Source organism: Oncorhynchus kisutch, unplaced genomic scaffold, assembly GCF_002021735.2.
Source record: "Oncorhynchus kisutch isolate 150728-3 unplaced genomic scaffold, Okis_V2 Okis05a-Okis16b_hom, whole genome shotgun sequence".
Classification (NCBI taxonomy): Eukaryota; Metazoa; Chordata; class Actinopteri; order Salmoniformes; family Salmonidae; genus Oncorhynchus; species Oncorhynchus kisutch.
Genome location: NW_022261982.1, coordinates 267266 through 369720, shown reverse-complemented (window position 1 = coordinate 369720; position 102455 = coordinate 267266). Strand labels below are relative to the sequence as shown.

General features: G+C 45.4%; 4 protein-coding genes across 5 annotated transcripts; 2 read left to right on the top strand and 2 right to left on the bottom strand.

Moving 5' to 3' along the window:
- The first annotated feature begins 7431 nt into the window (after window positions 1-7431).
- Window positions 7432-38997, top strand: LOC109876465 (fibronectin). 2 transcript variants are annotated; one of them, XM_031813641.1, is made up of 42 exons: window positions 7432-7778; window positions 8022-8144; window positions 8332-8469; window positions 8568-8699; window positions 9906-10043; window positions 10137-10283; window positions 10800-11033; window positions 11809-11991; window positions 12121-12297; window positions 12925-13080; window positions 13716-13844; window positions 14571-14714; window positions 16105-16226; window positions 17551-17719; window positions 17874-18053; window positions 18410-18538; window positions 19914-20198; window positions 21009-21287; window positions 21485-21748; window positions 22804-23067; window positions 23346-23432; window positions 23939-24130; window positions 25411-25692; window positions 26376-26567; window positions 26735-26824; window positions 28442-28708; window positions 30078-30359; window positions 30748-30903; window positions 31127-31243; window positions 31391-31660; window positions 31742-31929; window positions 32062-32149; window positions 32249-32428; window positions 32717-32998; window positions 33193-33282; window positions 33866-34332; window positions 34834-34972; window positions 35187-35351; window positions 35553-35678; window positions 37177-37283; window positions 37399-37500; window positions 37617-38997. In XM_031813641.1, exons 1-42 carry the CDS (start codon window positions 7631-7633, stop codon window positions 37704-37706), a joined length of 7500 nt encoding a protein of 2499 aa, XP_031669501.1. In that variant the 5' UTR covers window positions 7432-7630; the 3' UTR covers window positions 37707-38997. The 2 variants fall into 2 exon arrangements, with proteins under 2 accessions (XP_031669501.1, XP_031669502.1); XM_031813642.1 differs by lacking the exon at window positions 25411-25692 and having other exon boundaries at window positions 7433-7778.
- Window positions 38998-49202: 10205 nt separating this feature from the next.
- Window positions 49203-55407, bottom strand: LOC109887278 (bifunctional purine biosynthesis protein PURH). Its single transcript, XM_031813492.1, has 14 exons — window positions 55281-55407; window positions 54774-54900; window positions 54348-54491; window positions 53507-53595; window positions 52903-53054; window positions 51697-51853; window positions 51392-51517; window positions 51108-51301; window positions 50947-51036; window positions 50695-50820; window positions 50505-50597; window positions 50142-50324; window positions 49811-49966; window positions 49203-49655 (listed from the first exon to the last, which is right to left on the bottom strand). The coding sequence occupies exons 1-14, from the start codon at window positions 55297-55299 to the stop codon at window positions 49536-49538; spliced, it is 1776 nt and encodes a 591-aa protein (XP_031669352.1). The 5' UTR covers window positions 55300-55407; the 3' UTR covers window positions 49203-49535.
- Window positions 55408-60862: 5455 nt separating this feature from the next.
- On the bottom strand, window positions 60863-67233 carry LOC109890341 (motor neuron and pancreas homeobox protein 1). The gene is made up of 3 exons (XM_031813666.1): window positions 66028-67233; window positions 63961-64118; window positions 60863-62743 (listed from the first exon to the last, which is right to left on the bottom strand). Exons 1-3 carry the CDS (start codon window positions 66533-66535, stop codon window positions 62357-62359), a joined length of 1053 nt encoding a protein of 350 aa, XP_031669526.1. The 5' UTR covers window positions 66536-67233; the 3' UTR covers window positions 60863-62356.
- Window positions 67234-86098: 18865 nt separating this feature from the next.
- LOC116359766 (early nodulin-75-like) lies at window positions 86099-88609 on the top strand. The gene is made up of 4 exons (XM_031813313.1): window positions 86099-86124; window positions 86569-86721; window positions 86999-88183; window positions 88567-88609. The coding sequence occupies exons 1-4, from the start codon at window positions 86099-86101 to the stop codon at window positions 88607-88609; spliced, it is 1407 nt and encodes a 468-aa protein (XP_031669173.1).
- The last annotated feature ends 13846 nt before the right edge of the window (window positions 88610-102455 follow it).

Sequence of the window (102455 nt, the reverse complement as noted above, 5' to 3'; positions counted from 1 at the left end):
TCTCTCTCTCTTACCTCTCTTTAACTCACTCTCTTTCTCTCACTCCATACCTTTTTTTTCAGTGAGAGATGACGAAGCAGGTATTTAGAGAAGGGGCCTTGTTCAAATGCACGTCCCAGACACACACCAGCATGAAAGAGACAACAACGCACACACACACACAGATAACTCTCTCAACACCAGAGTCAACACACCACACACCCACACTCTCTCTCTCTTTCACCGGAGTCAACACATACACACATACACACACCACAGTATGTTTGACCATGTTCCCTTTCTTTCGGCCATGCTCCATGTTGTCAGTATACAGGAAGCCATGTATCTCCTCAGTGTGAATATCATCACCTTTTCACTTTCATTAAGGATGAATTAAAGTGATAGATTGTGGTCAGTCACTTCCTGACCAGCTAATCAATCTTCATCTGAATCAGTGGTGTGACATGAGGAACCAGCATAGACACTTTCACATGGGTCCCAAATTCTGTGCATGTCTGTGAAGGGTAGTTCCAGTACAGACAAAGGGTCTATTTTATCTCTCTGAAGGTAAACAAGATGCAGACGTGCCCACTCAGCTTTTCCCTTGACTTTAAACCATGAGGACAGACAGACTGGCTTGATATTCTGTCTGATGAGGCCAGTGTTTTCCCTTTTCACTCAGTGTGCATTCACTGTGACCTAACCCAGACTAGACCCCGCAGGCACGATGCATCAGTGTTTGTTTAGGAGGGTGAGAAAGTGTGTGTGGGGGGTGGGGGGGTTCAAGGAAGTCCTTGACACCTCTTGAACTCCAACAGACACGCACACACACCACAACAACACACGTTAGTGCCCCTCCCCCCATCCCCCACACCACCGGCACAGACACACGTTCATGCACACACACACACACACACACTATGAGCCACTCGTCTTTGATCAAGTCAGCCACTTCCAGAGAGAGCGGAAACAACACACACCTTTTAAGAGCACATCGACTCGAGCCAACCAGGCCAGCGGTGTGAAAACACAGCCAGTTTGGTCAGCAAGCAGCACAGCGGTGACAGAGAGGTCTCACAGCCCGACTGCTGATGCTAGTGGTTAATGTGCTAATGTAAAGTCTGCTTACTGAAAGGGAAATTATGACAAACCAGCTCTGAGGCATCACATCGCATTGGTTGGTGAATTAGAGGAAGGCCCAAAATTAGAGGAACAATTAAGAAATGAAGTGAGTGTGTCTAGGTGGGGTGGGTAGGCTACCAGATGGGGGTGGGTAGGCTACCAGATCTCACAGTCTCACGTCCAAATTGGACGTTCTTCCATGTTTCTCAAATGTCAAATTTCAAAGTTGTTCCAAACGTCAAATTTTAAAGTGTTCGAGGTTAAATTTAGGCATTAACTCTGAATGGTGAAGGTAAGGGTTAAGTTCAGGCATTAACTCTGAATGGTGAAGGTAAGGGTTAAGTTCAGGCATTAACTCTGAATGGTGAAGGTAAGGGTTAAGTTCAGGCATTAACTCTGAATGGTGAAGGTAAGGGTTAAGTTTAGGCATTAACTCTGAATGGTGAAGGTAAGGGTTAAGTTCAGGCATTAACTCTGAATGGTGAAGGTAAGGGTTAAGTTCAGGCATTAACTCTGAATGGTGAAGGTAAGGGTTAAGTTTAGGCATTAACTCTGAATGGTGAAGGTAAGGGTTAAGTTCAGGCATTAACTCTGAATGGTGAAGGTAAGGGTTAAGTTTAGGCATTAACTCTGAATGGTGAAGGTAAGGGTTAAGTTCAGGCATTAACTCTGAATGGTTTAGGTAAAGGTTAAGTTCAGGCATTAACTCTGAATGGTGAAAGTAAGGGTTAAGTTCAGGCATTGACTCTGAATGGTGAAGGTAAGGGTTATGTTCAGGCATTAACTCTGAATGGTGAAGGTAAGGGTTAAGTTCAGGCATTGACTCTGAATGGTGAAGGTAAGGGTTAAGGTTTAGGATAGGATTCCCACTTCTTCCCCCAACGGCCTCAGACATGGATGGACGTTGAATACTGACTTGTATCGTGGGTGACCTGGCTGAGGGTAACCGGGGAGGTGTTCAAGACACTGAAAGAGACACCACATCAGCCTAAAACGGTTTGAGAAAGCCTGTAACATAAGAAGCACACAAACCTTTCCTTTATTTTGGACAGTGACCCTACTCTGCAGGGAGAGGAGTTACGGTGGTCTTCAATAGCTAGTAAAAGAACGCATGGGTCAGAACAGAACATGTGTTTAGACTTTCCTCCCTCCCACTGGGCTCTTTATGTGGATGTTACCTCATCACCAAGGTGTGGGTGGAAAGGGCTGTGGAGCACGTTGTTGTGTGTGTCTCCCTTGTGTCCCTCTGCTAGTCTTCCCATGAGTACACCTCTCTCACTAACTGAAAACCCACCTGGCTAGTGTAACTCAACACTCTCAGTCAGCGAAGCTCCATTTCCAGTTCCAATCACTCACTCTCTCAAGTCAAGATGACCCCGTCATCCTAGACCTCCGGCGGCCCCTCTGTAACCACGGAAACGCTGCCCTTGTGGCACTGTGTTGCGGAATCTTGAGGAATGCCTGGTCAGAAGAGTCTCACTGTGTCTGACAGGGTCCTCCTCTCCCAGCCACCTCTGGCCTTCGTCACACCAAACCACTGTACTGTTTTGCAAAATGCCACTGAGTTCTGTGTCTTGTGTCAACTGTTTTGTAACATTGGAACAAGACATGCTTTCAAGCATTCCAGATAAAACCATAATGCATAAACTGGCATGCTCTCTCTTAGAAGACTTCCTGATGTACATTTTGATTGAATACCCCGAGCCTTCTGGCTAGAGCCCCCGAGGCAGATGTGGGTGTGAGTTGTCGTGTCACCTCTCCAGCCCTTCTGTCCCTGGGCCAACTGGCAACAGGCTCTGGGACAGACGGACGCTCCCCAAGCCGTCTGTCCTCAGTTTGCTTGGGCAGGGTCAGGAAACCACAGGTTAACAACAAGGCCTCCCAGGACTACAGGCACAGGAACACAGTGAGGCTAGAAGAGAAGAAGAGAGAGAGATTGATAGAACAATTTGTCCCTAGCATGACATCATAGTTATTTTCAGGTTCTATGTCTCTAACTACTAACTATTACCAGGACTAGGATATTTGTGTCCGGGAAACTGGCCCTAAATGACTGCAAAAACATATCTAAAGATGAACCAGAGACGAACTAAAGAGTGAGAGCAAATTCTGATCTAACCTGTACCTGGGTTTCCTGTCTGGGCTCAGAGTTGACGTGGTGGGGGAAGTTGTGACACAATCCAGGCTGCTTTTCAGGGCTATGGAGAGAGACTGGTCATAAATCTGACATGACTGGTTTTGGGTTACAACCATCCAGCACAGGAAATTAAGTCATACTCAGGGGAGACCAGAAGTATGTATAGGGAGTACCCTAACCCCAGTACAGCCTAAGTTATCTCCATCGACAGCCTGTTACCTGGGGGGATAGTTAACAGGGGACATGATATGATGCTACTGGGTTGGAGATGAGGGTTGAATGACCCAATGGAGCTGAAGGTGATTCATCATGAGTTGATAGGTCTATACATATATAGGTCTATAATATACTACACAGAAGTTTGTTTTGATCGTCTTTTTTATAAAATGTTCTGGAGTTCAGCCTTACATGTCAGTTTGACCCTCTCCTGGTTGTTTTGGAGTTCAGCCTTACATGTCAGTTTTGACCCTCTCCTGGTTGTTCTGGAGTTCAGCCTTACATGTCAGTTTTGACCCTCTGCTGGTTGTTTTGGAGTTCAGCCTTACATGTCAGTTTTGACCCTCTCCTGGTTGTTTCTGGAGTTCAGCCTTACATGTCAGTTTTGACCCTCTCCTGGTTGTTTGGAGTTCAGCCTTACATGTCAGTTTTGGACCCTCTCCTGGTTGTTCTGGAGTTTCAGCTTACATGTCAGTTTGACCCTCTCCTGGTTGTTCTGGAGTTCAGCCTTACATGTCAGTTTTGACCCTCTCCTGGTTGTTTTGAGTTCAGCCTACATGTCAGTTTGACCCTCTCCTGGTTGTTCTGAGTTCAGCCTTACATGTCAGTTTGTGACCCTCTCCTGGTTGTTTTGGAGTTCAGCCTTACATGTCAGTTTTGACCCTCTCCTGGTTGTTCTGGAGTTCAGCCTTACATGTCAGTTTTGACCCTCTCCTGGTTGTTTTGAGTTCAGCCGTACATGTCAGTTTTGACCCTCTCCTGGTTGTTTTGGAGGTTCAGCCTTACATGTCAGTTTTGACCCTCTCCTGGTTGTTTGGAGTTCAGCCTTACATGCCAGTTTTGACCCTCTCCTGGTTGTTTTGGGTGTCAGCCTTACATGTCAGTTTGACCCTCTCCTGGTTGTTTTGGAGTTCAGCCTTACATGTCAGTTTTGACCCTCTCCTGGTTGTTTGGAGTTCAGCCTTACATGTCAGTTTTGACCCTCTCCTGGTTGTTTTGGAGTTCAGCCTTACATGTCAGTTTTGACCCTCTCCTGGTTGTTTTGGAGTTCAGCCTTACATGTCAGTTTTGACCCTCTCCTGGTTGTTCTGGATTCAGCCTTACATGCCAGTTTTGACCCTCTCCTGGTGTTTTTGGAGTTCAGCCTTACATTCAGTTTTGACCCTCTCCTGGTTGTTTTGGAGTTCAGCCTTACATGTCAGTTTTGACCCTCTCCTGGTTGTTTTGGGAGTTCCAGCCTTACATGTCAGTTTTGACCCTCTCCTGGTTGTTCTGGAGTTCAGCCTTACATGTCAGTTTTGACCCTCTCCTGTTGTTTTGGAGTTCAGCCTTACATGTCAGTTTTGACTCTCTCCTGGATGTTTTGGAGTTGATTCATGGGTGGAAAATATGTGATACTTCTGGCAGACACCTTTCTCTCCACATGTGAAAGGTTCAGTGATTCACCATCCGTATAAAAAACAAGGAAGTGTTTCGTTTTTGTGTGTTTCAGAACCGGGATTTGGTACCAGGTTTGTGCCAAGTGGACACTTACAGGAACCCGCCCAACCACGGATCTGACTTACCGTACTGAAGCCACCGTCCAGACCAGACCAGACCTGGACCGTGACTAATCTCAGTTAAACCAGAAGACATCCGTTTGAGGTTTTCCCAGGTTGACAGTCCACTGCCACAACCAGGAGTCATATCATCTGTCATCTCCCGCTGTCCTCTTTTTCTTCCTCTCATTGGGAAAACATTACTTTCCACAGCTGAGGGATTAATCGGTGTGACACAATATTTGGGGAGAAAGTTACCACCTCAACCACAGACAACCAAACATGACTCATGAAAAGAGGGGTTTATTTTCTGGTCGTTGAGAGTATAAAATCTGCTATAGCATTGATTTATTGGTAAAGGCAGGAGGTCAGACAAAAATATGCAAAGAAAAATGCAAGAACACCTCTTGCTCTGTTGCTTTCTCACACGCATGAACCAACACACATGCAAGCGAGCACACATACACAAATACACACATACTGAAGAGGAGAAGAGGGGAAAAAAAAAGCGTTGGAAGGCGGGCAAGAAAGAGAGAAGAGTGGGATGGGGAGGAGCAACAGGAGGAGGGATGGGATGGGGAGGAGCAACAGGAGGAGGGATGGGATGGGGAGGAGCAACAGGAGGAGGATGGGATGGGGAGGAGCAACAGGAGGAGGGATGGGATGGGGAGGAGCAACAGGAGGAGGGATGGATGGGGAGGAGCAACAGGAGAGGATGGGATGGGAGGAGCACAGGAGAGGATGGGATGGGGAGGAGCAACAGGAGGAGGGATGGGATGGGGAGGAGCAACAGGAGGGGATGGGATGGGGAGGGCAACAGGAGGAGGTGGGATGGGAGGGAAGCAAGCAGGAGGAGGGGGATGGAGGGAGGAGCAACAGGAGGAGGGATGGATTGATGGAGGGAGGAAGGGAGGCTGATGTTTCACAATGTACTGATAGAAACTGTATACAATAATTCAACAGAATGAGCCAATATCAAAACAGTTCTCCATCAATAATGTTTGGATAATTGCTCTTACGCAATCAATATAAATGTAGCTAATAGCACTAAAACGGTTTCTGTTTAATGTGTAGATAAGATGAAAACTGTTGGGTTCCTCCCTAACAGTGAACCAGTCTGGGTGCATTAGGGTCAACTTTTTCCCTCTAAACAGTGATGGAACGTAGGGGTGAGCTGTCAGTAACCCCCTCATCCCCCATCGACCTACCAAAACATGTCATTCTTAAGTCCAAACAGAAATGAGACTGCAATCCTGCAGGCCTAGTTTTATCGTTATACTTTTATTCTGTTGTTGTTTTCGTTTAACGCTTGAATTGCCCTTGTTTGATAGCTAAGTCATTGTGGGTCACATTGACTGTTCTGTAAAGGACCAGTTTAGCATGATTCTCTGCTGCCAATGACTGGAACGAACTACAAAAATCTCTGAAACTGGAAACACTTATCTCCCTCACTAGCTTTAAGCACCAACTGTCAGAGCAGCTCACAGATTACTGCACCTGTACATAGCCCACCTATAATTTAGCCCAAACAACTACCTCTTTCCCAACTGTATTTAATTTTAATTTATTTATTTATTTTGCTCCTTTGCACCCCATTATTTTTTATTTCTACTTTGCACATTCTTCCATTGCAAAACTACCATTCCAGTATTTTACTTGCTATATTGTATTTACTTTGCCATCATGGCCTTTTTGCCTTTACCTCCCTTCTCACCTCATTTGCTCACATTGTATATAGACTTGTTTATACTGCATTATTGACTGTATGTTTGTTTTTACTCCATGTGTAACTCTGTGTCGTTTTATCTGTCGAACTGCTTTGCTTTATCTTGGCCAGGTCGCAATTGTAAATGAGAACTTGTTCTCAACTTGCCTACCTGGTTAAATAAAGGTAAAATAAATAAATAAATAAATAAATGATTAGCCTATCAACATTAGGCTGTCATTATCATTAGGCCTATAAATTGAAGTTTGTCTGAGGGTAGGCATTTTGTCTGAGGGTAGGCATTTTGGCTAACGTTAGCCATGTAGCTAAAGTTAGCCACAACAAATTGGAATGCGTAACATATTGTATGAATTGCAATTCGTAACATATGATATGAATTGTAATTCATAACATATCCTACAAAATGGATGATGGACAACCACAAATTAATAAATACCATACTAAATGTAACATATACTCATTTGAGTTTCACAGGTTTACTGTGTACTGTGTTATGTCGACGTCTGAGTCCAGGTTGCACAACCCAGCCCAGCCTCAGAATGTTAGTGCTGTACTCTGTTTGTGAGTTTTCATTCTTGGTCTGGGTCTGCGGTTTAGGATGGTTGGTAAGTGACGAGTCTGTGTTGCTCCCCTGGACCCAGACGCACATTGCCCCTCCCCAAACGGTGCCTTTGCGCTCACATATAAAAACGGTCTGCATCCCTCCAGTCTGTCTATCGCATCTGCTGCAGGAAAGGCGGTCAAAGTAGCCGCTGGGAGAAGCAGCACTGGGTAATATTTGGAAAGCAAGGGGAGAGAATACTATCCGCTCCTGACGGTCAACTTCACCGCACCTGGATCGTTCTTATTTTTACTTAGGACATAACTGGAAACATAAAAGTGTCTTGTTTTTTTATTTTTAACTTGACCAAAATGACTGGTAGCCCAGTGACAGGGCTGCTGGTTGCGCTGTGCGTAAGCAGCGCGGTCCATTGTATGCCAAAGAACCAAGGGAAAAACAAGAGACAAACTCAGGAACAAGTTTACCCCGAACTCGCAGACACAGTACCCCTTGCTCAAGGTATGTAGACTTGCTCTTAATGTGATATTTTGCCCCTTAGATAAAGCATTTGAATGCACCTTGAATCCACATCTTGTCATTAACAACTGTAGTTACAATTCCATTTATGAAGGACATCTAATATTATTTATTTTTTAAATCACTACTGTACATGTATTGAATATGGGTGTTTAGCTAACCTATCATGCGCCGAATTTGTTCAGGACTCATGGCTCTTTTGTGTGTGTCTCCCTCATCTTGCAGGCTGCGATGAGAACGGACATTCTTACAGACTAAACGATCAATGGGAGAAGGCTTACCGCGGGAGTACACTGCTTTGTACCTGCAACGGAGCCGCAGGGATCAAATGTAAAACAAAACCCCAAGGTGAGCTGGAGCACCAGACTTGAATGTATAATGAAGTAGGCAATTTGTTTCGTTTTTTTGCACAACATCCGTGCGCTCTTAGAGCGCGTTCCCTTTTTGGCACTTTTGCCATTGCGCACAGAAGTCGCTTCGTTTATCTCAAACGTTTAGGCCACATGTTGAAAGTCTTCTCTGATGCATTCTGCAGGGGAGGAGACCTGCTATGACAAATACAACGACCAGACGTACCCTGTGGGTGCGACCTACGAGAGGGCGAAGGACGGCATGATGTGGGACTGCACCTGCATCGGTTCCGCCCGCGGCAAAATCAGCTGCACAATCGGAAGTGAGTTGCCCTTCCCGGCAACCCATATAGTATTATTTGTGTACTTATGTAGTACGTTGGTGTTTATGAATAATGATGTTTGGTATTTTCGTTTCCAGACCGCTGCCACGAGGGAGGCAGATCCTACAAAATCGGGGACACTTGGAGAAGGCCCCACGAGACCGGAGACTACATGCTGGATTGTGTCTGTCTGGGAAACGGCAAGGGAGAGTGGACCTGCAAACCCGTGTGTGAGTGTCTGTCTGTCTGAGGACCTGTAAACCCTGTATGTGTCTGTCTGTCTGAGGACCTGCAAACGTGTGTGAGTGTCTGTCTGTCTGAGGACCTGTAAACCCTGTATGTGTCTGTCTGTCTGAGGACCTGTAAACTCTTGTGTGAGGGTCTGTCTGTCTGAGGACCTGTAAACCCTTGTGTGAGTGCCTGTCTGTCTGAGGACCTGCAAACCGGTGTGTGAGTGTCTGTCTGTCTGAGGACCTGCAAACCGGTGTGTGAGTGTCTGTCTGTCTGAGGACCTGCAAACCGGTGTGTGAGTGTCTGTCTGTCTGAGGACCTGCAAACCTTTGTGTGAGGGTCTGTCTGTCTGAGGACCTGCAAACCCTTGTGTGAGTGTCTGTCTGTCTGAGGACCTGCAAACCGGTGTGTGAGTGTCTGTCTGTCTGAGGACCTGCAAACCGGTGTGTGAGTGTCTGTCTGTCTGAGGACCTGCAAACCGGTGTGTGAGGGTCTGTCTGTCTGAGTCCTTTGAGTAGGAGAGACTAGATGTCATCTGAAAGGAATGAATGTGTGGTCTGTGGGTTGTTGGGGTAAACGTTTTTCTTAATATGGGGATGTCCTTAAACCAATCAAACTGCAGTTCAAAGTCCTTCTTCTAGTCATTTATTGGAAATAGTGCTAGATGTCATTGTAAATATTTGAAGGCCATAACAGTCATCTCTGTCCCAAACGTTGCCCCATAACTGTTGATTTAGCTCAGTTGAGTGTTTTCATGGAAAGTTAGGTGAGGTGACTCATATGGAGGTAGGCCCTAATGGTGAAGATGATTTGGTGATAATGTAGGCATGGTTTTGGAATTAGAAATATATCTTCTATAATCAGAAATATGTCATGTGTATCTGAGACTTTTATTATGGCATTGCCATTTAGATTTTTTGTTGGGACTCTTATTCTGGAAGAGATGGAGATGTGCACTCTGTCGAAATAAATCTACTTCTGAAAATACCTTTCCAAGATTCACCTGCGTGTGAGGAGGTTTCACAGGAGAGATGTGGGACAGAGAAGGGAAGTGATGGAGATGTAACCTGTTGTTCCACTAGAAAATAACTTGATTGTAACTCCATCATCAAACCCACAGGCCCTTTGGAGAAGGTGATGGATAATTAAGTTCAAATAATTAGGTTACAATAATAACAACATTTTTGGAACTTGTTTTTGTGCAGCGGAGCGTTGCTATGACAACACAGGTGGAGCATCCTACGTGGTGGGGCAGACCTGGGAGAAGCCGTACCAAGGCTGGATGATGATCGACTGCACCTGTCTGGGGGAGGGCAACGGACGCATCACCTGTACCTCTAGGAGTAAGTACACACATGCAAGCACATACATACACACTCATGTAAACGCAAACACACTTAAACACACACTCATCATTCCTTTCCTTATTTCTTTAGACCGTTGTAATGACCAGGACACCAAGACCTCCTACCGCATCGGAGACACATGGACCAAGACAGATGCTAACAGGCACCAACTCCAGTGTCTGTGTACAGGAAATGGCAGAGGAGAGTGGAAGTGTGAGAGACACTCTGCCACTACTGGTGAGTCAGCCCTCTTGTGTTTTACACACACACTTTGTAAAATATTACAAGATTACCGCTGCGTTCTAAGGCACTGCATCTCAGTGCAAGAGGCGTCACTACAGTCCCTGGTTCGAATCCAGATGGTATCACATCCGGACGTGATTGAGAGTCCCATAGGGCGGAGCACAATTGGCCCAGCGTCGTCCGGGTTTGGCCGGGGTAGTCCGTCATTGTAAATAAGAATAAGAACTGACTTGCCTAGTTAAATAAAGGGTAAAAAACATATATATATTTAAATGCATACATAATTAAATGAACAGGTTATACACTGACAAACAGGTTATAAATTAATATATAGGTAACAGAGGAGGCTGGTGGGAGGAGGACGGCTCATAATAATGGCCGGGATGGAGTGAATGGAATAGTATCAAACCCATTCCATAAATTCTGTTCCAGCAACTACAATGAACCCGTCCTCCCCAATTAAGTTACCACCTTGGTAAATACATGTCTCTTTGTCTTCCTGGTGCGCAGGTACAGGTGTTAGTACAGGAACAGGTGTAGGAACAGGTACAGGAAGTACTCATGTGACCATCCAGACGGAGCTCCACCAGCCCTCCACCCTCCCCGAACCCCCCCAGGAGGGGGCTTGCCGCACGGACTCGGGCGCCACCTTCCACGTGGGCATGCGCTGGATCAGGACCCAGGGCAGCAAGCAGATGCTGTGTACCTGCCAGGGTACTGGTGCCGTCAGCTGTGAGGAGAAGGGTGAGTCTTAACTCAGACTAAAAGTAAAAGGTTGTGTCTCAAAAAAGTATATTTCCATAGTCAAGGCCTGTCTTACCTCTTGTCTCACCTCATCTAATCTGGTCTAAACCTGTCTCACCTAACCTGGTCTAAACCTGTCTCACCTCATCTAAACCTGTCTCACCTCATCTAGCCTGGTCTAAACCTGTCTCACCTCATCTAGCCTGGTCTAAACCTGTCTCACCTCATCTAGCCTGGTCTAAACCTTTCTCACCTCATCTAGCCTGGTCTAAACCTTTCTCACCTCATCTAGCTTGGTCTAAACCTGTTTCACCTGGTCTAAACCTGTCTCACCTCATCTAACCTGGTCTAAAACTGTCTCACCTCATCTAACCTGGTCTAAAACTGTCTCACCTCATCTAACCTGGTCTAAAACTGTCTCACCTCATCTAACCTGGTCTAAACCTGTCTCACCTCACCTAACCTGGCCTAAACCTGTCTCACCTCACCTAACCTGGCCTAAACCTGTCTCACCTCACCTAACTTGGTCTAAACCTGTCTCACCTCACCTAACTTGGTCTAAACCTGCCTCACCTGATCTAACCTGGCCTAAACCTGTCTCTCCTCACCTAACCTGGCCTAAACCTGTCTCACCTCATCTAACCTGGTCTAAACCTGTCTCACCTCATCTAACTTGGTCTAAACCTGTCTCACCTCATCTAACTTGGTCTAAACCTGTCTCACCTCAGCTAACTTGGTCTAAACCTGCCTCACCTTCTCTCTCTCTACCCTCCAGAGGGCCAGAGCCAGGTGTACGGTGGGAACTCAGAAGGCCAGGCCTGTGTGTTCCCCTTTGTGTTCATGGATAAGACCTACTACTCCTGTACCTCAGAGGGACGTACTGATGGACAGCTGTGGTGCAGCACCACCTCTGACTACCATAGAGACCAGCAGTACTCCTTCTGTACCGAGAAGAACTGTGAGTCTGGGAGTCTGGGAGGGAGGGAGGGAGGTAGATGGATGGGTGGGTGGGTGGATAGATATATACTGTAGCTAGCAAGATAGATAGCAGCATATCTAACTGTTGAAAGTTTGATCTGCTCTGTAGCCCTGGTGTCGACCCGAGGGGGTAACTCCAATGGTGCACTGTGCCAGTTCCCCTTCCTCTACAACGGGCGTAACTACACTGACTGTACCGCCGATGGTCGCCGCGACGGCATGAGGTGGTGCGGTACCACAACCAACTATGAAGGAGAGCAGCGCTACGGATTCTGCCCGATGGCTGGTGAGTGTGTGTGATTTGTCAATTCACATATCTCTTCCTGTCTCAGGCCCTCACACCAAACAATAAACAATCACAGGAGCAGTCAGGCACATTGACTAGCCCATCTTTACTGGCATGCAAACAAGACTATTGTTAGGTAAGATCGCTCTTTTGAAAGGTCATTCAGGCTCTGTATGGTGGGCGTGGGAAGCTCTGGTGGGCTACTGTCTTCAACATTCACTGAATTCCTCTATTTGACAGAGGTCTTATCAAGATAAATGTACTAGGCTTGTCTTCATCCGTCTGATGTTGCCCTTACAGATGGTAAGAATGACTGTTTAACTGAAAGGGTTACTTACGGTCTACAGAGCCGTCAGAGGTTCATTGGGCAGTTAATGAGTTGGTCTTTAAAAGCTATTAAGTGAGGGGGGACGGCCATGAAGAGGGCTGAGTAATGCCTCTATAAGAGCCTGTTAGAATGATTATGAATGACTCTTGGCTCCACTGGGCAGAGGATAGGACCCACACCCTGGCATGGGTCCAGAGTCTGTCTGGAAACTAAATCTGTCTCAGTTCCAAAAGAGATTATCCATGCCACCTACATACACACACACAGCCCCTCACTGACCCCTCTCTTCCTCCGTCCAGCCCACGAGGAGGCCTGCACCACCAACGACGGGGTCATGTACCGTGTGGGAGACCAGTGGGACAAACGCCACGATGTCCTGGGTCACATGATGCAGTGTACCTGCTTGGGCAACAACCGCGGAGAGTGGAGCTGCATCGCCTACTCCCAACTCAAAGGTCCTACCGCCTTACTAGCACCTGTTCTCTTATGTGTTGTTAGACAGCAGTCATAGGAGTTGTACTGTCATTACCTGGTTCTAGATCGAGTAGCCTTGACAACTGGAATGTAGAATTAACTGAAAGGATCAACCAGCATTTAAACCCCTTGTCTCCTCACCTTCCTACCCCAGACCAGTACATTATTAAAACCCCTTGTCTCCTTTGTACCCCAGACCAGTACATTATTAAAACCCCTTGTCTCCTTCGTACCCCAGACCAGTACATCATTAAAACTCCTTGTCTCCTTCCTACCCCAGACCAGTGCATCATTAAAACCCCTTGTCTCCTTCCTCCTCCAGACCAGTACATCATTAAAACCCCTTGTCTCCTTCGTACCCCAGACCAGTACATCATTAAAACCCCTTGTCTCCTTCCTCCTCCAGACCAGTACATCATTAAAACCCCTTGTCTCCTTCGTACCCCAGACCAGTACATCATTAAAACCCCTTGTCTCCTTCCTCCTCCAGACCAGTACATCATTAAAACCCCTTGTCTCCTTCGTACCCCAGACCAGTACATCATTAAAACTCCTTGTCTCCTTCCTACCCCAGACCAGTACATCATTAAAACTCCTTGTCTCCTTCCTCCTCCAGACCAGTGCATTGTGGATGGGCTGACCTATGAGGTGAGCCAGACCTTCACCAAGCTCCATGACCAGGGCTACATGATGAATTGCACCTGCTATGGACAGGGACGCGGGCGCTGGAAGTGCGACGCCATCGGTGAGTTTCTCTCTGGTTTCTCTTCAGAGCTTAAATAAATCCTTATCACACCTCTGGCCCTTTCTATCCAAGAGGAGGCTGACATTCTAAAGAGATTTTTGGCAGCAGGAATTTGAATCGCTTTCCTTCCCCTCCTCTCTCTGTCTCTCTCTGTCTCTCTCTCCCCTCCTCTCTCTCTGTCTCTCTCTGTCTCTCTTTCCCCTCCTCTCTCTGTCTCTCTCTGTCTCTCTCTCCCCTCCTCTCTCTCTGTCTCTCTCTCCCCTCCTCTCTCTGTCTCTCTCTCCCCTCCTCTCTCTGTCTCTTTCTCCCCTCCTCTCTCTCTGTCTCTCTCTCCCCTCCTCTCTCTCTCTCTCTCCCCTCCTCTCTCTCCATTTAATTTAAATGTAAGGACTTTATTGGCATGGGAAACATATGTTTACATTGCCAAAGCAAGTGAAATAGATAACAAACAAAAGTGAAATAAATAATACATGTACAGTAAGCATTACACAACAGTTACAAAGGAATAAAGACATTACGAATGTCATATTATGTGAAAATAGTTCAAGTACAAAAGGGAAAATAAATAAACATAAATATAGGTTGTATTTACAATGGTGTTTGTTCTTCACTGGTTGCCCTTTTCTTTTGGAAACAGGTCACAAATCTTGCTGCTGTGATGTCACACTGTGGTATTTCACCCAGTAGATATGGGAGTTTATCTCTCTCCTCTCTCTCTCCCTCCAGACCAGTGCCAGGAGCCTGAGAGCAGGGCGTTCTATCAGATTGGAGAGACCTGGGACAAAACCATCCACCAAGTCCTCTACCGCTGCTATTGCTACGGCAACGGTATTGGTGAGATGAGCTGCGAGCCACAGCAGACCTTCCCAGGTAAGGAGAGAAGTCTGATTGGCTAACAGAAGTGTGAAGTGAAGCATAAGTGGAACTGTCTGAGTGTGTCCTCTGGGCAGATAACCCAGGTCAGGGCTGTCTTCAGTGGGGTGTTGATCAAGGACATTACCCCTCCCTCGCCATCCATGCCCACCCCCTTCTCTTTACGCTTGGGACACCTGCTGGGAGTTAATCGTTGTTAGCTCTTCTTTTTAAGTCTCCCATTCACTCCCTCCTTTAAATACCCTCCATCCCCCCTCTATCAAAAGGCCCTTTCAAATTAAACGAGGGGGCGGTGTGTCACCCCTTCACCACCTCTGTAGGGAGGGGGGAGGGGACTGCTAAACGTTGATGTGGGGCAAATGGAGAGGGGTGCGTCCGTCCACCTTTCTCACCCCCCCCCCTCCCTCCGTGGGTCTTTGTAGTTTCGGAGGTCTTTGTTGGCTCTCCCCTACTGAGAGGCTGAGTATTGTTGTTCTACCCAGCTGGGCAGGGATGGCCGAGAGGTTGGGGGACTTAATTACCTGTGCACACTCCCTGTCTCTCTCTCAATCCACTGGGTGGTAACACGCTTTGGGTGAAACAGTCCCAACTCCACCTCCTAAGAGGCCCCTCACAGCACTGGCTCGTCCTGCACTGAGCCAGTGCTCTATAGGTGACGGTGTCAATCAGAAAAGCTCAGCTGAGCTGTGTTCAGAACACACCAACCAGGAGTTACCAACTGGCCACTTTGATGCAGTGTTCTGAAACACTTTGACCCCAGTCTAAATTCTGAATCCTGCACCCTGTTATCCTGCCCTAGTTTTCCCATGTGGCCTGTTACAGATCCAGAGGAATACATGTATGTTTTGATTGTTCAGAGTTATGTTTGGTGCAGGCCAGGGACCTTAAAAGTGCAGGTCAAATGACTCCCCGCTGTTGCTGCGAGTTGCTCACCTGTGACAGGGAGGTGTTTGTATGTATGGTGTGTGTGAGTGAATGTGAGTGAGTGGGGGTGGACATATTGCCCTGGTGCGATTTCAGACACTGAAGACACCTAGTGATTTACAGGCCCAGTGGGTGTCATAGTTGGTTGAGACCAGAGAGTGGAGCGACTTCTGGTTCGGACTAGTTTCCATCCAAGCCACTGTACTGACAAGTTAGTCTAGGACCTTTTTTGGTCACACCAGGTCAGTCTGGTGTGAACAGTGAAACAATTGACACTGAAAAGTGAATGTGACTTTTAACAATTGTGTGTTTATTTACAGAACCTTAATATAAAGTTGTTCAAGGAGAATACGTAGCATTTGTTCAGTACCATCTTGTCTGTGACACTTGGCTTGATAGTATACTACAGACTTCTAATAAAATATACTCTCTCTTCTTCCTCCTCCTCCTCATATCTCCACAGGTGGCCACCGCCCAGTCCAGGTGATAATCACAGAGGCAGGGAAGCAGCCTGACTCCCACCCCATCCAGTGGAACGCCCCAGCCTCCTCACACATCACCCAGTATATCCTCAAGTGGAGAGTGGTAAGTGGCTCTCTACTGCCCATCCTAGATACTGGTCATTGGTGGTAGTGCAGCCACACTATTTTATTTAACTAGGCAAGTCAGTTAAAAACAAAGTCTTATTAACAGTGACGGCCTACCCCTTCACAGCGCTCAGCCAATTGTGCACCGCCCTATGGGACTCCCGATCCCGGCCGGTTGTGATACAGCCCAGGATCAAACCTGAGTCTGTCATGACGCCTCTAGCACTGCGAGGTAGTGTCTTAGACCGCTGCACCACTCGATAGCCCTTGAAGCCCTATGCCACTAAAGGTGGACTGACTGTCTTATAGGAAGCAGTACCACAAGAGTTGAACATACTCTCTTGAAGTACTCTACCTGTTTTTAATTCTCCGATATCCAAAGTGGAAACAAGTTATTCCAGGTACTGTTTTTCACATGACGTTCTTTTAAAAAAATCCTGAATCACTTGAAGTGGATGTTCCTATTCCGTTCCTGAAAGTGTTGTTGGAAAGTAATGAGTAAACCAGTGCCCAAACAGGAGGTTGCAACATTTAGTTGTCTGTGTGTCAACTCTGAAGAAGAGGACAGGTTTGGAGCACAGAAAAACAAGGTTGTGGGGGGTTCTTGAACTCGCCTGAAACACACACACTCACATACACATATATCCAAATGATATCGGACGGTCACAAAGACCCTCAACATCCAGCTACAGTACAAATGCTGTGTGTTTCTCTCCTAAAGGAAAAATCCAGTTTCCTCTCGTCTCACACTCTCTCTGAAGGGGCCCTGATCTGCCAAGGTGTTACCCCTTATTTAATTCAAACATATTTCCTGCTAAGTGGTAGTGGTTTGTATGTTTTGGATGGGGGTCCTCTATTCCTTCTCTCTCTCTCTCTCTCTCTCTCTCGTTCTCTCTCTCTCTCGTTGTGAAGAATCTGTAGTTTTCCGATCGTCCGAAGCCAAGTTGAATGTCCCCAGAAGCAGGGAGGGGCAGAGAGACAGGGTGCCAGAGAGTCAATGCCAGTGACCACATTGGCAATAGGCTGGGCTTGGAGAGAGTGTTGGAATGAGTCTTAGTAGTGCAGACTGTAAATGTTGCCCACCGTTTTTCATTCCATATCATCTCATTCATTCATAGTCCTGACACTGTAGGTTAAATATATATATATTTGTACCCATTTGTATCTGAAGTAATGTGTGTGTGTGTGTATATATATATACAGTACGTCAGATAAAAATTGGTTCGTATCACCATGATGTATTCAGCACTTTGACCCTTGCTATCTTTGAAGTTCACTCCCTGACCTCTCCCTTCTGTTCTCTGCCCTTTGACCCCTGGTAGAAAAACACCCGTGCCCCCTGGAGAGAGGCCACCATCCCAGGTAACCTGAACTCGTACACCATCGCTGGGCTGCGGCCAGGTATTACCTATGAGGGTCAGCTGATCAGCATCCTGCGCTATGGACGCCGCGAGGTCACCCGCTTTGACTTTACCACCACCTACGGCTCCCGTAAGTCTCCCAACTGGGTGTGTTTTGAGTGTTGATTCCACTGTGTCCGTCTCTTTGGTTCCTCTATATAGCTACACTTTCACAAGCCTGTCTCTTTTTCTCTCCTACAAACCTTAATGAAGTCTTATTAATGTGTTATTCCCCCCTTGTCCAGTTGGGGTGACCTCTGAGGGTGAGACGACCCAGCCTCCTCCCGTGGTGGACACGTCTGAGTCGGTGACAGAGATCACGTCCAGTAGCTTCATCATCTCCTGGGTGTCAGCCTCCGACACCGTGTCAGGCTTCAGAGTGGAGTATGAGCTGAGTGAGGACGGAGCCAAACCTCAGGTCCTGGGTGAGTAGCTCCAACATTTACTGGACTTACTCCTGCAGCATAGACCATCCAGAAGAGTTTTCCAGTTTATTCCAGTCTTACTCCTGCAGCATAGACCATCCAGAAGAGTTTTCCAGTTTATTCCGGTCTTACTCCTGCAGCATAGACCATCCAGAAGAGTTTTCCAGTTTATTCCAGTCTTACTCCTGCAGCATAGACCATCCAGAAGAGTTTTCCAGTTTATTCCAGTCTTACTCCTGCAGTATAGACCATTATTTTATTGGTTAGTTGGTTGATTGGTTAATGTGTTAATTGGTTACTCGCCCGATTGGTTGATTGATGTTTTAATTGATTGATTGATTGTCTCTGTCCATCAGACCTGCCCCGTACCACCACCTCTGTGAGCATCAGTGACCTCCTGCCTGGCCGTAGATACAACGTCAACGTGTATGAGGTTTCCCCTCAGGGAGAACCCACCCTCATCCTCACCACCTCTCAGACCACAGGTATTATACCAGCTTTCACACACCCTTCATCACCGTTACTCTTCATCCCCTTTACCCTTCATAACCCTCACCCTTTATAACCCTCACCCTTCATCACCGTTACTCTTCATCCCCTTTACCCTTCATAACCCTCACCCTTTATCACCCTCACCCTTCATAACCCTCACCTTTCATCACCCTCACCCTTCATAACCCTCACCCTTCATCACCCTCACCTTTCATAACCCTCACCTTTCATCACCCTCACCTTTCATAATCCTCACCCTTCATCACCCTCACCCTTCATCACCCTTCATCACCCTCACCCTTCATCACCCTCACCCTTCATAACCCTCACCCTTCATCACCCTCACCCTTCATAACCTTCACCCTTCATAACCCTCACCCTTCATAACCCTCACCCTTCATCACCCTCACCCTTCATCACCCTCACCCTTCATAACCCTCACCCTTCATCACCCTCACCCTTCATAACCCTCACCCTTCATAACCCTCACCTTTCATAACCCTCACCCTTCATCACCCTCACCCTTCATAACCCTCACCCTTCATAACCCTCACCCTTAATAACCCTCACCCTTCATAACCCTCACCCTTCATCACCCTCACCCTTCATCACCGTCACCCTTCATAACCCTCACCCTTCATAACCCTCACCCTTCATAACCCTCACCCTTCATAACCCTCACCCTTCATCACCCTCACCCTTCATCACCCTCACCCTTCATAACCCTCACCCTTCATCACCCTCACCCCACATAACCCTCACCCTTCATAACCCTCACCCTTCATCACCCTCACCCTTCATCACCCTCACCCTTCATAACCCTCACCCTTCATAACCCTCACCCTTCATCACCCTCACCCTTCATAACCCTCACCCTTCATAACCCTCACCCTTCATAACCCTCACCCTTCATAACCCTCACCCTTCATAACCCTCACCCTTCATAACCCTCACCCTTCATAACCCTCACCCTTCACTCTCTGACAGGAATACATTGACCTCTTCCTCTAATCTAATGATGTTGTATTTCTACTGCACATTCTTCCACTGCAAATCTACCATTCCAGTGTTTTACTTGCTATATTGTATTTACTCTGCCACCATGGCCTTTTTTTTGCCTTTACCTCCCTTATCTCACCTCATTTGCGCACATCGTATATAGACTTATGTTTCTACTGTATTATTGACTGTATGTTTGTTTTACTCCATGTGTAACTCTGTGTTGTTGTATGTGTTGAACTGCTTTGCTTTATCTTGGCCAGGTCGCAATTGTAAATGAGAACTTGTTCTCAACTGGCCTACCTGGTTAAATAAAGGTGAAATAAAAGAGAAATAAATAAAAATCCAGTGCTCCTTATCCCCCCTCAGCTCCTGATGCCCCTGCTGAACATCAGATCAACCAGGTGGGAGAAACCTCTATCTCCATCAGCTGGTCCAAGCCCCAGGCCCCCATCACAGGCTACCGTTTGGTCTTCACCCCGTCAGTAGAGGGCAGCAGCACCGAGCTCATCCTCCCAGACACTGAGACCTCCGTGACCCTGGTTGACCTTCGACCTGGCCTGCTCTACAACATCAGCATTTACGCTGTGGAAGAGAACCAGGAGAGCGAGCCCATCTTCGTCCAGGTCAACACGGCCGGAGAGCCAGCACCAGGTAGAGAACTGGACAGCATACAGAACAACAGAACCAAACATGACCCTAACCCTACACACACTCTAACCATAACACAACCTCAGACTTGACCTACTTGACTTCAGCCCATGGCTACTATAAGGAGCATAGGCCATTGACCAATGTCCTCCAGTTGAATTGTCTTGCAGTCATTTCTACCTCAGACTTGGTTTGAACTGACTTAGAGTTGATTTTGGCATGCACTTTATCACCCTTCCAACATTAGAATCAATCATTTCCTATACAGCTACATTCCTATTCAAAGGGTTCTCCTATGGGGACAGCCGAAGAACCCTTTTAGGTTCTAGATCGCATCTTTTCTTCTGAGAGTGTTGGCCCAGGCAGTAAAATTATAGTTTGAAGCCATGGAGCCATTTCATTGTACCTTCTAGGGGAGTGCTTCTGTCTCTCTCTCTCAAGAGGAACATTTGAAGTTGTGCTGTCCCCCGGGTGGAGTCAGTCCCTGCTGTGAGTGACAGTTGGTAGAGTGTGAGCTTGGAGGAGCCTAGGGCTCTGCGCTAGCCATGTAGGGCCAGATGGAACCTGGGGTAGGGTTGACAGCAGAATTTCTCCATTTTCAATTTCCTGTCTGGCATTGTCTTTTCAACTTCCTCTCAGCTGGTAAAGTAGAAGTATGTTTCACATTACAATCCAACACTGACCTTAGATCAGCATATAGTTTCAACTTCATCTGACTCCTTCTTTCTTGCACCGCAACACAAGGCAATAGGCCATCAACACACAAGATGACCTCAGTCAACTCACTGACCACTTCCTACTCCCTGTCCACAGAGGAAGTCCGCTCCCCGACCGACCTTCAGTTCTACGAGGTGTCTGACTCGAAAATCATCATCACCTGGACCGGCCCTCCCAGCGAGGTGTCGGGTTACCGCGTGACCTTCGCCCCCGTTACCCCCGGTGACACGCCCCAGAGGCCCCTGCAGCTGCCCATGATGGCCAACGCGTACGCAGAGATCACCCACCTGCAGCCCGGAACCCTGTACCGCTTCAACATCTACGCCATCAACGGAGGAGTGGAGAGCGAGCCGCTGACGGGAGAGAGAGCCACCAGTGAGTACATGGTCAGACACTAACAGCGTGTTGAGGGGATCCGTTTGAGTAAGTCGAGGTGCATCGCGCTCTAAGTTGTTACTCTATGTGAGAAGGGTTGGTAGATCAGTGATGCTGAGCAGTCCGACTGCAGTGTCGTCCATTTCAAACCTGTGGTTGTACCCATGTTGTGACCCTACGTGTGTTACCCCTGTCAGAGCCCGACGCCCCCACCAACCTGCGTTTCACTGACATCGGCGAGGACAGTGTGATAGTGATCTGGGAGGCTCCCAGGGCTAGCATCAGCGGCTACCGTCTGTTCCTGAGCGTGGAGGGCTCCAGCCCAACCCAGAAGAGAATCCCCGGCGGTCAGACCCAGTTCCCTCTGCGAGGCCTCCGCCCCGACACAGACTACACCGTCAAACTGCACTCTGAGCAGGACAACGTGTTGAGTGAGGAAGTCAATGGCATCTTCACCACCTGTGAGTACTGTAGTCTTCTGTTGAGTACTGTAGTCTTCTGTTGAGTACTGTAGTCTTCTGTTGAGTACTGTAGTCTTCTGTTGAGGACTGTAGTCTTCTGTTGAGGACTGTAGTCTTCTGTTGAGGACTGTAGTCTTCTGTTGAGGACTGTAGTCTTCTGTTGAGGACTGTAGTCTTCTGTTCTGCTGAGCTTGTGGCAAGGTGTTTAAATGGTATTGATCCATTCAACTCCAGATTTGAGTTTATTTGAACCCCCCCTCTGTCTCTCTCCACCCCCCCTCTGTCTCTCTCCACCCCCCCTCTGTCTCTCTCCACCCCCCCTCTGTCTCTCTCCACCCCCCCTCTGTCTCTCTCCACCCCCCCTCTGTCTCTCTCCACCCCCCTCTGTCTCTCTCCACCCCCCCTCTGTCTCTCTCCACCCCCCCTCTGTCTCTCTCCACCCCCCTCTGTCTCTCTCCACCCCCCTCTGTCTCTCTCCACCCCCCTCTGTCTCTCTCCACCCCCCCTCTGTCTCTCTCCACCCCCCTCTGTCTCTCTCCACCCCCCTCTGTCTCTCTCCCCCCCCCCTCTGTCTCTCTCCACCCCCCTCTGTCTCTCTCCACCCCCCTCTGTCTCTCTCCACCCCCCCTCTGTCTCTCTCCACCCCCCTCTGTCTCTCTCCACCCCCCTCTGTCTCTCTCCACCCCCCTCTGTCTCTCTCCACCCCACCCCCTCTGTCTCTCTCCACCCCCCCTCTGTCTCTCTCCACCCCCCCTCTTTCTCTCTCCACCCCCCTCTGTCTCTCTCCACCCCCCCTCTGTCTCTCTCCACCCCCCTCTGTCTCTCTCCACCCCCCTCTGTCTCTCTCCACCCCCCCTCTTTCTCTCTCCACCCCCCTCTGTCTCTCTCCACCCCCCTCTGTCTCTCTCCACCCCCCCTCTGTCTCTCTCCACCCACCCTCTCTCTCTCCACCTCCCCCATCTCTCTCTCTTTTTCTGTCTCTTTCTCTTTCTCTCTCTCCCTCTTTTGCTGTCTCTCACTCCCCCTCTCTCTCGCTCTCTCTCTCCTCCCCTCAGCCCCAAAGATGGGTAATGCCCCTCGCTTCACCACTGATGTGACCAACACCTCCATCATCATCTCCTGGACCCCTGTCAGCAGGTTCAGCTTCAGGCTGTCTGTGAGACCCAGTCAGGGAGGAGAGTCACCCAGGGATGTGACCTCTGACTCAGGAAGTATCTTTGTGTCAGGCCTGACCCCTGGGACTGAGTACACTTACAGTGTACAGCCCCTTATCAACGGACGTGACCGCGGCAACCCCATCACTAAAAACGTTGTCACTCGTAAGTAACCAAGAAAGAGAGAGAGAGACTCCGGTCAACGATTTATTTTATTGAGGTCAGAATGCCTTTTTTCCAAGGAAGACGTGTTGTTGCTGCAGGCATTTTGGGGTAAAAAACTAATCTATATAGATTTTGTACAGTTAGGGAGTAATGAGTTGTTTCAAGGTTTCTGCAGTCAGTTTACTTAAACCATGTAAGGTAGTCTGTCGTTTTTTTAAATGTGCCACAGGGTGTTCTTTTACCACGTATAGACTTAAGTGATGTTTCTTCCCCTCCAGAACTGTCTCCCCCCACTGACCTCAGTACGCAGTCCAACGCGGACACGGGTGAGCTGACTGTCCTGTGGGGCGGCGCCAAAACGCCAGGTAAATATTGACTCTCCTCCCTCCTACAGCCCACGCCACAGACACACTGCCCAAGGCCCAGGATCCAGGACAGGCTCACTGTGGCTCTGGATCACTCTGTCTGGACCTGGTCTTTCCACAGAACATTGTGCCAGCAGGAACAAGGCTTCTCTCTGTCGGTGTCTCTGTCTCTCTCTCTCTTTTGAATGGTTACAAGTACTTCCATGAAATCCTGGCAGATCTAAGTTGGTTAACTCCGCTGCTCACTTCCCTGTCTCCTCTGCCCTACTGTCCCCTCCCCCAACAGACCCTGGCCGTGACCCCACTCTCTGAGGTTGTCTCAGGGGGAGATGGGATATGCAAAAAACACATTTCCAATTCACACATGCGTATAATTCGTACTTGTACAAATATGAAATACAAGCACCCACCAAATTATAATTGTATTATTGTTGTTATTATTGTTATTGGGATGATTATTGTTATTTGGATTGTTATTGTTATTATTATTATTATTATTATTACAGACATCACAGGCTACAGAGTGACATGCACCCCGACCAATGGGCAGCGAGGAAACTCCCTGGAGGAGTTAGTCCAGCCGGTCCAGAACCAGTTAATCCTGGAGAACCTGAGTCCAGGAGTGGAGTACAACGTCTCTGTCTACACTGTCAAAGACAACCTGGAGAGTGTCCCTGTGTCCACCACTGTCACCCAAGGTAGGACTCAGATCAGTGGACCTGAGCATGGGCTGAGGTTGAGCTGTGCTGTGTTGAAGGGTTAGACTGATTCTGGATCAGGTAGTGTCTGTTTGCTGTGGAGCTGGTGGTTCTGTTGCTCCGACAGATAGAAAGACACACAAAGATATAAACACACACACAGATTCAACACATAAACACAGACACAGATTAAACACAAACACACACACACAGACAGATTCAACAAAAACACACACACACACACAGACAGATTCAACACACACACACACACACACACAAACACACAGACACACACACACACACACACACACACAGGGATACAACACATAAACACACACACACACAGACGGATTCAACACAAACACACACACACACACACACACACACACACAGATTCAACACACAGATACACACATTCAATGGTTTTGTCTTCGCTATTGGTTGATTTTAAGGGGAGTGTTTGAATGTGTGTGTGTGTGTGTGTTCACTATGGTGTGTTGCACGTGTGTGTGTGTGTGTGTGTGTGCGTGTGAGTTTATTGGATAGCTTTCCTTCTCAATCTGTGGCCAGGAAAGGTTACTTCTGCCACCCCTTCTTATATTCACCGTTCCCAACTCCGATTTATTCCCACGTCACACTCCGGTACACGTTCCATAAAAGTGGTATACCTGGACAGGCCCAACTTCCCCTAAACCTCCCAGTCTGGCTTCTCTCTGAAGTATGGAATCTCCCTGCCAGCAAAACACACTGTCACTGCTGATCACGCTGAAAGCACTTTTCACTGAAGGATAATTCCTAAAATCACTGTTAATTTCAGTACAAATCCCCAGTTGTTCATTCTGAATTAGCATTGCAGTACATGTTTGTCTTTTGTCCGTTGTGATGCCTCAATTGCACACTGTCCGGCTAACATGGTCATTGGCTGAACTGTAATTATGTTCCATGGCTGTTTGTAAGATATGCATGGAGAAGGTAGAGCTCTTAATTTATTGAGGATATCATGTGAATATGCCGGTTGAAAAACCATTTCTCTGAAAACCCATGAGCATCCTTTCCTGTCATTGATCTAGTCTACGTAATTTATGGGTCTGATAATCTAACTCTTACCAGCATGGCTACTGTTGTTCTGCTACAGGGTGTTGTGCTGTCTGTCCCACTGTGTATGGCTATGCATCACCAGGAATGTTCATTCATCTGCTTTGATTCTGTCTGTCTGCTATGGTTTCTGTGTCTGTATGTCTTATTCTGCCTGCGCCTCGCTCTGCACTCAAACCTCTCAGACGTGCCCAAGCTAAACGACCTGGACTTTGTCGACGTCACCGACACCACTGTGGGCCTGCGCTGGACCGCCCTGGTAAACGTTACAGCCATCACCAGTTACCGGGTAACGGTTATGGCGTCGGGCGAGAGTTTGCCCATCATCATGGATACGGTGGACTCGTCGACGGGCCATTATACGGTGCGCGGGCTGGAGCCCGGTGTGGATTATGACATCAGTGTCACTACGATAACGGAGGAAGGGGAGAGCGAGCCGGCCACACGCAGAACGCAAACCCAGACTGGTGATTTGAACCTTCAACTTTACAAGGGGAGGTGGTCGTTAGACAGGGTGGGTGGGGGGGCTATGAGGGAAGCTAAATACTGAATATACTGCCTCACAAACCTTACATACTCACCTTACATACTCACCATGTTGTAGATATATTCTCTGATCGTAGCAGTAATGTCATTGTTGATTGCGTCCAGGTTTTTCTTTCATACCTGCCATGCTCTCTAGTGTGTCCTCTCTTGTCTGGTTGACTTGTCCCATCTGGACATGCCACAGAAGGCCTGGAGGTAACTGTGTGGAGCTCCCCTCTCCTTGGCATGCTCTTATATTACTTCTCATTGTAAATACCTGTTGGTTATGCTTTACTTTACAGTCAGCTATACATTACATGGTCAGATGGTAATAACCTGGTCATTACGTGGTCAGATGGTAATAACCTGGTCATTACGTGGTCAGATGGTAATAACCTGGTCATTACGTGGTCAGATGGTAATAACCTGGTCATTACGTGGTCAGATGGTAATAACCTGGTCATTGCATGTTAAAATTGTCATAAAATAATGAATCATTATCAAATACTTTAATTTTGGTCTTCTTGGGAATAGAAGCAATCAAGTTAAATTCGTTAAAGGTATCTATTGTTACCACATCATTTCCTAGTTAGTATCCTAATTTATCTCCCCTCTCCCACCCCAGCCGTCCCCGCCCCCACCAACCTGAACTTCGGAGGGGTGGGCCCCGATCACATGAGGGTCAGCTGGACCGTCCCCAACGTCCCCACGCCCAGTGACATCACACGCTTCGTCATCCGCTTCCACCCCAGCAGCAACGACGACGATGTCAAGGAGCTCAACGTGGGCGGAGCCACCAACACCTTCCTGCTGCAGAGTGAGTGACATCATCATGACCTATGACCTACCCCTGAACTAAATAGAACAGTATTATTACCATTGTATGTATTGTGTCATACACCTCACTGGTTCATGCAGTGTGTTGTGGCGTCGGACTAACTATGAGGTAACTAACAAGTGTTTTCCTGTCCATCTCTCCTCCAGACCTGCTGCCCAACACAGAGTACAGGGTGAGCGTGGTGTGTGTTTACGAGGAGAGAGAAAGCGCACCAGTCACTGGCACTCAGAGAACAAGTGAGTATGGACAGACACAGGACAGTTTGTCAGGCTAAATGTCTTCAAAAGAGATAAATGCACATGTATTTTTGCACAAATAGTAAATTATATGTATGCCTACAGGATGTAGTCAGTAATGTGTAAGCATACAGGATGTAGTCAGTAATGTGTAAGTATACAGGATGTAGTCAGTAATGTGTAAGAATACAGGATGTAGTAAGTGATATGTATGCCTACAGGATGTAGTCAGTAATGTGTAAGCATACAGGATGTAGTCAGTAATGTGTAAGCATACAGGATGTAGTCTGTAATGTGTAAGAATACAGGATGTAGTAAGTGATATGTATGCCTACAGGATGTAGTCAGTAATGTGTATGCATACAGGATGTAGTCAGTAATGTGTAAGCATACAGGATGTAGTCAGTAATGTGTAAGAATACAGGATGTAGTAAGTGATATGTATGCCTACAGGATGTAGTCAGTAATGTGTAAGCATACAGGATGTAGTAAGTGATATGTATGCCTACAGGATGTAGTCAGTGATGTGTATGCCTACAGGATGTAGTAAGTGATATGTATGCCTACAGGATGTAGTCAGTAATGTGTAAGAATACAGGATGTAGTAAGTGATATGTATGCCTACAGGATGTAGTAAGTGATATGTATGCCTACAGGATGTAGTCAGTGATGTGTAAGAATACAGGATGTAGTAAGTGATATGTATGCCTACAGGATGTAGTAAGTGATATGTATGCATACAGGATGTAGTCAGTGATATGTATGCATACAGGATGTAGTCAGTGATGTGTATGCCTACAGGATGTAGTCAGTGATGTGTATGCATACAGGATGTAGTCAGTGATGTGTATGCATACAGGATGTAGTAAGTGATATGTATGCCTACAGGATATAGTAAGTGATATGTATGCCTACAGGATGTAGTAAGTGATATGTATGCCTACAGGATGTAGTAAGTGATATGTATGCCTAAAGAATGTAGTAAGTGATATGTATGCCTACAGGATGTAGTCAGTAATGTGTAAGAATACAGGATGTAGTAAGTGATATGTATGCCTACAGGATGTAGTAAGTGATATGTATGCCTACAGGATGTAGTCAGTGATGTGTAAGAATACAGGATGTAGTAAGTGATATGTATGCCTACAGGATGTAGTAAGTGATATGTATGCATACAGGATGTAGTCAGTGATATGTATGCATACAGGATGTAGTCAGTGATGTGTATGCCTACAGGATGTAGTAAGTGATATGTATGCATACAGGATGTAATAAGTGATATGTATGCCTAAAGAATGTAGTAAGTGATATGTATGCACACAGGATGTGATGTGTATGCCTACAGGATATAGTAAGTGATATGTATGCCTAAAGAATGTAGTAAGTGATATGTATGCCTACAGGATGTAGTAAGTGATATGTATGCCTACAGGATGTAGTAAGTGATATGTATGCCTAAAGAATGTAGTAAGTGATATGTATGCATACAGGATGTGATATGTATGCCTACAGGATGTAGTAAGTGATATGTATGCCTACAGGATGTAGTAAGTGATATGTATGCCTACAGCGTGTGTATCATGTAGATCATGGCTGTGTCTCTCTTCTCCTCCGTAGCCCTGGACTCTCCCACTGGCCTGGACTTTGCTGACGTCCTGACCAACTCCTTCACCATCCACTGGCTGGCCCCCAGCGCCGTGATCACCGGCTACCGTATCCATTACCAGATGACCAGCGGAGGCAGGGCCAAGGACGAGAGACTGCCCCCGACCAGGAGCCACTTCACCCTGACTGGCCTGGCTCCCGAGACAGAGTACAGTGTTGAGGTCTACGCTGTCAGCGGGAACCAGGAGAGTCTGCCTCTCACTGGCACTCAGGCTACTAGTGAGTAGTATTGACTGGTTTCATTTTTTAATTAACCTTTATTTAACTAGGCAAGTCAGTTAAGAAAAAATCTTATTTACAATGACGGCCTACCCCGGCCAAAGCCTAACCCAGACGAGTCAGTTGTGCGCCGCCCTATCGGACTCCCAATCACAGCCGGTTGTGATACAGCCTCATGTCTCTGTCTTTATCTGTTATCGTTCTATGCTTTCAGTCTCTCGCTCTGTCTGTCTGTCGCTCGCTCTCTGTCTGTCTGTCGCTCGCTCTCTGTCTGTCTGTCTGTCTCTGTCTGTCTGTCACTCGCTCTCTGTCGGTCTGTCTGTCTCTGTCTGTCTGTCACTCGCTCTCTGTCTGTCTGTCTTTCTCACTCACTCTCTCTCTCTCTTACTCTCTCTCACTCTCTGTCTGTCTGTCGCTCGCTCTCTGTCTGTCTGTCGCTCGCTCTCTCTCTGTCTGTCTGTCGCTCGCTCTCTGTCTGTCTGTCGCTCGCTCTCTGTCTGTCTGTCGCTCGCTCTCTGTCTGTCTGTCGCTCGCTCTCTGTCTGTCTGTCACTCGCTCTCTGTCTGTCTGTCGCTCGCTCTCTGTCTGTCTGTCTTTCTCACTCACTCTCTCTCTCTCTTACTCTCTCTCACTCTCTGTCGGTCTGTCTGTCTCTGTCTGTCTGTCGCTCGCTCTCTGTCTGTCTGTCTTTCTCACTCACTCTCTCTCTCTCTCTTACTCTCTCTCACTCTCTGTCGGTCTGTCTGTCTCTGTCTGTCTCGCTCGCTCTCTGTCTGTCTCTCTTTCTCACTCACTCTCTCTCTCTCTTACTCTCTCTCACTCTCTGTCGGTCTGTCTGTCTTTCTCTCTCACTCTCTCTCTCTCTTACTCTCTCTCACTCTCTGTCGGTCTGTCTGTCTCTGTCTGTCTCGCTCGCTCTCTGTCTGTCTCTCTTTGTCTGTCTGTCTCTCTCTTTCTCTGTCTCTTTCTGTCTCGCTCTGTCTCTCTCTCTGTCTTGCTCTGTCTCTCTCTATGTCTCTCTCTCTGTCGGTCTGTCTGTCTCTCTGTCTGTCTGTCTCGTTCGCTCTCTGTCTGCCTTTCTGTCTAGCTCTCTCGCTCTCTGTCTTTCTCTCTTTGTCTGTCTGTCTCGCTCTGTCTCTCTCTCGCTCTCTCTCTCGCTCTCTGTCGGTCTGTCTGTCTCTGTCTGTCTGTCTCACTCGCTCTCTGTCTGCCTTTCTGTCTAGGTCTCTCGCTCTCTGTCTGTCTCTCTTTGTCTGTCTGTCTGTCTCGCTCGCTCTGTCTGTCTCTCTCCCTCCTCCTCTTCATCCTCCCTTCTCTTTGTTCTTCCTAATCTGTCTAGTCTTATTTCCTGATCTCCTCTGTCCACTAGTCTCTGACGCCCCCACCGACCTGGAAGTGACCTCAACCAGCCCCACCAGCATCACCATCCGCTGGGACGCCCCCTCTGTCACCGTGAGGTACTACAGGATCACCCACGGAGAGACAGGTGGAGAAAGCCCTGCTAAGGAGTTCACTGTCCCCGGCTCCCAGTCCGAGGCCACCATCTCTAACCTGAACCCAGGGACAGACTACACCATCACCGTCTACGCTGTGACAGGGAGAGGGGACAGCCCGGCCTCCAGCACACCCATCTACATCAGTCACAAGACTGGTACGGGGCTGATGGTTTAATGCACCATTATCACATCAACATGTTGGTCATTTAGCAGACACAATTATGCAGAGAGACTTACAGGAGCAGTTTGGGTTAAGTGTCATGCTCATGTTAATTACAGGTGACCAACTACATATTTATAGACATGTTCATGTCTAGGACAGGACAGGCTCTGATCTGGTGTCGCCATCTAGTGTCCATTATTACAATTTCAGATTTCATATGTATTTGGTTATCTGGAAATGATGCCTTGATCTACCAGTAGTGAGGAATGATCAGAGGAAGAAAACAGTTTTAGATTCATGTGTAGATCATTTGTAATCCTCCCATATCTCCCTCGTTCACTCCCTCCCCCCTCTCTCCCTCCCTCTTCCTTTCTCCGTAGACGTGGAGGGCCCCACCAACATGGACGTGACAGATGTGAAGGACAACACCATCACAGTGCGCTGGTCCGCGGCCCAGGGCCCCATCAAGGGCTACAGGGTCACCAGCGTCCCCAAGAATGGACAGGGCCCCTCTTTCTCTGAGGTGGTGGCCCCTGGTAAGACCTGCCCCTGCTCTATCCCCTGCACCCTGCCCGTCTGTGATCATATGTACGGCAGACATTTTGTGACTGTGTTGCGAGACATTGATAAAAAGGAGCTTTAGCCTCTGTTGTTCTACAGCTATACTCCTGTGCTCAACCTCTCTCTCTCTCTCTCTGTCTCTCTCTCTCTCTCTCTCTCTCTCTCTCTCTGTCTCTCTCTCTCTTGCCTTGGATCTAGATCAGACCGAGATTACGTTTACTGGCTTGATGCCCACGGTGGAGTACGTTCTGAGTGTGACCGCTCTGGGAACCGATGGAGAACCTTCCACACCTCTGGTAGAGAACGCCATCACAGGTGTGTGTGTGTGTGTACATGCATTCGGATTGTAAAAGAGTTTAAAACATTGATCTGATAACAAAGGAAAGAAATGTTCAAATGTATGTTATTCTGATGTTCCCTTCTTTCTGTCCTTCATCTGCCGCCCCCCCGGCTTCCTTGCAGCAATGGACCGTCCCAAGGCCCTGTCCTTCTCTGAGGTGGACTCCACCTCCCTGAGGATCACATGGGACAGTCCGGACGGCACGGTGACATCATACCGTGTGCTGTACTCCAGCCCTGAGGAGGGCGAGAGAGAGCTGCGCCCGGCGCCCAGAGGGACAGACGATACCGTGGTACTGAGGAATCTCCGCCCCGGCACAGAGTACACTGTTAAGGTCATCGCTCTGCACGGACGCACCCCCAGCACCCCACTGGTGGGCACACAGGCCACAGGTAGGAGATACCAGACACACACACATACAGACACGCACACACACACACACACAAATACTTAATGTCCATCTCTGCCCCCAGCTATCCCTGCGCCCACCAATCTGGACATCTCTGAGGTTGGTGACACCTCCTTCATTGTCTCGTGGCGCTCTCCCAGCTCCGGGCTGTCTGGGTACCGTGTGGTTGTCAACCCCAAGAACAACAATGGACCCACCAAGGAGATGACCATCGCCCCAGACACCACGCGCGCCGTGGTCCCAGGACTCATGGTAAATAACAGACTACAGTATTCTGAATGTATGTCATCACTGTGTTCTAGATAAAGGTTGTTAAACGGTCTAAATTCAGGTCATGTATTGTCACTGTATTTATGTGTCTGTCAACATGTGTTGCCTGTGTAGGTGGCCACTCTGTACACAGTGCACGTTTACGCCCTGAAGAACTCTGTGACCAGCCGACCCCTGGAGGGAGAGGTCACCACGCTGGACAGTAAGCAGCTTTCACAGAGTTTTAACTCGACTGGCCACTGGTTTACTCACTGTAAACTCACCCTCTCTTTCTCCCTCTCCCTTCCTCTCTCTCTCCCAGACATCAGTCCTCCTCGGCGTGTGCGTATCTCTGACGTGAAGGACTCGGCCATCACGCTGACCTGGCGTGCTAAGGTTGAGACCATCACCGGGTACCTCATTGAAGCTCAGCCCCTCGGCGGCAGCCGCCCCGCCATCAAGAAGACAATCCCCGGAGAGCAGCGCACCTACACCATCACTGGTACTGTACAGTAGACTATATTACCCAGCTATCACCACTCTCATCTACAGTCAACTACATTACCCACCCATCACCACTCTCATCTACAGTAGACTACATCACACATCTTTCACCACTCTCATCTATAAATGAACTACATTACCTATTATCGCCCCATCTACATTCAACTACATTATCCATCCTCACTTTCAACTAAACTATCATCATTATAGTAAACTACATAACCCATGTACAGTACAGAGTGGGCTCTTGACTGACTGACAGTGTGTTGTGTTTGATGTCCTTCAGGTCTGGAGCCAGGCACCTCCTACACTATCCACATCTACACCATCAACGGCGATGCACGCAGCGCCCCCTTCACCCTCACGGCCACCACAGCCAAACCAGCGGTGCATTCCCCCACCAACCTCCAGTTCACCTCCCTGACCCCCAACTCCATCTCCTTCAGCTGGGAACCCCCCGCCACGCGCATCACAGGATATTACATCACCTACGAGGAGGCAGGCAGGGCGCAGCCCCGTGAGCTTACCCCCCGCCCCCATGCTGGCCAGAACTACGCCACCATCTCTGGTAAACATCAAACTCTGCTCTCTCTTTCTCTCTCAAGTTACCCTGCCCTCTTAAACTCCACCCCTTCCTCTTCACCCTCTGAAAGCTCAAGCCTCTCAACACGTCCAGTTTATGGAAAACACCTGAATCGACTCAAATCAACATCTGATTTCCTCCAGCAGAGTTTGATGCTTGATGTTGTTGGATGTTTTCAGGTTTGAGACCAGGTACCGAGTACATCATCAAGATTATCGCTCTTCAGAATGTCCAGAGAAGCACCCCATTGGTGGGCACGGCCAGGACTCGTGAGTACAGCACATACACACTTTACACATACATCTACATACACACATGGCCCAAAACCAGATTTTTTTTTACCTGAATGGTGATGTTACAAAGAAAGGTTTGGGAAGCCTGCATATGTGCTTAGCTGCAGTAGAATATTGTAAGAATAGTCTAGCAACTCATAGGCCAAGATGTTAGATTTGGTTTGTAGTCGTGCCAGCATCTGTTACAAACAGCTGTGTCTTCTAAAACAATAATACTGCTCACTCACTTTGAATACGTTTTGAATAAACAAGCGATTCAAAAGGTATTGACGGCAGTGGCAGGCTTTGGAGTAGATATTTGCCCAAACCACTGATACAGGGTCAGATATTTTTCCACTCCCATTAATGGTTAAAACTAAAACAGGGGTAGGGTAATCTGATCTTAGATCTGTGCTTAGGGGCAACTTCTACTTCAAGTGCAGTGCTTTGCGGTACAGTAGTGGCTCTAGTATGCGGACTTACTGCCACCCCCTGCTGGCGGCGTCATGCTACTGCATCTCCTCTAACTCCCTACTCCCTCCCTAACTCGCTTGCTTCCTAACCCCTCTCTCCCGGCCAGAACGTGAATCCCTGCTTACACTGCCACTCCCCAACCGCCCCGGAGGCTACGACCACCTGGACGTGCCTGAAGAAAAGGAGAGCCGTGTCCCAACAGTAGTAGGTAACAACGGCCTAGACACCCTGGGGGGCCAGGGCCAGAACGTGGAGTACACTGAGTACAACAACCAGAAACCCCAGACACCCTATGGGAACGGCCAGACTCCCTATGGGAATGGCCAGACACCCTATGGGAATGGCCAGACACCCCTGGTGTTTGTGCCCCTTCCGGACTCGGAGGGGCGCAGGGTGCCGGTGGTGAGCGTGAACGTGCCTGGTGGCTCTCCCTTTGGTTTTCCAGAGAAGGACACAGGAATCCCTCAGGAGGCCCAGACCCAGACCACCATCGCCTGGAAGCCTTACAAGCAGAGTTCAGAGTACCTGGTGTCCTGCAACCCTCTGACACACGTCAACGAGAAGATGTTCCAGGTGAGAGGTTACGGCACACACACACACACACATATAAAGACACATCTAAGAGACACTTTTTAAAAGTGTAATCTTTATTTAACTAGCCAAGTCAGTTAAGAACAAATTCTTATTTATAATGATGGTCTACACCTCTCATTCCCATTCATCTCTCCCAATCTCTCTATCCTTCCATCTCTCTCTTTCCTTTTATCTCTCTCTCTCCTTCCTTCCATCTCTCTCTCTGTCCCTCCCTTCCTCTCCTTCCATCTCTATCCTTCTATCTCCTCTCTCTCCCTCCCTCTCTCTCCCTCTCTCTCCTTCCATCTTCTCTCCCTCCATCTCTCTCCTTCCCTCTCTCTCCTTCCATCTCCTCTCTCTCCCTCCCTCTCTCTCCTTCCATCTCCTCTCTCCCTCCATCTCTCTACCTCTCTCTCCTTCCATCTCCTCTCTCTCCCTCCATCTCTCTCCATCTCTCTCCCTCTCTCTCCTTCCATCTCCTCTCTCTCCCTCCTGTCTCAGATGCGTCTGCCTGGTACCTCCACCAGTGCCACTCTGATCGGCCTGACCAGCGGAGCCTCCTACAACGTTATCGTAGAGGCCCTGAAGGGGGCACTCAAACACAAGATCCTGGAGGAGATTGTCACCGCCGGCAACACCCGTAAGGAACCAGCAGTGACTATGACAACTGATCTAGGATCAGTACTGACATTTAACCTATAGAATAGATGGTATGAGTGAATCCTGATGTTGTTTTGAGTCATGCTGTTCCACGGTCAGAAAATATAGTTCAGAAAGTTCATAGATAGGTGTTTACTTACACAGCTTAGCCTGTGATTTTGTGGTGAAATTAACCCCCTCTCTTCCGCCTGTAGTGACAGAGGGTTCCACCGGCACAGATAAGGACTCGTGCTACGACACCTTCACAGCGACCTACCATGACGTTGGGACCGAGTGGGAGCGCATGTCTGAGACGGGCTTCAAGCTGTGGTGCAGATGTCTGGGACTAGGCAGTGGACACTTCCGATGTGACTCCTCTAGTGAGTATTTAACTACCTCTTCAATGCAATTTAAGAAACTTTATTGATCCCTTGCCACCTGACTGGATGGGTGTAATGGTTGCCATATTGGTTACACCAATCTAGGGGCTGGGAGACAGTGTCGGATGTTATGCAACAGGTCTGACCTTTTTTTTGTTCTCTATATCTCCCCCCTCTCTCGCGCTCCCTGTCCATCAACAGAGTGGTGTCATGATGGAGGTAACAACTACCGTATCGGGGAGAAATGGGAGCGTCAGGAGGAGAAGGGCCCCATGATGAGCTGCACCTGCCTGGGCAACGGGAAGGGAGAGTTCAAGTGTGAACCACGTAAGTAGCACTTTAACATCAGTCACCACCTGCACTTGTTTGGATATTAAAGGAAGAATACAGAACTTCTCTGGCAGCATGTCAGAATACAACACAATACAGTTCCAATGTCTGCCTGTGTGACCTCATCAATGTCTGCCTGTGTGACCTCATCAATGTCTGCCTGTGAGACCTCATCAATGTCTGCCTGTGTGACCTCCTCCATGTCTGCCTGTGTGATCTCCTCAATGTCTGCCTGTGTGACCTCATCAATGTCTGCCTGTGTGACCTCATCAATGTCTGCCTGTGTGACCTCATCAATGTCTGCCTGTGTGACCTCCTCCATGTCTGCCTGTGTGACCTCCTCAATGTCTGCCTGTGTGACCTCATCAATGTCTGCCTGTGTGACCTCATCAATGTCTGCCTGTGTGACCTCATCAATGTCTGCCTGTGTGACCTCATCAATGTCTGCCTGTGAGACCTCATCAATGTCTGCCTGTGTGACCTCCTCCATGTCTGCCTGTGTGATCTCCTCAATGTCTGCCTGTGTGACCTCATCAATGTCTGCCTGTGTGACCTCATCAATGTCTGCCAGTGTGACCTCATCAATGTCTGCCTGTGTGACCTCCTCAATGTCTGCCTGTGTGACCTCATCAATGTCTGCCTGTGTGACCTCATCAATGTCTGCCTGTGTGACCTCCTCAATGTCTGCCTGTGTGACCTCATCAATGTCTGCCTGTGTGACCTCATCAATGTCTGCCTGTGTGACCTCATCAATGTCTGCCTGTGTGACCTCATCAATGTCTGCCTGTGAGACCTCATCAATGTCTGCCTGTGTGACCTCCTCCATGTCTGCCTGTGTGATCTCCTCAATGTCTGCCTGTGTGACCTCATCAATGTCTGCCTGTGTGACCTCATCAATGTCTGCCAGTGTGACCTCATCAATGTCTGCCTGTGTGACCTCCTCAATGTCTGCCTGTGTGACCTCATCAATGTCTGCCTGTGTGACCTCATCAATGTCTGCCTGTGTGACCTCATCAATGTCTGCCTGTGTGACCTCATCAATGTCTGCCTGTGTGACCTCATCAATGTCTGCCTGTGTGACCTCATCAATGTCTGCCTGTGTGACCTCATCAATGTCTGCCTGTGTGACCTCATCCATGTCTGCCTGTGTGATCTCATCAATGTCTGCCTGTGTGACCTCCTCAATGTCTGCCTGTGTGACCTCATCAATGTCTGCCTGTGTGACCTCATCAATGTCTGCCTGTGTGACCTCATCAATGTCTGCCTGTGTGACCTCAACAATGTCTGCCTGTGTGACCTCAACAATGTCTGCCTGTGTGACCTCATCAATGTCTGCCTGTGTGACCTCATCAATGTCTGCCTGTGTGACCTCATCAATGTCTGCCTGTGTGACCTCAACAATGTATGCCTGTGTGACCTCCTCCATGTCTGCCTGTGTGACCTCCTGCATGTCTGCCTGTGTGTGTGATTCCCTCTCCTGTGTGTGTGTTTACAGATGAGTCCACCTGCTATGACGATGGGAAGATGTACCAGATTGGTAACCAGTGGCAGAAAGAATACCTGGGAGCCATCTGTACCTGCACCTGCTACGGAGGACAACAGGTCACTTCTACTGCCAATGGCTATGCTTGTCTTACCGACCTTAGTTGAATGCAACTTGGACAAGCACCTGCTGAATGACCAACGTGTGTAAATGTAATGCTTGTCCTCCTCTCAGGGCTGGCGTTGTGAGAACTGTCGTAGACCAGGTGCTGAGGTTGACTCTAGTCTGCTGCAGCCCGTCCGATACAGGGACCCCACCAACACACTACGCAAAGTGGTGAGTCATAGACTACGCTCTCAAAAGACTGAGAAAATGTGTTGGATTAGAACTTGAAATCCCCATGCTGAGGTTGGACCCATACTGACCTCTTGTCTGTCTGTCTCCTTCTGCAGAACATCCAGTGCCCCATCGAATGCCTTCGACCTGAACTACTGGCAGACGCACTGGCAGAAGGACACATCCCCCAGAATCCCCTGGAGTAAAAGATCAATATCCTCTTCCTTACCCATGGTCTGCCAAGTCTCCTTGAAGAGGAGGTCGCCCTGTCCAGTCAGAGACAGACCTAACTAACACATCGGAGCCTTACTGATCAGCTTAACCATATCTAACACACCTACATACTGTAGGTCCAAGCCTTCCTAGTCTTAAGAGAACCCCCTGCACACTTTCAGGATGTTGGTTAAGTTGTCTGTTGTCATTTCCCTTAACCATATCTAACACACCTACATACTGTAGGTCCATGCCTTCCTAGTCTTAAGAGAACCCCCTGCACACTTTCAGGATGTTGGTTAAGTTGTCTGTTGTCATTTCCCTTAACCATATCTAACACACCTACATACTGTAGGTCCATGCCTTCCTAGTCTTAAGAGAACCCCCTGCACACTTTCAGGATGTTGGTTAAGTTGTCTGTTGTCATTTCCCTTAACCATATCTAACACACCTACATACTGTAGGTCCATGCCTTCCTAGTCTTAAGAGAACCCCCTGCACACTTTCAGGATGTTGGTTAAGTTGTCTGTTGTCATTTCCCTTAACCATATCTAACACACCTACATACTGTAGGTCCATGCCTTCCTAGTCTTAAGAGAACCCCCTGCACACTTTCAGGATGTTGGTTAAGTTGTCTGTTGTCATTTCCCTTTGAGACACTTAAGAGGTCCAAAGGAACATTCCTTGTGTTCGTGCATTAAAGAGATTAAAATCTTCCCCTGTCCCTGAAGGTATGTGTTTGAAGTGCTTGTTAACAGTTCAGATGTGCTTGTCTTTTACAAATTATACATTTCCAAGACTACCTGTCCAGTATTACCGTTTGTCCTAATCATTTATTATTATTATTTTTTACTTCTATAAAATCTAAAACTGTCTGAAATCAAAAGCACTGTTTTGAGAGAATGTTGGTGTAGTTGCCATGTCGACAAGTGTTTGAAATCATTTAGCTTTTTCTGTAGCCTCTGTGTAGACAGGGGTAGCACTGCCTGTGTGATTGACACTGAGTTGTTGTAATTTTGAAACTCTTTAATGCATTTTATTTATCCCTTTAATCACAGCATTGTTGTGTGAATGTGAGACCTGGGGTGTCGACTTTGTTCTGGTTTTATTTTTGTACTAAAAGGTGCCAAAGTTTGATGGAGATTCCCTTGTTTTGATGAAGTTGAAAAGAACCTCATGAATTGCCTTTGTTTCTTGAATAACTGTTTATACATAGATTGATGCACCAGTGTAAATCTACGTAACATAATAAAATAAATCCTCATCCAAATCTGTCAGTATAAACTAGAGATCAGTTGTTTTTGTGTGGACTGCGTCTGAATCACTGCAGTGCCTGCAGAATGTATTCATACACCTGGACTTATTCCTTCAGAATGTATTCATACACCTGGACTTATTCCAACAGAATGTATTCATACCCCTGGACTTATTCCTGCAGAATGTATTCATACCCCTGGACTTATTCCAACAGAATGTATTCATACCCCTGGACTTATTCCTGCAGAATGTATTCATACCCCTGGACTTATTCCAACAGAATGTATTCATACCCCTGGACTTATTCCTGCAGAATGTATTCATACCCCTGGACTTATTCCAACAGAATGTATTCATACCCATGGACTTATTCCAACAGAATGTATTCATACCCCTGGACTTATTCCAACAGAATGTATTCATACCCCTGGACTTATTCCTTCAGAATGTATTCATACCCCTGGACTTATTCCTTCAGAATGTATTCATACCCCTGGACTTATTCCTTCAGAATGTATTCATACCCCTGGACTTATTCCTTCAGAATGTATTCATACCCCTGGACTTATTCCTTCAGAATGTATTCATACCCCTGGACTTATTCCTTCAGAATGTATTCATACCCCTGGACTTATTCCTTCAGAATGTATTCATACCCCTGGACTTATTCCTTCAAAATGTATTCATACCCCTGGACTTATTCCTTCAGAATGTATTCATACCCCTGGACTTATTCCATCAGAATGTATTCATACCCCTGGACTTATTCCATCAGAATGTATTCATACCCCTGGACGTATTCCTGCAGAATGTATTCATACCCCTGGACTTATTCCAACAGAATGTATTCATACCCATGGACTTATTCCAACAGAATGTATTCATACCCCTGGACTTATTCCATCAGAATGTATTCATACCCCTGGACTTATTCCTTCAGAATGTATTCATACCCCTGGACTTATTCCTTCAGAATGTATTCATACCCCTGGACTTATTCCTTCAGAATGTATTCATACCCCTGGACTTATTCCTTCAGAATGTATTCATACCCCTGGACTTATTCCTTCAGAATGTATTCATACCCCTGGACTTATTCCTTCAGAATGTATTCATACCCCTGGACTTATTCCAACAGAATGTATTCATACCCCTGGACTTATTCCTTCAGAATGTATTCATACCCCTGGACTTATTCCTTCAGAATGTATTCATATCCTGCTGGACTTATTCCACATGTTGTGTTACAGCCTGAATTCAACACAGATTAGATAGATGTCTCACCCATCTACACACAAATACCCCAGAACGACAAAGTGAAAATGTTTTTTCTTCACATAAGTATTCACACCCCTGAGTCAATACACGTTAGAATCACCTTTGGCAGCAATGTACAGCTGTAAGTCTCCAAGTGCTTTCCACACCTGGATTGTATGACATTTGTACATTTTTTTTATTTTTTATTCTCCAAACTCTGACAAGTTGGTTGTTGATCATTGCTCGACAACCATTTACATTTTGAAATAGATCTTCAAGTAGATTTATGTAAAAACTGTAACTCGATCATTCAGGAACATTCACTGTCTTCTGGGTAAGCAACTCCAGTGTAGACTTGGCCTTGTGTTTTAGGTTTTAGTCCTGCTGAAAGGTGAATTCATCTCCCAGTGTCTGGTGGAAAGCAGACAACCAGGTTAAGGATTTTCTGTGCTTTAGCTCCCGTCTTTATCCTGAAAAACACCCCAGTCCTTAACAATTACAAGCATAACCAGACCATGATGCAGCCACCACTATGCTAGAAAATATGGAGAGTGGTACTCAGTAATGTGTTGGATATGCCCCAAATATAACACTTTGTATTCAGGACCAAAAGTTACTGCAGTATTACTGGTGCAAACAGGATGCATGTTGGAGAGGAAAATATATTCCAGTACAGGCTTCCTTTTCACGCCATCAACATTGTTGATCCGTCCCCAGTTCTTATCACAGCCAATAAACTAACTGTAGAAAAGTCCCAGTTGACCTTGTGGGTGAAATCTTGAGCGGTTTCCTTCCTCTCCAGCAACTGAGTTAGGAAGGACGCCTGTATCTTTGTAGTGACTGGGTGTATTGATACACCATCCAAAATGTAATTAAGAACATCACCATGCTCAGAGATATTCAAGGTCTTGGAATTGTATTTACCAATAGGTGCCCTTTGCAAAGCATTGGAAAACCTCCCTGGTCTTTCTGGTTGAATCTTTTGGAAATTCAATGCGAGACCTTAGAGGTAATTGTACATGGGGTACAGAGATGAGGTAGTCATTCAAAAATCATGTTGGGCACTATTAGTGCACTCAAAGTCCATGCCACTAGTGCATATTTTTACTCCTGAACTTCCATAAGTGGTTGAATACTCAAGACATCGCTCCTTTTTAAATGTGTAAAATATATAATTGAAAAACAATTCCACTTCAACATTTTAGGGTAATGTGTGTAGGCCAGTGACAAAAAAAACCTGGTCAATTTAATCCATTTTAAATTCAGGCTGTAACAAAATGTGGGAAGGTACAGGGGTGTGAATACTTTCTGAAGGCATTGTATGTCAACCATCTGCAGTGGAAGGTGTTCTCTACGACCCCCCACAAGTGTCACAGGACTCATCTAAAGGTAACCCATACAAATTAATTAAAGTATGGAGGTAGTTTAAAAGGTGTTAATCTCCCAAAACATATTTTCTGCACTTAAACCACTTCAAACCTAGCTTACCTTTTTCTATTATGCGTGGGAATACTTGGAAACATTTCTTAGATTAAAATCACTTGGTGCAGATTCTGGTGTTTTTACGGTCTTCTGGCCAACAATGAAAACGGTCTAAGACTGTCTAAGCCATTTATGTGTTACTCAATGTGTTTCTATGAGCTACAATAGTAAGGGGCAATTTCAAAACTTAATATTTTTGATACATAGAAGCATCCTAAAATTCAAATAGCCAAATGGTCCATGGTATGACCATCATAAAACAATTCCATGTTAGTGTAGTAGTCAGTCCCCGACTTTCAGCTTAATATAGCTATAACGTAAAATAGTGTTTGCATATACACACACACACACACACACACACTCCACAGGATTTCTCAAGAAACAGTTTATTTCATGGGTGTCACCGCCGGCAACACCCGTAAGGAACCAGCAGTGACTATGACAACTGATCTAGGATCAGTACTGACATTTAACCTATAGAATAGATGGTATGAGTGAATCCTGATGTTGTTTTGAGTCATGCTGTTCCACGGTCAGAAAATATAGTTCAGAAAGTTCATAGATAGGTGTTTACTTACACAGCTTAGCCTGTGATTTTGTGGTGAAATTAACCCCCTCTCTTCCGCCTGTAGTGACAGAGGGTTCCACCGGCACAGATAAGGACTCGTGCTACGACACCTTCACAGCGACCTACCATGACGTTGGGACCGAGTGGGAGCGCATGTCTGAGACGGGCTTCAAGCTGTGGTGCAGATGTCTGGGACTAGGCAGTGGACACTTCCGATGTGACTCCTCTAGTGAGTATTTAACTACCTCTTCAATGCAATTTAAGAAACTTTATTGATCCCTTGCCACCTGACTGGATGGGTGTAATGGTTGCCATATTGGTTACACCAATCTAGGGGCTGGGAGACAGTGTCGGATGTTATGCAACAGGTCTGACCTTTTTTTTGTTCTCTATATCTCCCCCCTCTCTCGCGCTCCCTGTCCATCAACAGAGTGGTGTCATGATGGAGGTAACAACTACCGTATCGGGGAGAAATGGGAGCGTCAGGAGGAGAAGGGCCCCATGATGAGCTGCACCTGCCTGGGCAACGGGAAGGGAGAGTTCAAGTGTGAACCACGTAAGTAGCACTTTAACATCAGTCACCACCTGCACTTGTTTGGATATTAAAGGAAGAATACAGAACTTCTCTGGCAGCATGTCAGAATACAACACAATACAGTTCCAATGTCTGCCTGTGTGACCTCATCAATGTCTGCCTGTGTGACCTCATCAATGTCTGCCTGTGAGACCTCATCAATGTCTGCCTGTGTGACCTCCTCCATGTCTGCCTGTGTGATCTCCTCAATGTCTGCCTGTGTGACCTCATCAATGTCTGCCTGTGTGACCTCATCAATGTCTGCCTGTGTGACCTCATCAATGTCTGCCTGTGTGACCTCCTCCATGTCTGCCTGTGTGACCTCCTCAATGTCTGCCTGTGTGACCTCATCAATGTCTGCCTGTGTGACCTCATCAATGTCTGCCTGTGTGACCTCATCAATGTCTGCCTGTGTGACCTCATCAATGTCTGCCTGTGAGACCTCATCAATGTCTGCCTGTGTGACCTCCTCCATGTCTGCCTGTGTGATCTCCTCAATGTCTGCCTGTGTGACCTCATCAATGTCTGCCTGTGTGACCTCATCAATGTCTGCCAGTGTGACCTCATCAATGTCTGCCTGTGTGACCTCCTCAATGTCTGCCTGTGTGACCTCATCAATGTCTGCCTGTGTGACCTCATCAATGTCTGCCTGTGTGACCTCCTCAATGTCTGCCTGTGTGACCTCATCAATGTCTGCCTGTGTGACCTCATCAATGTCTGCCTGTGTGACCTCATCAATGTCTGCCTGTGTGACCTCATCAATGTCTGCCTGTGAGACCTCATCAATGTCTGCCTGTGTGACCTCCTCCATGTCTGCCTGTGTGATCTCCTCAATGTCTGCCTGTGTGACCTCATCAATGTCTGCCTGTGTGACCTCATCAATGTCTGCCAGTGTGACCTCATCAATGTCTGCCTGTGTGACCTCCTCAATGTCTGCCTGTGTGACCTCATCAATGTCTGCCTGTGTGACCTCATCAATGTCTGCCTGTGTGACCTCATCAATGTCTGCCTGTGTGACCTCATCAATGTCTGCCTGTGTGACCTCATCAATGTCTGCCTGTGTGACCTCATCAATGTCTGCCTGTGTGACCTCATCAATGTCTGCCTGTGTGACCTCATCCATGTCTGCCTGTGTGATCTCATCAATGTCTGCCTGTGTGACCTCCTCAATGTCTGCCTGTGTGACCTCATCAATGTCTGCCTGTGTGACCTCATCAATGTCTGCCTGTGTGACCTCAACAATGTCTGCCTGTGTGACCTCAACAATGTCTGCCTGTGTGACCTCATCAATGTCTGCCTGTGTGACCTCATCAATGTCTGCCTGTGTGACCTCATCAATGTCTGCCTGTGTGACCTCAACAATGTATGCCTGTGTGACCTCCTCCATGTCTGCCTGTGTGACCTCCTGCATGTCTGCCTGTGTGTGTGATTCCCTCTCCTGTGTGTGTGTTTACAGATGAGTCCACCTGCTATGACGATGGGAAGATGTACCAGATTGGTAACCAGTGGCAGAAAGAATACCTGGGAGCCATCTGTACCTGCACCTGCTACGGAGGACAACAGGTCACTTCTACTGCCAATGGCTATGCTTGTCTTACCGACCTTAGTTGAATGCAACTTGGACAAGCACCTGCTGAATGACCAACGTGTGTAAATGTAATGCTTGTCCTCCTCTCAGGGCTGGCGTTGTGAGAACTGTCGTAGACCAGGTGCTGAGGTTGACTCTAGTCTGCTGCAGCCCGTCCGATACAGGGACCCCACCAACACACTACGCAAAGTGGTGAGTCATAGACTACGCTCTCAAAAGACTGAGAAAATGTGTTGGATTAGAACTTGAAATCCCCATGCTGAGGTTGGACCCATACTGACCTCTTGTCTGTCTGTCTCCTTCTGCAGAACATCCAGTGCCCCATCGAATGCCTTCGACCTGAACTACTGGCAGACGCACTGGCAGAAGGACACATCCCCCAGAATCCCCTGGAGTAAAAGATCAATATCCTCTTCCTTACCCATGGTCTGCCAAGTCTCCTTGAAGAGGAGGTCGCCCTGTCCAGTCAGAGACAGACCTAACTAACACATCGGAGCCTTACTGATCAGCTTAACCATATCTAACACACCTACATACTGTAGGTCCAAGCCTTCCTAGTCTTAAGAGAACCCCCTGCACACTTTCAGGATGTTGGTTAAGTTGTCTGTTGTCATTTCCCTTAACCATATCTAACACACCTACATACTGTAGGTCCATGCCTTCCTAGTCTTAAGAGAACCCCCTGCACACTTTCAGGATGTTGGTTAAGTTGTCTGTTGTCATTTCCCTTAACCATATCTAACACACCTACATACTGTAGGTCCATGCCTTCCTAGTCTTAAGAGAACCCCCTGCACACTTTCAGGATGTTGGTTAAGTTGTCTGTTGTCATTTCCCTTAACCATATCTAACACACCTACATACTGTAGGTCCATGCCTTCCTAGTCTTAAGAGAACCCCCTGCACACTTTCAGGATGTTGGTTAAGTTGTCTGTTGTCATTTCCCTTAACCATATCTAACACACCTACATACTGTAGGTCCATGCCTTCCTAGTCTTAAGAGAACCCCCTGCACACTTTCAGGATGTTGGTTAAGTTGTCTGTTGTCATTTCCCTTTGAGACACTTAAGAGGTCCAAAGGAACATTCCTTGTGTTCGTGCATTAAAGAGATTAAAATCTTCCCCTGTCCCTGAAGGTATGTGTTTGAAGTGCTTGTTAACAGTTCAGATGTGCTTGTCTTTTACAAATTATACATTTCCAAGACTACCTGTCCAGTATTACCGTTTGTCCTAATCATTTATTATTATTATTTTTTACTTCTATAAAATCTAAAACTGTCTGAAATCAAAAGCACTGTTTTGAGAGAATGTTGGTGTAGTTGCCATGTCGACAAGTGTTTGAAATCATTTAGCTTTTTCTGTAGCCTCTGTGTAGACAGGGGTAGCACTGCCTGTGTGATTGACACTGAGTTGTTGTAATTTTGAAACTCTTTAATGCATTTTATTTATCCCTTTAATCACAGCATTGTTGTGTGAATGTGAGACCTGGGGTGTCGACTTTGTTCTGGTTTTATTTTTGTACTAAAAGGTGCCAAAGTTTGATGGAGATTCCCTTGTTTTGATGAAGTTGAAAAGAACCTCATGAATTGCCTTTGTTTCTTGAATAACTGTTTATACATAGATTGATGCACCAGTGTAAATCTACGTAACATAATAAAATAAATCCTCATCCAAATCTGTCAGTATAAACTAGAGATCAGTTGTTTTTGTGTGGACTGCGTCTGAATCACTGCAGTGCCTGCAGAATGTATTCATACACCTGGACTTATTCCTTCAGAATGTATTCATACACCTGGACTTATTCCAACAGAATGTATTCATACCCCTGGACTTATTCCTGCAGAATGTATTCATACCCCTGGACTTATTCCAACAGAATGTATTCATACCCCTGGACTTATTCCTGCAGAATGTATTCATACCCCTGGACTTATTCCAACAGAATGTATTCATACCCCTGGACTTATTCCTGCAGAATGTATTCATACCCCTGGACTTATTCCAACAGAATGTATTCATACCCATGGACTTATTCCAACAGAATGTATTCATACCCCTGGACTTATTCCAACAGAATGTATTCATACCCCTGGACTTATTCCTTCAGAATGTATTCATACCCCTGGACTTATTCCTTCAGAATGTATTCATACCCCTGGACTTATTCCTTCAGAATGTATTCATACCCCTGGACTTATTCCTTCAGAATGTATTCATACCCCTGGACTTATTCCTTCAGAATGTATTCATACCCCTGGACTTATTCCTTCAGAATGTATTCATACCCCTGGACTTATTCCTTCAGAATGTATTCATACCCCTGGACTTATTCCTTCAAAATGTATTCATACCCCTGGACTTATTCCTTCAGAATGTATTCATACCCCTGGACTTATTCCATCAGAATGTATTCATACCCCTGGACTTATTCCATCAGAATGTATTCATACCCCTGGACGTATTCCTGCAGAATGTATTCATACCCCTGGACTTATTCCAACAGAATGTATTCATACCCATGGACTTATTCCAACAGAATGTATTCATACCCCTGGACTTATTCCATCAGAATGTATTCATACCCCTGGACTTATTCCTTCAGAATGTATTCATACCCCTGGACTTATTCCTTCAGAATGTATTCATACCCCTGGACTTATTCCTTCAGAATGTATTCATACCCCTGGACTTATTCCTTCAGAATGTATTCATACCCCTGGACTTATTCCTTCAGAATGTATTCATACCCCTGGACTTATTCCTTCAGAATGTATTCATACCCCTGGACTTATTCCAACAGAATGTATTCATACCCCTGGACTTATTCCTTCAGAATGTATTCATACCCCTGGACTTATTCCTTCAGAATGTATTCATATCCTGCTGGACTTATTCCACATGTTGTGTTACAGCCTGAATTCAACACAGATTAGATAGATGTCTCACCCATCTACACACAAATACCCCAGAACGACAAAGTGAAAAAAAATTTTCTTCACATAAGTATTCACACCCCTGAGTCAATACACGTTAGAATCACCTTTGGCAGCAATGTACAGCTGTAAGTCTCCAAGTGCTTTCCACACCTGGATTGTATGACATTTGTACATTTTTTTTATTTTTTATTCTCCAAACTCTGACAAGTTGGTTGTTGATCATTGCTCGACAACCATTTACATTTTGAAATAGATCTTCAAGTAGATTTATGTAAAAACTGTAACTCGATCATTCAGGAACATTCACTGTCTTCTGGGTAAGCAACTCCAGTGTAGACTTGGCCTTGTGTTTTAGGTTTTAGTCCTGCTGAAAGGTGAATTCATCTCCCAGTGTCTGGTGGAAAGCAGACAACCAGGTTAAGGATTTTCTGTGCTTTAGCTCCCGTCTTTATCCTGAAAAACACCCCAGTCCTTAACAATTACAAGCATAACCAGACCATGATGCAGCCACCACTATGCTAGAAAATATGGAGAGTGGTACTCAGTAATGTGTTGGATATGCCCCAAATATAACACTTTGTATTCAGGACCAAAAGTTACTGCAGTATTACTGGTGCAAACAGGATGCATGTTGGAGAGGAAAATATATTCCAGTACAGGCTTCCTTTTCACGCCATCAACATTGTTGATCCGTCCCCAGTTCTTATCACAGCCAATAAACTAACTGTAGAAAAGTCCCAGTTGACCTTGTGGGTGAAATCTTGAGCGGTTTCCTTCCTCTCCAGCAACTGAGTTAGGAAGGACGCCTGTATCTTTGTAGTGACTGGGTGTATTGATACACCATCCAAAATGTAATTAAGAACATCACCATGCTCAGAGATATTCAAGGTCTTGGAATTGTATTTACCAATAGGTGCCCTTTGCAAAGCATTGGAAAACCTCCCTGGTCTTTCTGGTTGAATCTTTTGGAAATTCAATGCGAGACCTTAGAGGTAATTGTACATGGGGTACAGAGATGAGGTAGTCATTCAAAAATCATGTTGGGCACTATTAGTGCACTCAAAGTCCATGCCACTAGTGCATATTTTTACTCCTGAACTTCCATAAGTGGTTGAATACTCAAGACATCGCTCCTTTTTAAATGTGTAAAATATATAATTGAAAAACAATTCCACTTCAACATTTTAGGGTAATGTGTGTAGGCCAGTGACAAAAAAAACCTGGTCAATTTAATCCATTTTAAATTCAGGCTGTAACAAAATGTGGGAAGGTACAGGGGTGTGAATACTTTCTGAAGGCATTGTATGTCAACCATCTGCAGTGGAAGGTGTTCTCTACGACCCCCCACAAGTGTCACAGGACTCATCTAAAGGTAACCCATACAAATTAATTAAAGTATGGAGGTAGTTTAAAAGGTGTTAATCTCCCAAAACATATTTTCTGCACTTAAACCACTTCAAACCTAGCTTACCTTTTTCTATTATGCGTGGGAATACTTGGAAACATTTCTTAGATTAAAATCACTTGGTGCAGATTCTGGTGTTTTTACGGTCTTCTGGCCAACAATGAAAACGGTCTAAGACTGTCTAAGCCATTTATGTGTTACTCAATGTGTTTCTATGAGCTACAATAGTAAGGGGCAATTTCAAAACTTAATATTTTTGATACATAGAAGCATCCTAAAATTCAAATAGCCAAATGGTCCATGGTATGACCATCATAAAACAATTCCATGTTAGTGTAGTAGTCAGTCCCCGACTTTCAGCTTAATATAGCTATAACGTAAAATAGTGTTTGCATATACACACACACACACACACACTCCACAGGATTTCTCAAGAAACAGTTTATTTCATGGTAAAACGTGACCTTCCAGACAGTAACATTGTAACTTAGTTGTATCTATGAAAGCAAGCTCGGAATGTAACGGAATCTGAATGATCCTGAGCATGACTCATGCTGTTTGTGCATGATAACCGTAGGACAGGACTGTCTCAGTGTAAATAATAACACTACGTTAGTACCTTTGTTGATCACTATTCTAGAGCAGATAGTGGACCTCCAACATGTAGACAGACATGGCTACATGTTACTCAGGGTCATAATGGTGTGTGGCGTCAAATGTGTCAGGTAGCGTTGTATGACAGCCACTCCAGGTATTCAGTGGTGGAAGAGTCTCAGGTTGGTGTGCACCAGGGTGATGCCCTGCTCATTACAGGCATTGATCACCACCTCGTCAGCTGTGGACCCAGCCGGGGCAGCAATGTACTCCACACCACTCTACAGAGAGACAGACCTCAGAATAATCAGTCCATGTGGGCGACAAACAGAAAAGACCTTGGAAGGCACTAGAAGGCTAGAGACCAACTAAAGAACCAAAAGCAGAAAGTTGGCCATCTTAGACTAGTGAAAGGTAATAATTCAGCAGTGTTTACCCGTTTGGCACGGTCCACGTTGTCTCTGAAGGGGAAGAAGGCGTCAGAGCTGAGGGCTACAGCCTGTAGAGAGCTCAGCCAGTTCCTCTTCTCAGTCTCATCCAGAGGATCTGGGACCTCCTCATACATGGCCTTCCATACTGCCAGGTCTGGACCCTGAACACAGAAGAGTTAGAGAGCAGGACAGACTCATCTGGAATTCGATTTTTTTTATATAGACAGACACCTACAGTAGGAACCTACACAAAACATACAGCAGAACTGTACATCCGACAACAACCATTTCAGATGCGCAGAGTGCATGTCCCTAATTGACCTCTGACCCCCTCACCTCTCCGATGGTGCCGCTGACATACTGGTCGATGGCATTGGCCATCTCCGCCCGCTTCACTCCACTCCTGAACCTCATGCCCAACACCCGCGGGTGGTGCCTCAGCCACCAGTTATCAGCCTTGTCCCCTGCCAGCCGCGTGCAGTGGATACGAGACTGCTGACCCGCACCGATCCCAATCACCTGGTACACAGGGAGAGGAGACGGATTGTGACCCAGAAAAGCCACAGTACATAGTGTTGAATGTTTCAAAATTCCTTCGGAAGAAGGTAAACAAGGATGTAGGTGACAAGGGGAAACTCAGTGCCCAAACACTATTTCAACAGGAACCTCCCATGTCTCCTCCCTCTCCAGGTTGGTTACCTGTCCATCCTTGGCGTAGCAGACAGAGTTGGACTGGGTGTACTTCACTGTGATGCTGGCCACGATCAGGTCACGCAGCGCCTCCACCGACAGCTTAAACAGGAGACAGACAAGAGGACAAAAGGGTATAACAGGTCATCAGTGAGCATCTCACACACTATCAAGACACGCACAAACCACAAAGACTCACCGCGCCCTTGGAGACGACGTTGCTGAAGAGATCCTTGTCAATGACAGCTCCATTCCTCTTCTGTTTGAGGTGGAGGCCAAAGAGAACTCTGACCTCTGGCTCATCTGGCTCATAGGCTGGGTCCATCTGACAGATTTAGACATGCAGCACCCCCAACCGGTGAGAAGAATCAAATAAACTTCAAACTTCTTTTTTCTAGGAAAGGCTGCAACATAGGATGATCACCAACTGCTTTTCCATGTCCAACCATACCTGGAGAACACAGTAGTTTCCATTCTTCTTCTTGGACAGAATCCTGAGGGCCTCCTCTTCGTAACCAGGGGCGATGATGCCATCAGAGACCTGAGAATGATAGACAGGGGTTGGAAATGCAGGAAACACAGGACAGACACACGACACCTGGGAAGCCCTACCTCTCTGGATATGATCTTGGCAGTGGGGACGTCACACACGTCAGACAGAGCGATGAAGTCGCCGAAGGAGGACATCCTGTCTGACCCTCTAGCCCGGGCGTAGGCTGTAGCCAGTGGGGTCAGGTTCTTCAGCATGTCATTCACCATACACACCTTGGCCTCCTCATCACTCAGAGGAACACCCACCGCAGCCCCTAGAGAGGGAGAAGACAGCCTAGGTCAATGTTTACTGTGATTCCTTGCAATCTTGTTGGCATATGCATTGGAAGCTCTGCGTGTCTAACCTGCAGGGCTGACGTGTTTGAAGGAGGTGGCAGAGGGCATGCCCAGGGCACTCTTCAGCTCTCGGACCAGCTGCCAGGCATTCAGGGCATCACAAAGGTTAATGAACCCAGGAGAACCATTTACCACTGACAGAGGCAGGAATGGAATGGAGAGAAGGGAGGGTCAATACAGTTAGTCTACCTAGACAGGACAAGGTCCCCAAAGTCCACCTGGACGGTTTCAGTTCAACATATCAGACCAATTAAAATTAGGGTTGACAATGTTACTGCTGGCTACACAATGAGGGGGGGGGGGTGAAGCCTACCTGTGAGGGGGAGGGTGGGGCGCAGGGTGTAGAGCTGGGCGGGGGCTTGGTGGGGGTTCATGCCGTAGCGCAGGGGCAGCTGGGATACCCCACGGCTGTACTGGCCCCGGAAGTAGTCCGCGATGGCCTCATCATACTGAGCCGTGTGAGTAAAGGCCTGGGAGAGAGAATGAGGACAACTAGATAGCATAGACACCAGGATCATGTTCATTAGGCAACATATGGAAGAAAAGGGACTGAAACAGGAAGGGAAAACCTTGATGTCCAATAGGAAATGCACATCTGTTTACGTCTGCAAAATGTTTTTCTACAGTGTTCCCTAATGAACATAGCCCAGGGTAAACAACTGAACCAGACAGCGTTGTAACCTATTCCATGATCAAAGCCAACATGGGCTTCTATAGTTTTATCTGGAGGCAGCTTTAATACAAACTATCACTGTAAGATTTGTAATGCCTTCACAAGAGACACCATGTGCTAAATGTATCCATTCTACTCCATGTAGTCTCAAGACTCAATGTCAAATGCACAAGTACAGTGAAAAGATTTTTTGCAAGCTAACCAACAATGCAGTAATCAATAACAATGTAATATTAAAACAACAAGGTAGAACAAAAACAATCAAGTAAGCAAACTATCCCTGTCCAGGGATACTGGATCAATAGAATACTGTGGGCTGACCTGAACAACATGGCCCCAAGGACAAGAGATGGCAACATGGGAGGTTGTGGACTCTGAACTTTACCTCGCATTAACCAACAAACAATCAATTAAACAAAAACCCAATGACCTGATTGCAATTGTGCTTTTTGACTATATAGACTCCATGGTATCTGGTCTACAATTGTACAAATGGATCCTTTTAACAGAGAATCAATAATCTGTCAAAGACACAGTATGAGGCCTTCCCCAGTTGTTTTGAGATGTCCGATTTGCTACTACTGAAGAGTCTAAGACTTCAGTTGTGTCTATGTCCAGTTTGGTTCCTGATAGCATCATTTCTCTATCACTCAGCATTCTCTCTGTTCACAGTTGAGGTTGACAGACATGTCTCAACAGGAAGGCAGAAGGAGAGCACATGGAAGTTACACTAGATCTCACCATTCCCAACTTGTCCAGAAAGTAGATTGATATACACGAGACAAAAAGGACCATGTAAAAAAAAAAGTCCACTTTCAACCCGTGCTTTCAAGTTGCCCTAGTTACCTTCAGGGCCAGAGTCTTGCGGGTGTCCAGGGTCGTGTCTTTACCCTCGGAACCCTCCATCTCCACAGCAACCAGCTGGTAGTCGGCAGGGTCGCACACAATGGTTACGCGGGCGTGGTTCTTGGCCGCTGCTCGGAGCAGGGTTACCCCACCTGAGGACACAGCCAGGGTCAAACAGGGTAATCACCATGGCAACCTAGGGCATTTCAGGTTATAGAACAGACTTCAGAAAGTCAAATGTAGAGCTGGCCTTAAAAGGTGCAATATGAATGAATTGCGCCACCATTTCCTGGTTGCTAAAATTCTATTTGTTCGCCTAAATTCAGTTTGTGTGCCAAAAGAAGCAAGTATATGGTAGAGAATCATTGTACCATCTAAACCGCTGTGAATTATTTTCCATAACACCAAATATTGTATTTTCAGCTGGTGTACAAAACTGAAACTAAAAGCAGCAAAAACTAATCTTCACAGAAAGCATAGAAATAGTGTACATAGAACAGATCTACCGCTTCTTATACTTGCTTTCAATGAGAACAATTCTATGTGAATTTGGTCAGGTCGGACAAAAAAAAAACAGTTATTGCAACTTTAACATTCCACTCACCAATATCAATCTGTTCCACTGCATCTTCCACGGTCACATTAGTGTTGGAGATAGTCTTCACAAACGGGTAAAGGTTACACACCACCACCCTGGTCAAAGACCGGCAAAGGAAAGCAATACAAGTCAAGAAATGCAATGCATTTCACTATGTTTTTCTAACCATCTAGGCAATTTGAAATAATGAGTAGCGTGGCTGTTCAATCCCCCACATTGCGTGTGCCCTAGATGACTCAATGAGAAACAATATCTTAAGAAAAAAAGGGTGAAGTCTTGACTTTTGTAAATGGGAACATGTCAATTAAACAGGTCACATTTTGCAGCCTTGAACCCAAATTGTTAAACATGTGCCCATAGGCTCCAAAGAGAATTCATGGTTTATTTCAGAGGCTGTATGCATTGCACACTTTCTCCTCAAAGCCAATCACATTACATGAATGTCAAATAGGTAGCTTAAAGAGCCAATCAGACTCACAGGGCAAAAAAGTGTGTAACACGATCAGATGTGTGCAGATGCAGCAGCATTTGAATCAGCCGGTTATTAGATTAGCAATGCATACTTCGAAGTTTCCCCACTTTACAACCGTACTGCCCTGCATTAGGGCCAAATCTAATACAGTCTTGTGCCCGATCACATGCATGGTGTTTTAGGTCTGCCCATTTACAAAAAGGCTGTTTTTCAAAGACCCCCAAAAACCACATTAAAGCAGTAGTGGCTCTGGGGAAAAAAAGTATAGAAAAGTTGACTGAGATGGACAAGTCCTACTCTTAACTATTGAGGAAAACAGATCTGAGCTTAGATCAATGTCTAGAGCCAAATTAAACCCACTTCCCTGTCTCTTACCTAACCAGACTGTAGCCCAGTTTCTCCATGTCAGCCTTGTCCGAAGGGGTGTGCCGGGCCAGGATGCCCCCGTGTACAGCAGGATGCAGGGTCTTCACCCTCCCACCAAGCATCTCTGGATGGCCAGTCAGTTCAGACACATCCCTGGAACAAAAGGGAGATGGATGTTAGGTGATTCAGTGGCACACATTCTCAATTGCATTTAGAGGCTGGGAATGCCACTCATCTGAAAGGTGGTCAATGACTGCAGAATACTAGATAGACCTACTCTTTGAAGTTCCAAACAGTAAGGTGACTTAAAGGAATACATTGTTATCAGCATAACATTGAATCGTTTGAGCATTAGCGCAAGAGAACGTTGGTGGCTGAACACTATCAACAAGGATAGACGAGGCATTGGAAATGTATGCAAACGGTTACACCTACCGAACAGCCAGTCCTGCATCGCGCAGGGTTTTGGCGGTGCCACCTGATGCGACGAGTGACAGTCCCACGTTCACCAGCCTTTTGGCAAAGTCCAGAAGTCCAGACTTGTCGGACACACTCAACAGTGCTGTGTGTGTAGAATTAAGAGACACAACGGTGACAAAGTTATAGATTGATTGAATGGCACCACTGTGAAACGAAGCTTGCTTTTCAAATATCGGTAAATATGTTGACTCCACTGAGACGTCATCGATCGGTTATTGCCCCTTTGTAGCCACCCGTTGCTAACTAAAATGGAAGCATGTTTTTCGTGGCATGCTAGTTGTAGCTAGCCTACTTAGCCTACCTAGCACGACGCAAGAAACAATTGAATTGGATATTGACCACGCAGCATAAACACTACGCTCAAACTTATGCTTCAACATAGACAACTCAGTCTCTAAACTACATTAGCTAAAGCTTGCCAAAATATATATTTTTTTTTTATTTAAAAAGAAGAAAGTTTACCCAGTTCTGAGCAGGCCATGGTTTTGGGTAACGTTCTCTGTCTGAGAATGGGAGACTAGAAGCATGTGTATAGTTGTATCAATTTATGGCATGATGGGAACTTTGTGATTTGACAGGACCGCCCCTTTGACCGGTTTTGACTAAACGGGATACAGCTTTTGTCAGATGTGACTTTTCGTTGCAGTCTAGGAGAATTTACGCAGCAGGTTAGGAGAATTAACGTGCAGGTTAGAATTAGATTACGGTTAGAAAATATAGTTAGGGTTTGCTAGCCATGACCAATTTGTACCCCTCAAACAACCTCTTCGTTGCCTTCTGCGCAGTAAAATTCAAATTCGCTGACTTCTATCCTGAGTCCCAGTAAAAAACACGTTTTGTAATTTATATATATATATATATATATATATATTTAAACATCAGATAACGGTTTGAGGTGCAAAAAAACATGTTAAAAAGGAAAGAATGTGAACACATATATAGTTTATTGGACTGTATCTGGACTGTAGTGGCCATTACAACTGGGTTGACAGGAAATATATAAAAAGTTAACATTACAGTAAACATAACAGATTACAAGTAATTAACCAGCTTTTATTTAGCTCTTACTTCATGTATTTATTACACTGCTCTGAAACCTCACCAAACTAAAAAATTGACCGATAAGAAACAATTTGAATATCAAACTGTCAAAAAATGATCATTACACAATTACACCATAACATGTGCTAATTGGGATGGTGGCTATTTTGATTATCAAGGTGACACCCCCCACACATGATATCATTGAAAAGCCCAGAATGTCCTCTCATATGTACTCCGTGACCTAACCCAGTGGCATGTATGGCATTAGAGAGATTTAGGCTATTTAAAATTATAACAATGTGAGATTTTAGACTCTCGCTCTGCCACTGGAGGGTGAGTTTACACCACTATAGAAGGACCATATGGGCAAATAGTGGTGCTGTTGATCTGAGAGAACTAAACACACTAAAGTGAATGCCCAGTAGACATCCACCATTTTACTTTAATAAATCCATTATTTACAGATCAGTAGGGATGAAAGAAAGGAGAAAAGGTGAAGAAGCATTTGTGGACTACTACCATACACCAAGCCACTGGAGGGGTACTGACATACACCAAGCCACTGGAGGGGTACTGATACACACCAAGCCACTGGAGGGGTACTGACATACACCAAGCCACTGGAGGGGTACTGACATACACCAAGCCACTGGAGGGGTACTGATACACACCAAGCCACTGGAGGGGTACTGATACACACCAAGCCACTGGAGGGGTACTGATACACACCAAGCCACTGGAGGGGTACTGATACACACCAAGCCACTGGAGGGGTACTGATACACACCAAGCCACTGGAGGGGTACTGATACACACCAAGCCACTGGAGGGGTACTGACATACACCAAGCCACTGGAGGGGTACTACCATACACCAAGCCACTGGAGGGGTACTGATATACACCAAGCCACTGGAGGGGTACTGACATACACCAAGCCACTGGAGGGGTACTGACATACACCAAGCCACTGGAGGGGTACTACCATACACCAAGCCACTGGAGGGGTACTGATATACACCAAGCCACTGGAGGGGTACTGACATACACCAAGCCACTGGAGGGGTACTGATACACACCAAGCCACTGGAGGGGTACTACCATACACCAAACCACTGGAGGGGTACTGATACACACCAAGCCACAGGAGGGGTACTGAATAATGGAGCCTTAGTAGGCCTATAGCATGGTTATGTTTTGAGATATTAATAGGATCCCAGCCTATCTAAGCTGTTTGTTCTGTATATATACACGACTATGCTTTTTCCCTCTAAATTTGGTTTTTCAAAAGGTGGGCAGGTTCCCAGGTCTGTGTCCATGACAGTGAATCTCCTGTCTGTCTGTCTGCCTGCCTGCCTGTCTGTCTGTCTGTCTGTCTGTCTGTCTGTCTGTCTGTCTGTCTGTCTGTCTGTCTGTCTGTCTGTCTGTCTGTCTGTCTGTCTGTCTGTCTGTCTGTCTGTCTGTCTGTCTGTCTGTCTGTCTGTCTGTCTGTCTGTCTGCCTGCCTGTCTGTCTGTCTGCCTGCCTGTCTGTCTGTCTGTCTGTCTGTCTGTCTGTCTGTCTGTCTGTCTGTCTGTCTGTCTGTCTGTCTGTCTGTCTGACTGTCTGTCTGTCTGTCTGCCTGCCTGCCTGCCTGCCTGCCTGCCTGCCTGCCTGCCTGTCTGTCTGTCTGTCTGCCTGTCTGTCTGTCTTGAGAATGACATTGGGACAAGCACAATTACCAAAGCTTTGTTGTGTCACGATCATTGCTTTTCTGAGCACCTGTAACATAGATTTCCTGAAACAATAAAAGCCTCTCATGATTACATTCCCCATTGTTCCGACAGAGGGCCAACCCTTTTCAATAAACTTTATTACCCAAAACTTGGCCTTTTTCATGCATTTGAACAGCGGTTAAATTCTGACAGATGTGAATTTACAGCCCCTGTCCCTCATTCCCTTACCTAGCTACCCATTAGCTTAAGTAACACGACAGGGCCAAGGGAAACCTAAACCAATATGGGTGATTACTTTAAAAGATCAGACAATCTGTTCATATTTCCGTAATGAGGCCGACATTTTGCTGATTGATTAAACTACAGGATGTAAATATTTTACAGGGTCTTGCCGCTTAAGTTATTGATCCTGATTTACCATCTGACAAAGTGAAAGAAAACTGCATTTATTTATTTAACTATGAAAATGGCCTTTCTGGTAACCATTTTCTCTATTGGAGGACTCGTGGGGTTGCACTGATGTCTTGGCGAGTCGTATGAGTGATTGTGACACTGTAATAGACAGGACAAAATGTTATACATATACATAAACACACACTCACACTCACACACATATACATTCACACACATACACACACATACACACACACACACACACACACTCACACACACACACACACACACACAGACACACACACAGACACACATACACACACAAATACAGACACACACATACATGGATGCACACACAGACATGCATATACACACACACACACACATACATACATACACACACAAACACACACACAATGAGGCGATTACATTATTGGTATAGAAAAAGCATAGGGGCCGTCAGCAATTCTGTCAGACCAGGCTGTTGAGAAATCACTATTGACAGCGTTATCACCAGTGGATGGAATTTACACCAATCATTTTTTATCCGTATGACAGGTGAGTTCAGATTAAATTAGAATTGAGAAACTGAATCAATGATCTCTATATTTCGCTCAGACTGCTTATCAATTTACTATGATTTTAGTTGTGTTTGTCAGGCGGCCCTGTATCATAAAACAGGCCGAATGGCATTAGTCACACATCTAAATAAACTCTTATTGATTGATATGATTTTTCATCAGCCAAATTAAATGCTGCATTGAGGGAGACATAGTGGTTAGGTATGGGACATAGTGGTTAGGTATGAGACATAGTGGTTAGGTATGAGACATAGTGGTTAGGTCTGAGACATAGTGGTTAGGTCTGAGACATAGTGGTTAGGTCTGAGACATAGTGGTTAGGTCTGAGACATAGTGGTTAGGTCTGAGACATAGTGGTTAGGTCTGAGACATAGTGGTTAGGTCTGAGACATAGTGGTTAGGTCTGAGACATAGTGGTTAGGTCTGAGACATAGTGGTTAGGTATGAGACATAGTGGTTAGGTCTGAGACATAGTGGTTAGGTCTGAGACATAGTGGTTAGGTATGAGACATAGTGGTTAGGTATGAGACATAGTGGTTAGGTCTGAGACATAGTGGTTAGGTCTGAGACATAGTGGTTAGGTATGAGACATAGTGGTTAGGTCTGAGACATAGTGGTTAGGTCTGAGACATAGTGGTTAGGTCTGAGACATAGTGGTTAGGTATGAGACATAGTGGTTAGGTCTGAGACATAGTGGTTAGGTCTGAGACATAGTGGTTAGGTCTGAGACATAGTGGTTAGGTCTGAGACATAGTGGTTAGGTATGAGACATAGTGGTTAGGTCTGAGACATAGTGGTTAGGTATGAGACATAGTGGTTAGGTCTGAGACATAGTGCTTTAAGGCCTAAAAGCACTGTTTACTCTACAGTGAACTGCTTTTGAGGCCCGGATTATGAGCCACAAGGAGTAGGATGGGGTCACTAGACACTAAATCCTATCCACCACACTGTCAAACACATTCAAAACCTTGGACACTAAATCCTATCCACCACACTGTCAAACACATTCAAAACCTTGAACACTAAATCCTATCCACCACACTGTCAAACACATTCAAAACCTTAGACACTAAATCCAATCCACCACACTGTCAAACACATTCAATAACTCCAATCATTGTCTTCCACCTTGTTCCATAACTATCTATTACTGCATTTGTCCGGCTCTCAGTTTCTGAGCACCCAGCCGTCTCCAAACAGAAAATAACCCTTAAACGTATCTAGGACTAGTGCCCCTTGACTCCATACTGCCCTCCACCACCACCAAAATTAAAACTAAACTGACTCCAGACCTGTAGCTGTGCATAAAGGCCCCTTTCTGTCTCAAGTTCATGTAGCAGAACCATCCCGGCTTTGTTTCAAGAGACAGGCCAGCGTCTTGCCCGGCCAGTTAAAAATGCATTTAATCACTATATAAGCATGATGTTGTGGGCCGGGGCCTGCGGGCTGGCTGGGTGGGAGGAGACGAGTTATGCCGCGTGTGTCCTCTAGTCCGGTTTTTAATCACCGCCCGTACTTTGGACGGCCAATAAAAACGTCCCGTTTCGGTCAGACACACATCATCTTCTGTTTCTTCTTGCAAATGAAAATGTAGCCTGGGTGACATCACCATCAGGCACTGATTACTTTGTGTGCGCACCAAATGGCACCCTATTCCCTAAATAGTGCACTACCGGATCCCTAAAAAGTAGTGCACTATATAGGTAATAGGGAGCCACTTGGAACATAAGCCTTTACCTCTCCTTCATTAACTTAATTATTTCACTATCAGTAAAACCCGCCTGAGTAATTCATATTTGAAAGCCCCAGGGTTGTAAATTAAGGGGCTCTGCTGGTTTAATATGCAGTGTTGGATTATCTTCCTTTCTCTTTGCCATCTTGCCATCTGTTATCTGTGACAACAAGGTGGCAGAAATAGACAGGAAACAAGGGAAGGACGTGTGATACAGAAAAAAAAGTGTGTCCATTTGAGAGATTTCCATTAAGTGGGATTGGAAGTAGAAATTTGGCCAATATGTCTGTTTTAGCTGGATTTATAGTTGGACCTCTCTACCCTATTGTTACCATCCCTGTGTGGTTGCAGAAGACTCACAAGGTCATTATGAAGGCTCCACACACTAATAACTTTCTTAAAGAAATGCTCAGCTTTGCCTGCTCAATGTGTTTGTGTAACTCCCTCTCATTGATCTCCACTAAAACCCACTTTTAAAATACTTTCGATGACTTATACATGTTCTAAATGTTCTCCACAAATCAATCCCTCATTTTAATGAGTTAACTTTGCATAAATCCTACATTTCTCAAGTTATTTGAACAATTTTCATTTCTGTTTTTTTATTTCACGCAGTTGACATCAACACAGACCAGTTTCAGATAAACACATTAACTTTTTCCCTGCCATTTACCTGTCAATTCAAATAAATTAGATACCTTTAAATGTGGTTAAATAACAACAATAAACAAACAAACAACAATAACAACAGAAATCTGAATTTACATGACAACATTGTTCAATTGCACACACAAGGTAGAGTATATGAGACATCATAGAAAGTCTGTAAATCCAAGATGTCTGACATTCATGGAGGCACATTCACAACATCATGCAACATTCTGCAACACTTTGCAACACTTTCCCCTTCGTTTTCAGCTAATGCAAACTGCTCAGGGTTTGTTCACTCCTGCCAGTGTAAGTTGCAGTTTGCAACAGTCCAACGGTTCTGAACGTAACTTGGTTGTATCACATCCTTTAGCACTGCTGGTGGGAGGAGCCACATCTGTCAGTCAGCCTGTCAGGGGGCGGAGTTTAGCTGAGATGGATGACAAGGTAATAGAGGTCAGTGGTGTTCACTGCTTCACTGCTGCTACAGTACTTCTCAGTCCAATTGGATGAAAAACACAGGAGTCTTACAGCCGGTGAATGTCCTGTGTAAAAACATTTTTTTGGAGTTGCATGCCATGAAAAAATACAGCAGAGAGAGAGAGAGAGAGAGCAGGGTTCAGTGTCTGATTCAGCCTTACTTGATGTGATGAGGAATATAAAATGCTTTATATTCCCTCATCCTTAGAGATGCGAGTCCAACCTAAAGAACACCTATACCTTAAACCAGGGGTACCAGCATTGGGGAACACCCCTTCCAGCATTGGGGAACATCCCACACCCCCCCTGCGCGAGTGGCATGTCTATTTCTATGGCACAAGCACTGTTCGTGACAGACTGTTCACACCCTTCTTGTTGGTGGAGAGAATGTTGCAGGTTTAAAGCTTATTTCCTGCAATTCTGTACATTTTGCCATGCCTAATGTGTATTCATGTGATATTTGAGTGACAAAAACATGACTCCAACATCTATGAGCTGAAAAACAAAATAAATAAAAACATTAGCTGACATGGGCTAGTGGACCTGGACATTTCTAACAAGTTATAAATAGCTTTCTAAGGTATGTAATGACTGACAGGACAAGAGGAACTGATGATGCAATACCAAATATAGAAATGACACCATGTGCATTCTACTAGTACAACTTTCAAGAATAAGTTTAAAGCCGGATTGAGTTCCTTTAAAACATTCTTTTGGGGGGTGGGGGGCGACCCACAGTTTGGAAACCCCTGCCTTAAACAACTCCATCAGGGTCACAGAAACGTTACATTGTGTTGAGCATTATGTACACAAAAAACACTGTCATAGGCTTTTGAAATGGCACATCCATTTTTTTCTCTTTTTACACTATAGACCCCCACTTTCCCAGAGCCAGTGTCAAGCAGCAGTGTCTCTGGCGTTTTCCTTTCTGGGTGTGTCTTTGTCTTTTCACAACCCTGCGCCTATCTTCCTGTCCCCCCCTGTCACCCCCACTAAGTCGTCCTCAGAGAAGGGACTGTGGGGGTTGTAACCAAGCTCCGCTGTGAGCTTCAGAAAGTCTGCTGAACGCTGCAACCCCACGGCGCCACCCATGGTAACATCAAACTCGTGTGGCATCTCCTCCTCTTCCTCCTCTTCCTCCTCTGCTTCTTCTAGGTCTAGCTCTCCCTCGTCATCCTGAGTGGAAGCTGGTTTATTCTCAGCTGGTTTGCCATTGGTCGGTTTTCCCCCGGTGCGTAGTCTCTCCGCCTCAGACTGGGCAGACGCAGATGCCTGCTCCTTGGCCTTGCGGCTGCGCTTCCACTTCATCCGGCGGTTCTGGAACCAGATCTTCACCTGAGGACAGACAGAACGCCTGTCAGCCACACACTAATGCAGGAGGTCTCTCACCTGCAGTCTCTATCTCTCTATCCCCACACTCAGTTTAGTACATTTGGGATGCCATTTTCTGTCTACTAAACCGGGCTGAAATGTTAACAACAACCGTTACTCACTTGCAGAAAGATTTATCTGAAGAAGTCATTCCAAAACGTGCTGAATATGTTCGAACACAGAGGAGTTAGGAGTGGTACAGAGGAGTTAGGAGTGGTACAGAGGAGTTAGGAGTGGTACAGAGGAGTTAGGAGTGGTACAGAGGAGTTAGGAGTGGTATTTGGGACTAGATGAGGCAGGTGAAACAAGAGAGCTGTAATATATTAGCTAAATAAGGAGCTGCCGGTCTGATTGCTACTGTCTGATATCACATTACTCTCCAGTGACTACCAGAGCATTTTTTTAACCTTTATTTCACTAGACAAGTCAGTTCAGAACAAATTCTTATTTTCAATGACGGCCTAGGAACAATGGGTTAACTGCCTGTTCAGGGGCAGAACGACAGATTTGTACCTTGTCAGCTCGGGGTTCTGAACTTGCAACCTTCCAGGTACTAGTCCAACGCTCTAACCACTAGGCTAGATCAACCCACAATCAACCCACAAACACATATATACATGCTCACAGAGACACATATATACACGCTCACACAGACACATATATACACGCTCACACAAACACATATATACACGCTCACAGAGACACATATATACACGCTCACACAGACACATATATACACGCTCACACATACACATATATACACGCTCACACAGACACATATATACACGCTCACACATACACATATATACACGCTCACACAGACACATATATACACGCTCACACAGACACATATATACACGCTCACACATATATACACGCTCACACAGACATATATACACGCTCACCCAGACACATATATACACGCTCACACAGACACATATATACACGCTCACACAGACACATATATACACGCTCACACAGACACATATATACACGCTCACACAGACACATATATACACGCTCACACAGACACATATATACACGCTCACACAGACACATATATACACGCTCACACAGACACATATATACACGCTCACACAGACACATATATACACGCTCACACAGACACATATATACACGCTCACACAGACACACACAGAATGACACCTTTTCTCCCTCACCTGTGTTTCAGTCAGCATGAGAGAGGTGGCCACCTCAAAGCGTTTGGGTCTGGACAGGTACTTGTTGAGTTTAAATTGGTTCTCCAGCTCAAGGAGCTGCTGACTGGTGAACGCCGTCCGGGGCCTACGACACTTCCCCAGGAGTCCTGCCTGGGGTGCTGAGAGGGGGAGAGGGGGGGGGGGGGGGACCTTAGTACAGTACAATATTCTTCATTGTGGATCATTTTTAGTGAACAACTGGGTAGAAAGTTACAATGACTCTGGCCTAATCAATAGCTTAATTCTCCCCAACTATGTTCTTCCCAAATGTAATGAGATGTGTAGGCTACTAAGCCTGTGTTCTGGTCAATTCAAGCTATTGGACAATGCATGTGAGTAGATTTAATCTCAGACTGTTTCAATGGTTTTATTTCTGCAATACCAAGGACATAGGAAGTCCAATATAATGTTGAGGGAGGAACACACACACACATGCCCGCACTCTCTCGCCATCATTAACTATAATAGCTTTACTCCAGTTTATTGTTGACGAGAGGACACGGCAGAAGCTGGGCGCTAGGACCATAAAAAGCGCGAGCACCATTAACTTAATGAAAATTCGATGAAGCTTTAGTGATTTTATTGGTGAACTAGCAGAATGTTTTAGGTGTTTGTTTATAGTTTGCTCCTCAGTACAAAGACAATGTTCATCGAGTTGACGTTTATAGCGAAATGAAAAGGCCAAAAATAAAAACATGATATTACAGTTAGCAGTAAATCGATCGAAGACGTTTCACGAGTCTACACTTAAACAATATTTAGCCCTATACCTCTACATGATACTTAAATAGCCTATATTTTTCAGACGTTGTGTATTAATGACTGAACAAAGAACAAAACCGTTCTACCATTAAGATTGAATGTGCAATATTATATGTTCAGAAAGCAGTGAAAAATATATGTTTACATTTTGCAATAAAGGTGGATTAACATAAGCATGTAATTAATATATAGCATGATATAATACACATGAAAATATTACAATTCTATGATAATACCTTGTATGTAGCCCTATTGTTCTTGCTCATATATTGGAATAAAAAAAATTGAAACAGATCTTGCCTGATTGGTAAAAATGTTAGCAATAGTTAGAAATAATATGAATACAATTAGTAACACAATATTATTAAAGTAAATATATAATAACACGTATTATTAACCAATAACCTTCGTATTAGATGTATTCATTATTTACTAATTGAAATGTATGATTATTGTTATTATTGTTGTTGTTGGTGTTATTCCTCAGATTATTATTATTTTCTACTTCTTTTGTCAAATGTGTTATGAGAGATGTTATAATATATTGAGTTTTGTTATCAATACTGGTATCAAATAAGTTTAAGTTTTGCACACCTAGATAAAGTTAATTGCAACATTTAGCCTAATCTTAGAACATATATTTGATTATGTTTACAACATTTGCCGTGTGTGAGTGTGTGTGTGTGTGTGTGTGTGTGTGTGTGTGTGTGTGTGTGTGTGTGTGTGTGTGTGTGTGTGTGTGTGTGTGTGTGTGTGTGTGTGTGTGTGTGTGTGTGTGTGTGTGTGTGTGTGTGTGTATGTGTACCTGTATTTGCTTTCCCTCACCTTTGGATTACATGCAATGAGGAACAATAAGTGATTTTACGACACCTCTAGGCGGTTGGGTTCAATGCTTTGGAAGTGGTTGTTAAGTGATCAAACGATCCCTTCCCTACCAATAAACCTCCGGTATCTGGGCGTAAGTTCATTTCTGCTTGATACCCGCCACACCTATTTGAAAAACATGATTGATTACAACAATTAGGCTTAGCTTTGTGTCTGCTTGGCTATATTAATTATATTGCCTATGTGTTCTGAGCAAGCACAAAAACACATCACCAACAGACAGTTCAACTCCATTTACATCCCCGATTTTTTTTTAAACCCATGGGCCTAGCGCATAATGCCTCTCTTTCAAAAATATGTTTCGTTTGTTGATATATTTGTGACAAGAGTATATATAGCCTATTGAGTGTGCTGCCCAGCCCACAGGTGTACTATACTTACAACTGTAGTCTGGAAGACGTGGTATCATCATTCCAGCCCGGATCCAGTGCTCCAGGGGGAGAGACCCTGCCATGGCAGCCGCCTTCAGGTGGTCTGGGTACGACTGGGTAAGGTGTGTGAAGCCGGAGTAGGCGAAGGCAGGGTGATGTCCACCCAAAGCCGATATTGGGTACATAGGGGCAGGGTACATTTGGGGTAGCGAGGCGAGTCCCGTGTGAGGGAGGTTCAGCAGTCCCGGCTTGGGGATTATCCCGGTTTGAAGATGGATGGGCGTCCTGCGCGGGGACGGGGTGTCCGCTCGCCGACAGGACACAGGGCTGCCCGCAGGGCTGTCACTGCTCAGACCTGGGGAGAGGTCTCGGTTCGCCCGGTGAGTCTCGTCGGCCAGCAGAGCATCGATTCGAAAATTATTCGATTTCTCCATACCGACTCTCATCAGGAAAACTGCCGCGAGCTGCTCAAAGGTCAGACCTGCCAATGTACACTTGTTGTGTGCGTCAGAGCGCATACAGCTCCAACTCCAATCTTCTGTATAAATGTTTCAGTTTGTTATAAAAGTCACTCTGAGGATGCCAGTGCAACCCTCTCGTAACCAAAATAAGTCAGAGCAATGATAAATAAATGAGAGGATGTACTTTTAGTATGCGTTTCGAGAGCAGGCTCCTTAGTTTTGCTCACTCCCTCGTTATCACCTACCTGTAACAGTTCTGGTAAAATATTCTCTGAAGAACCCTGAAGAGCTTAAATTATTAGCAAATAAAATGATACAACAAAATATTAAATTGCAATGCTTTCCGAGTGTCCATTTGGTTTCTGTAGTCCTCTATCCGCGTATTCACATCACATGTGATGACTAACAGCCAGGTCTTGGTGTTTAATAGCAATTTAACCAACTAAAGCAAGTGTTTCACTCCTTCAGACGCCGTCTCTCCCACCCCTGTGGCTGTCTGAGCTGTGATTGGCTAATGCAGGTACTCGAGGGGTGAGTTTAGTCGACCGTTTTCTAATTAACTAATTACTCCCTCATTTCCACGCGACTCACGAAACCTCTGAACGCGCCTCACACGTCTCCTGCGTGAGAAATGTCCAACCTCTTTCCCTCTGTCTGTCAGCAACACTTTCTGCTGTGTTTAATTGTGACGTGAGACTGTGAGAGCTGGTAGCAATATTAGCCTTTTCTACTGTATGTGTTGTTGCGTTATGAACGCGCCTGAATCAGATAACAAGATACAAGTGGTCTAGGCTATAATATAACAAATACTGTAGTTATAGTTATTACATAGCTATTAGTACAAATTGATACAATATTTATAATAATGATGATGATTATTTAAACATAACTTACCACATTGTGATTATAATAATAACAGTGATGATGAAAATAATTAAAGTATGTTACAGATTTGTAGTTTTTGCACATTTGGATCTCAAGCCATATTTTGGACATCTATTTATAGCCTAAATCAAATAAATCCTGCTATCATTATCTGTTCTGCGTGTCTATTCAGAGGAAATATTGGCAAGAGATTTATATTTCAATTAGCACAATATTAACGATTTGCTTATTTTAAAACCCATGGGTTTCTCCAGGTTGAAATACTAATGTAATTCATCTTTATGAGCTAGAATTATACATCAGCCGAAGAGAAAAAAAAATTGACCATTAATAAAGTTGATTTAGCATAGAATAGCTAGGTCACACTCCAGGTGTCTTTTCTTCCATGTCCAAGACTCATTTCTATTCATCTACGTAATTAGGCCTATTTACATAGGCCCACAGCATATCGGTAATCATGTAAAAACATAATAAATTAAGGAAATCAGAAAAACAACATGATTAAAATAATAATTTGTCAGTTATTAGTCTGTCATATTCCTAGTTAGGCTTTTACAACTCGTTTTAAATCAGCACCGTTAGTTTTAGACGAGAAATAGGCTTATATTGGTATGTGTCATAAGGTTTTAAGATATATGCAGCAATGAGAAGCAGAATTGCTTTGCTCTCTATATGTTTGTATGTGGTGCAACAACACTGCGTCCTGCCTCCCGGCTCCGGTCAGTGAACTATGAGGATTCTCCCTGTTGTCTCCCACCTTTAACAACCGCATTCTGCCTGATCTGCCTGACCCCTGAGGAGGAATGCGCGCAGGTGTGTGAACGAAAGCAGACATAGTCCTACTGTAGGTGGTCCTCACCTCAGGTCATGTGAACATTGTTGGGCCGTAAGCACTTAAAAAATAACAAATATCCCGTTTCTAACAGGTCAAGCAGGTGACGCAGAATACGTAGTCGTCATGGCATTAACTCCTGAGATACTATTGTAATTACTACCCCCAGACCAAATCTACCACGAGTCCAATAATCACTAGCAACTGTTATAAGGTCCTAAGTGATAGTTATTTTGACATTTTTATGAAGTAAACATATGCCCACTTGCTCATAGTTGTATCACAATGGCCAATAGGTTACTGAACATGATACATTATTTGATCAACTCATATGTATTTACCCATGATGCTCCACTCAGCAACAATCTTTGAAAAACATCGTTTAAAGTTTAGGCCTAAAAATGCCATGGTAACCTATACACAACACATGTTCGATTTGCATTTGAATAAACATGAATGAATAATATAATTAAAGTAACTTCATATTCATATATTGTTAAATAACGAATATGAAATTACTTTCATTATATTATTCATTCATGTTTATTCTACTGCAAATCGTGTTGTGTATAGGTTACCATGGCATTTCTAGGCCTAAACTTTAAACGATGTTTTTCAAAGATTGTTGCTGAGTCAAACTCTTTTCGAAAGCAGTAATATTTGCAAAATATTTTTTTACTATTATCCTGTGCATTTATTCTTGCAATATATTTTTTTAAACAAACTGGTAGATCTTAATAAAACCAGACTTTAGTTATGTTGTGAAAACAGGCATACATTATTTTGATTAGATAATTTACTTTAAAATTATCGGAACAATTTTATCCAGGAATATTTCAAGGATACAACACATCATCCACAAATCACTTTTTGTGATTTATTTAGCCTAATTGTGAAAAGGTTGACAATAGAAAATAAATCCTAGAGGTATTTTTGTATTTTTATAATAACTGTCAAAGACTTATAATGAATATTCCAATATTATAAAATATTAGTATAAGTACTCAGATGTAGGCAATAGCACTTATGACTTGAAGCACAGTTGAATAATCAAATAGTGAATGAGCCCCACGAATTGGAAGAGTAGTGGACTAGGCCCATAAAATCCAAGGGGCACGCGGCCTAATCCGAAAGGCTCTAAATTATATCTCAAGAAATTGAAATCAGGCCTAGGAAGATGCATAAAACGCTTAAATGGTCACCTCTCCCCGCTGTAGACCGTCGCTCACAGCGAGGTGGTGTATGTGGTTATTGTTGTTGCGTCTGACCCCTAGAAGATTGAAGCAGTGACACGCGGGGGGCTGCCGCCCTCCTCCCTCACCAACCCCTCCACCCCCTCTCTGCTCCCTATCACCCAGAATACCGCCTGTCGCCAGGTCTGATATAGAGCTAATTTGCTCCAGGGAAATCAGCCGCCGCCACGCGAGTGCTTTCTGCCTATTCCTCCCAACCTCTTCCCCTCGCGCCTCGTTTCTTTGCTTTTATGATTTAAAAGTAATTTAAATAGCCCGGCCGCGGGTAAATCCGTCATCCGCACCCCGTGTCTGAGGTGCACAAATTAAATTAAATCAATGATCGAAATGGCACCGCTGCCCCGATGTCAGGTCCCTAGGTTTGAACACTTAGCAACGCGCGGCTTCTACGGTGGCACGCACCCTACCGCGCACCCTACCGCGCACCCACCACCCATCCACCTTCAAACAACACAGGAGAACAAACATTCACATCATCACCGCTCGTCCCTCAGTAGCAAAACCCTTCCTGCTGCTGTTGCATCCGATGGAATTCTGTCTCGGCCGCTGCCGTAGACTCACTGGGCCGAATCCTATCCTGACATCTGTGTGCGTAAAATTACATTTACACGAAATCAATAGTCATGCACACAATCTCAAATTAAGATTTGCTCTGTGTTTGTTTGGTGTCAATATTGTCAGCAGGTATAAAGGCCCTAGAAACTGTATAGGACTATTTCAGTACATTTAGCCTGCCCTCTTGGTTAGATGTGATCTCCTAACAGCACAGGGGTGTCTGAATAGTTTTTAATAAGAAGCCCAGAGTGTCCTGCTGGCCATGTAGGGCTAGATGGACTCACAAACACACCCTGGCATGCCTGCTCATAAAGACAGGAGTACTTGCAGAGTTGCCCTTGTCTTGAACACACCACACACACGTAACGCACACACACGCCACATGCGCGCACGCACACGCACGCACACACACACACACACACACACACACACACACACACACACACACACACACACACACACACACACACACACACACACACACCCTGCAATTCCCCACGGGCAGGTGCTTGAGTCGTTCTGAGAGAGCGGCCCGCATTGCACTACAAAGTCAAAGTTGATCAGTTAATTAATTAGATCTCTGGCCTTAAACGTTAGTGCCGGCGGAGTTTAGGAAACATTAAAGAGCTTATCGTCATTACAGGCATATTTTTCAATCATTACCACGGCTCTGGGCTGTGATCTACATGACAGGAGCCATAAAGGTTGGAGTTGGTTCTCATGCCATGTGTTCCCTGTGTGATCTAGACCTGGGTTCAATTAGTATTCAAAATCATTTACAATACATTATCTCCTCTTCATTAAGCTTACCTGGTGCAATGGAACCAATAGAATAGTCCCAAAAGTGCACATCTGCATCACCTGGCATTCCAGGTGCAGTAAAACAAACGCTTAAAGTATTTGAAAAGTGGCTCAGATGAAGGAACATTCCTCCATTCCACTTGGCAGTGTTCAAAACTACACGGTTTCTGTCAGGGGCTATGCGATACCATATCCTCAATTCACGCGGTTGCATTCCCTTTAGACCCGGAGGTCTGTCTACTGGGTAACTTTACTAACACCAATCTTAGGCAAAGCCATACTATAAAGCTAACAGAAATATTGCTAGCGATGCCAAGAAATGTATTGCCTTGAAATGGAAATTGGATTCCTCCCTGCCAGTTGCAATGTGGCTATCGGAAGTTAATAGTTGTATCCCTTTGGAGAAAATCACTTACTGCTTGAGGAATAAGTTAAAGACATTTTACAGAATTTGGCAACCTTTTATTGACTATATGGAGAATCTCCCCCCACATCTCATTGATTGAATCTATATATAATCCTCACATAATGTTTCACACGGAATGTATAATATGTAGCCTACGGCAGGTGATCCAATGTCTCGTTATTATTTATTTCTTATTGTATGTTTGTATATATAATTATAATTATAATTATTATTTTGTTACACTTGTCTGTTACTGTCACTTTGTCCTATCGTTGTCTAATATCTTTTCACGTTTGTTTTGAATGTTCTTAATTGGAAAATGCAAAAATAAAATATTAAAAAATATATATATATATATTGAAAAGATTTTGAGTAGTGTTTGAACGCAGGTCTGCAGTGATCTGCTGTCCCTGTCAGTCAGCTGTTTATTGACTCTCTCTGGGTTACTGGTCCTCAGGGTTTGTTCAACCTGCTGATAAGGACCTGCGTGTCTGATCTCGCAGAGGTGCATTCAAGAGCAAAATCAGTCAAAAAAAGTCAAGCACACACACACACACACACACACACACACACACACACACACACACACACACACACACACACACACACACACACACACACACACACACACACACACACACACACACACACCTGTTGACTGATACTGTTCCTGGAATGCACATACATGAATAGAGAGCCACCCTCACTTTAGGCAGTCGCTTATTTCTACAAAACAGTTGCTTATTTCTACAAAACAGTTGCTTATTTCTACAAAACAGTTGCTGATTTCTACAAAACAGTTGCTTATTTCTACAAAACAGTTATTTCTATGAAACAGTCGCTTATTTCTACAAAACAGTTGCTTATTTCTACAAAACAGTCGCTTATTTCTACAAAACAGTCGCTTATTTCTACAAAACAGTTGCTTATTTCTACAAAACAGTTGCTTATATTTCTACAAAACAACATGTGCATCTCCTTCTCCAGAAAATGTATCCTCCTGAACTTGAGACTCTGATAACATTCTGGATACAGGACATGTTGCTTCACACACACAGTCTTTGGTTACTCTGAGAGGAATCACTGCCAAGAGCAGGTCAGACACAATGCTAAACACTACACATCATTTGATCACCCTGTTCATGAAGGACATTTCCAGGAAATGCAAACTTGAAGTGTATTCAAGGTATAAAAAGGCTTCTAAAGTTTGTAATTTCCACATTAAAATGTCAGACTTGATATGCCCTAACTAAAAAATGTATCAACCCTACAAAAATGTCTATTAATTATAATCCAAAGAATAATTATATTTTCCTGCTGTGAGAAAATGCTCAAATGAAGACCCTACACCTGTACTGACAAACTATGTGTAAAACTATAGTACTACTGTAGGATAACTATAATACAACTGTCACCCTGGTACCTTTGGTGCCAACATAGAGTAGATGTACATCTATGGTTGTCTGGCCAACATGACGACTGTCTCTAAGTCTGATCCTTCATTTCAGGTTTCCTTTCCTTGAATCCTCTGATGTTTTCAATTGGAAGTAAGTGAAGGGTGTGAGGATAGGACACAAGGATTCAAGGAAATACAATTGACATTCCGCCAAAGATCCACAGACAAGTACACCACCTGGACGGTGTGTGAGCTCCCAGTTCTTCCTGTACTCACGTCTCAGCCGGGCAACCCTGGTTCTGATAAATGGTTTGGGTTCAACAATGGTCTTTTTATGAAGTGAAAATCAGCTCTCCATCTCTTTCCTAATTAGACTAATTCCCACACTGTTAGAGCTGCTCGATAAATCACCCTGCTCTCCGCCAGACCTTGAGACCCTAATTAATGTCGTCTCATTAAGGAGATAACGGTAATTTATTAGAGTTTTTTTCCTATTCCAGCTCTCTCTCCCTCTCCCTTTTTTCTTCTGTAATTTATTAACTAATATTGAGCTTTGCTTTATGTTATGCACACTGGACATGGGAATGTCTCTGTCTACCTATCTCTGTCTCCCTCTGTCTCCCTCTCTTCTCTTTCTTAGTTAAAGGTGTTGGTGGGTCTTCAGCAGATGTGTATCAGCATTCTTTTTAAATCTGTGACCTCACAAACACTAAACGAGGACAGGCGATATGGCCTGATTCCCTGATGTGTCATCACAAAGCATGAGCTAATTAGGAGATTGTTTGCTTGTTACTAAATTGGACAAAAACAGGTTGCCTTAACTGGATTTGAATGAAATGACCAAATAGATAGATGAATCTCAACGAGAGAAAAACATTAGTGGGCCGACTGGAAAACTTGTCGCATCAGCAAATTTTTGTACAAGCTCATCAAATGAAGGTTATTATCACCACGGTAGCTACATCACATAGTTTCAAATCAGCAGTGAAACCAAGGTTGAATATCCAATCAGCTCTCACAGTCTCACGTCAGAATTAGACGCTCATCCGTGTTTCTCAAAGTCAAATTTCGATGTGGTTCCAAACGTCAAATTTCAAAGTGTTTAAGGTGAGACATTAACTCTGAATTTTTAAGGTTAGGGTTAAGTTTAGGCATTAACTGAGAATTCTTAAGATTAGGCATTAACTCAGAATGGTTAAGGTAAGGGTTAAGGTTTGGTATAGGCTTATAACAAAAATATAAGAAACAAACTGGTTTTTCTTTCAAACTTGCAAACTTTGGAATCAGAGACAGATGCTTACGCCCACCCTCGCCCACAACGCCCTCGCAAAACCCAAACCTACAGCGCTTACTGTTGCCCCATAGTGGCCAGTTTTCATGTCATCTCCCGACATCCTCAGACATAGACAGACTTTGAATACTGACTTGTATAACAGTGATATGCTTGGAATATCTCATAATGGGTACTATACATAGCCTGAAGAATACTCTCATAGTAAAATGGTGAACGCAGGACTGAGTACCCAATCATATAAGACTCGAGGGAGGGAACTGGTTGATAACATTTTCCCACAATCGTTACATAGCTGTTTCTCTATCATATCGATTCAGGGAAAGCATATGTTTGCCCCAGACAAACAAACAGTTATAAAGTTCAGATTCCTTCTCAAAAATGGTCTAATCTACGCCTTGATTGGGACACACTGCTCTATCCTCTTCCTCTCTCTGTTCAACACCTCCTTCTCTCTTCCACACGACCTCCCTCTCTCCCACATGACCACCCTATCTCCCACACTACCTCCCTCTCTCCCACATGACCACCCTATCTCCCACACTACGTCCCTCTCTCCCACATGATCTCCCTCTCTCCCACACTGCCTCCCTCTCTCCCACACTACCTCCCTCTCTCCCACACTACCTCCCTCTCTCCCACACTGTCTCCCTCTCTCCCATACTAGCTCCCTCTCTACCACACTACCTCCCTCTCTCCCACACTACCTCCCTCTCTCCCACACTACCTCCCTCTCTCCCACACTGTCTCCCTCTCTCCCACACTGTCTCCCTCTCTCCCACATGACCTCCCTCTCTCCCACACTGTCTCCCTCTCTCCCACACTACCTCCCTCTCTCCCACACTACCTCCCTCTCTCCCACACAACCTCCCTCTCTCCCACACGACCTCCTTCTCTTCTACACGACCTCCCTCTCTCCCACACTACCTCCCTCTCTCCCACACTACCTCCCTCTCTCCCACATGACCACCCTCTCTCCCACACTACCTCCCTCTCTCCCACACTACCTCCCCCTCTCCCACACTACCCTCCCTCTCTCCCACACTACCTCCCTCTCTACCTCCTCTCTCCCACACTACCTCCCTCTCTCCCACACAACCTCCCTCTCTCCCACACGACCTCCTTCTCTTCTACACGACCTCCCTCTCTCCCACACTACCTCCCTCTCTCCCACACTACCCTCCCTCTCTCCCACATGACCACCCTCTCTCCCACACTACCTCCCTCTCTCCCACACTGCCTCCCCTCTCTCCCACATGACATCCATCTCTCCCACATGACCTCCCTCTCTCCCACATGACCTCCCTCTGACCACACTACCATCCCTTTCTCCCACAACTACCTCCCTCTCTCCCACACTACCTCCCTCTCTCTCACACTACCTCCCTCTCTCCCACACTGCCTCCCTCTCTCCCACACTACCTCCCTCTCTCCCACACTACCTCCCTCTCTCCCACACTACCTCCCTCTCTCCCACACTACCTCCCTCTCTCCCACACTGTCTCCCTCTCTCCCATACTAGCTCCCTCTCTCCCACACTACCTCCCTCTCTCCCACACTACCTCCTCTCTCCCACACTACCCTCCCTCTCTCCCACACTGTCTCCCTCTCTCCCACACTACTCCCTCTCTCCCACACTACCTCCCTCTCTCCCACACTGCCTCCCTCTCTCCCACACTACCTCCCTCTCTCCCACACTACCTCCCTCTCTCCCACACTACCTCCCTCTCTCCCACACTACCACCCTCTCTCCCACACTGTCTCCCTCTCTCCCACACACCCTCCCTCTCTCCCACACTACCTCCCTCTCTCCCACACTACCTCCCTCTCTCCCACACTACCTCCCTCTCTCCCACACTGTCTCCCTCTCTCCCATACTAGCTCCCTCTCTCCCACACTACCTCCCTCTCTCCCACACTGCCTCCCTCTCTCCCACACTACCTCCCTCTCTCCCACACTACCTCCCTCTCTCCCACACTACCTCCCTCTCTCCCACACTACCTCCCTCTCTCCCACACTGTCTCCCTCTCTCCCACACTACCTCCCTCTCTCCCACATGATCTCCCTCTCTCCCACACTGCCTCCCTCTCTCCCACACGCCCCCCTCTCTCCCACATGACCACCCTATCTCCCACACTGTCTCCCTCTCTCCCACACTGTCTCCCTCTCTCCCACACTGTCTCCCTCTCTCCCACACTACCTCCCTCTCTCCCACACTGTCTCCCTCTCTCCCACACTGTCTCCCTCTCTCCCACACTGTCTCCCTCTCTCCCACACTACCTCCCTCTCTCCCATACTAGCTCCCTCTCTCCCACACTACGTCCCTCTCTCCCACATGATCTCCCTCTCTCCCCACACTGCCTCCCTCTCTCCCACACGGCCCCCCTCTCTCCCACATGACCACCCTCTCTCCCACACTACCTCCCTCTCTCCCACACTGTCTCCCTCTCTCCCACACAACCTCCCTCTCTCCCACACTACCTCCCTCTCTCCCACACTACCTCCCTCTCTCCCACACTACCTCCCTCTCTCCCACACTGTCTCCCTCTCTCCCATACTAGCTCCCTCTCTCCCACACTGTCTCCCTCTCTCCCATACTAGCTCCCTCTCTCCCACACTACGTCCCTCTCTCCCACATGATCTCCCTCTCTCCCACACTGCCTCCCTCTCTCCCACACGGCCCCCCTCTCTCCCACATGACCACCCTATCTCCCACACTGTCTCCCTCTCTCCCACACTGTCTCCCTCTCTCCCACACGACCTCCTTCTCTTCTACACGACCTCCCTCTCTCCCACACTACCTCCCTCTCTCCCACATGACCACCCTCTCTCCCACACTACCTCCCTCTCTCCCACACTACCTCCCCCTCTCCCACACTACCTCCCTCTCTCCCACACTACCTCCCTCTCTATCTCCCTCTCTCCCACACTGTCTCCCTCTCTCCCACACTGCCTCCCTCTCTCCCACATGACCTCCCTCTCTCCCACATGACCTCCCTCTCTCCCACATGACCTCCCTCTGACCCACACTACCTCCCTCTCTCCCACACTACCTCCCTCTCTCCCACACTGCCTCCCTCTCTCCCACACTGCCTCCCTCTCTCCCACACTACCTCCCTCTCTCCCACACTACCTCCCTCTCTCCCACACTACCTCCCTCTCTCCCACACTACCTCCCTCTCTCCCACACTGTCTCCCTCTCTCCCATACTAGCTCCCTCTCTCCCACACTACCTCCCTCTCTCCCACACTGCCTCCCTCTCTCCCACACTACCTCCCTCTCTCCCACACTACCTCCCTCTCTCCCACACTACCTCCCTCTCTCCCACACTGTCTCCCTCTCTCCCATACTAGCTCCCTCTCTCCCACACTACCTCCCTCTCTCCCACACTACCTCCCTCTCTCCCACACTACCTCCCTCTCTCCCATATCTGCTCCCCTCCTTCCCTTCCTCTTGCCCTCCTTCCTCCTCTCCTGTCTCTCCTGGGGTTTTTTCCCAGGTAACAAAATCTCCTTTCAGCCTATCAGGGCAGCTGGTGATCTTTATGGCCATTTAATGGGTTCTTCCAGCTAACAGTCTGTATTTTACGGCTCCCTATACAAGGGCCCCATTGTGTGCAGCGGCACTGATAGCAGATAAACACTTGTTATCAGGCACAATAAGACATCATTACTTTCACCCTGGTATCTCCCCATCCCTCTCCTCGCTGCATTATCTCACCACTTAGGAGGGATAGAGAGAACCATCAAGCTCTTTGAAGATCTCCGTCGCGGCAACGCCATCTCCTTCACTTGTTCTCTGTTTCATTCGCTCTCTCACACACTCGAGAGGCGCATATACTCTCTCACCGTTTAATTTTTTTAACCTTAATTTAACCTTTATTTAACTAGGCAAATCAGTTAAGAACAAATTCTTATTTACAATGATGCCCTCCCAAAAGGCTAAAGGACACCTGAGACGGGGGCTGGGATTAAAAAAAAAAAAATATAGGACATAACACACATCATGACAAGAGAGACAACACAACACTACATAAAGAGAGACTTAAGACAACAACATAGCATGGCAGCAACACATGACAACAACATGGTAGCAACACAACATGGCAGCAGCACAACATGGTAGCAGCACAAAACATGGTACAAACTTTATAGGGAGAAAGACAACAGCACAAAGGGGAAGAAGGTAAAGACAACAATGCATTGTGCAAAGCAGCCACAACTGTCAGTAAGAGTGTCCATGAGTCTTTGAATGAAGAGATTGAGATTGAGAAAGGGTGCCATCGGGTGGACCTGGCTCTCAAGAGAAGTCAGGCTATGTGCCCACTGCCCACAAAATGAGGTGGAAACCAAACTGCACTTCCTAACCTCCTGCCAACTGTATGACCATCAGAGACACACATTTCCCTCAGATTACACAGACCCACAAAGAATTTGAAAACAAATCCAATCTTGATAAACTCCCATTTTTATTAGGTGAAATACCAGTATTCCATCACAGCAGCAAGATGTATGACCTGTTACCACGAGAAAAGGGCAACTAGTGAAGAACAAACACCATGTAAATACAACCTGTTTATTTATTTTCCCTTTCAACTATTTGCACAGTGTTACAACACTGAATATTCACTCTAAGAAGAAAGGGTTCCAAAAGGGTTCCAACCCCCAAAGGAAAACCCTTTTAGTTTCCAGGTTAAAAATCTCTGTGAAAAGGGTTCTACCTGGAACCCAAAAGGGTCCTTCAAAGGGTTCTCCTATGGGGACAGCCGAAGAACCCATTTAAGTTCTAGATAGCTCCTTTTTTTGTAGCCAATATTATAGCATTTGAAATGTCTTTATTCTTTTAAAGCTCTTGGGAGTGTAATGTTCACTGTTAAATTCTCATTGTTTATTTCCCTTGTTCATTTTCCTTTTGTTACTTGTCTATTTCACTTGCTTTGGCAATGTTAACATATGTTTCCCAGGCCAATAAAGCCCTTCAATTGAGAGAGACAGAGAGACCTAAGTCTCAACCTCTGTCAATGATTGAAAATGATTACTGCTAATTAGTTTGACAGAGTATCAGTCTACTGTTGAGTCAGTGACATCAAATAAAACATAGAAGCTATGTCATGATGAAATCTTATTTCTGGGAAGCCTTGGCAGCTGGTGTGCTGGATGGCTACACTGAACACACACACATACATACGCACGCACGCACACGCACACACACATGCACACACACACACACACACACACACAGGGGACAATGTGCCACCCAGACTCTCTATTCTGTCATTGTTTCATTCACACGTTCCTTCTAAAGATGAGAGCAAATTGAAAACTTCCTCCACAACAAAGGCAATAGAGTTGACCCCCAGATGACTTGATGACAGGAGAGATAAAAATATGTCTCAACAATGGAGGGTGTGTGTGTGTGTGTATGTGTATGTGTGTGTGTGTGTGTGTGTGTGTGTGTGTGTATGTGTGTGTGTTTGTGCTCCTGAAACAGAGACACACAGACACCTAGTTGAGTGAGTCATTCTTGAACATCTGTCACACCTTGGACAATGCAAACGAGTTAATCTAATCCAGCCACTGAGTGCCGGAGGCATAAGAGCACAGTTCCATCCTTGGTTTGGGCTAGGATTAGAGTTACGGTTAGGGTCAGGTTTACTGTTAGGGTTACGGTTTGGGCTAGGGTTCGGGTTAGGGTCAGGGTCAGGGTTACTGGAAATGTTCCCAAAATTTTTTGGGGCACTGAGCAAATTTGAGGTCTTGTGAGTGAAAACTTGAATGTTGTGAGAATTTTGTGCACCTTCCGGCGCGCCTTTACAGTGAACAATAGGCTGTACCCTTACAGTTTTAGACAGTAGCCAATAGGCTGTACCCTTACAGTTTTAGACAGTAGCCAATAGGCTGTACCCTTACAGTTTTAGACAGTAGCCAATAGGCTGTACCCTTACACTTTTAGACAGTAGCCAATAGGCTGTACCCTGTCAGTTTTAGACAGTAGCCAATAGGCTGTACCCTGTCAGTTTTAGACAGTAGCCAATAGGCTGTCAGTTTTAGACAGTAGCCAATAGGCTGTACCCTTAAAGTTTTAGACCCGTAGCCAATAGGCTGTACCCTGTCAGTTTTAGACAGTAGCCAATAGGCTGTACCCATACAGTTTTAGACAGTAGCCAATAGGCTGTCAGTTTTAGACCCGTAGCCAATAGGCTGTCAGTTTTAGACCCGTAGCCAATAGGCTGTACCCTTACAGTTTTAGACAGTAGCCAATAGGCTGTACCCTTACAGTTTTAGACAGTAGCCAATAGGCTGTACCCTTACAGTTTTAGACCCGTAGCCAATAGGCTGTACCCTTACAGTTTTAGACAGTAGCCAATAGGCTGTCAGTTTTAAGCAGTAGCCAATAGGTTGTACCCTTACAGTTTTAGACAGTAGCCAATAGGTTTGCACCCTGTCAGTTTTAGACAGTAGCCAATAGGCTGTACCCTTACAGTTTTAGACAGTAGCCAATAGGCTGTACCCTTACGGTTTTAGACCCGTAGCCAATAGGCTGTACCCTTACAGTTTTAGACAGTAGCCAATAGGCTGTCAGTTTTAAGCAGTAGCCAATAGGTTGTACCCTTACAGTTTTAGACAGTAGCCAATAGGTTGTACCCTGTCAGTTTTAGACAGTAGCCAATAGGCTGTACCCTTACAGTTTTAGACAGTAGCCAATAGGTTGTACCCTGTCAGTTTTAGACAGTAGCCAATAGGTTGTACCCTTACAGTTTTAGACAGTAGCCAATAGGCTGTACCCTTACAGTTTTAGACAGTAGCCAATAGGCTGTACCCTGTCAGTTTTAGACAGTAGCCAATAGGCTGTACCCTTACAGTTTTAGACAGTAGCCAATAGGCTGTCAGTTTTAAGCAGTAGCCAATAGGCTGTACCCTTACACTTTTAGACAGTAGCCAGTAGCCAATAGGCTGTACCCTTACACTTTTAGACAGTAGCCAATAGGCTGTACCCTTACAGTTTTAGACAGTAGCCAATAGGCGGTACCCTGTCAGTTTTAAACAGTAGCCAATAGGCTGTACCCTTACACTTTTAGACAGTAGCCAGTAGCCAATAGGCTGTACCCTTACACTTTTAGACAGTAGCCAATAGGCTGTCAGTTTTAAGCAGTAGCCAATAGGCTGTACCCTTACAGTTTTAGACAGTAGACAATAGGCTGTACCCTGTCAGTTTTAAGCAGTAGCCAATAGGCTGTACCCTTACAGTTTTAGACAGTAGCCAATAGGTTGTACCCTGTCAGTTTTAGACAGTAGCCAATAGGCTGTACCCTGTCAGTTTTAGACAGTAGCCAATAGGCTGTCAGTTTTAGACAGTAGCCAATAGGCTGTACCCTTAAAGTTTTAGACCCGTAGCCAATAGGCTGTACCCTGTCAGTTTTAGACAGTAGCCAATAGGCTGTACCCATACAGTTTTAGACAGTAGCCAATAGGCTGTCAGTTTTAGACCCGTAGCCAATAGGCTGTACCCTTACAGTTTTAGACAGTAGCCAATAGGCTGTACCCATACAGTTTTAGACAGTAGCCAATAGGCTGTACCCTGTCAGTTTTAAGCAGTAGCCAATAGGCTGTACCCTTACAGTTTTAGACAGTAGCCAATAGGTTGTACCCTGTCAGTTTTAGACAGTAGCCAATAGGCTGTAAACTGTCAGTTTTAGACAGTAGCCAATAGGCTGTACCCTGTCAGTTTTAGACAGTAGCCAATAGGCTGTCAGTTTTAGACAGTAGCCAATAGGCTGTACCCTTAAAGTTTTAGACCCGTAGCCAATAGGCTGTACCCTGTCAGTTTTAGACAGTAGCCAATAGGCTGTACCCATACAGTTTTAGACAGTAGCCAATAGGCTGTCAGTTTTAGACCCGTAGCCAATAGGCTGTCAGTTTTAGACCCGTAGCCAATAGGCTGTACCCTTACAGTTTTAGACAGTAGCCAATAGGCTGTACCCTTACAGTTTTAGACAGTAGCCAATAGGCTGTACCCTTACAGTTTTAGACCCGTAGCCAATAGGCTGTACCCTTACAGTTTTAGACAGTAGCCAATAGGCTGTCAGTTTTAAGCAGTAGCCAATAGGTTGTACCCTTACAGTTTTAGACAGTAGCCAATAGGTTTGCACCCTGTCAGTTTTAGACAGTAGCCAATAGGCTGTACCCTTACAGTTTTAGACAGTAGCCAATAGGCTGTACCCTTACAGTTTTAGACCCGTAGCCAATAGGCTGTACCCTTACAGTTTTAGACAGTAGCCAATAGGCTGTCAGTTTTAAGCAGTAGCCAATAGGTTGTACCCTTACAGTTTTAGACAGTAGCCAATAGGTTGTACCCTGTCAGTTTTAGACAGTAGCCAATAGGCTGTACCCTTACAGTTTTAGACAGTAGCCAATAGGTTGTACCCTGTCAGTTTTAGACAGTAGCCAATAGGTTGTACCCTTACAGTTTTAGACAGTAGCCAATAGGCTGTACCCTTACAGTTTTAGACAGTAGCCAATAGGCTGTACCCTGTCAGTTTTAGACAGTAGCCAATAGGCTGTACCCTTACAGTTTTAGACAGTAGCCAATAGGCTGTACCCTTACAGTTTTAGACAGTAGCCAATAGGCTGTACCCTTACAGTTTTAGACAGTAGACAATAGGCTGTCAGTTTTAAGCAGTAGCCAATAGGCTGTACCCTTACACTTTTAGACAGTAGCCAGTAGCCAATAGGCTGTACCCTTACACTTTTAGACAGTAGCCAATAGGCTGTCAGTTTTAAGCAGTAGCCAATAGGCTGTACCCTTACAGTTTTAGACAGTAGCCAATAGGCTGTACCCTGTCAGTTTTAAACAGTAGCCAATAGGCTGTACCCTTACACTTTTAGACAGTAGCCAGTAGCCAATAGGCTGTACCCTTACACTTTTAGACAGTAGCCAATAGGCTGTCAGTTTTAAGCAGTAGCCAATAGGCTGTACCCTTACAGTTTTAGACAGTAGACAATAGGCTGTACCCTGTCAGTTTTAAGCAGTAGCCAATAGGCTGTACCCTTACAGTTTTAGACAGTAGCCAATAGGTTGTACCCTGTCAGTTTTAGACAGTAGCCAATAGGCTGTACCCTGTCAGTTTTAGACAGTAGCCAATAGGCTGTACCCTGTCAGTTTTAGACAGTAGCCAATAGGCTGTCAGTTTTAGACAGTAGCCAATAGGCTGTACCCTTAAAGTTTTAGACCCGTAGCCAATAGGCTGTACCCTGTCAGTTTTAGACAGTAGCCAATAGGCTGTACCCATACAGTTTTAGACAGTAGCCAATAGGCTGTCAGTTTTAGACCCGTAGCCAATAGGCTGTCAGTTTTAGACCCGTAGCCAATAGGCTGTACCCTTACAGTTTTAGACAGTAGCCAATAGGCTGTACCCATACAGTTTTAGACAGTAGCCAATAGGCTGTACCCTGTCAGTTTTAAGCAGTAGCCAATAGGCTGTACCCTTACAGTTTTAGACAGTAGCCAATAGGTTGTACCCTGTCAGTTTTAGACAGTAGCCAATAGGCTGTACCCTGTCAGTTTTAGACAGTAGCCAATAGGCTGTACCCTGTCAGTTTTAGACAGTAGCCAATAGGCTGTCAGTTTTAGACAGTAGCCAATAGGCTGTACCCTTAAAGTTTTAGACCCGTAGCCAATAGGCTGTACCCTGTCAGTTTTAGACAGTAGCCAATAGGCTGTACCCATACAGTTTTAGACAGTAGCCAATAGGCTGTCAGTTTTAGACCCGTAGCCAATAGGCTGTCAGTTTTAGACCCGTAGCCAATAGGCTGTACCCTTACAGTTTTAGACAGTAGCCAATAGGCTTTACCCATACAGTTTTAGACAGTAGCCAATAGGCTGTACCCTTACAGTTTTAGACAGTAGCCAATAGGTTGTATCCTTACAGTTTTAGACAGTAGCCAATAGGCTATTCTGGGGATTGGAGCATAATGTAGGCCTAACAACAAAATCTATGGAGCAAATCCCATAACATTTTCACATGGAGATACCTTTAGATTTCTATGATATTGTCACTCCCTGACCTTAGTTATCTTCGTTTTCTTTATTATTTTGGTTAGGTCAGGGTGTGACAACGGTGGTCTGTTTAGTTTTGTATTTTCTAGAGTTTTTTGTATGTCTAGGAGTTTATGTCTATGGTTGCCTAGATTGGTTCTCAATCAGAGGCAGCTGTTTATCGTTGTCTCTGATTGGGGACCATATTTAGGCAGCCATATTCCTTGGGTATTTTGTGGGTTGTTATTCTATGTTTAGTTGCCTGTTCTGCACTAGTCATATAGTGCCACGGTTTGTTTTGTTCAGTGTTTGTTCTTTCATTAAATAAGTTATATACGCTTACCACGCAGCGCCTTGGTCTCCTCATTATGACGGCCGTGATAGATATACCATACAGTAGTCTATATGTGGTGTTCAATGCAGGCCTAAATTGCTTGAGACTTTCAAAAATATTTTGAAGGGCTTGAATTAATATTTTTTTACGTGGTCTGTAACACCATGGGCCAAATAGGTGACTTTACATTGCATTGTGTTGTATGATGCAAGAGATCACTTTACAAAATAAAATGAATTGTTATTACCATACAGAGAATTAGACAATGTAGACTACCCCTCTGCCTATTGGCATTATTGCATATTCAAGTCTGTCTCAAAATACCACACTGTCCCTTTAACTAAGACATAAACGTTTTACCTGACTGGCTTTTCAAAGACAGCTTAAAATGAAACCTACAGGTTTTGTGCTCTTGTAGGGAGCAGGAACTCCACATTTCTGACCTATACTTATCTATACCTGGGCTAATAACTTGTTAAATAGCAAAGAATATCAACAAATGTGAACACGCGCGGCTCTGTGCACTGATCTGAACTGATATGAAAAGCGCATTCTCTCTCCCTTGATTAAAAGTCCACTCGTTAGTTACCCGTGCCAATAGAATTCTACTCGGTTGCGTTCTGACTCTGCCTACAACAAAATCATGTTTTGGTTTGTTGCATTGAAAAGGGACTGATATAATGTTGATTCAATCACAGAACATTGATCTATAAAGTGCAGGCTAATGGGGCGAACTCAGTGAAGTTCAATATCTTGCGTCTCTGCACATTCTGGCATTTATTTTGCGTGGCAGTCCTGGAGGAGGTGCGCAATTTAGAGGGAACATTGGTTACTGGTGTAGATGAAAGAGTCCTTCAAAGTGATAAATATTGTTCATTGGCGAAAGCAAACCAATCATTGGCTAGTGTTAACTTCCAGAAAATGTCACCTCATATTCAATCCATCTCAAAATGGGTAGAGAATCGCAGGGGTAAAATGTGAAAATAAATCGCTTAATCAATTGGTTTATCAATAGTTGACCAGTGAAGTTTTGTCGATTCTATGAAATTGTCGTATGGGTAAATCAAGGCTTTGGTGCTTTTTGTGATGGCTTGGAATTGATCGATGAGGATAACATTACCTTAGCTGTGACAAGATTGGGTCACAGCGACTTTGCTATTCTGTTATCAGGAGACCTTGCCCCTGATCAGGACGGCCCAACGTTCCAGAACATTCTGAGTCAGAGACATGTATTATATAGAACTGATATGATGTGATGTAGAGTCTATCATCTACATGCTCTTGAACCCATTTGGTCTCTACTGCTTAAAGTGTATTCTGATGAAAATGGCTGACGATACCAGTGTGAGTAATGTTTATGTAGTGTCTGTTACTGGAGGTCAATGATAGATGATGTCACAGTGTGTCTCAGCTCCTGATCCAATCATCTCCATGCCTAATTAACCCTTCAGACAGGCTGTCCATCTGACTATGTGTGTGTCCTCCTCGTGAATCTTTACATATCTGTCATTCCTCTGCCCTCCCTCCCTTCCTCTCTCCCTCCCTACCCTTCCTCCTTCCCTGTAGAAGATGACCTGTTTAAAAGGTGAAAGGTCAATGAGCTCATCTTTCTCAGACCTGGAGTCCAATTGGTTTAACTGAGCAGCCCGTCCCCCGATGCAGCAGGTAGGTTTAATCAACAGGGTCATCTAACTAAAGGAGACTGGAAAAGCAATGATATGTTAATGGCTGTAAGTAACAAATGGGGCAAAGACATCAGACCAACATCCACATTTGGTTGATATTTGATTGAAATGTCAACCAACGTGAATTCAACCTGCAAATATGACACAATGGTAGTGATGGAGATGTTATTATGGTAAGACTAGTACTAGTAACGCTGCTATAACGCTGCTATAACACTGCTATAACACTGCTATAACGCTTCTATAACGCTTCTATAACGCTGCTATAACACTGCTATAACACTGCTATGACACTGCTATAACGCTTCTATAACGCTGCTATAATGCTTCTATAACGCTGCTATAACACTGCTATAACACTGCTATAACACTGCTATAACACTGCTATAACGCTGCTATAACACTGCTATAACACTGCTATAACACTTCTATAACACTGCTATAACACTGCTATAACACTGCTATGACACTGCTATAACGCTTCTATAACGCTGCTATAATGCTTCTATAACGCTGCTATAACACTGCTATAACACTTCTATAACACTGCTATAACAGTCACTACCTGTGGCTGCTGAATCTCTATTTAATGCCTATTTGTCCTGTGTCACCTCTAGCTTCACTACACCTCTCCTCTCTGTCCAGGCCGAGCCGGTGTTGTGTTACTGTGTTTCTGTTCAGGAAGTGGTCCAGCAGTGCCAGGGCAGGACGGGACCGGAGCGAGGAGTGGCGCTAACTGAGGAATTAGAAATCCTAGAATTGCCCGTTCTGTCAGGCCTGGTGACAAGCTGAAAGGCTGCAGCTGTCAATAGAAGATGTATCTCCCGCCCTGTCCCGCTCCTCGCCCAACATGAAACTTCAATAGCTAATTAAAACTCTGTACTCCCCCCTTTTGCCTCCCTCCTCCCCCTGCCACCTCTCTGTCCTGTTCACTCTCCTTGTGTCGCTCTCTGACCCTTCCCTCCTTCTTCTTTCTCTCATCCCTCACATCAAACCCCAACCTTGTGTTCTCATCCCTCACATCAAACCCCAACCTTGTGCTCTCAGCCCTCACCTCAAACCCCAACCTTGTGCTCTCATCCCTCACCTCAAACCCCAACCTAGTGTTCTCACCCCTCACCTCAAACGCCAACCTTGTGCTCTCATCCCTCACTTCAAACCCCAACCTTGTGCTCTCATCCCTCACCTCAAACCCCAACCTTGTGCTCTCATCCCTCACCTAAAACCCCAACCTTGTGCTCTCATCCCTCACCTCAAACCCCAACCTTGTGCTCTCATCCCTCACCTCAAACCCCAACCTTGGGCTCTCATCCCTCACCTCAAACCCCAACCTAGTGTTCTCACCCCTCACCTCAAACCCCAACCTTGTGCTCTCATCCCTCACCTCAAACCCCAACCTTGTGCTCTCATCCCTCACCTCAAACCCCAACCTAGTGTTCTCACCCCTCACCTCAAACCCCAACCTTGTGCTCTCATCCCTCACCTCAAACCCCAACCTTGTGCTCTCATCCCTCACCTCAAACCCCAACCTAGTGTTCTCACCCCTCACCTCAAACCCCAACCTTGTGCTCTCATCCCTCACCTCAAACCCCAACCTTGTGCTCTCATCCCTCACCTCAAACCCCAACCTAGTGTTCTCACCCCTCACCTCAAACCCCAACCTTGTGCTCTCATCCCTCACCTCAAACCCCAACCTTGTGCTCTCATCCCTTACCTCAAACCCCAACCTAGTGTTCTCACCCCTCACCTCAAACCCCAACCTTGTGCTCTCATCCCTCACCTCAAACCCCAACCTTGTGCTCTCATCCCTCACCTCAAACCCCAACCTAGTGTTCTCACCCCTCACCTCAAACCCCAACCTTGTGCTCTCATCCCTCACCTCAAACCTCAACCTTGTGCTCTCATCTCTCACCTCAAACCTCAACCTAGTGTTCTCACCCCTCACCTCAAACCCCAACCTTGTGCTCTCATCCCTCACTTCAAACCCCAACCTTGTGCTCTCATCCCTCACCTCAAACCCCAACCTTGTGTTCTCATCCCTCACCTCAAACCCCAACCTTGTGTTCTCACCCCTCACCTCAAACCCGAACCTTGTGTTCTCATCTCATCCCACACCTCAAACCCCAACCTTGTGCTCTCATCCCACACCTCAAACCCCAACCTTGTGTTCTCATCCCTCACCTCAAACCCCAACCTTGTGTTCTCATCCAACACCTCAAACCCCAACCTTGTGTCTGATTTTTCTCCCACTCGTTCTTCATCCCTCTCTCTCACTTTTCCTCCATCTATTTCTCTCCCCATCATAACCCTGACTTATCTTTCAACCCCCTTTATCACCCCTCTTCTCCTCCCCCTCCCCTCTCCCTCTCCCGTCGCTCTTTCCTTTCTCTCCCCTCCCCTCCCCACCCCTCCCCTCCCCTCCCCTCCCCTCCCCTCCCCTCCCCTCTCCTCTCCCTTTCCCCTTCCCCTTCCCCCTCCCCCTCCCCCTCCCCCTCCCCCTCCCCCTCCCCCTCCCCCCTCCCCCTCCCCTCCCCTCCTCTTCCTGGTGGCTGCGGTGACAATGCAGCATTATGGAATAAATAGTTTCATTATGCTACATTGTGCTCTGTCGTCAGGCCAACCACACTGTTATTAATGGCCCAGGCCTCCTTTGATTAAGACACATGATTTATGAAGAAACACACACTAGTGGCACGTCTCTGTAACACACACACATATGCACACACACATGCACTCACACACAAATCCTCGCAACCAGAGCAAGGGATCGTTCTGTTTTCCTTTCATGATTTATGCTAAAAATGTATTCCAATATATTATAATGTAAGCAAGACGAAGGCACCTAAAAGTATTAACATCTGAAATCTGTACTGTCAACGGAAAAGAACATGAAGTCTGATTAGTAGGAGAGAGATGAGGTGAGAGAGTTATCCTAGACAGATGCAGACACTCAAACCTAATGGAGACGGTAGTTCCATTTTTACGCCCAGTCACCAGAGGTCACGGCGCTGGGCCGGGGTCGTTAAGGGTGCTACCCAATCAGGGACTTAACGAGCGCTCGTTTGGGCATCTTTCAATTACCGTCTTACAGGCTGACCACAGAGGACCAGGTAAAAGTGTGTGTGTATGTGTGTACACGTCTGACTGTAGTGTATGGATGCATGAGTGAGAGTGTGAGGGTCGTTTGACTAAACAGATGTATTCTGTGTGTATGTGTGTGTGTGGTGTGTGTGTGTGTGTGTGTGTGTGTGTGTGTGTGTGTGTGTGTGTGTGTGTGTGTGTGTGTGTGTGTGTGTGTGTGTGTGTGTGTGTGTGTGTGTGTGTGTGTGTGTGTGTGTGTGTGTGTGTGTGTGTGTGTGCGTGCGTGTGTCAGGGCCCATTTATCAGTCCAGTTAACCCCTGGCAGCATGTTGTAATGTGGACGAGGGACCAGGCGGAGACCAGGCACTCGCTCTAATTAAACCACTCACCACCCCCAACGGCAGCCCCTCCCTACACACAAGAGACAACCAGTCCCCCTCTCCCCCTGGATCACTCACCTCTGCACTGTAGACCAGCACAAGACAAGGTGAGACTGGGAGACTCGGTGGATGATGATATGGATTTAGAACTATTATTGTCTCCTTGGCAACTGAAAAGGTGAACGCAATGGTTGGTTGGATTTGCCAAACAAATTTTTGCAGTGTTATAATCCCAAATGTCAATGTACAACCCTTACAGGTGTAATCCGGGATTTTTTAAAAATCGGCCACCCATCCACTTGTTTTATGTAAGACAGAGCTATGGATGCAAGGACTAACCGTACATCTTATCAAATACAGTTTTAACCATGTTTTGAAACTTAACTGTGTTTGTTTACAATTACAGTCGTGGCCAAAAGTTTTGGGAATGACACTGTAACGGCCGTTGGTGGAAGAAGGTGAGGACCAAGGTGCAGCGTGGTACGTGTTTGTCATTTTAATGGTAAAACTGAACACTATACAACAAGCAACAAAAGCACAACTGAAACAGCTCCGTCAGGTGTGAAACACTCTAAACAGAAAATAACTACCCACACCACACAGGTGGGAAAAGGCTACCTAGGTATGGTTCTCAATCAGAGACAACGAGAGACATCTGCCTCTGATTGAGAACCACACCCGGCCAAACAACACGGAAATCCAAAACATAGAAAATGAACATAGAATGCCCACCCTAGTCACACCCTGGCCTAACCAAAATAGAGAATAAAAGCCTCTCTATGGCCAGGGCGTGACAGACACAAATATTAATTTTCACAAAGTCTGCTGCCTCAGTTTGTATGATGGCAATTCACATATACTCCAGAATGTTATGAAGTGATCAGATAAATTGCAAAGTCCCTCTTCGCCTTGCAAATGAACTGAATCCCTAAAAAACATTTCCACTGCATTTCAGCCCTGCCACAAAAGGACCAGCTGACATCATGTCAGTGATTTTCTCGTTAACACAGGTGTGAGTGTTGACGAGGACAAGGCTGGAGATCACTCTGTCATGCTGATTGAGTTCGAATAACAGACTGGAAGCTTCAAAAGGAGGGTGGTGCTTGGAGTCATTGTTCTTCCTCTGTCAATCATGGTTACCTGCAAGGAAACATGTGCCGTCTTCATTGCTTTGTACAAAAAGGGCTTCACAGACAAGGACATTGTTGCCAGTAATATTGCACCTAACTCAACCATTTATCGGATCATCAAGAACGGTTCAAAGGAGAGCGGTTCAATTGTTGTGAAGAAGACTTCAGAGCGCCCAAGAAAGTCCAGCAAGCGCCAGGACCGTCTCCTAAAGTAGATCCAGCTGCGGGATCAGGGAACCACCAGTACAGAGCTCAGAAATGGCAGCAGGCAGGTGTGAGTGCATCTGCACGCACAGTGAGGCAAAGACTTTTGGAGGATAGCCTGGTGTCAAGAAGGGCAGCAAAGAAGCCACTTCTCTCCAGGAAAAACACAAGGGACAGACTGATATTCTGCAAAAGGTACAGGGATTGGACTGCTGAGGACTCGGGTAAAGTCATTTTCTCTGATGAATCCCCTTTCCGATTGTTTGGGGCATCTGGTAAAAAGCTTGTCCGGAGAAGACAAGGTGAGCGCTAGCATCAGTCCTGTGTCATGCCAACAGTAAAGCATCCTGAGACCATTCATGTGTGGGGTTGCTTCTCAGCCAAGGAAGTGGGCTCACTCACAATTTTGCCTAAGAACTCAGCCATGAAGGGTACCAACACATCCTCCGAGAGCAACTTCTCCCAACCATCCAGGAACAGTTTGGTGACGAACAATGCCTTTTCCAGCACGATGGAGCACCTTGCCATGAGGCAAAAGTGATAACTATGTGGCTTGGGGAACAAAACATTGGTATTTTGGGTCCATGGCCAGGAAACTCCCAAGACCTTAATCCCATTGAGAACCCACAAATTCTGACAAAGTCCAAGCATTGATTATGCAAGAATGGGCTGCCATCAGTCAGGGATGTGGCCCAGAAGTTAATTGACAGCATGCCAGGGCGGATTGCAGAGGTCTTGAAAAAGAAGGGTCAACACTGCAAATATTGACTCTTTGTATATACTTCATGTAATTGTCAATACAAGCCTTTGACACTTATCAAATGCTTGTAATTATACTTCAGTATTCCATAGTAACATCTGACAAAAATATCTAAAGACATTGAAGCAGCAAACTTTGTGGAAATTAATATTTGTGTCATTCTCAAAACTTTTGGCCACGACTTTACATAGAGTAAAACAGGCTTATATTTTGGGTTCTGATCGGTTGGACAGTTGAACTAACCTCATGAGGCTTGAATAAGTTATATTCTTCAACAATCCATGGCGGCAGTATATGCTATATCAATAACTTTAAAGTTTAAAAAAATAACGTACCAATCCCGGATTGCACAATTAAAGGCGGAGAACAAGGAAGAAGGAAACATTCATAATCGTATTCTTGACCTCTATACACCTGGCTTGACCCAATACTAAGTATGTACAAAGGCCTATGAGTCAATCCAGTTGCTCTTTGACCAGGAGAATATACACAAATTACCACTGACATCTCAAAGCCGCTAACTAATCCTATTCACATCCAGTGTTTGACTGTTTGATCTAATTGACATATGATTGTGTTCTTTCCCTCCCTTTAAGTACCTACGTATACTGTATTTAACTAGTAGTTGGCCTTTTCAAGCAAGATCTAAATAGACAATTGAGTGTTATGCTGACTTGTGGCTAATGTATTTCCTGGTTTTGTAGCTAACTGTGATGAATATGCGTACTGTTAAAACGAGTGGCATTTGAGCTCTGTGAGTGTGTAAATTGGCACGGCGCCATGTTGCAAGCTTTTGTGCCATAGACCCGGATTCAAAGGGGGCTAAGCCGTTGACATCCGTCTGGGGGACAGCATAAAAGGGCTGTCAGAGTGGCTCCATGCTCTGTTTGAACAGAACTAAGCTATAAGTTATATACTATATCCAATGTCCTCATGTCTCTCACACACTTTCTGTCTCTCTCTTTCTTTGTGTTTCTCTCTCTCTCTCTCTTTCTCTCTGTCTTTCTTTCTCTGTCTTTCTCTCTCTTTCTCTCTTTGTTTCTCTCTCTCTCTTTCTCTCTCTCTCTCTCTCTCTCTTTCTCTCTCTCTCTCTCTCTCGCTCTCTCTCTCTTTCCCTCTCTTTCTCTCTCTCTCTCGCTCTCTCTCTGTCTTTCTCTCTCTCTCTCGCTCTCTAACTCTCGCTCTCTCTCGCTCTCTCTCTCTCTTTCTCTCTCTCTCTCTCGCTCTCTCTCTGTCTTTCCCTCTCTTTCTCTCTCTGTCTTTATTTCTCTGTCTTTCTGTTTCTGTCTCTCTCTTTCTTTGTGTTTCTCTCTCTCTTTCTCTCTGTCTTTCTTTCTCTCTTTCTCTCTCTCTCTCTCTGTCTTTCCCTCTCTTTCTCTCTCTGTCTTTATTTCTCTGTCTTTCTGTTTCTGTCTTCAACATACACTCACCCTTTCATTCATGAGTCTCTATTATTTCAAAATGAGAAAAGGAAAAGGATGTGGGTCACAATCACTTTATTAACCCCACGGGGTCACAATATTAACCCTACGGGCTCACAATCACCTTAGTGACCCTATTGGGTCACAATTACCTTAGTAACCCCATTGGGTCACAATCCCTTTATTAACCCTACGGGGTCACAATCACTTTATTAAACCTATGTGGTCACAATCCCTTTATTAAACCTATGTGGTCACAATCCCTTTATTAAACCTATGGGGTCACAATCACTTTATTAAACCTATGTGGTCACAATCCCTTTATTAAACCTATGGGGTCACAATCACTTTATTAACCCTATGGGGTCACAATCACTTTATTAAACCTATGGGGTCACAATCACTTTATTAAACCTATGGGGTCACAATCACTTTATTAAACCTATGGGGTCACAATCACTTTATTAACCCTATGGGGTCACACTCACTTTATTAAACCTATGGGGTCACAATCACTTTATTAACCCTATGGGGTCACAATCACTTTATTAACCCTATGGGGTCACAATCACTTTATTAAACCTATGGGGTCACAATCACTTTATTAAACCTATGGGGTCACAATCACTTTATTAACCCTATGGGGTCACAATCACTTTATTAACCCTATGGGGCCACAATCACTTTATTAAACCTATGGGGTCACAATCACTTTATTAACCCTATGGGGTCACAATCACTTTATTAACCCTATGGGGTCACAATCACTTTATTAACCCTATGGGGTCACAATCACTTTATTAACCCTATTGGGTCACAATCACTTTATTAACTCTATGGGGTCACAATCACTTTATTAACCCTATTGGGTCACAATCACTTTATTAACCCTATGGGGTCACAATCACTTTATTAACCCTATGGGGTCACAATCACTTTATTAACCCTATGGGGTCACAATCACTTTATTAACCCTATGGGGTCACAATCACTTTATTAACCCTATTGGGTCACAATCACTTTATTAACTCTATGGGGTCACAATCACTTTATTAACCCTATTGGGTCACAATCACTTTATTAACCCTATGGGGTCACAATCACTTTATTAAACCTATGGGGTCACAATCCCTTTATTAACCCTATGGGGTCACAATCACTTTATTAACCCTATTGGGTCACAATCACTTTATTAACCCTATTGGGTCACAATCACTTTATTAACCCTATGGGGTCACAATCACTTTATTAAACCTATGGGGTCACAATCACTTTATTAAACCTATGGGGTCACAATCCCTTTATTAAACCTATGGGGTCACAATCCCTTTATTAACCCTATGGGGTCACAATCACTTTATTAAACCTATGGGGTCACAATCCCTTTATTAAACCTATGGAGTCACAATCCCTTTATTAAACCTATGGGGTCACAATCCCTTTATTAACCCTATGGGGTCACAATCACTTTATTAAACCTATGGGGTCACAATCACTTTATTTAACCTATGGGGTCACAATCACTTTATTAACCCTATGGGGTCACAATCACTTTATTAACCCTATGGGGTCACAATCACTTTATTAACCCTATGGGGTCACAATCACTTTATTAAACCTATGGGGTCACAATCACTTTATTAAACCTATGGGGTCACAATCACTTTATTAACCCTATTGGGTCACAATCACTTTATTAAACCTATGGGGCCACAATCACTTTATTAAACCTATGGGGTCACAATCCCTTTGTTAACCCTAATAAAGTGATTGTGACCCCATAGGTTTAATAACCCAATCACTTGATTAACCTTACGGGGTCACGATCACTTGATTAACCCTTTGGGGTCACGATCACTTGATTAACCCTTTGGGGTCACGATCACTTGATTAACCCTTTGTGGTCACGATCACTTGATTAACCCTTTGGGGTCACGATCACTTGATCAACCCTACTGGGCCACGATCACCTTCGTAACCCCACAGGGTCACGATCACCTTATTTAAGAGGCTGACTACTTGTTACACTTCTATGATCTGGACCTGAAATAACAGACAAGTGTTGGTCCCAGCTCTGTGGCGTGTGTATATGGTTATGCAGACAGAGACGGTGCCGTCAACATCTCATTTATGTAATGGCTGTGGGTTTATCGGCATTCAGACATGACTGACAGGTGGAAATGACATCAGTAATATTCTATACCGTACATCAATATGTCCTAAGTAATATGCTATCCTCAAACAGGCTGTTTTCCCCCTCATCTCGCTCACCTCTCTCTCGCTTCCTTCTCTCGTTCACCCTTCTCCCTTTCCCTCTCCTTTCTCTCTCTCTGTCTCTCTCTCCCTTTCTCTCTCTCTACCTTTCTCTCTCTCCCTTTCTCTCTCTCCCTTTCGCTCTCTCTCTCTCTCTCTCTCTCGGTCTGTCTGTCTCTCTCTCCCTTTCGCGCGCTCTCTCTCTCTCTCTCTCTCTCTGTCTCTCTCTCTCTCTCTCTGTCTCTCTCTCTCTCTCTCTCTCTCTCTCTTTCTCTCTCTCTCTCTCTCTGTCTCTGTCTCTGTCTCTCTCTCTCTACAGCCTTATGGTGTCACTGCAGTATCCAATTAGCATAATTGATCCGGGTCAGGTGATAGAGGGACCCATAACAATCACTAGAGGTGAAATAAAAAACTGCTCTCAGTTATTGCTTTAGTCCTCACACACACACACACACTAGTACGCACGCACATGCACACACACTAGTGCACATGCACACACATACATGACTGCACGCACACACACACACACACACCTCTGTAGATTAGCCAAGGTTCTCTATTGTAAAGTGTGTAAGTGAGGACGGAGATGTGGTGGTGAGAGTGTGTGTGATGATTTGACAGGGCTGAGGAGATGAGGAGAGGCTGGTCAGCAGTAAGGAGACAGATGAGACAGACTCTGACAGGCTGCCACTCTCTTCAGCCCATCTCATCAGCATGACTGAGCTGTCACAGCCCTATTTCAGGAAAATTAAACAGGCTTACGGTAAAGGGGCCCGCCCGGGCGGGGCCAGGACGCACAGAGTGTGTGTGTGTGGAGACATGGGGTGTGTGTGTTTGGAAGTGTTTGAGTAGATTTAGTAGTATGAACATGTCTGCACTCACTACTGCAATTCGCTCTGGATAAGAGCATCTACTAAATGGCTGAATGTACATTTACATAAGTATGTGTATCAGCTCCGACACTCGTCGGATGTGGCAGGGCTTGCAAACCATTACAGACTACAAAGAGAAGCACAGCCGAGAACTGCTCAGTGGCACGAGCCTACCAGACGAGCTAAACTACTTCTATGCTCGCTTCAAGGCAAATAACATGGAAATATGCATGAGAGCACCAGCTGTTCCGGATGACCAACAAAGTAACATGGTCCAAGCGCAAAGTGAAGAGGGCACGACAAAACCTATTCCCCCTCAGGAGACTTGTAAGATTTGGCATGGGTCCTCAGATCCTCAAAGGGTTCTACAGCTGCACCATCAAAAGCATCCTGACTGGTTGCATCACTGCCTGGTATGGCAAATGCTCGGCCTCCGACAGCAAGGCACTACAGAAGGTAGTGCGTATGGCCCAGTACATCACTGGGGCCAAGCTTCCTGCCATCCAGCACCTCTATACCAGGCGGTGTCAGAGGAAGTTCCTAAAAATTGTCAAAGACTCCAGCAACCCTTGTCATAGACTGTTCTCTCCTCTACTGCACGGCAAGCGGTACCGGAGTGTCAAGTCTAGGTCCAAGAGGCTTCTAAACAGCTTCTACCCCCAAGCCATAAGACTCCTGAACATCTAATCAAATGGCTACCCAGACTATTTGCCTATTTGCACTACCCCCCCCCCTCCCACCACTGCTATTATCTGTTATTATTTCTGCATAGTAATTTTAATAACTCTACCTACATGTACATATTACCTCAATTACTTCAACTAACCGGTGCCCCCGCACATTGACTCTGTACCGGTACCCCCTGTATATAGTCTCCACATTGACTCTGTACTGGTACCCCCTGTATATAGTCTCCACATTGACTCTGTACCGGTACCCCCTGTATATAGTCTCCACATTGACTCTGTACCGGTACCCCCTGTATATAGTCTCCACATTGACTCTGTACCGGTACCCCCTGTATATAGTCTCCACATTGACTCTGTACCGGTACCCCCTGTATATAGTCTCCACATTGACTCTGTACCGGTACCCCTGTATATAGTCTCCACATTGACTCTGTACCGGTACCCCTGTATATAGTCTCCACATTGACTCTGTACCGGTACCTCCTGTATATAGTCTCCACATTGACTCTGTACCGGTACCTCCTGTATATAGTCTCCACATTGACTCTGTACCGGTACCCCCTGTATATAGTCTCCACATTGACTCTGTACCGGTACCCCCTGTATATAGCCTCCACATTGACTCTGTACCGGTACCCCTGTATATAGTCTCCACATTGACTCTGTACCGGTACCTCCTGTATATAGTCTCCACATTGACTCTGTACCGGTACCCCCTGTATATAGTCTCCACATTGACTCTGTACCGGTACCCCCTGTATATAGCCTCCACATTGACTCTGTACCGGTACCCCTGTATATAGTCTCCACATTGACTCTGTACCGGTACCCCCCTGTATATAGTCTCCACATTGACTCTGTACCGGTACCCCTGTATATAGTCTATTGTTATTTTATTGCTGCTCTTTAATTACTTGTTCCTTTTATTTCTAATTCTTATTTGTATTTTTTAAACTGCATTATTGGTTAGTGGCTTGCAAATAAGCATTTCACTGTAAGGTATTGTATTTGGCACATGTGACTAATAACATTTGATTTGTGTGTGTGTGTGTGTGTGTGTGCGTATCAGATTGATCATCTGCAGAGCAGCCGTGAGTGTACAGATCGGCACACATTGCTCCTCTCGTCTTCTCCTCCCCTCCTTTAAACACCATCCTCTCCTTTTGACATGGTAATGGCTCCAATTTGATGAAGACATTTCACTCATTCAGCGACAACTCTCTGACAAGCTACACAAACACTCCCCCTCCCACCTCCTCCTCAATCACCGTGCCCCTCCCCTCAGCCTGCTGCATGTTGGCTGTGCTGGGCGGTTTAATCAGCTAATTGGCTCTCGCCCCGTCGCCCCTAACGACCGATGCACCGCTAGAGTATCTTGTCATCTATGTCGTCTAATCTGCTTAAATTAACTCCTGATCCACCAATTAAACCTGCGCTCTCCACTACTGGTCGGGTGTGTAGGCTTTTGTTCCAAACCCAGCTCTAACACATCTGTTTCAGAGAATCAACCAAACATGGAACTCTGGTCTGTTATTAGGTTGCAACATAGTCTCATGAGCTATATGTCACATTTTTAAAGAGCAAAATAGTTGTACATGAACGATCGGTGTTGGTATTGGTGTGTGTGAGAGCAACATGGCTGGGTATGTTATTTTCTAAATGTAATCTGTTACAGTTACTAGTTACCTGTCCAAAATTGTAATCAGTAACTTTGGATTACCCAAACTCAGTAACATAATCTGATTACATTCAGTTCCTTTTAGATGACTTTCCCCTTTAAGAGGCATTAGAAGACAAAAAGGTACATTACCATTTGAATCACATCTATTGCAGGATAAATGAATGTTAAAGTTAGTTATCAATGTACATATCTGGCCATATATGGATGTTAAATGTTACTTTATGGGTTTGTTATGTCTTTAAATGATATCTTTACATTATAAACCAAAGTCTATCAGAATTCCAGTCATTCTAATAAATGTTACAGTAAGTGTAACTGATGTTGTTTATGATTTTGTTGTCATGGAGGACTGATTGGTCTTGAAAAATAGATGCTGCGCTCATGGAATGACGTGTTTTGAGCACTACTGAGAAGTGCTATTTACATGTGAAAAATGAATGCCATATGCTGCATTTGCTATAGGTCTATGGTTCAACCTTTTGTTGGTGACACGTTGATATCTTGATAATCCACAGATGAAACAATAACCAAACGGTCACCCCACTTCTGTTTTGGTATGGGGATGGGCCTGGAGAAATGGAACCACTCTCAGATTCATAGACAGAGTTACAAGGACTGACCCTCCATGATATTAGAAGTATTGTTTTGTTATGAGGCTACACAGTGTTTGTTTACATTGACAATGTTAGCAAACATTGGAGGGGAAAAAAGGTTATTTTTTGGGTTCTAATGGAGTTTGACAGTTGAACTAAGCTCATGAGACATTTATAAGTTATATTCTTCAAGAATCTATGGATATACAGAACCAGTCAAAAGCTTGGACATCTACTCATTCAAGGGCTTTTCTTTATTTGGATGATTTTCTACATTGTAGAATAATAATGAAGACATCAACACTATGAAATAACACATATGGAAACATGTACTAACCAAAAAGTGTTAAACAAATCAAAATATATTTTATATTTGAGATTCTTCAGTAGCCCCCCTTTGCCTTGATGACAGCTTTAGAAGTAGAAAAATGGATATAGAAACTACAGATTGCCCCTTTAAGTCTATCAAAGGTGTACGAGTTTGAACACGTGTCCATTAGGCCTATGGATTTAAAACATGTATCAGCATGAATTAGATTGAGAAATAAAAGCCCCACTGTTATTCCATAGGCTGGGATCCACACTGTACAGCTGTTGCAAGAGCACATTTTTCACTGGCTGTCAACTGGTTTCAAAAACAATGATTGATAGTAAGTTCGAACTTCTTGCATTCAATCATTATTGGGTTCAAATACACACTTAGATTTGTGAACAGCCATCCTCAACAACCACAATCCGTTCGGCGCAAATAGCTAAATGAGAGAGCAACAGTATGAGTCACATCAATGCCCTATGTAGATATCAATAATAAGGAATATCTGTATCGCCGTAAACTACATCAAGCGTTTATTCAAGTTGGATCATCTTTGGATGCCGACAGCAGTCGCACCATTGGAAGACACAGCTTGGACTGTAACCTATAAAAACCTATTCCTGCTCTTTTCCCACAATCCATCAAACACATTTGGTGTGTCATCATAGTGGTCTCTGATTTATGGCCAGAGTCGCTCAAGTGGAACAAACTTAAACTTGCGCCTTTTCAATGCTGATCTGAATGTCATAGAGAAAACAGAAAAGTGTGAATTTAAAAGTAATCATCTGGTTTTTTAAAAGTATCTGTAATCTGGTTATAAGATTTTTGCTGGTAATGTAACGGATTACAGTTTTTTGTAATTCCTTACAACCGTGTGTGTGTGTGTGTGTGTGTGTGTTTGTGTGTGAGTGCATGCATAATTACGCTGTGTGTGTGTGTGTGTGTGTGTGTGTGTGAGTGCATGCGTAATTACGCTATGTGTGTGTGTGTGTGTGTGTGTGTGTGTGTGTGTGTGTGTGTGTGTGTGTGTGTGTGTGTGTGTGTGTGTGTGTGTGTGTGTGTGTGTGTGTATGTTTGTGTGTGAGTGCATGCATAATTACGCTGTGTGTGTGTGTGTGTGTGTTTGTGTGCGAGTGCATGCATAATTACGCTGTGTGTGTGTGTGTGTGTTTGTGTGTGAGTGCATGCGTAATTACGCTATGTGTGTGTGTGTATATGTGGATTTGTCTCATTTGACCGTTGATGCCACTTTCCTGCATCCATCAGCACATTCCTATCCAGACGCTGAAAGTTGTGATGTTTTTTTAAAAGCATCAATAACATCCCACCTGTTCTGACCGGGTTTGAGGTTTTATTGAGGTACACTCTCATCTGATCACTTGGCAGAACAACCCTGGGGCCTAAATAAAGAATGAATGAATCAAAATAAGAGTCTCCGGGCCAACGTGTTGCTCTCACCTTTGCAGATGGAATTACCTGAAAAGCTGTTACAAATCAATATAATCAATGCAATCAGCTAACTGACATAGGGAATCTCCTGCCAGGGAGTAAAATGCCCAGCAGGGATCTCTCAATCTCTCTCCTGCTAATTGCCCCCAGGGGGGACGTTAGTGCGTAGCATTTTGTACACTTAATTAAATTAGATAGCGCTAGCACTACTGCTACCAGCCAGGACAGGTTTCAGGGACCCGGCCGGGAAAGAGAAGAGGGAGAGCATTCGCCTTGGCGCGGCGCCAGTAATTAAGCCGATACCTTTCCTGATTACGCCAATCCCCCTTAATGAACTCATTATGCATTTTAACCTAAACACTTCCCGGAATTAATGAGCATGCAAAAAGCCGGCTCTTAAAAAATCTCCCCTAGCTGCAATAAGTGGAAGTCATAACTCACACACTCAATGGGCTGGACATAATGCCCATATGTTTTCGTTTCCTACTCTCCTCTCTCAGGGCAATAGAGCCAATTTAAACGTCTTTGGGAGTAGGAACCTGTCCAGTGTCCAGAAACAATCTGATCCAGTCTTTCATAGGGCCATTATGGGATCAGGATTTTTCTCCAGCCAAAGAAGCAACACATCTGATTCAACTACTAAAGTCTAGATTGAAGACTATGATTAGTTGACTAGTTATATCAGGTGTGTTACTGCTTTGGCTGGAGAAAGAGTCTGCTGCACCCACTTTAAAGATAAAATCAGACACCCTGGCCATATTGCCTACTCACGGAATGTACTGTTGAGGTTAGAGGGACTGTTTAACTGACACACACACCGGAATCCCCACATCTCACACACACACACACCAGAGTACCCCCCCACTACACACACACACTCACCAGAGTAGCCCCCCATTACACACACACACACTCACCAGAGTAGCCCCCCACTACACACACACCAGTGTACCCCCCCCACTACACACAAACACACTCACCAGAGTAGCCCCCACACAGTCAACTAGGCTAGGCAGGTAGTGATGAAGTGATGATGATTTAGAGAGACGTGGGAACAGTGCAGGGTGGGAGCAGTTCAGAACTGACCCATAATTCCCAGCTCATTAAATAATTCACTAATTGATTCATCACCAAATCAATAAAGCATCCAGATAGTTTATGGTGTGAGCGCCACTCTGAGTACGGGATGGGGGGGGGACTAATTACGGTATTGGGAATAGACCTTCACAATGAAACACAAAAACACACCTAGACAAGACTTACACACACACACGTCCATGGCCTTTATGGACTCACAAAGGAAAAGAATAGGAAGGTGGATGTTGAAATGGAACCAGCATTGTGTTGACCTTGTACTGGTATTGCATGACATCATCCGGCAGATGATGGTGAATATAAAGGTAGTGGACCAATGGGGAGGGCCCCTCTCCTCCTCAACCTGCTAGGCCAATGGGGGTCCTTTTCCTCCGCTCCTCGACTGTAAACACAGTCTGTGTGTAATGAATACTGTCCCAGGGGAGTCTGGACTATGGGTGGGCCGACCTCCTGTATGGGGGTGTATTTGGTTGGGGAAAACGTTAATTAAAGTGTAATGAATTCCTCTAGTGTTAGTGTGTGTTTTCTTGTGTCAGTCGTTTCTGCTGTGGGTTATGTCTGTGAGGTTTATGACCGTCTGAGA

Bases quoted from the DNA above. Each gene is read 5' to 3' on its own strand.
- LOC109876465 (XM_031813641.1), top strand. From the start codon at position 7,631: ATGACTGGTAGCCCAGTGACAGGGCTGCTGGTTGCGCTGTGCGTAAGC. The intron at 18,539-19,913 runs GTATTATACCAG...ATCCCCCCTCAG, and splicing joins CACCACCTCTCAGACCACAG to CTCCTGATGCCCCTGCTGAA. The intron at 37,284-37,398 runs GTCACTTCTACT...TCCTCCTCTCAG, and splicing joins CCTGCTACGGAGGACAACAG to GGCTGGCGTTGTGAGAACTG.
- LOC109887278 (XM_031813492.1), bottom strand. The intron at 53,596-54,347 runs GTAAGAGACAGG...GTCTTTGACCAG, and splicing joins CTGGGCTACAGTCTGGTTAG to GGTGGTGGTGTGTAACCTTT. The intron at 49,656-49,810 runs GTAAACACTGCT...GTCTCTCTGTAG, and splicing joins ACGTGGACCGTGCCAAACGG to AGTGGTGTGGAGTACATTGC.
- LOC109890341 (XM_031813666.1), bottom strand. From the start codon at position 66,535: ATGCGCTCTGACGCACACAACAAGTGTACATTGGCAGGTCTGACCTTT. The intron at 64,119-66,027 runs GTAAGTATAGTA...TCCCCCTCTCAG, and splicing joins ACGTCTTCCAGACTACAGTT to CACCCCAGGCAGGACTCCTG. The intron at 62,744-63,960 runs GTGAGGGAGAAA...GTCTGTCCTCAG, and splicing joins TCATGCTGACTGAAACACAG to GTGAAGATCTGGTTCCAGAA.
- LOC116359766 (XM_031813313.1), top strand. From the start codon at position 86,099: ATGGTAGTGATGGAGATGTTATTATG. The intron at 86,722-86,998 runs GTCAGGCCTGGT...TTGTGCTCTCAG, and splicing joins ATCCTAGAATTGCCCGTTCT to CCCTCACCTCAAACCCCAAC. The intron at 88,184-88,566 runs GTCTGATTTTTC...CTCTGTCGTCAG, and splicing joins ACCTCAAACCCCAACCTTGT to GCCAACCACACTGTTATTAA.